At 43.6% G+C, this 113,907-nt stretch overlaps 1 protein-coding gene across 3 annotated transcripts; it reads right to left on the bottom strand.

Annotated features, from left to right (window-relative positions):
* Positions 1-26,826: 26,826 nt before the first annotated feature.
* Positions 26,827-94,709, bottom strand: COLQ (collagen like tail subunit of asymmetric acetylcholinesterase). 3 transcript variants are annotated; one of them, XM_077130414.1, is made up of 17 exons: positions 94,526-94,709; positions 58,935-59,047; positions 57,889-57,990; positions 56,237-56,281; positions 55,878-55,904; positions 54,030-54,101; positions 51,852-51,914; positions 51,337-51,363; positions 50,652-50,696; positions 49,822-49,857; positions 46,836-46,916; positions 41,887-41,992; positions 35,494-35,633; positions 34,075-34,194; positions 33,504-33,624; positions 30,850-30,952; positions 26,827-28,357 (listed from the first exon to the last, which is right to left on the bottom strand). In XM_077130414.1, the coding sequence occupies exons 1-17, from the start codon at positions 94,629-94,631 to the stop codon at positions 28,288-28,290; spliced, it is 1,377 nt and encodes a 458-aa protein (XP_076986529.1). In that variant the 5' UTR covers positions 94,632-94,709; the 3' UTR covers positions 26,827-28,287. The 3 variants fall into 3 exon arrangements, with proteins under 3 accessions (XP_076986529.1, XP_076986530.1, XP_076986531.1); XM_077130415.1 differs by lacking the exon at positions 94,526-94,709 and adding an exon at positions 68,895-68,970; XM_077130416.1 differs by lacking the exon at positions 57,889-57,990.
* Between the last annotated feature and the right edge of the window lie 19,198 nt (positions 94,710-113,907).

Genomic DNA, 113,907 nt, shown 5'->3' with positions numbered 1-113,907 from the left:
TGACTCTAAATCCTCTGCTTTTTTCATAAACTACACTACATCTCTCAGAATCAGCCTCTCTGAGTAGACCTATCAGAATGACCAAGAATATCCAAGGCAGTGTTCTGGACAGAATTCTAAAATGTTTGCCCCAAGTAGCACAGCACCTATTACCGCCAAAGAGAGAGGCAAAACAAGAGAGACAGCCACTGTAATGGACATTGTATGTACCCAGCATCCATTCCCCCCATTCCTGAGCCCCAGTTTTCAGTAGTGTCCCCTACCCCCACACAGCCTATGTGCTTCTGGGGAATTCCCAGGGGTGGGTTTAGGATAATTTTACAACCTTTGCCACCATGGGCTCAGAAACCCAGCTCTCATCCAAATAGCCAATTGCATCCTCCTCACAAATAGGAATAAGTTCAGGAATGGGCATGTATCCAAAACAGGCCAAGGAGGTTCAAGGCAAGATTTGGCAGGAGCTATTGGAAAAGGAATTTCTTGTGAGCCGCCAGAGTAGATGTTTTCTCTCCTTCTGGATACTGCAGGTACAAATGTGAGCCCAAAACTGTAACATTCAGCCCATGACCAGCCTAAGGATTAAACTGACAAGGGAGATACTAATAATCCAGAGGATAGCAGAGAAATGGAGTGGGAGCCTTGATTGAACTGTGCCTGATCTCCATACCACTACCAGACTTTTGAAGTTATGTGAGCCCGTAAATTCCACCTTATTGTTTAATACCTTGTTCAGGGTGGGTCTTCTGTTACTTGCCAACAAAAACATCCAGATTGGCATGGCCTCCTTTGGTAACCAACTGCACTACTGAAAACCCTGCTGTATTCTCAGCCACTCTCAGGGCATACCCTGCCACAGCTGGAAGGCAGAGCCCACATATGCAAACTGCTAGAATCGGAAGAAATTCAGCTAAGTCTTAAGTCTTTCAGGTGAGGACATATGAACCAAATGTGAGGCCAGGCACCTGACTCCCAGTTCAGTGTTCTTCCCTCCACATTGCTTTCCAGTGGACCAGCAGATGACTTCAGGAAACATTTACCTAGCACAGGTGAGCTCTTGCTTCATCTTCTCCTGGGAAGCCCACCAGCCCTCTTCCTGGGGATCCTGTTTCCTATACCTCGAAGTTAGCCCTCTAAGTTAGCCTGGGGCTACCATCTTCCCTGATCTTTAATCTTTCCCTTTCAAATTGCCAATGAGATAGGATTATTCCAATTGACTATATATATATTTTAATTTTTAAATTGTGATATAGAACATATATACAAAGGAAGAAAAAACAATAATTTTCAAAATACACTTCAATATGTAGTTACAGAACAGATCCCAGAGTTTGTCATGGGTTACCATACCATCATCTCAGATTTCTCCTTCTGGCTGCTCCCAAGGCACTAGAGGCTAGAAGGAATATCAGTAGAGTGATTCAGCAGTCATAATTGTTTGTTAAATCCTATTTTCTCTGTTATACCTCCTCTTTCTCCTTTGATACTTCTCCCAATCTATAGGGATCTTTAGACAATGCCTGTTCTGACCTTTTCATGATCAGAAGGTGTGTCAACAGTAAAGGATAGGAGGACGTAATTAATTGATCATCTTGGGAAGGCTGGTCCCTCTGGGTTTCAGGATTTATCTGGCTTAGGAACCCTCTAGAAATTATAGGTTTCAGGAAGGCAAACTTAGTGCATGAAACTTTATAGAGTCTCAGTTTGAGCCCTAGATGTTCTCAAGAGTAAACAGGATGTTGGTGGTTGGGTTTTAGGAAACCAGGGCTATTAGCACTATCTAACTGAAATTTGTGTAAGAACAGCCTCCAGAATAGCCTCCCGACTCTATTTGATCTCTCTTAGTCACTGATGCCTTATTTTATTACACTTCTTTACCCACTTTTGATCAGGAAGACACTGTCGATCCCACTGTGCCAGGGCCAGGCTCATCCCTGGAAGCCACAGCCCACATTGTCAGGGAGATTTTCACCCCTTAACGTCTTGTCCCATGTTGTAGGGAGACTAATGATTTTTCTTGCAGAGTTGGGTTTAGTGAAAGAGAGGCTTCCCGGAAGCAACTTTGTTAACTCATTATTGGTAGTTTCAGCTTCTCCATTAAATAAGTTTCATAAGGGCAAGCCTAAAAATCAAAAGCCTGGTTCTTTTCTTTTTCTTAGGAGTCTCCAGTGATTAAGAGCATACCTGCAGTTTTGCAGATGAGAAAGTTTAATAGTTCCATTTTTTTTTTCTTTGGACTCTCCATGGACTCTACCACTATCTTTTTTTTCAATTATCAGCCCACCATAGTCTGAGCTATATCTTGTTATTACATTAAGCTACACCAAACTACAAAGCCTCATTCCTGTTCTGGACCCCAGGAATTTGGGTTCTTTAAATGAGCTATCCAGACAGGTTGATGTAGCTTATGTTACTGAAAAGTTGGGTTCTAGACATAGTAAATTCTCTGGCTTTGTTTTCATACAGTAGGTGAAGATCTAGAGTGCATACACTATCATCTTTTCCCCTACATTCCGATTTATCTTAGTCTCAGCCAGATTGGCTTCATTTCTATCTCTAATTGAGGCCGGTTCTCTTTTTTTGTTACTTTAACCATTATTGTATATAGCTATGCTAACTTTCAGGGCTGCAGCACTCCATTTCTGGGTCTTAGGTGTCACAGAGTTACTCAAAGTTCCAGGAAAATACCAGCTCATACACATATAGCTCAGGGTCTCAGAATCTAGAAATACACTTACAACTTCAGAGTAAGTGTGTCTATTACAAGGACTGTCAGTCTAGGCTCCAATTTTCTTATGAGAATTTCCTGAAAGAGACCATAACATATTTGTTCCTTTGTTTCTGGCTTATTTTGGACAACATATTGTCTCCAAGGTTTATTCAGTTCGTTGCATGCTCATAACATCCTTTCTTTCTGTAGCTGCACAATATTCTATCATATATATATATCACAGTTCACTATTCTGCTTCTCCATCATGGGTATTATACCCTTTGGCTCACTCCATTATGGATTATGTCCAAAATTAATAAACCATGTCTTACAGTATTGTCACTTGGTTGTACAAATCAGCAGAACTCTCAATTTTAGACAATTTTCGTTGGTCCATAGCAACAAAGTACCAACAAACACAGCATCACCAAATATCAAATAAAAACTATCCCTTATCACTTGTCCCTTCTCCCCAATTGGTTGTCCCTGGTAGTGCTGTGGTACTGTTGATGTCTTCCTGTTAACTGCTGGCCATGGTATACATTTTTAGTCTTCCCCTTATACGCCTTTATTAATGGCTCTTTGTCGAACATCAACCTTTGAAATAGTTCATACAAGAACTTATTTATAATTGTAGATTTAATCAGTGGGATATATGGCTCTATATATCCCCTTTCATTCATAATTCACTTTCAATATGGCAATGTTACTTATAACCCAACTAGTTACTCTCTCTTTTATCCATTCCTTTGCATTGAAGTTCAGCCTCATTGGGTAGCCTTTACCCCATGTCTAGCTTTTGTGTACCTCTAGGTTTGCTATGTTCTACAGAGTAACCTCTGAGAAATTATCTCATAATAGCAGAATCATACCATACTGTTCTTTTGTGTCAATTTATTTCACTCAGCATTATGTCCTCAAGGTCCATCTACATTGTCATATGCTTCGGGACCTCATTTTGTCTTACTGCTGCATAATGTCCATCATATGTTTACATCACATTTTGTTTATCCATCGATCTGTTGATGGGCATTTGGATTGTTTCCATCTTTTGGCAATTGTGAATAGAGCCACTATGAACATCAGTGTGCAAATGTCTGTTTGTGCCACTGCTTTCAGCTCTTCTGGGAATATACTGAGTATTGGTATGTCCAGGTCATAGGGCAACTCAATATGTAATTTTCTGAGAAATGGCCAAACTGTTTTCCACAATAACTATACCATTATACATTCCCACTAACAGTGAATATGTGTTCCAATTTCCCCACATCCTCTCCAGCATTTGTAGTTATCTCTTTGTTTAATAGCAGTCATTCTTATAGGTGTGAGGTGATATTTCATTGTCATCTTGATTTGCATTTCCCTTATAGCTAATGAAAATGAGCATCTCTTCATGTGCTTTTTAGCTATTTGTATTTGATCTCCAGAAAAGTGTCTATTCATATCTTTAGCCCATTTTGTAATTGGGTTCTTTGTTCTTTTGTTGTTGAGCTGTATAATTTCTCTATGTACACAGGGTATCAAGCCTTTATCCAGTATATGGTTTCCAAATATTTTCTCCCATTGAGTTGGCTACATCTTCACCTTTTTGACAAAGTCCTTTGAGGCACAGAAACATTTGATTTTGAAAAGTTCCCATTTATCTTTTCTTTCTTTTAACTGCTTGTGCTTCAGTATAAAGTTTAAAAAGCTACTTCCTATTACTAGATCCTGAAAATGTTCCCTGCATTTTCTTCTAGGAGTTTTATGGTACTGGCTCTTATATGTAGGTCTTTCATCCATTTTGAATTAATTTTTGTATAGGGTGTAGGATAGGGGTTCTCTTTCACTCTTTTTGCTACTGATATACAATTCTCACATGCCCATTTATTGAAAAGACTATTCTGTCCCAGTTCAGTGGATTTGGGGACCTTATTGTTCTAGTTTGCTAGCTGCTGGAATGCAATATACCAGAAACGGAACAGCTTTTAAAAGGGGGAATTTAATGAGTTGCTAGTTTATAGTTCTAAGGCCAAGAAAATGTTCCAATTAAAACAAGTCTATAGAAATGTCCAATCGAAGGCATCTGGAGAATGATACCTTGGTTCAAGAAGGCCGACGATGTTCAACGTTTCTCTCTGAGCTGGAAGGGCACATGGCAAACATGGCGGCATCTGCTGGCTTTCTCATGGCTCTACCAAAAAGGGACTCTCTCCAAAATGTTTCCTCTTTTAAAGGATTCCAGCAAGCAACTCCACCCTCAGTGGGTGGAGACATACCTCCATGGAAATCATCTAATCAAAAGTTACCACCCACAATTGGGTGGCTAACACCTTCATGGAAACAATCAAAATGCTCCCACCCAGCAATATTGAATGAGGATCAAAGGGCATGGCTTTTCTGGGGTTCACCACAGATTCAGACCGGTACACTTATTGAAAATCAATTGTCTATAAATTTGGTGGTCTATCTCTGTATTCTAAATTCAATTCCATTGGCCAATACTTCTATCTTTGTGCAAGTACCATGCTGTTGTTTTTGTTTGTTTGTTTGTTTTTGGCATGGGCAGGCACCAGGAATTTGAACCTGGGTCTCCAGCATAGCAGGCAAGAACTCTGCCACTGAGCCACCGTTGCCTACCCACGAGCCACCATTACCTACCCCTGAGCCACCATTGCCTGCCTTATGCTGTTTTGACCACCGTGGCTTTATAGTAAGCTTTAAAGTTAGGAAGTGTTAGTCCTCCTACTTTGCTCTTCATTTTTAGGATATCTTTAGCTGTTCAAGTTCTCTTTCCCTTCCAAATATTTTGATAACTAGCTTTTCCAGTTCTTCAAAGTAGGTAGTTGGGATTTTGATTGGCATTGCTTTGAATCTGCAAATAATTTGGTTAGAATTGTCATTTTAATGACAGTCAACCTTCCTACTAATGAGCATGGAATTTCTTTCCACCCTTTAAGACATTTTTTATTTCTTTTAGTAATGTTTTGTAGTTCTCTGTGTACAAGTCCTTGACATCCCTAAAAGTTAAGCTTATTCCTAGATACCTGACTTTTTGCTTGCTATTTTGAATGGATTTTTTTTTCTTAATTGTCTTCTCAGATAGGTCAATTCTTGTGTATAGAAATATTACTGATTTTTGTACATTAATCTTGTATCCTACCACTTTGCTGAATTTGTTTACTAACTCAAGTAGCTTTGCCATAGATTTCTCAGGGTTTTCTAAGTATAGGATCATGTCATCTGTAAATAATGAAAGTTTTACTTCTTCCTTTCCTATTTGGATCCCTTTTATTTCTTTCTTCTGTCTAATTGTTCCAGCTAGGACTTCTAGTACAATGTTGAATAATAGTGGTGACAATGGGCATCCTTGTCTCATTCCGGATCTTAAGGGGAAAGCTTTCAGTCTCTCACCTTTAAGTATGATGCTGGCTATGGGTTTATCATAGATGCCCTTTATTATATTGAGGAAGTTTCCTTTGATTCCCACCTTTTAAAGTGTTTTTATCAGGAAAGGATGCTGAATTTTGTCAAATGCTTTGTCAGCATCAATTGATATGATCATGTGATTTTCCTTTTCAATTTGTTAATGTGCTGTATTATGCTGATAAGTTTCTTGTGTTGAACCATCCTTGCATTCCTGGTATAAACCCCACTTGATCATGATATATGATTCTTTTAATGTGTTATTGGATTCAATTTGCTAGTATTTTGTTGAAAATTTTTGCATCTATGCCCATTAGGGAGATTGGTCTGTATTTTTCTTTCTTGTAGTGTCTGTATCTGGTTTTAGTATTAGAGTAATATTAGCTTCATAAAATGAGTTAGGTAGCATTCTTTTTCCTCAAGTTTTTGGAAGAGTTTGAGCAGGATTGTTGTTAGTTCTTTTGGAATATTTGATAAAATTCCCCTGTGAAGCCATCTGGTCCTGGGCTTTCCTTTGTGGGAAGATTTTTGATGACCGAATCTCTACTTGTAATTGGTTTGCTGAAATCTTCTATTTATTCTCTAGTCAGTATAAGTAATTTGTGTGTTTCTAGGAATTTGTCCATTTCATCTAAGTTGTCTAGTTTGTTGGCATACAGTTGTTCATGGTACTTTCTTATGATTTTTAAAATTTCTTCAGGATCTATGGTAACGATCCTCCTCTCATTACTGATTTTGTTTATTTGCCTCCTTTCTTTTTCTTTGTCAGTCTAGCTAGGGGCCCATCAATTTTACTGATTTTCTCAAAGAACCAACTTTTGGTCTTGTTGATTCTTTTTATTGTTTTTGTTGTTGTTGTTGTTGTTCTCTAGTTCATTTATTTCTGCTTTAATCTTTTTTATTTCTCTTTTTTTATTTGCTTTAAGATTAGTTTGGTGTTCTTTCTCTAATTTCTCCAGGTTAGCAGTCATCAATTTTTGCTCATTCTTGTTTTTTAATATAGGCATTTAGCACAATAATTTCCCTCTCAGCACTGTCTTTGCTACATCCCATAAGTTCTGATATGTTATATTCTCATTTTAATTCATCTCTGGATATTTACTGATTTCTCTAGCAGTTTCTTCTTTGACCCACTGATTATTTAAGAGTGTGTTGTTTAATCTCTGTATATTTGTGAAAGCTCTGGTTCTTTGGTGTTTTAATTTCTAGCTTCATTCTGTTGTGGTCAGAAAAAGTGGTTTGGATAATTTCAATCTTAATAAATTTATAAAGATTTATATTTTCCCGGCATATGATCTATCCTGGAGAATGTTCCATGTGCACTAGAGAAGAATGTAAATCCTGGTGTTTTGGGGTGCAATGATTTATATATGTCTATTAGGTCTAATTCTGTTATCACATTGTTTGGGTTCTCCGTTTCCTTGTTAAGCCTCTGTCTTGTTGTTCTATTTATAGTGGAAAGTGGTGTATTGAAGTCTCCCGCTATCATTGTTGAAATGTCTATAGTTTCCTTCGGTTTTGCCAATGTTTTGCCTCAAATGCTTTTGAGCTCCTTGATTGGAAGCATCAACATTTATGAGTGTTATTTCCTCTTGATGAATTGTCCCTTTTATTAACATGTAATATACTTCTTTGTTTCTTATGACATATTTACATTTAAAGTCTATTTTGTCTGAAATTTGTATAGCTAATGCTGCTTTCTTTTGGTTATAGATTGCATAGAACATCCTTTTACATCCTTTCCCTTTCAATCTATTTTTGTCCTTGGATTTAAGATATGTCTGTTGTAAACAGCATAAAGATGAATTATATATTTTTAATCCATTCAGTCAGTCTGTAACTTTTAATTGGTGAGTTTAGTCCATTAACATTCAAAGTTATTATTGTAAAAGCAGCTCTTGAATCTACCATCTTATCCTTTAGTTTTTTTTATTAATTAAAAAAAATTAACTAACACAACATTTAGAAATCATTCCATTCTACATATGCAATCAGTAATTCTTAATATCATCACATAGATGTATGATCATCATTTCTTAGTACACATGCATCGATTTAGAAAAAGAAATAGCAAGACAACAGAAAAAGAAATAAAATGATAATATAGAGAAAAAATAAAAATAAAAATAGAAAGTACAAAAATATATGATAAAAAACAACTATAGCTCAGATGCAGCTTCATTCAGTGTTTTAACATAATTACATTACAATTAGGTAGTATTGTGCTGTCCATTTTTTTTTTTTTTTAGAAATCCTACCATTCTACATATGCAATCAGTAATTCTTAACATCATCACATAGATGCATGATCATCGTTTCTTAGTACATTTGCATCGGTTTAGAAGAACTAGCAATATAACCGAAAAAGATATAGAATGTTAATATAGAGAAAAAAAATAAAAGTAATAATAGTAAGAACAAAACAAAACAAAACAAAACAAAAACCTATAGCTCAGATGCAGCTTCATTCAGTGTTTTAACATGATGACTTTACAATTAGGTATTATTGTGCTGTCCATTTTTGAGTTTTTGTATCTAGTCCTATTGCACAGTCTGTATCCCATCAGCTCCAATTACCCATTATCTTACCTTGTTTCTAACTCCTGCTGAACTCTGTTACCAATGACATATTCCAAGTTTATTCTCAAGTGTCGATTCACATCATTGGGACCATACAGTATTTGTCTTTTAGTTTTTGGCTAGACTCACTCAGCATAATGTTCTCTAGGTCCATCCATGTTATTACATGCTTCATAAGTTTATCCTGTCTTAAAGCTGCATAATATTCCATCGTATGTATATACCACAGTTTGTTTAGCCACTCGTCTGTTGATGGACATTTTGGCTGTTTCCATCTCTTTGCAATTGTATATAACGCTGCTATAAATATTGGTGTGCAAATGTCCGTTTGAGTTTTTGCCCTTAATTCCTTTGAGTAGATTCCCAGCAATGGTATTGCTGGGTCGTATGGCAATTCTATATTCAGCTTTTTGAGGAACCGCCAAACTGCCTTCCACAGTGGTTGGACCATTTGACATTCCCACCAACAGTGGATAGGTGTGCCTCTTTCACCGCATCCTCTCCAGCACTTGTCATTTTCTGTTTTGTTGATAATGGCCATTCTGGTGGGTGTGAGATGATATCTCATTGTGATTTTGATTTGCATTTCTCTAATGGCCAGGGACATTGAGCATCTCTTCATGTGCCTTTTGGCCATTTGTATTTCCTCTTCTGATAGGTGTCTATTCAAGTCTTTTTCCCATTTTGTAATTGGGTTGGCTGTCTTTTTGTTGTTGAGTTGAACAATCTCATTATAAATTCTGGATACTAGACCTTTATCTGATATGTCGTTTCCAAATATTGATTCCCATTGTGTAGGCTGTCTTTCTACTTTCTTGATGAAGTTCTTTGATGCACAAAAGTGTTTAATTTTGAGGAGTTCCCATTTATTTATTTCCTTCTTCGGTGCTCTTGCTTTAGGTTTAAGGTCCATAAAACTGCCTCCAATTGTAAGATTCATAAAATATCTCCCTACATTTTCCTCTAACTGTTTTATGGTCTTAGACCTAATGTTTAGATCTTTGATCCATTTTGAGTTAACTTTTGTGTAGGGTGTGAGAGATGGGTCTTCTTTCATTCTTTTGCATATGGATATCCAGTTCTCTAGGCACCATTTGTTGAAGAGACTGTTCTGTCCCAGGTGAGTTGGCTTGACTGCCTTATCAAAGATCAAATGTCCATAGATGAGAGGGTCTATATCTGAGCACTCTATTCGATTCCATTGGTCAATATATCTATCTTTATGCCATACCATGCTGTTTTGACCACTGTGGCTTCATAATATGCCTTAAAGTCAGGCAGTGCAAGACCTCCAGCTTTGTTTTTTTTCCTCAAGATGTTTTTAGCAATTCGGGGCACCCTACCCTTCCAGATAAATTTGCTTATTGGTTTTTCTATTTCTGAAAAATAAGTTGTTGGGATTTTAATTGGTATTGCATTGAATCTGTAAATCAATTTAGGTAGGATTGACATCTTAACTGTATTTAGTCTTCCAATCCATGAACACGGTATGCCCTTCCATCTATTTAGGTCTTCTGTGATTTCTTTTAGCAGTTTTTTGTAGTTTTCTTTATATAGGTTTTTTGTCTCTTTAGTTAAATTTATTCCTAGGTATTTTATTCTTTTAGTTGCAATTGTAAATGGGATTCATTTCTTGATTTCCCCCTCCGCTTGTTCATTGCTAGTGTATAGAAATGCTACAGATTTTTGAATGTTGATCTTGTAACCTGCTACTTTGCTGTACTCATTTATTAGCTCTAGTAGTTTTGTTGTGGATTTTTCCGGGTTTTCAACGTACAGTATCATATCGTCTGCAAACAGTGATAGTTTTACTTCTTCCTTTCCAATTTTGATGCCTTGTATTTCTTTTTCTTGTCTAATTGCTCTGGCTAGAACCTCCAACACAATGTTGAATAATAGTGGTGATAGTGGACATCCTTGTCTTGTTCCTGATCTTAGGGGGAAAGTTTTCAATTTTTCCCCATTGAGGATGATATTAGCTGTGGGTTTTTCATATATTCCCTCTATCATTTTAAGGAAGTTCCCCTATATTCCTATCCTTTGAAGTGTTTTCAACAAGAAAGGATGTTGAATCTTGTCAAATGCCTTCTCTGCATCAATTGAGATGATCATGTGATTTTTCTGCTTTGATTTGTTGATATGGTGTATTACATTAATTGATTTTCTTATGTTGAACCATCCTTGCATACCTGGGATGAATCCTACTTGGTCATGATGTATAATTCTTTCAATGTGTTGCTGGATACGATTTGCTAGAATTTTATTGAGGATTTTTGCATCTATATTCATTAGAGAGATTGGCCTGTAGTTTTCTTTTTTTTTTTTTTGTAATATCTTTGCCTGGTTTTGGTATGAGGGTGATGTTGGCTTCATAGAATGAATTAGGTAGTTTTCCCTCCGCTTCGATTTTTTTGAAGAGTTTGAGGAGAGTTGGTACTAATTCTTTCTGGAATGTTTGATAGAATTCAGATGTGAAGCTGTCTGGTCCTGGATTTTTCTTTTTAGGAAGCTTTTGAATGACTGATTCAATTTCTTTACTTGTGATTGGTTTGTTGATGTCATCTATGTCTTCTTGAGTCAAAGTTGGTTGTTCATGTCTTTCCAGGAACCCATCCATTTCCTCTAAATTGTTGTATTTATTAGCGTAAAGTTGTTCATAGTATCCTGTTATTACCTCCTTTATTTCTGTGAGGTCAGTAGTTATGTCTCCTCTTCCATTTCTGATCTTATTTATTTGCATCCTCTCTCTTCTTCTTTTTGTCAATCTTGATAAGGGCCCATCAATCTTATTGATTTTCTCATAGAACCAACTTCTGGCCTTATTGATTTTCTCTATTGTTTTCATGTTTTCAATTTCATTTATTTCTGCTCTGATCTTTGTTATTTCTTTCCTTTTGCTTGCTTTGGGATTAGTTTGCTGTTCTTTCTCCAGTTCTTCCAAATGGATAGTTGATTCCTGAATTTTTGCCTTTTCTTCTTTTCTGATATAGGCATTTAGGGCAATAAGTTTCCCTCTTAGCACTGCCTTTGCTGCGTCCCATAAGTTTTGATATGTTGTGTTTTCATTTTCATTCACCTCTAGGTATTTGCTAATTTCTCTAGCAATTTCTTCTTTGACCCACTCATTGTTTAGGAGTGTGTTGTTGAGCCTCCACGTATTTGTGAATTTTCTGGCACTCCACCTATTATTGATTTCCAACTTCATTCCTTTATGATCCGAGAAAGTGTTGTGTATGATTTCAATCTTTTTAAATTTGTTAAGACTTGCTTTGTGACCCAGCATATGGTCTATCTTTGAGAATGATCCATGAGCACTTGAGAAAAAGGTGTATCCTGCTGTTGTGGGATGTAATGTCCTATAAATGTCTGTTAAGTCTAGCTCATTTATAGTAATATTCAGATTCTCTATTTCTTTATTGATCCTCTGTCTAGATGTTCTGTCCATTGATGAGAGTGGTGAATTGAAGTCTCCAACTATTATGGTATATGTGTCTATTTCCCTTTTCAGTGTTTGCAGTGTATTCCTCACGTATTTTGGGGCATTCTGGTTCGGTGCGTAAATATTTATGATTGTTATGTCTTCTTGTTTAATTGTTCCTTTTATTAGTATATAGTGTCCTTCTTTGTCTCTTTTAACTGCTTTACATTTGAAGTCTAATTTGTTGGATATTAGTGTAGCCACTCCTGCTCATTTCTGGTTGTTATTTGCATGAAATATCTTTTCCCAACCTTTCACTTTCAACCTATGTTTATCTTTGGGTCTAAGATGTGTTTCCTGTAGACAGCATATAGAAGGGTCCTGTTTTTTAATCCATTCTGCCATTCTATGTCTTTTGATTGAGGAATTCAGTCCATTGACATTTAGTGTTATTACTGTTTGGATAATATTTTCCTCTAACATTTTGCCTTTTGTATTATATATATCATATCTGACTTTCCTTCTTTCTACATGCTTCTCCATACCTCTCTCTTCTGTCTTTTCGTATCTGACTCTAGTGCTCCCTTTAGTATTTCTTGCAGAGCTGGTCTCTTCGTCACAAATTCTCTCAGTGACTTTTTGTCTGAGAATGTTTTAATTTCTCCCTCATATTTGAAGGATAATTTTGCTAGATATAGGAGTCTTGGTTGGCAGTTTTTCTCTTTTAGTAATTTCAATATATCATCCCACTGTCTTCTAGCTTCCATGGTTTCTGCTGAGAAATCTACACATAATCTTATTGGGTTTCCCTTGTATGTGATGGATTGTTTTTCTCTTGCTGCTTTCAAGATCCTCTCTTTCTCTTTGACCTCTGACATTCTAACTAGTAAGTGTCTTGGAGAATGCCTATTTGGGTCTAATCTCTTTGGGGTGCGCTGCACTTCCTGGATCTGTAGTTTTAGGTCTTTCATAAGAGTTGGGAAATTTTCAGTGATAATTTCTTCCATTAGTTTTTCTCCTCCTTTTCCCTTCTCTTCTCCTTCTGGGACACCCACAACACGTATATTTGTGCGCTTCATATTGTCCTTGAGTTCCCTGATACCCTGTTCAAATTTTTCCATTCTTTTCCTGATAGTTTCTGTTTCTTTTTGGAATTCAGATGTTCCATCCTCCAAATCACTAATTCTATCTTCTGTCTCTTTAAATCTATCATTGTAGGTATCCATTGTTTTTTCCATCTTTTCTACTTTATCCTTCACTTCCATAAGTTCTGTGATTTGTTTTCTCAGTTTTTCTATTTCTTCTTTATGTTCAGCCCATGTCCTCTTCATGTCCTCCCTCAATTTATCGATTTCATTTTTGAAGAGGTTTTCCATTTCTGTTCGTATATTCAGCATTAGTTGTCTCAGCTCTTGTATCTCATTTGAACTATTGGTTTGTTCCTTTGACTGGGCCATATTCTCAATCTTCTGAGCGTGGACAGTTATGTTCTGCTGCTGGTGTCTGGGCATTTAGTCAGATTTCCCTGGGTGTCAGACCCAACAAGGTTGTATGATTCTTCTGTGAAATCTCTGGGTTCTGTTTTTCTTATCCTACCCAGTAGGTGGCGCTCGTGGCACACGTTTGTCTGCAGGTCCCACCAGTAAAAGGTGCTGTGGGTCCTTTAACTTTGGAAAACTCTCGCTGTCTGGGAGGTTCGCTAGCCGAAGCTGCTTGGAAGAGTGCCAGCCGGCCCGGGGTCTGAACGTGAGGAGGGTCGCTGGCCGCCGCAGCCCGGGAAAGCGCCCGTCCGAATTTCCTAGTCGGCCCAGGGTGCCAAGCTTGGCGGGAGGGCGCCAGCCGCAGCGGCCCACCCGGGAGAGTGCACGTTCCCGGGGAGTCACGGGTTTGGAAGGGCCCCCCCCCGTCGCCGTTCTCCGCGGCCTGGGGATTTCCGATCCAATTCTCTCAGTTGGTCCGGGGGGCCGCGCGTGGTGTGGGCGCCAGCCACCGCGGTTTGAGGGGACCGCCTGTCCAATTCTCGCAGCCGGCCCGGGGAGGGGGAAGGGAGTGACTCCAGCCGCTTGCCACCCCGCCCGGTGAAGCCCGCGCCCCTCGGCGATCTCACCAGAGCGGGTTCTCTCAGCCAGCCAGCCATTCCAGGATGGGGTACGCTGTCTTTTTTATCTCTGTCGTGGCTTTGGGAGCTGTTCTGTATCGTTTCTACTCCCCTAGTAGCTGTCCCGGAGGAGAAACTAAGATCCGTGCGTCTTACTAAGCCGCCATCCTCTCCAGAAGTCCCCCTATCCTTTAGTTTTTATTTGTCAGATCCATTTATTCTCTTCCCCCTCTCTCTTTTTATCCTTTAAATTACCATTATTAATACTCTACCATTCTGTGACCTCCTCCAGAATTCTCTTTCCTGTCTTTTATTTTCAGCGAACCGGATTCCCTTTAGTATGTCTTGTAGAGCATGTCTCTTATTGACTAGTTCTCTCAATCTTTCTTTGTCTTCTTCAATTTTGAAAGACAACTTGCCTGGATACAGAATTCTTGGCCACAAGCCTTTCTCATTCAGGGTCTTAAATATAGCATACCCCTGCCTTCTTGCTTCCATGGTGCCTGTTGAGTCATCTGAACTCAGTCTTACATGTTTTCCTTTGTATGTAACAGATCGCTTTTCTCATGCTGCTTTCTGGACTTTCTGCTGCTCTTCAACTTTTGATGGTTTGATTAGTATGTGTCCTGACATAGGCCTATTTGGACTTATTCTGTTTAGAGTTTGTTGGGCCTCTTTGATTTGCATATTTATGTCTTTTATAAGGATTGGGAAATTTTCCCCAACTAAATTTACCAACCCTTCACTCTTCTCTTCGCCTTCTGGGACACCAATGATTCTTATATTTGTGCACCTCTTGTTGTTCATCATTTACCTAAGATTTAGTTCCATGTTTTCCATCTTTTTGCCATTTGTTATTTTGTGTGCTCTAGTTCAATTTTTCTGTCTTCCAGCTCACTTATTCTTCCTTCTGCTTCTTCATATCTACCATCATGTGTCTCTAATATATTTCGTTTTAAAAAATATTTTTATTAATAAAACAACATACAAATACACAAACATTCTTAACATAAAAACATTCCATACATGGTATACAATCAATGGCTTACAATATCATTACATAGTTGTGTATTCATTGCCATGAACATTTTTTTTGAACTTTTGCATCACTCCAGAAAAAGAAGAAAAAAGAAAAAGAAAAAACTCATACATACCATACCCCTCACCCCTTCCTCTCACTGACCACTAGTATTTCCATCTACCCAATTCATTTTAACCTTTGATCCCCTATTATTTATTTTTATCCATATTTTTTACTCATCTGTCCATACCCTAGTTAAAAGGAGCATCAAACACAAGGTTTTCATAATCACACAATCACATTGTAAAAACTATATCATTATACAATCATTTTCAAGAAACAAGGGTATTGGAACACAGTTCTACAGTTCAAGTACTTCCCTCCAGCCATGCCAATACACCAAAAACTAAAAAGGGGATATATATAATGCATAAGAATAACCTCTAGGATAAACTCTGACTCTGTTTGAAATCTCTCAGCCACTGACACTTTATTTTGTCTCATTTCTCATTTCCCCTTTTGGTCAAGAAGGTTTTCTCATCCTTGATGCCAGGTCTATCTCATCGTGGGATTTCTGTCCCACATTGCCAGGGAGGTTTACACACTGGGAGACATGTCTCACATAGAGGGGGAGGGCAGTGAGTTCACTTGCCTTCTTGGCTTAGAGAAAGAGGCAACATCTGAGCAACAAAAGAGGTTCCCTGGGGGTGACTTTTAGGCCTAATTTTAAGTAATTTTAGCCTACCTTTTGCAGGAATAAGTTTCATAGGGGCAAACCCCAAGATTGAGGGCTCAGCATATTGATTTTATCATCCCCACTGCTTGTTAGAATATCAGAAATTCTCCAAATGAAGGAGTTGAATATTGCCTCCTTTCTCCCCATTACCACAAGGGAACTTTGCAAATACTTCTTTATTCACTGTTGAAATCTCTCTTTATCAGGGCATCACAGTAACCTGGATAAATCAACAAAATCTCATGCCTATTCAAGATTCCATGTATTTATGTTGTTAACTGACCATACAAGTTAAACTAGGAAATGCACTACCCGAAATATAAATTTTGCACCAAATAAACATCTCTTCTTTCAGTCTCACACAGAAATTGAAGTTTTAAAACATGGATGATATCATCCTTTACCCAGTCTTCTGATGTACCTTAGTCTTATCCAGATCAGCTTCATTCATGACTCTACTCAATGTCTTACTTTTTCAACTTTTTAAACAGTTCCTGTATGGGTTAGTGCTGACTTTCATAGCTTTAGAGCTCTAATTCTGAGTCTCAGGTGTCACATAAATACTGGAAGTTTCTAGAAAAAACCATGTTATATACAAGCAGCTCAGCATCTCAGAATTTAGGATTAACAATTACATCTCCTGCATATATAGGTCTGCTGTAAAATCTTACAATCTAGAACCCTTTACAATAAGTCCCAACCTGTTAACCCATGGTCTTGACTTTAGTTCACCGAATTTTTATATTATAGTTTGTCCATATGATTGAGGCATGATAATATTTGTCTTTTTGTTCCTGACATTTCATTCAACATACAGCTCTTAAGGTTCATTCACTTGGTTGCATGCATCACAACTTCATTTCTTCTTGTAGTCATTCAGTAGTCCATCATATGTGCAACCGTAGTTCCCCCTTCCACTCCTCGGTCGTTGTACCCTCAGGCCACCTCCAATCATTGTGGGTCACAAATACTGCCACCAGAAACACCAGTGTGTGAATGTCCATTCCTGTCCTCACACTCAGTTCCTCCAGGTATATACTGAATTTCAGGATCAAATGGCAACCCTTAGCCTCTTGTGGAACCACCACACTACCCTTCAAGGGGCTGCACCTCTCATTTCCCTTCCGACAGTGAATAGGTACATCTCTCTCTCTCCCTCTGCATTCTCTCTAGCACTTGTTTCTCTCTGATCATTTTTAAACAGTTTTATCCACACATCATATAATCCAGCTTAATTGTATAGACATGCCTTTTCTTCCATACTGTATCTGAAAACATTTCCTTTTCTTCCACAGAGAATCCATACCCCTTTCCCAATCCCCCTACCTGTTGACAATAAGTTTTGGCATTATGCCTTTGTTGCATTCAGTGGAAGCAGTTACTGATAACACTAGACCCTAGCTTACATTGATTTAACTTTTTCCCATATACTATTTTCAACACCCTGCAATACTGACATTCATTTGTTCTCCCTCATGCAAAAACATTTTCTAATTTGTATATTTAATCACCATCATTGTACACTCTAGGCTTTCCTACATTATACCATGTCAGTCTTTATTCTCTATCTTTCCTTTTGATTTCATATGTACTCCCAGCCCGTCTCCCTCTATCATACTCACATTCAACTTCATTCAGTGTCCTTATATTATTGTGCTATAGTCAAGTAGTATTGTGCTATCCATTTCTGAATTTTTACAAATCACTCCTGTTGCACAATCTGTATTCCCTCAGCACCAATTGCCCAACCTCTATCCTATTTCTATCTCCTGATAACCTCTGTTCTTAACTGAAATTCTCCAAGTTCATTCATTAATGTTAATTCATATAAGTGAAAACACACGGTATTCGTTCTTTTGTTTCTGGCTAATTTCACTCAGTATAATGTCCTCAAGGTCCATCCACATTGTTACATCTTCATGACTTTGTTCTATCTTACAGCTGCATAATATTCCATTGTATGTATATACCACAGCTTGTTTAGCCACTCATCTGTTGATGGACATTTGGGCTGTTTCCATCTCTTGGCAATTGTAAATAGTGCTGCTACAAACATTGGTATGCAAATGTCTGTTTGTGTCCTTGCACTCATGTCCTCTGAATAAATACCTAGCAATGGTATTGCCGGATCATATGGCAATTCTATACTTAGCTTCCTGAGGAACCACCAAACTGCCTTCCACAGCAGTTGTACCATTTTACATTCCCACCAACGTGGATAAGTGTGCCTCTTTCTCCACATCCTCTCCAGCACTTGTTGTTTTCTGGTTTTTTGTTTTATGTTTTTTGATAATGGCTATTCTGGTGGGTGTGAGATGGTATCTCATTGTGGTTTTCATTTGCATTTACTTAATAGCCAGGGAAATTGAGCATCTTTTCATGTGCTTTTTAGCCATTTGTATTTCCTCTTCTCAAAAGTGTCTGTTCATGTCTTTTGCCCATTTTTAAATTGGGTTGTTTGTCTTTTTGATGTTGAGTTGAACAATCTCTTTATATTATCTGGATACTAGACCCTTATCTGATATGTCAGTTCCAAATATTGTCTCCCATTGTATCCAAAAATTTCCAAATATTGTCTCCCATAGGCTGCCTTTTGTTTTGTTTTGTTTTGTTTTGTAGGCTGCCTTTTTACTTTCTTGACAAAGTTCTTTGATGCAAAAAGTGTTTAATTTTGAGGAGTTCCCATTTATCTATTTCTTTCTTCAATGTTTGTGCTTTGGGTGTAAGATCTAGGAAACCACCTCCTATTACAAGTTTTATAAGATATTTCCCTACATTTTCTTCTAAAAGTTTTATGATCTTAGCTCTAATGTTTAGGTCTTTGATCCATTTTGAGTTAATTTTTGTATAGGGTGTGAGATATAGATCCTCTTTCATTCTTTTGCATATGAATATCCAGTTCTCCAAATACCATTTATTGAAGAAACTGTTCAGTCCCAGATGATATGGCTTGACTGGCTTATCAAAGATCAATTTGCATAGATGAGAGGGTCTATATCTGAACACTCTATTCAATTCCATTGGTCAGTATATCTATCTTTATGCCAGTACCATGCTGTTTTGAACACTCTAGCCGTGTAATATGCCTTAAAGTTAGGTAGTGTGAGAATTCCAACTTCATTTTTCTTTCTCAAGATATTTTTAGCAATTTGGGGAACACTGCCCTTCCAGATAAATTTGGTTATTGATTTTTCTATTTCTGCAAAGTAAGTTTTTGGGATTATAATTGGTATTGCATTGAACCTGTAAATCAATTGGAGTAGAATTGACATCCTAACTATATTTAGTCTTCCAACCCATGGACACAGTATGCCCTTCCATTTATTTAGATCTCCCATAATTTCTTTTAGCAATTTCTTGTAGTTTTCTGTGTTTAGGTCTTTTGTGTCCTTAGTTAAATTTATTCCTAAATATTTGATTCTTTTGTTTGCCATTGTTAATGGAATTATTTTCTTATTTCCTCCTCAGATTGCTCATTATGATTGTATAGAAACACTACTGATTTGTGGGTATTGATCCTGTATCCTGCCACTTCTCTGTATTCATTTATTAGCTTTAGTAGTTTTCCTGTGGATTTTGGGGGGATTTTTTAGGTATAGTATCATAGCACCTGCAAACAATGAGAATTTTACTTCTTCCTTTTCTATTTGGATGCCTTTTATTTCTTTTTCTTGTCTGATTGCACTGGCTAGAACTTCCAGCACAATGTTGAATAACAATGGTGACAGTGGACATCCTTGTCTTGTTCCTTATATTGTGGGGAAAGCTTTCAGTCTTTCCCCATCTTTCAGGATGATGTTAGCTGTGGGTTTTTCATATACTCCCTTTATCATTTTGAGGAAGTTCCCTTCTATTTCTATCTTTTGAAGTGTTTTCATCAAGAAAGGATATTGAATTTTGTCAAATGCCTTTTCCACATCAATCAAGATGATCATGTGGTTCTTCTGCTTTGATTTGTGGATATGGTGTATTACATTAATTGACTTTCTTATGTTCAACCATCCTTGCATACCTGGAATAAATCCCACTTGGTCATGGTGTATAATTGTTTTAATGTGATGCTGGATTCGATTTACAAGTATTTTGTTCAGGATTTTTGCATCTTTATTCATTAGATAGATTGGTCTGTAATTTTCTTTTCTCATAGTATCTATGTCTGGCTTTGGTATGAAGGTGATGTTGACTTCATAGAATGATGAGTTAGGTAGCTTTCCTTCCTCTTCAATTTTTTTTGAAGAGTTTGAGTAGGGTTGGTACTAATTCTCTCTTGAATGCTTGGTAGAATTCACATGTGAAGCCATCTGGTACTGGACTTTTCTTTTTGGGGGAGCTTCTCAACAAAGGATTCGATCTTTACTTGTAATTACTTTAAGGTCATCTGTTTCTTCTTGAATCAATGTTGGTTGTTCATGCCTTTCTAAGAAGTTGTCCATTTTATCTATGTTGTCTAGTTTATTAGTATATAGTTGCTCATAGCCTCTTCTCATTACCTCCTTTATTTCTGTGGGGTCAGTGGTTATGTCTCTTCTTCCATTTCTGATTTTTTTAATTTGCATTCTCTCTCTTTTTCTTTTTTCAACCTAGCTAAGGATCCATTATTCTTATTGATTTTCTCAAAGAACCAACTTCTGCTTTTGTTGATTTTCTCTATTGTTTTCATGTTCTCAGTTTCATTTATTTCTGCTGTAATCTTCATTATTTCTTTTCTTTTGTTTGTTTTGGGGTTAGTTTGCTGTTCTTTGCCTAGGTTTTCTAACTGAAGAGTTAATTTCTCAATTTTTGCTCTTTCTTCTTTTTTAGTATAGACATTCAGGGCAGTACATTTCCCTCTTAAAATTGCCTTTGTGGGTGGTGCAACAGTGGCTCAGTGGCAGAATTTTCTCACCTGCCATGCTACCCCAGGTTCAGTTCCCAGTGCCTGCCCATGCAAGGAAAAAAAAAACTGCTTTTGCTGCATCCCATAAATTTTGATATGTTATGTATTCATTTTCATTTGCTTCAAGATATTTACCAATTTCTCTTGTGATTTCTTCCTTAACCCACTGGTTGTTTAAGAGTGTGTTGTTTAGCCTCCATATATGTGTATTTTCTGGCCCTCTGACTATTATTGATTTCCAACTTCATTCCTCTATGATCTGACAAAGTGTTTTGTATTATTTTAATCTTTTTTAATTTATTGAGGCTTCCTTTGTGACCCAGCATATGGTCTGTCCTTGAGAATGATCCATGAGCACTTGAGAAAAATGTGTATCCTGCTGTTGTGGGGTATATAATGTTCTGTAAATGTCTGTTAAATCTAGTTCATTTATTGTATTATTCAAATTATCTGTTTCTTTAAGATCCTCCCTCTAGATGTTCTATCCATTGGTGAGAGTGGAGAATTGAAGTCTCCAACTATTATGGTAGAGGTGTATATTTCTCCCTTCAGTGTTGTCAGTGTTTGCCTCACGTATTTTGGACCACTATGGCTTAGTGCATAAATATTTATGATTGTCACGTCTTCTTGTTGAATTGTTCCTTTTATTAATACATAGTGTCCTTTTTTGTCTCTTTTTTCTTTGTCTCTTTTAATTGCTTTACATTTGAAGTCTAATTTGTTGTATATTAATATAGCTACTCCTGCTCTTTTCTGACTGTTGTTTCTATGAAATATCTTTTCTCAACCTTTTATTTGCAATTTGTTTTTGTCCTTAGGTCTAAAATAAGTCTCCTGTAGACAGCATATAGATGGGTCCTGTTTTTTTAATCCATTCTGCCTGTCTAGGTCTTTTGATTGGAGAGTTTAATCCATTCACATTTGGTGTTATTACTGTAAAGGCAATACTTTCTTCTACCATTTTGCCTTTTGGATTTTATATATCATATCTAGTTTGCTTTGTTTTAGTTTTATCTTTTTACCTTTACTGGTGTTCTTCATTTCTACACACTTCCCCAGACCTCTCTCTCCTACCTTTTCGTATCTGCCTGTAGTGCACCCTTTAGTATTTCTTGCAGAGCAAATCTCTTGGTCACAAATTCTCTCAGTGATTGTCTGAAAATGTTTTATTCTCCCCTTCATTTTTGAAGGACAGTTTTGCTGGACATAGAATTCTTGGTTGGCAGTTCTTCTCTTTTAGAATCTTTACTGTCTTCTCATGTTCATGATTTCTGCTGAGAAATCCACACATAGTCTTATTCGGCTTCCCTCATATGTGATGGATTGCTATTCTCTTGCTGCTTTCAAAATTCTCTCTTTCTCTTTGACATCTGAAAGTCTGATTAGTAAGTGTCTTGGAGTATGTCTATTTGGATCTATTCTGTTTGAGAGTATGCTGCACTTCTTGGATCTGCAATTTTATGTCTTTCATAAGAAATGGGAAATTTTTAGTGACTTTTTCCTCCATTAGTTTTTCTCTTCCCTTTCCCTTCTCTTCTCCTTCTGGAATACCAACAGCACGTATATTCCTGCGCTTCATGTTGTCATTCAGTTCCCTGAGAACCTGTTCATATTTTTTCATTCTTTTCCCTATATTTTCTTTTGTGGGTTGGATTTCAGATTTCCAGTCCTCTAGTCCACTAATCCTTTCTTCTGCCTCTTCAAATCTATTGTCATAGGTTTCCATTTTTTTCATCTCTTTACTGTGACTTTTATTCCCACAAGTTCTGTGATCTGTCTTTTTCAAACTTTCAATTTCTTCTTTTTGTTCACCCAATGCCTTCTTTATATTCTCCCTCAACCTGTTGATTTGATTTTTTTTTTTAACATGGGCTGGCACCAGGAACTGAACCTAGGTCTCCGGCATGGCAGGCGAGAACTCTGCCACTGCACCACCATTGCCTGCCCTGATTTGATTTTTTTTTTTAATATTACCCCACTAAAACCTTGCCTTGGTGTAGAACATTTGTTACAGTTGATGATAGCACATTTTTATAATTATACTATTAATTAAAGCCCATGGTTTACTGTAGAATTCACTGTTTGTGTAGTGTAGTTCCACAGATTTTTAAAACATTATTGTTAACCATATATTTAAACCATGACTTGAGTTTTGATGAGATTTTCCATGTCTGTTCAAACATTCTGAATTAGTTTTTTCAACTCCTATATCTCATTTGAATTGTTGTTTTGTTCCTTTGAGCCATATCTTTGATTTTCCTATTATAACTCACTATTTTTCTCTAGCCTTTAGGCATTTAATTTCTTTAATTAGTTTATTCTGAAGGTTATTCTCACTCTTTCACCTAGGATTTTCTTGCTTTGTTCTCTATCTGTTCTTTGACATTCAGTTCAACTTATTCTAGACTGCTAGCATATGTTCTATTTAATTGATCAGAATTTTTCAGTTCTTGTTTTTCTGTTTCCTCCCCTGCCTCTGGAGCCTTATATCATTGACCCCAGTCAGATTTTCCCAGACCGTACTGGTCTCCTCTCAGGAGGAAAGAGTTGCCAGCATCAGTTTTCCCTGAGAGTGAGACCCAGCAGGTTGTCAGACTTTCCTATGAAGTCTCTAGACTGTGCTTTTCCTATCCTGCCCAGCATGTGGCCCTTGTCTGCCTGCAGCTTCCCATCAGCTTAAAGTGATGCAGTGCCTTTAACTGCAGCAGACCTTCCCTGCTGGGGGGCATGGTTAAAGCAGAGGTGAAGTTGTAGGTTGGCCTTAGTTGCTTCAGTTTTCCAGTCCCTGGGGCCTGAATTCTTTGCAAGTGGGATTCCACTTGAGCTCGGTCCCACCTTTTACTTGGGGTGGGGGGGGGGGGGGGTATAGCCTTTAAGAAATTGACTTTTTTCACCTGACTAGTTACTTTGTTTCTCAGAGCAGCTTTTAATTCCGCCCTTGCCTGGGGCACAGCTGGTGCCTGAGAAGGCTTCCAATTCTATCTAATAGGCTGTTAAGTAGTAAAAACAAAATGGGGGGGGGGATCCTTTTCAGGAGCAGGACCCCTGCTCCTTGGATTTGGCAATCAAGAGTTTAAGTTGGTACTTGGCTCTATGTATTTCAAGGCTCTATATGCCCCCACCTTTTATTTTTTTAGGGTCCAGTCCTTTTCCAGTATTTTGTGCTGTCCTACTCAAAAAAAAACCTCCATTTTATTTTCTTTTTCTTTCAGCCCTGCCCCCTCTTTGCCAGAGCAAAAATTCCTAATACCTTTAGCACTTATTCAAGGATTATTTTTGCTAGGAGCCTATTTTTAGTAGTCAAAGTTTGTTAATTAATTCTGCAAGTGGAGCTTGGTTGCTAACCCCATGCTGCTAGTAAAGTCTGTTTCCTTTCCCCTTGGGGAACCAGGCTGCCATGTCCAAGGGGAAGGGGTGCCAACCTCCGTGGCTTGGGGGACTTACAGTTCTGGATGGGATCACAGCTGGTCCAGCTTGTCCAGACTGGTGTCCACTGTGTGTCCAATCACTGATGTAGCCCTAGCAGTTGTTCCGTATGGTTCCTGGCTATTTACTAGCTGCTCTAGAGGATGAACTAAATTCCACAGCTCACTAAGTTGCCATCTTGCCCTGCCCTCCCTAGTATATTTCTGATTGGATCTACTGTATCTTTGATGATCTCTGTGAGATTTGCCATTTTTCTGTTTAATCTTTCAAATTCTTCTTTATGCTCTTCTAGTGTCTTCCTGATATCCTTTATTTCTTTATAATGATCCTTTAGTGGTTGTTTCATAGTCTGTCTCCCCTCTGGTGTTTTTATATGATCATTTGGCTGGGCCATTTCTGCATGGATCTTCCTGTGCTTTGTGATTTTCTGTTGTGTTTGGGGCATTTGATTATCTTAATAAGGTTATTCTACCAATTGGTTTCCTTCATTCATCTAAAGTTTTGTATTTACTTGGTTTTGCACTGAAGGTTTCCTTTTGTACTTGGTTTGTCAGTAATTCCCCACCAAACCAAGGTCCAGATCTCATGTAAGGGGTAAAATTCTACTTGGGGATCTATTAAAAACTAGGCAGGGATGCATGGTTAGTTCAGTGGCACAAGCCCGGCTACCATGTGGCAGATCTGGACTCCATTCCTGGCCCGTGGACCACCATCCCCGCCAAATATGAAAAAAGAACATACCTCAAGAGTAGCAGGCCCAAAAGTCAGAAGGAGACACCCCAAAATATATTGGGAATGAATTCAGATTGGTGCCCATTAAAGGGAGAGAAAATGAAAAATAAATAAATAAATAAGAAGAAATAAAAATAAAAAATCAATAAAAATGTAAGTATTTATAAACATAAAAATAAAAAATAATAAAATATATAGAGAGAAAAAATATATTTTAAAAACCCAAGGCAGATAAGAAGTTTGCAAACCACACTACAGCTTCTTCCCAGCAGTGGCACTCTGAGGCACCTCCTCCCCTTAGGCCTGCCTCTCCCCAACTGCAGAGGCCAGGAAGGTGGCATACACAGTTGGGGGGCTGCTCCCAGAGTACAGTGGCAGGATGGCCAATCCCAGAGAATAGACTGGGAAGTCAGTCACAGTGCCCAGGGAAGCAGCAAATCTACAGCTCCCAGTACCCAACAGATCCATCGCTCACCATACCCTATGCCATGGCCACTTGCAGCACCTGGCTGGGCACACCTCCAGGCCCCATAGGTACTGCCAGCTGTGAAGCCGCTTGGGGAGGTTTCCCCAGCAGTAGCTGGGGCAGGCTGGGGAGGAGGGATGGTCAGTTGCCTCAGATCCACACCTCCCTATGTGGGGGTCAAGGCCCATCAGACCCACCCTACTCTCCCCATCCTGATCACCTGCCTCTCTCCTCCCCAGGAAACACTGAAGACCTTCTTTGATTTCACCCCTGTACCGCAGTTCTGATCATTCTCTCCTTGTCCCCTATTTTGTCCCATGGAGCAGGGGTGAATTCAATCTGCTCCACTCCACCATCTTCCTGAATGTATTTTTAAAATAAGACACTTTAAATATTTTAATTTCCTGAGTCTTTCAGGACCCTCCTTAGAAATATCTGGAGATAGGCCCTCCCCTAATATTTCAGAGTCCAGGGACCCAAGCACAGATATTCACATACCAAATATCTACACATTGTCATAATCAAAGTAACAAATGATTAATTAAATATGTTCTATCTGCTTACCTTGACAGATGCATTTTCATAAAGTCCTGTAAGACCAGGTTTGAATTTGAAATTTTTAGATTATTCTAAGTTCTGTGCCAGTCTGTAGCAGCATGAGGACAAAGGGCCCAACTGCCAGCCTGACCTCCTTCCTTTTTCACCCCTCATCCCATGCAGAGAAGGCTCCAAGGTGGTCCCATGTAGAAACCCAGACTGTTTAAGCTCCATCCACAACCCCTGCAAACAGCCTTTCCCTGGCCATCCCTAGGACTTTGAGGTGTGCACAGGACATGCTCTTAAGGATGGAAATGGGAAAGAGGCCTGCACTGGCCCTGGAAGCAGGCTTGGAGCTTCTTGGGCAGGGAATATGGGATCCTAGATACCTGGAGCATGGTCTAGAGGGGGTATGAAAGTTCCAGGAAAGCATGTCACCGTGGCCCCACAGACTCCTCACCCTTCGGAAGGGTCATGGCAAGAGAAGGGAAAGGAGGCGTTCTTTGAGCCATGGGACCCAGGTTCAGGACCCTCTTGCCCAGGCCCCAGAGTCATGCTACATCTCTACCTAGTCCTAAACAAGATCTCAAAACAAAACTGGGGCAGGGCTACATTAGCAAGACTGGGCTTTCTGGCCTTGGCCACACCCCTCCACTTCCTTGGACCTCAGCATCCTCCCTTGTCCCTGAAGGAACTGAACTGTTACCACCTTCTAGAACCTTCTGCAGCATCCAGGAATCAGACTTGAATTCATACTCTCATTCCATCCAGCAATGTTGGGCACCACCCAGCTGTCCAAGGGAAGAGAGAGCCACAGCGGGGAAACAAACTGCCTTTATTTCTTGATTTCGCACCTGGAACCCCAGCATGGCATGGTGGCTTTACTGCATGGAGGCAGCATCACCCCAGGATTCACAGCCAAGGCTCAGTGGATGCAGCTGACCAATGTGCCACCTCTGGAGACACCACTCTCAGGCTGATGTATGGGGAACATGACCAGCCACAGGCCACTAGCCTGATGGACTGCTGGACCAGAAGCTCCTGCCTGCAGAGCTCCCAAGACTTCATTCCATCTTAGGCACATTAGAATTATACCAACAATCCATTTGCAAACCAATGGGCAAACCCCATTTGGAGATGTCTTTCCGAAATAAAGCTAAGCCCCTCTGGGGATAGATGGTAAAGGCAGCTCACAGACATGCAGGACTAGCAATCCTATAGAACAGTGAGGAGCTTGGGCACACAGATATGAGGACAAGGCTATGCAATACTGAGATGTAGAGGAAGGTCACAGGGGTCAGCAAAAGCAAAGACTCACAGACAGTGTCCACCTAGAGAGCATACTCAGCAGAGGGCCTGAGATGGGGAAACTTGGGACAACATTTTCCTAAGGAATCAGGAAACACCAACTACCTGCACAGGTATGGACTCACAGGAGGTCACACTGTTAATGAGTCTCTGGAACAGGAAATGAATATGGTTGGCATTTGCAAGACAGGGGTCAAAGTGCAAGAGAGCCACAAGGTCAAGATGGTGCCAGGGATGGGGAAAATCATGAAAGTCAATCCTTTGGGAAACTTCTAGAAGAGGCTCTGCTATTGTCTGCACGGCAAATGACCCAGCCTGAGCCTCCACCAGAGTGTACTTTGGTTTGGTGGCGTTCTCAGGATCTTTTCACAGTTGGGTCTCTTCCCAAGGGAGCCACATCCGCATGAGGCTGTGCTGGACCTTGCTCAGTTTATGAGTACCTCAGTAGATGCAGAGCTATAGGCCTCTTTAGGAGAAAGTCCACCTACTTCTCTGTTTTGTAGGTTGCAGTCCTCAAGGGACCCGATGGCTGGCTGCCCTAGGGAAGAATCCCTGCTTTTCCAGAGTTTCCAGAGTCTGCAAAGCCAGACTCAGCAGACAGGATCAGAAGATATGGAAACAGCCCCACAGGTTTGTGTTGTCTAACAGTGCTAAGCCAAGTCCGTGGCCTGGGTCAGCGGTATTTCAGAAGAGATTGGGCTCTTTCACCCAGCTCTTTGGCCAGCTGGGAGCAATGAGGACAGTTCCAGGGTTGGGTGGAAGGTTCTCCAGTACTTTGGATTAAGACAGGATGCAGTGGTCCTAAGTTTTTCCAGTTAGACTGAATTAAAAGCATATCTTAGCAGCAAGAGTTTGTCCTTGTTTTGCCACACCAAGTTTGATGGAAATTGGACCAGGGCAGCATGAGGTCAGTTTGACAAGGTGTAGAAGCTGCCGCCGGTTTCAAGGGATGCAGCCCACCTTCTCCTCACACCCCTCATGTGAAATAGCGGCAGGGCGTAGAGTCAATGTAGCAGTACGGGGTGCACCGCAGGTCTCCGTATGACCTGAGGGGAAGCAAAAACACAGGTCAGGTCAGGTATGGGGCAGTGGGCAGGGAGCTGCTGCCAAATCTTGAGGCCAAAGCCATATTCTAAAATGTTTGACTTTTGGCCAAACCTTATCAGTGCCCACTGCTGCCACCATACCAAGGGCCAAGAGTCCTTATGCTGTTCTCATCCTCACTGGGGGTAAGGGACTTGGGGAAGTGTGGTAGTTTGGAGCTGATATATGCCCCCAGAAAAGTCATGTTCTTCCAATCCATTCTTGTGAGTGCAGACCTATTGTGGGTGAGACCTTTTGATTAGGTTGTTTCTATGGAGATGTGACCCAGCCCATTCAAGGTGGGTCTTAATCCTTTACTGGAGTCATTTATGAGAAGATAAAGGGGAGAGAAGTTTGCCAAGAGCTTAGAAAGAAAATGCCCCAGGAGAAACAAGAAGGACCCACAGGAGCCAAGAGAGCCATTTTTAAACCAAAACCAGGAGAGAAGGACCAAAAAATGTCACCATGTGTCTTCCCATGTTACAGAGGAACCCCGGATGCCATCAGTTTTTCCTCAGAGAAGGTATCCTCTAGTTGATGACTTAATTTGGACATTTTTCATGGCCTTAGAATTGTAACTTATAACCTGATAAATCCCCATTGTTAAAAGCCAGTCCGTTTCTGGTATATTGCATTCCAGCTGCCTTAGCAAACTGAAAAAGGAGATTGAGGGATCTGGGTAGAAGAGAAGATGGTAGCCTTGCTATCAGCATGCCTACAAGAGAAATATAGCTTTCTCAATGCCTGAAAGGCGTCCAGCATAGTCCAATAGAACTTTCTGTGATAGTACAAATGTGCTATATCTGCACCGTCCAATATGGTAGCCACTGGTCATATACTCAATAGAGTATTTATATATGTCTAACATAACTGAAAAGCTAAATTTTTACTTTGCTTTCATTTTAATTACTAAATTTAAATAGCCACACATAGCTAGTGGCTACCATATTGGACAGCCCAGATCTGTTCTTCTATAAACAAATGATTATGCCAAGCCATTGTGTTATGGAGCATTTACATTCACAAGCATCACTTGGAGGCTTCCAGGGATGAAGCAAGTGACCACAGTGAGCCACTGAGGAGGCCACAGAACCTTCTCTTCTCCATGGAGTCATAAATCAGCTTGGACTTCTGCCAACTCAATGGTGGTTGCCTGTTAGGTGCCCTCCTTCCTTTCAGGGATTGGGGCAGTGAATGCACACACCTGTATGCAGGAAGGGTCCCTGCCCAACCTAAACAGGCTTGGAGTCTGTGGGGTGGCCACAGATCTGAAGCCAGAGCAGCTTGGCTTAAATATGTTAACATGCATGACAGGGGGTGGGGATGGGGGGCAGTTGAGGAGACCCCCTTTGGAAGAGAGCAGAGAAGAGACAATAGAGACACCAGCATGGTGTCTTGCCCCCCACCCTGCTCAGAGCGTGAGTTGAGCCTATAGGAGGGAAAGGGCCAGAAGCAAAGGCTGAAGAACTTGGATTCAAGAGGGCTCCTGGGGCCAAGGCACCAGCACATCCATCTGGGTCAAGGGAAGAGCTGTATGAGGGCTTGTGGTAGGAATGACCTCCCCTTTTCCCTAGAACGTTATGCAACTCCAGGTCTGTGAGAATCAGCGGAAGGTGGCATCGATTTGCACCACGAAAGGGGCTCACGTTCCTAGTCTGGAATCAGCAACCTTGGGGCCAGCAGTGCTCAGTTGATTTGGGAGATGTCAATGTGGAGCCTGAGAAGCTGTAATACTTGTCCTGAGTGACATGAATACCCACCCACCAAGGACGCTCGGAAATGCTGAGAGGAGTCCTTGAAGGGAATATTAAGTCCTGAGGTTTTCTGGGAGGGGCCAATGGCCAACATAGTTAGGTATTAATGCTGCTGTGAGCTCACTTGCTCCCAGAGACCTGCCAGCTGGGGATGGGGATTCTGGCGAATTCACGTTACACAGACAGTAGATTCTGCACAGAACCCTGCCGGCTCACCCCTGCAGTGAGCTTCCTTTGCAGGCCCAGAGCCCAGGAGGCTAATGTGGCTACAGGTAAATTCTGGGGACAAGAGAGCTGCGGACAAGAGGCAGCTGCTCCCTTCTGGTCCCCTGCGGAGCTGACCCAGTCCGGGCACCTGCAGCAGCCCTCAGGGCGGACAAATTGCTCTGAGAGTACACGTGGGGATTATGTGCCTCTTATAAACTCTAGGTGAGCAGGCCCATGCCTTCCTCATCACCATACTTCAGTATCTAGAAAGTGCCAGGAACATGAGAGACATTCAAAAGTGTCTGTGAAGGAAATGAAGGAATGGGGAGGAATAGGGGAGTGGAGGGAGGAAGGGAGGGACTGAAGCAGGAAGCTTGGGAGGGACTGAAGGAAGGAGGAAAACAGGGAAGAAAGGACAGGGGAGTGGAGGGGGCAGCGAGGGATGGAGGCGTGTCCTTTTGGCACACTTAAAATAACATGGGAGGCCACCCTACCCAGGGAGATAGGTCTCGCAGGTCAGGGAGCCGAAGTCAGAGCCGTCGCAGTCCTCCACACCCTTGTGCCGGTGACCGTCTCCACAGTAGGCCCGGCGACAGCCTGCGGGGACACAGAGGAGGGCGGCCCTGAGCAGGGGCAAGGCAGGGCCAGCTTGCCTCTGAGGATCCGCCCAGAGCACGGCACCACTCCAGACGCTGCCCCACAAGAAGCTTCACGCTCCTCCAGGGACCCCAAATCCTGCACTGACCATGCAACAGAAACTGAACAAGGACACCAAGCTCTGGCCCAGCCCAGCTACTTACTAGCCAAGGGACCGAGTGCGGCCACAGCCCGCCCTGAGCCTCAGTCCTTCTCTGCACAACCGGCTGTGATGGGGGGTAGGGTGGGCGTGGGTATGAAGGTGCTGGCATCCGATGCAGAGATGGCATTAGCTGGAAAATACGCTTACCCTAGCTGAGTTTAGCAATCTACTCGATTCTTAGTTCCCAGGAGATTAAGCAGACCTTCTCAGCTCTGCTTTCAGGAACGAGATAACAGAATAGCATCAACACCACCTTGTGGCCCAGTGAATCAGTGACTTCCTCCTCAAAAGACAAGAGTTTGAAGAGTCATGAAGACCCTGCCCATAAGAGCGTGCATGTGAATATCTAAAGCTAATCATTGATGATGGCGCAACAAGACATGCTTGAGACAAAACAGAATTGAGAAATTGCTTATGCTCTCCCCACAAAGTTCCAAGGTCATTGCTGATCTAGCAAGAATGAATCATGTGGACATTACTTAGATTTTGACCCTTACCCCCTTCCCTTTACCTGTTAAAAACCCTAACTCACATCCCCACTTTGAACTGATTTGGGGAAGATTCCTCCAGTTCCCTGCAAAGTGCGCTTGCAAAGAAGTCACCTCCACATTGAGACATGTTTCTCCTTTGCAGGGTCAGGTGGGTCCCTCTGTGGGTAACAACGGTGCGTGATGTGCCTCGGCCGTCACACAGAAAGCCTCCCGGGGTGTGACACCGCGGGGCCAGCCCTGGGGCCCTGGAGCCAGATGATCTTCACAGGGGCCTCTGTTCTCACGCAAGGGCAGGGACTTGGGAGTGAACGCCACCCTCGTTTTCACAGGACCGAGAGACCTTATTGGCTCACACCTCCTGTGTGACCCTCTATTTGACAGAGTCTGCACCAAGGCCAGAAGGGACTCCTGGCTAAGCCAGCATCCTAGGACTCACCACCCAGGGAACTCCAGGGCCATCAAGAGGAAGTGCAGCCACACTGACCGGGACCCAGCAGGGCCTCGCCCAATGCACGCACCCGTGTACACAGCCATCCTTCCCTCGAGCTTCTCGAGGGCCAGGACCTGTCTGGGTCTAAGCACACCCAGCTCTGAGCCTGAACCTAGCTCCTCCTAGGAGGGGCTTAACAAATAAGACTTGAGTGGATTCACCGAATGGATGTGGAGCCCTTACTATGCTCCAGAAGATCTACACCCACATTAGCTCACAGAACCTCTAACAAGTCATGAGTGGTCAATACTGTCAGTCCCATTTTACAGCTGAGAAAAGAGAGGCTGGGAGCCATGAACCACCCTCCATTGCCCCATCCGCTGAGCAGAGCCTCCTTTGTGAGACTGACAGGGAGAGCCTGCACTGGACTCCGTTTTCTGAGACTGACAGGGAGAGCCTGCACTGGACTCCGTTTGAAGGACTCTCATGCCAACTTTCCACCTCACCTCCTGCCTTTGTCACTTGGTTTTTTTTAGAAAAGAAAACAAGCCAACCCTGCAGCCCCACGCTTCTGCCTGCCGTCTGGGAACAGGGCATGAGCCCAGGCAGCTCGGGCTGGCCCAACTTCCCATAAGAAGGGTGTTGCTGCTCCGGCCACACCTGGTAAGAGCGAGTCTTAACTCCTTGAACTGGATAACATACTTAGAGTGGTTAGGTGAGTGAATACCCTTGTTCTCAGGAAACATACTTAGGAATTTTAAGTGTTCAAGGAGCATGATGCAGACTACCTACTCTCATATGTTTAGAAAACATAAATAGATTAATAGGTCAATTGGTCGATAAAAGAAGTGATACAGATAGATGATAGAATGATAGCTAATTATGGCAAAATGTTAAAAGTTGGTGGGCCTGGGTATCTAAGTGGTATGTTGGAGTTCTTTGTATGGATTTTGTATTATTTTTGCAACTGTCCTCCAAGTTTGAAGTTATTCCAAAAAAAAACAACTTTTTTAGAGAGAGAATCCTCATTCAAATTATTGGCCTTTCCCTTTTGCCTTTCACCGGTGCTTCCAACAAAGCAAGCCACTTCCTTTCTCTCTTGAGCCTGGGATGTGGGCGTGGCCCCAAGTAAAGAAGTAGGTTTGGGGAATAGGAGGTTATGGCTCTGCCCTTTGGGACAGGGATGGCCTCTCTGGAGCAAAAGCCTTGGCACCCACCCCCATTGAAGAGCTTGGGTGGTGAAAGGAGTTAAATTTGGCCTGCAGTGGACGGGGAGGTCTCCTCAGTAGCCCTGTGCACCCTCTCCGGCTCTGAATTACCTCAAAGCCCCACAGCTGGGGTCCAGAACTTCCCCCACCGCCCCCCCCCCCCCCCCACCGCCCTGTGGCTGTTCGGGCTTCGGATTCCCCGGGCCCGGGCCCCACTCACTGATGCAGTCGTCACCCCCTTCACTGTTACCGTCGTCACACTCCTCCCCGGGCTGCAGGAGCCCATCCCCACAGGTGCCGCGGTGGTCTGCAGTGTAATCCACGGGGTAAAAAGGGGTCAACTGGCCAAAGAAACACAGGATAGTTACTGAGGGTGACATGCCCAGGCAGCCGCAGAGCAGGGTAGGTTGCTGATATTGTGAACAGATGTCCTGGGACCAGGGGCATTGCCTGGGGGTCATCACTTGGTTTTCTGGGGCCTTCTGACTTCCTCCCAGGGCTTGAGGAAGGCATTCCTTCCTGGTGGCCCAATCTCTGTAGAGGGGAGGATGCTGGCCAGGTCAAGACGGTGGCCTGACAGTTCGGGGATGTGGAAATGGTTTGGAACCTCCATTAGGGGCCTTCCTCACCCACAGGCTCAGAGAGGTTCAGAAACATTGTGAATAAAGGTGCTCAGCTTCTAAGCTCTGTCCCCAGGCCCAGCTGTGTGGCCTTCCCTTTCCTTTAATGGCATGTCCCTTTCCTAGGTGGGGAGAGGTAGGGGAGGCCCTGGGGTGCCTGCCTGGGGGTACCTGGATGGGAAGCCAGCCAAGGTGGTCTTTGAAGTACAGAGATCTCTGGTCTCTGCGGAAGGCAATGGCATTTTGGGTGTTCAGCCTCTCAAGCTCCTCCTGGTTGTTGACCACAAAAATCTGCCATAGAACACATGGGTGAGGAGTCTAGAAAACACTCTTCAGGGGGCAGGGAGAAAGCTGGAAGAGGACATGGTCTCTGTTCTCAGGCTGACCCCTTCTCTTGGGAAGAAGGGGAGTTCGCACATTATACTCTAGGGTTCCTGCTGTATTTGATCCCCACACCTTCCCAACCTAATTCCTTATCTCTGACTTTGAAATAATAAATATCCACTGTGATTTAAAATGTAAAAACATTGAACATGTTCCCATGACTTAAAAAATCAAAAGGTGGGGCAGGCAACGGTGGCTTAGTAGCAGAGTTCTCGTCTGCCATGCAGGAGACCCGGGTTTGATTCCTGGTACCTGCCCATGCAAAATCATAATAAATGAATAAATAAATAAATAAGGAAGGAAGGAAGGAAGGAAGGAAAGAAGGAAGGAAGGGGAAAGAAAGGAAAAAGAAAAAATGGTGATGTCACCTAATCAAGTAGATCTTGATTAGATCTTGCTAGAATCTAGAAATGATTCTAGGAAAATTCTTACACTCAAAGATGTTCATAACAGTGTTATTTACATTAGTGAAAAGCTTGAGAGGACCATATAAATATCAACAATACAGCATTAGGTAAATAAATCTTGGCACAGTCATCTGATAGAGGGATGGCAATATATCCATTTGAATAATGTTAATAATGAAACAATCCAATGGGGAACGGGCAATTGTGAGTAAGCATAAAGATAAAACAAGGAAAAAAGATTAGCCATGAACTGACCATTGTTGGAGTCAGGTGAAAGGTACATAGGGGCGATTTATACTGTTCACTCTGCTTTGTATCTATTTGAAATTTTCTAAAATGAAAAGCTTAAAATGATATTCATAAAGAGTGTAGAAACATGACAGGATTTCAACTGAGACAACTTGGGTATGACATTGTTATACAATATGATCTCAACGTTATAAAAATTAAAAATCATTCTTAAAAAAAAGAGAAGAAAATAGGGTGGGCCGCATTTGGCTCAACAGGCAGAGTTCTTGACTGCCATGCTGGAGACCTGGGTTCGATTCCTGGTGCCTGCCCATGCAAAAAAAAAAAAGGAAGGAGAAAATAAATACCTCAAGGATGCACCCACAACCAAATGGACAATTTGCTTTTTCCTCTTGATTTTCTCACATTTTCCAATTTCTTATAATGAGTACATACCCCATATAACAGGAGAAAGTAAATTTTACTAAAAGGCTTTTACAAAACCCACAAGAGGATTCAGAAAGAGCTCCCTATGGGTGACTACCTCAGATTTTGCCCAGAAGAGACTTACCACAGGAACTCGGAGGGAATTGGAGCCATACCCAGATTCCCCATAGGAAGGGTTATTCACAATCGTGGGGGGTCCACAAAGACATCTTCCTGGAGGCCCAGGAAATCCTCTTTCTCCTTTGGGTCCCATTACAAGTTGTCCTAGGAAGCAACAGACTGCTTTGTTACTAGATCCAAGGAAGAGAAAACCAAACAGCCCAATGGAGATGTGTGGGACCTTCTCAACAGAAAGGTTAATGTCCATGGCATTTCAGAGTAGATCTGGGAGAGAATCCAAAGGGATGCTTTTGATCTTGACCTAAGTTGTGGAGAAAGAGATGTTCTTTGGAGGTCCCTTGATTACACTGGGTATGACAGCACCTTTCCCAGCCATCATTCTCCCTTACCTGTCTCTACTTTAGAGACTAGAATGATTGATGGATATTCCATTTCCCAAACTTCCTTGCAGCTAGGGGTGGCCATGTGCCACAGTTCTGGGAGAAAAAAGTTTCTAGGAGGCTTTTTCCTGATAAGGAGAGAAACATAGCTGGTGAAAGACAAAACTCCCTACTCCTTCCTGCCTTGAAAACAGATAAGATGTCTGGTACTGCAGCAGCTGTCTTGTAACCATGAAGCTGCAAGCATAAGATAAGAGGCCAAGATACAAGAAAGATAAGGGGCTCATGGGGCCTGGGGCCCCGATAGTAACACTTAGAGGTGAACCAAAGCCAGCCACTGTTCACATCTGGACTTCCTTGTTCTATGAGAAAAACAAATTTTTTTGTTTCAACCATCATTAACAAGAGACTTCTTGCAAATGAACATACTGGTGACTGATAACTTTTGTTTGTATTCACCCAAGAGAATTTGTGAGTGTGGGTATCTTTGATTTCTTCTGCAAGAAAATGTAATGTTTGTAAGTGCTCCACCCACTAGCTCTCCCCTGGTTCTAAAGAAGAGTCAGGTCATGTTCCAAAAAGATCTGAACAGTAAATACACATCCTGAGATATAGAAGAGACACTCGAGTAGTAGTTTTCACCTTAGTTTTTAGATCCCCAAGCCACAAATCAGGCCAACAACAAGATTTCTGAGAATCAGGCCCAGTCATCTCTATTTCTCAAAGCTCTCAGGGTGATTCCAATGTACACCAAGGTTGAGAACCATCGGTCTAGGGAAATGATCTTTGCCCAGGCCATTCCTCCACCACACTGTCTTCCCCTTCACCCTTCCTCTCTCCCCTCCCCAGTACCTCCTAACTCCTTTCTGATCTAGCGTCAAACATCACCTCTTCACGGAAGCCATTTTGGATCCTCACACTCCCTCACGCTCACTCCAGAAACAATTTCATAGTTCCTTTGCCTTTTCTGCACAGCACTTATCTCTGTTTCTGACTCTACACATGTGAGAGGATGTGACCAAGATTTATCTCGCCCGGTGGAATGTAAATACCACAAGAGGAGGCTTTGTGGCTGTTCTCCTTCACCTGACACATAGCAGGGGCGTGATTGAAAGGATGGAGACTCTTTGAAGAGAAAAGGACTTTAAAAAAGGCTAGAAGTCATTCTCTGGGTGGCAACAGAAAGAGAGTAAAAGATGGGGACCACAAAAGGAAATAAATGTGTCCCTCTCCCTGGGGAATTAGAGGGAGGTTGGAGACTCAGAGGTCATAGGGCCTCTGAGGCAGCCAGCCTCTGGGGACCCAGAAGAGCAGGAAATAAAACAACCCCAGGGCAGAGGTCTTGTCAGGACCCCAAGGAACAGCTGTAGCTGGAGAACACACCAGTGGAAAGACCCCATACCCTGAGCTTTCTGAGCTGGTTGGCAGATGTGTTCAAGATCAGAAAGTTGCCTGCATGAAAGGGAGATTTTCCAACTTATACCAAATTACGGTCTTTTTTCTAACAAAAAATATGAATATAATTCTGTGAGAAGATGTTCCAGTCTTGTGTTCCAGCTGAGAGATATGAGGCCTTCACCAGCCCAGGAATATTCTGGTAATTAAACACCTGGGGAAGCTGAGGTGGCAATGCTTGGGAACCAAGGAAAGGAGAGTTTTATTGGAGCAGGCTTCCAGAAGATTCTGTGGTCCCAACTCCTGCTCTAGGACTATGACCTCAGAGAGATTCAGGAGTTTGTCCCATTATCCTGCTAATTAGTGGTGAGGCTGAGATTTTTAATTCATGTTTGACTTAACACTGCATCATTCAAAAGACAACGTCCAAGAATGTTAATGTCCACAGGAAGCTGGTAATTCCCAGGTACCATTTTGATTCACTTATGCCTTGTCTGGGTGCAGAAAAGGCTCAGCCAAATGTATAATTTGATTCTTGCATATTATATCCTGAAAGCATCTTGACTTTCTTTCTTACCATCCCTGGCCCCAGCCCCTCTTCCCCTGCAATTTGAGTAATTAAACATCTTCCCCCACCCCACTGCTCCCAGCACCTTCCGGCCCTCCCCTGCTGGCTGCGGAACCAGAGGTCACCTCGAACAGGACGTGGCAGGGAGCCTGCTTCCTTCCCTGCTTCTTCCTCCCAGTGGCTGGGAGGAAGCCGCTGGAGGGCATCTGCTACCCTCCAGTAGGAGATGTGCCTATCAGCCAGGCTGCACTGATAGGCACAAAACCTAAACGTCCTCACCTTGGCCCCTTGCAGCTCATCCCACGGGCCTGGCCCCTTCACTGTCCCCTGCAGCCAGAGGACCTGGCTCTCCATCTTTGCTCAGTGAGCCTCCCTCTTCCCACTGGCTGCTGTGGAGGGAGCAGGTCAGGAAAGGGGAAGCTGGAGAAGGTAGATTACAATCTCCACATTCCCCAGCTCCCACTCAGCTCCTACAGAGCCTGGGTGGCTAAGGGGAATGGGCTTACGATGAGGAGTCACAGATTCCAGGCCAGGAGTGGTCACCAGTCAGCTCTGCAACCTTGAAGAAGTCATGACTCTCTAGAGCTGAAAGTTCTTATCCAGAGGGAGGGTTGGACTAGACCAGGGACGTTTAACCAGTGGTCTACAGGCCCCAGCATGGCTCTGGAACTCTGATATTGTGTGAAATCTCTTGGGTTTTGAAAGGACTTATGTACCCTAGAAAAGCCATGTTTTGGTCCTAATCAATCTTGTGAGAGCAACAGTTTCTTCTAATTCTTATGCAGTACTATAGGTTGGAAACTTGATTAGTATCTCCACGGACATGTGACTCAATCAATTGTGGGTATTGAGCTTGATTAGATGGAGATGTGTCTCCACCCATTCTACATGGGTCTTGATTAGTTTATTGGAATCCCATGGAAGAGGAAGTATTTTGGAGAAAGCTTCAGAATACACAGTCACGAGATGTGGAGTCCACCAACCACCTTTGGAAAACACCTCCCGGGGAGCTTCATGAAACAAAAGGCCTAGAGAGAAAGCCAGAAGATGCTGCCGTGTTTGCCATGTGCCTTTCTAGAGAGAGAAACCCTGAACTTCAACGGCCTTTTTGAATCAAGATATCTTTCCCTGGGTGCCTTATATTGAACATTTCTATAGACTTGCTTTAACTGGGACATTTTCATGGCCTTAGAACTGTGAACTTGTAACTTATTAAATTCCCCCTTTTAAAAGCCATTCTGTTTCCGGTATATTGCATTCTGGCAGTTCTAGAGCAAACTAGAACAAGGTATAAATACGCACCTTTTTTTTCCCCTGAGATTTTCATTAGATACTTAAAAGTAGTCTCAGGAATCCTTTTCAGAGCCTGTTCTGACTTTTTAATATCTGACTAGTTCCAGGCATAGAGCAGGTCACTTTTAAACTCACTTCTCTCCCCTGCCCCTCCTCCTCCCCACCCCCTGCAAACTTTTCCAAAGAGCAGGACTGTTGCCCTGTTCTGCCTCTTTGCCTACCCCTCAGCCCCCTCACTCTGAGAGGCTCCTTAGACAGGAAGTGACCACAGGAAGGCACAGGGAGGGGACATCATTAATGCAACATCCCACGTTCCACCTGGCTCTCTGGCAATAACCCAGGTGGGACAGAGATTGCAAGCCCATGTTGCCATATCTGTGAGCACCTGCCAGGTGCCAGCCCATCTGCCCCACCACCAGGTGCCAGTCAGCTCTGAAGCTGACTCAGCTACAGAGACTGTCCTCAAGGAGCCTGGCATCTAGCAGGGAGATGAAACACATCTGCAGGAAACAGTCCTGGAGGGGCTATAAAAGAGAAGCCACATGCATTTGGGATTCCCAGGAGGGAATCCCATCAGGTTACAAGGCCAAGGAAGGCCTTATTGAAAAGAGGGCTTTGAAGGAAGGAGAGGATTTCATTGCATGGGGCTGATGGTGACAAGAAGGCCATTTCAGCCCAAAGGAATAGCACAGCCACGTGGACCCAGAGAGAACATGGGAATATGCTCCAGCCTGGTAGAGACCAGGGTGTTTGCTGGAAGGCAGCAGACAGTGAGGCGGGGATCTGGCAGGGTGGCAGCAGGGGATGGGAGGGTGGAGGGAAAGGGGAGACAGTTTCACTGGGCTGGATCACCAAGGAGAGAGCTAGGGCTGCTAAAGGGCTGCATTCGATATACTGGAGAGTGGCAAGAGAGAACAATGGGTGAGCTCTGAGTGAGCTCCTGACCATCCCCAGGCCCCAAGAGGGAATTGGAATTCAAGTCAAATGAGAGCATTGTCAGAGGTGAGGGTTCCTTACACATAGATAAATAAATACCATATGACCACTGTCTCAGTTTGCTAAGGGTCTCCCTATGCATCCCCCCACCCCATGTTCCCTGACTCGTCCTCAGTGTTGTGAGCTCCTAAGCACTCCAGGAGGCAAGAGAGCCCCTGTCCAAAGGCAAAACCCAGGCTTCAGCTCGTGCTCATGAGCTCCAGGTAAACACTGTGCATGCAGAGCCACAGAAGGCAAGGACTAGTTAGGGGACCCCCCCCCCGATCATCCAGTCAGCTGTTGTAAACAAACATATGGGCACATGGCCTGAACTCTCTAACTTACATCTAGTTTCCTTAAAAAAATGGGAATACATGTCCAAGCCAACATATTGATATACTAACTGGTGTTTGTTCTTCCAGTATTTCTTGCTTCCCCCGTTAAGAAGGTAGCCAGACTGTACTTTCTTGCCCTTACTGAGTATAGGTACTGTTTAAAGACATCCTCGCTTTTCTGCCTTTTGTTCTCAGAAGGGCAAAAGTTCCCAAGAAGGGTGGTGGACATAGGATGAGTGGCAGGCGGGGGCTGGGGGTGGGGTGGGCGAAGGAAGGAAAAGGAGGGATTTCTCCAGTCATGGAGAGAAGTCCTGCAAGAAACAGGGACACACTGTATCCTGGAAAAGGGAAAAGATCTCCGAAGGAATCCTGGGAGGTCAAACCGTAGGACCAGGATTTCCCAGCCTTGGAAATGTTCTGCTACCCAAGCATAGCAGTGGTTGGGGACATGGTTATCTGACATCCAGCGACCATATGGATTTGGGCAGCAGATATTTCAGAGGTAAATAGGGTGGATCAAAGGCTAGAGGGACCTCCCGTGATGTTTTTCTCTCATAATTGAACAGAATCTTAGTCTAATCCATTGTGGGAGCTGGAGGAGTGGAGTCAGTTTTAATTTGTTTTAAAGGATCTAACAAAATATGACATCTGTTGCATAACCTGGTTGCAAATATATTCCTATAAACATAGACAAAAAAGTGCAGTGTAGAATTTTTCAGTGTCTTCATTTTCTTAAGAAAAAAGTTGGAAGAAAAATTGTTTTGATTCATTTTACATAACTGAAGACCAAAAAGTCTTGCACAGTAAGTAAACAGGCTGCTTGGACCTAGAGATTCTGTGTTTATATGGTTGATGTACTATGAAAGGGTTTACTTTAAGCTGACAAGGGAGCAAACTAAATAAAGGGCTTATTTCAAACCCTTTAAACAAAGTAAAGCAAAATAGCATTAATCACATATAACTATTCCTTTTATAAGTGGTAAGCTTTTGCTTTCCTCCTTGTTGTCTCTGTCTATATTCATTGCAAATAAAAAGAGTTATTTCGTAAAACCATGTAAGATGGAAAAATCTGCAATTTCCTCTATACTTCCAGGCTTAAGAGAATTTCTTGGAGCCATGAAACATTTTTTTTTTTTAATTTAGAAAAATATATTAATTGATGAAATAGGTGCCTATTATTTTTCACATAAAGTATAAGTGATATGGTCAATGCATTTTTTTCTTGTCCTCTGTTTGCATTCCAAAGTACTAAAACAAAGCCAGAATGACATCTGTCTTTCTAGTGTAAAAGTTGAATGAGCCAAATTGTGGAGAAATTAAGAAATTAAAGTACCTCTGGCAATCCCGGACTGTAAATACAAGGCAGGGCTCTGTTGGCATCTTACTGTGCCCTCTCGGGGGAGGCCAGTCAGAAGTGTAATGTAGAGCAGGTGAAGCGGTGTAGCTCTTACCTGTGGCTGGGGGGCCCAATGGACCTGGAGGGCCCGGAGGGCCGGGTTGACCAGAAGGCCCAGGCTTGCCTGGTGGGCCCATAACTCCACTATCTCCCTTCTGCCCCTGACAGAGAAAAAGGCAGAGCCTGTTACCATCGAATGACCTGGCAAGCTTCCTTCCTCATTTGTCTCTAAATCAAGGACTACCTTGCAGTTTGGAGCAAGAGCTCAGGTCAGGATGCAGCCGCAGGGGTCTTGACCACCAAATGTCTTAAAAACTTAAGGCAAATGACATTTGAGATGAGATTCTGATAGCTGGTGGCAAGTTTGCAGAATTTACTTGTTGATCTGTCCTAGAATCATGTTGCATGACAGCTGAGAGGGACCAATCCAATCCACTCCCCTCGCTGGGCAGATAAGGAATCTGAAGCTCAGAAAAAGAGCAGGGCTTTACACAGGCCACCTAGCTTCAAAGTGACAGAGTTAGGCCTAGAACTCAGGCTTTCTGCTTGCTCATTAGGACAATTTCTAATTGCAGCACAGCAAAGGCTGTGCTCACTCAATGACTTCACATCGCTCCTGGGATAAAAACCCAGCTCCTTTTAAGGCCAAGATGTCCTTTCCAGTCTCCTTCCAGTCATGTCACCCTGCTTTTTCATCTGCAAGTGCATCATGCTACTAACCCTCTTCTCAGGCTCCTCACTCTGCCCCAAGCTCCTCTTCCCTCCCCTCTGCTTTAGTTATTACCCATTTTCAGCTCTCAGCTCAAATGTCACCACCTTGGTGAACCCTTCCCTGACCTCCCCAGACTGGTTCCTCATCATAGGCTCTCATACTTTAGTCCTTTTCCTTCATGGTAATAGTCCCAAATCTTAATTACATGATTATTTCTATATTCATTTCATCAATAGCTCCTCATGAGACATAAGCTCCAACGTGGGCTAGAATCTGTCTTGTTCTCCTTCCCTTACCAGATCAAACAGTGGTGCAGCAAGAAGCTGAAAACACAAAGGGAGCCAGCTTTGTTGAGCCAGATCAAGAGATCTGAAGTTTTTACCTTGGCCACGTGACCCTTGGTAACTCACGTCATCTCTTGTGCCTCAATTTTCTCATATGTATAATTGAGCTAGTAAATATACATCCTCATGTGTTTGTTATGAAGCTAAGAAAGATCTCAAGGCTGAAAAAGGGCTTTGCACAGAACAAAGGGCTATATAGGGCAAGTTTATTATCACAGTAACTCTTGGTTCCATCTTTTTCACATGTTCAGATAAGTCTTGATTCCTTCTAGAGAGGCATATCTGCAACTACAACTGTTCCACATGGATGTTCTTTTTGCTGTTTTCTCTGGGTGCATCAGGAACAAAGGCCAAGAGTAATCCCAGGACCCAAGGCTGGTTGTACTCTGTAGTTTCTTCCCCTGAACAACTTGCTGTCTACTCTTGTCCCTGGCCTAATCAGGACAGTGATCGAGGGCCAACATCTTTGGCCTGGATCCCCTTTCTACACTTGTGCCTTGGCAGGTTTGCCTACCTGATGAAACATAATCTTCCTCAACTCTGGGAAACAGGCTTTCGGGGGACTTTTTTACAATCACAACCATTATATGTGACCTGCTGCCTCATCAACATGGCCTGGAGGCCCTCTTGGCACTGCCCACTGAGTTCTTAAAGTCTTAATATGGGGCCTGTGAGGTCAGAGTTTCCAATTCCATACTTATGCAGAGACTCTTTAAGCCTTAGCCCAAGCTGGAGCATTCCATGGAGTAACCAAAATGGGTCCCGGAATGGCAAAGGAAGTCACACCATCTTAATATAGCCACAGTTAAGGCTGGTTTTTTTAACAGCTATGTCAGCTGGTTCTGAGTACAGGAAGTGCCAAAGTTTGAAGGAGCTAGAAATGATTCTTACTTCTGGCACCAGCAGAAATAGAATATTCCACATACTGGTCATCTGCGATGTCTTTATCAGTAGGATTCATGTTCCCTGAGCAATGCTTTCCAGGAAAGGCACATTCCTTATTTGCTACAAAATTCGGTGATCTTTCTCAAGGAAGTTGTGTTGTCTCCTTAACTAAAGGTTTTTATAATAAAGTCAACAGTTGCTTTCCTAGGACTTCTTCTTTTTTTAAGACAAGCCCATTTGCAGTTTCCAATTGGGTAGCCATTTTATTTTTTTTACATGGGCAGGCACCAGGAATCGAACCTGGGTCCTCTGGCATGGCAGGTGAGCATGCTTGCCTGCTGAGCCACCATGGCCTGCCCATTCCTAGGACCTCTTGAAGGCAAGTCTTGAATAATGAATGTGATGGAGAGAAGTGTGGTGTGGGGAAAAGCTGGTCTCAACTATCTAAATTCCAACCTTGAGTTTGAAGCTGTCTTAGCTGAGGAGCCTAGGGTAAGTTCTTCCAGATCCCTGACCCTCTGTTTTCTTGTGAATAAACCAAGGGGATTAGATTAGGTGGTCTCTGAGATCCCTCTGGCTCTGAAATTCTAATCTCCAGAAATCCCTTCTAGTGTTCAGATTTCGGGCCTAGGACTGACTTACAATGACTTCCAGAACTCTTAGCATCACTGGTCCAACAAACACTCACTGTATAAGACTCTACTCTTGGAAATTAGTTCAGATAAAAAGAAAATATTGTGGCAGGCTCCCAAGACCAACAAAGCAAGTATCTGCTGGCTAGAAAGGAGCCACACTCAGGTTGTTTATAACGTCTCATAGAAAGGTTGAGCTCATTTTCCTAGCTTCTCTGAGCTACCAGACATGGTTCTGATGTAACTTTTGAAACTAACCCAACCAAATCACTGTCTTTGAGTTCAAGAAATTGCTTTCTTAACCTCAATCCTCATTGGAAAAAGACAAACACTGCTCAAGAAAAGAACCAAAGGGCAGCACCAACAGGCTTCTTGAACACCAAGTCTAAAAAGAATTTGGGTAGAAATAAGCAAAAGGGGAGAAAATGACAAAAGAAAAGATTTTCCCTTTTCTTTCTTCTTTCTCTGAGCCTAAGTTTTCAGGAAATTGGTACTTGTGGTGTCTGTGTGAGACTTTCACCATGGAACCCATTGTAAAGCTTTGAAAAATGGACTAGGGTATTGGGCCTTCAGAAGTTATTGTGGAGTCTGAATTGTCCAGTTTGAAAGCTGTGCCATTTCTAAGTTTGCTTGGCAAAGACCAGTCTTGGCTTCAGCGTTTACCATGGTTCTAAACCCTGGCTGCACATCAGAATCATGCAGAAGGCTTAAAACACAAATCAAAATTAAAACTAAAAACCCTTCTGAAGACCCATGCCGAGCAAGTGTATTAGAACAAGGCCAAGTCACTGGGTACTGTGAGAGGCAAAACATTCCACAAGGGTCATGGAGAATCCCTGCAGATAACCCTACAGAAAACACAGCAGCTAAACCCCCCCAAAACTGCCAGTGCTGTTACGCCATGAGAGGAGTACATGCTCACAGGGGCAGCTCCTATTTCGGGGTGGATAACGCAGGCAACTGAGGGTGAACCAAATACAGCCAATGATTCTGCATGACCCTTCTTCAAGAAAAGACACATCTAAATTGGGAAATCTGTTTACTTTCAGCAAACAACAGGCTTACAGTGACACTACAGGCTGGTGCTAGTGACAGTAAAAATATGTACAGGGGCCTTAAACATGTTCAGAACCAATTTAGTAATTCTATTCCTGTTAATTTCTTGTTCTCAAAGTGGTCATGGGACCAGCTGCTTCAGCATTACCTGGGAATTTTTTTTAATCAATTTCTAGGGCCCCATGCCAAAGCCACTGAACTAGAGGTGGGGCCCAACAATCTGTGTTTTAATAAGTCCTCTAGGTGACTCTGGTGCAGGCTAAAATTTGAGAAACACTGCGTTAGCCTGAAAATTAATTATTTTGGAAAAAGATTTTGCAGAAAGATGTTCACCTCAATGTTATATGTAGTTTAAGTAGAACTCTCTTGTTCAAGCAATCTGTGGCTTATTCATGCAATAAAATATTATGTAGACATTTAAAAATTGGTTTAAAATGTTTAATGTAGACATTTAAAAATTTGTTTAAAATGCTTAGTGAGTAAGTATCTGAAGTAACAAGAAAAAATGTGTATATTGAGATTTTAAGTAAAAAATTCAGGATACAATAATTACATTAGGATATAAAAGAAACAAGCAACTGGAAAGTACTCCTTCTTCCAAATAATACTGGAAGGAAATATACCAAAATGGTAACAATTATGCCTGGGTGTTAGATGATCTTCCCTCTATTTTTCTGAATATTCCAACTTTTCTGTGATCCTCATGTATTATATGGGCAAGAGATGCAAACAACAAAACTTACAACCAAGAAAGGAAATGCATCTCTCAGGAATATCTGTCCATTGAAAAAAGATCAGAAGTTTATTTGGGGTACTTATCATGGCTCTAAAGCCAGCCAAAGCAAATGTACATTCCATTTTCCTCTTCAATGGAGCCTGCAGGCCAAGAGGAGTTCAGAATTAATAATTTCCCTAAATCATTAATAAGGTCAATAAAGAGGGTTACTTACAAAGTAAGTGCCTGAGTGAAGGCACTTCAAACTACTCTATTATCAAGACTCAGAAGACCATTTGATAGTGGGGAAATATCTGCCCATTCTCTAAAATTTTATTCATATCAAGGTAATTGAGGCAGAAACTGGTGAACCAGATCTGGCTTCCATTCACAGTTACTTTGGGCGTGATAGATATGTTCTTATGCACAAAAGACCCACTATGCCTTATGGCCACAGACAAGGTTTAACTAGAGCCTCCTACCCCATGTGCCTCAAACCATGGCTATCCTAGAGAACACCAGCTCCTGGAAGTGGTACTGCTTCTGCCCACCAGCCCAGAGGATTCTGGAGTCAGGGTCTCTGGAATCTCTCTAATTGACCCCACCAGCCTACCTCTCTACACACCTCAGGTCATGGGTCCTGATTCCTTGAGTCCTTACCTGCTTGCCTCGTTTTCCTGGTCTTCCTGTGGGCCCCCGGTGTCCTGCTATCCCAGGCTCACCCTTTGGGCCCATTTCCCCCTGGAAAGGACAAAGATATGAGAGAAGAATTAGGGTGTATGGAGGGGGCACATCTACACAGGTCAAGCTAATCACCGGCCACAAGGGAGGTCTACTGGGTCATTCCAAACCTTTTCCAAGTGGGTTGTTCTAGGCGTTTGAGAAAATAATGTGGGAAGGTAATCAGTTTTTTTTTTTTTAAGGAAAAGGAAGAATAGGAGAAGGAAACCCTAAGTGGGTCATTTATTATCTCAGAGAGACAGATGTCAGGCAGCACACATTTTGTTGGCCAAAACTGGAGAGACAAATCACCATCTGGAATAACCAAAGCGGGATGCTAATGAATCTCCATCATATGTGTGTTTGTGACACTAAAAGATACTTAGGGAAAATGCTTTCTCTCTTAGTTGAAATTTTATCTTTTTAAATTTTGTTTTTAGCACAAATTCAAATCTACGGATTTTTGAAATGATTGACAGTTTTAACAACTATCATCTTTAGGAAGTTTCTGCTCATTTAATGACCTTTATTTAGGATTATATATAGTCCCAGTCTTCAGTAAACATTGATTTGAGTTCCAGCTCACTTCTATTTGATTTAGATGAAAACTCTTTTCGTGGGGAGAGATTTTTCGAACGTACGTTCAAATGCTCAATACAATTATTGTACAAGGCATGGAATGCAATGTAAGCCATATACCTAATGAAAAGTTCTAATTTGAACTATCAGATCCAAATGCACCAATTGCACAATTCCGTAATTTAGGGTCAACTCTTTGCAAAACAAGTTTCTGCACCTTTGCTTCTTTCCTTCTTCCCTCCCTTCTTCTAGTGTTCCAGGCCCACTTGCTGTTCTTCGGGACCATGAACCCACAGGACTCATCATTCCTACCTCCAGGAATCCCCCTACAGGTCAGAATGTGCCACCCCAGGGTCAGTTTAGCAAAAGCAACCTTGAGAGTTCCTGTGAGCACAGGCGCCCATGAAGAGCTGCCCCAGCCTCAGAGAGAGAACAATAAACACCCAGATGGTTTTTCACATGGAGGTCAGAGGAGGTCCATAATACAATGGAAAATTTCAGGGAACACCAGTATACAACAAGGATCAAGCGTAAAACACTGAAATTATCTGTTGGCTCAGACAATGTAATGAATTTGTCCCTACCAAAATCATCAATGTCTTTTGCCTCACCAGGAATTGTCCTTAGACCTGCCAAGTCCTCATGTCCTTCAGTTTTCTAAGCAGAGAGTGTGAGAGGACAGGATGGATTCAGTGTGGCCATGGAGATGTTTGCACAATTTTCCCTTGGCTATTTGGAGGGGAGGGGAGGGTGTCTTGTTTGGCTAGGAGAAAACAGCAGCATAAACGCCATAAATTTTTTTAAAAAGATTGTCACAAGGAAGTGTGGCCCTTCTCTTCATCAATTGGAAGCAGCCAGTAACTTCTTGATCTAATTTCTCTCCTAAGACCTGGTTATTATTATCATATCAGCTCTGTCTTAAAGCAGCCTGCTGTGAAAGGAAAAGAAAACTGTTTAGATAGCAAGTCTTGTAAATAGTGCAGACATCAGAGAAGCTGTCATACTTAATTTTACAGTAATTTATTATTCCTTGATGTTTGCTGTTGCACTGTATGAAAACCTAGCCTAAATATTTTAAAGTAAAATGAACTTTTTTCTCCTTTAATGTTTCCTTTAATGTGTTTGTATACTTTTTCTTTTAACACAACATTCCATCTGGGGGAGCAGAAACAGAGTTTTTGACAGCTTCAAATAGTGATAAATCACTATAAGTTAATGAAAGATGATTAAAATTATTTGAATATGCTTTATTACTAATTCAAGTTTGGAAAATGAAACTTTAAGATGAACTTAAAAATATAAAAAAATTAGTAAGAATGCATCCCATTTGCAAGTATAATAAGTTTGAAGACTTATTATACTCTGAAGCCTAGATTAGAAGAACATTTTCCAATTCTGTGTCTCCAACGTGAGGAACCAATATTATAATATTAGATTAAGAGTTGTTTTAAATGGTCGTTTACACATTTCTCCTCTTATTTCCTGACACCTCCCCTCACTGTCACCCCCAACCGACCTCATTCTGCCTCCCTAAACCCTAACCTTGAGTAAAAGTTCATAAAAATCTGTTCATCAATGGCCACCTTCCCAATTTTTGTCCTATCTGCACTCTAATGATATTTACTGAATATTTTTTCTTTAACGCAATGGAAATTGATTGTAACAACTCCTTTTTATAAAATCAAGCTTTGCCTCAAGCAGATATCCATGAGATCACATTAAATATTTAACTACTTAAATACAAAATTCAACTATCAAAATTTGCTGTCCACCAGCTAAAACTGTTTTCGGCGCCTCCAGCAGTATGGGTACCACCCTTTGGGAAGCCTGGAGTTAAGAGTGTAAGTCAGGGCACATGGGTGGTTCAGCGGTGGAGCATTTGTCCGCCATGAGGGAGACCAGGGTTCGATTCCCAGCCCATGAGTCACCCCCTACCACCACCCCCAAAAAAGTTTAGGAGCATTGAATTGACCCAAAGATGCCTGAAACTTGCACTGGGGCCTAAGGGCCTCCACAGTTATAGCTCAGGTTTGAGACCTTTGTCAGAAGCTTTCTATATTTGAACATTACCATAGATCTGTAAGAGGTGGGGAAAGCAAAGGTGGTCTCCAGCCAGATTGAGCAACCTTTCCCTGTCATTGAACCGGAGGTAATGCATGTACAAGGGAGGTCTCAGGCCATCTCACCTCCTTCTCACCAATGTAGAAGGCAACTTGCTCCCCACCCCAAACCTTCCACAATTAACCTGCCTTCTCTGCCTGATAGACAGAGAGGCAGAATTCTTTTTATTGTACTTGGAAAGAAGAAAATACACAGAGACCTATTTTTACTGCTTCTAGGCACTTACTTTTTGCCCCAACATTCCAGGAAATCCCGGGAACCCCTATGAAGAGAACAACAAATATAGTGACCACCTTTGTAATAATGCCTGAAAGGGTCGTGGAAGAGCTTGGCCAGCCTTTTCCAAGATGGAGCTCTGTTAGTTGGCCAATCATTCAGTCCACAAGAGGGGGCGGGTGAGAGGTTTCCACTTCCATAATAATTCATCATTCCTATGGAATGGTGTTTTAGTTTGCAAGCTGCTAGAATGTGATATATCAGAACTAGAATGGCTTTTAAAAAGGGGAATTTAATAAGTTATAAGTTTACAGTTCTAAGCGTACAAAAATGTCCAAACTAAGGCATCCGAGGAATGGCTGATGGGTCAGGAACACCTCTATCAGCTGGGTAGTTAAGTGGCTGGCATCTGCTGGTCCCTTGCTCCTGGGCTCTGTTGCTTCAGCCTCTGTTTCTGTGGGGGTTCCTCACTTTGCTTCTCCAGGGCTGGCTTTCATCTCTTAGATTCCCTTGGCTCACTCCAGGTTCTGGCCTAACATCTTGTGGTGACCTCTGCTGAAGTTTCTGTCGGTTCTGTCATTTCTGAGGTTTCTCCAAATGTTACCCTTTTAAAGACTCTAGTAAACTAATCAAGACCCACCTGTAATGGGCAGAGTCACATCTCCATCTAATCAAAAAGGCACACCCACAATAGGGTGTGTCATCCCCATGAAGAGAATATAATCTAAAGTTTCTAACCTACAGTATTGAAATGGCTGTCCCTACAAAATTGAATCAAGGTTAAAACATGGCTTTTCTGGGGTACATAAATATTTTCAAACTGGCACAAATGGCCATTACCTTTTCTCCTTTGGGACCCAAGTCACCCCTTTCACCTCTGGATCCCTGCAAAGAACCGCAGAAGAGAGTCAATGAGTTAATATCATGGGGGAAAATGGAGCATTGTCAAACCAAAAAGCTCATGAAGCCAATACTTTCATTTTACAAGTGAGGAAACAGCTCACAGATGTTAGGGGACTTGCCCAGGGAAGAAAAGCTTTGTGATCTACCTCCTATTTGTACCTCAAAGAGCTCTTGCTTTAAGAAATGACAACTCACAGAAAATTCTGCATCCTCGGTCCTCTGTCATCCTACAGGAAACTTGTTCCCAAGTTCCAGCTGCTTTTTTTTTTTTTTTTTTTTTTTGACAGATGAGTAGTTTGCAGGGTAGAGGCTTGGTCTAAAGACATACCCATACTTCCCTCCAGCCTCCCCAGGCAAACTGTGTTCATTCTCTCCCCAGTAAAGCATTCATTTGCTCATCTGCTCCATGTGAGGTTCTTTAACTGCAGTGGGGGTCCTCCCTGACTTGTCTCCCCTCCCCTCCCTCAGGAGTCCCCTCATTCACTCTGCCCAAGGACAAAGGAAAGGGGAATATCTAAGAATAATAGCTTTGATCCCTGGCTAATAGGAGACTTGGGCGCGTCACAGAGCACAGAGCCTCCAGTGCAGACCAGGCTCTGGGAAGCCATCAGCAAGCACTGACCTTTTCCCCTCTGGATCCGGGGTAGCCCTAAAAGAAAGCAGAAATTTCCTTTACAATCACTCTGTAGTACCTTTGAGTTTGGTGCAAGACAGAAAAAGAATTCCTGAATGTGGAGGTGAGGTGCGTCCCCATGTTGCACTGTAAGTTTTAGTGGAGGTTGCAGTAGTAACCTCAAAGATGTCCCTGAAAGTTGCGTTTACACCAGGCCTGAAAAGAACATTGCTGCTCCTTCCCAAAAAAGACCTGAATAAAGATATCTACTCAGAACCTTGACCCTGACTGCCAAGGAGCACAGCAGGAATGTTATCCCTTACATCACTGCATCAAGGAGTATGGTGTCCCCCAAAGAGCTGGTAAAGGCAGGCACACTGGCACTGGGCTCTCCACATCTGTCACATTCCCCAGCCCAGGGGACAACCTTGGCAGTCCCACCCAATCTTTATCTTCTTAGACAGCAGCTACTCCAGGGCCTTGGTGAGAAGACCTGGGAATGTCCATTAGAACCAAAAACTGACCTTGGAGCCCAATGGTCCTCTTGACCCTGGCAAGCCCATCATACCCAGGTCACCTTTTTCACCCTGTGGGAGTTAAAAAGAGAAAAAAAAATCAACAGTGACATTTTTTTGGAGAAATCTAACCAGGAGAGGTAAGGGCAAAACTTGTTTGGAACTGGGCATACCAAGGCTGGTTTATGAGCCTGAAGCCTCCCAGTGCCTCCTTTCTAACTCCTAGGGGCCCAAGGCTCCAGACTCTACATTTCATTCTGGTATTTGAGATTAAATGTGAAATTAAAATGCTCAAGATTGAGCAGCTTTCCATCCTATATGGTCACTAAGATGTCATAAATGGACTGAGACTTGTATCTTTTCTCAAGAGATGGTTGTGAGAGGGTGGGAGAGAGAATGAGGGCACTGAGGTCCAAGAAGTGAAGGTGCCAGCACCAAAACCAAACTTCAACTTTTGTGCTCTTTGCATAGGAAGACCTTTTAGAAAATTCCATAGACCTCTCACCCTAGGGTACAGCCTAATAGAGTGAACATCAGCCTCTGGGTATGTTCTACAGATTCGTGGATGGGCTCTTGAGACCCTCAGAACAGTTTGCAGTTGGAACTTTCAGTATCTCCTGTACTGAAAAACGCTATGCTAGTGCTATCTACTAGAAATATAAGGTGAGCTAAGTGTTTTTTTTAGACATCACATTAAAAAATAAAAAGAAACAGGTGAAATTAATTTCAATAATATATTTTATATAACCCAGTATATTAAGAAAGTATCATTTCAACATGTAACCAACATAAAAATTGAGGTAGTTTTCATTTTTCATACTGAATCTTTGAAGCCTGGTGTGTATTTTACATTGAAAGCATATCTCAATTCAAACACTAAATTTTCATTGGAAAGAAATGATCTGTACTTATTTAGATTTCATAAAGTTTATAGTTGAAAAGGCAGATTTGTAACCAAGAAATTAAGAATTAACAAGTATTATGAATACTAAATCATTGTTTAGATGTGTTTTCTTTCTATATTGTAGAATAAGCAGAAGTTAATACCTGACATTACTGAAACTCAACCTGTCTCAGCCCTGGATATACTTACGATTGTAATGGTAGTTCTACCCTGCTCTCAGCCCTGTGTGTACTTTTATCGTGAAGATAACAACTTCAGTGCCCCCCCCCACCTTGTTTAAATCCATAAAAGCCCTGAGCTCCTTAGACTTGGGGAGACAGATTTTTGGATGCATAAGCCATCTGCTCTTCTGCTTTGTGCATAGTGATAAACTCTTTCTCTCTTTGAAACTCTGGTGTCATAGATTGTGTGCATTGCCCTGAGAGAACCTGACATTTGTTCGGTAGGAGATGCACACACCAAAGTGTTCCAAACACACTTAAAAGTTATTCAATAACTGAGTTGAATATCACTTTTTAAATTCAAACTTTAATTAAAATGAAAACTTCAGTTTTTCAATTGTGCTAACCAAGTGCTCAGTAGCCACATATGGCTAGTGGCTGCTATATTGGACAGCTCAGCTCTATACAGTAGATTTTTAAAAGAGATATCCTTTGAAGTTTTCCTAAGAGCACAAGTAACAGTTTTCTATTCCCAAAATACAGCCAGTATTAGAGCAGATGGCGACACTCCCTGACTTTCACAGGTAACAGTTCCAAGTCACAGCTCTTGTGCCTCTACTCCATGACCAACAGGGAGAAAAATGCAAAGGATTGGGTGTAGATGCATTTGTTTTCCATAACCTGTCGGAAGAAGAGGATTTCATAGGGATAAGTCCTTCCAGCCAGCCAACACCCACCCCCTTAGCCCTCGGCAAGACAGACTGAGGGCTTCTCAGACACAAGCCCTTTTGAGTCATCTCAGGTGAAATAAAAATCTCAGGGCAATGGAGAACCAGGGTCCTGTGAAAGAGGGGATCAGTCCCCCATGTCTCCTCCCACAGGAGCAGAGCTATAGGATTGATCAAGGTTTTGCAGTGCAAGTGAACGAGGAAATGTCTGGGGACCCTGGAGTAGTGTATCTACCTGAAAGAAAAGATCCCAACCCTGTGGGCGATACTCGTGTTCTCTTCTTCCTGCCCCTCTTAAGTGAGTTTGAGTAACTGTGTACCAAAGGCCAGGGGAGCCACCACTTTTTCCCCTCATGTTCTGACATCACATGAACCCCAAGTGCCCCACACTTACCCTGGGTCCTTCAGGGCCTGGCCAGCCGATGGGCCCAGGCATGCCAGGAACACCTGGGGGGCCAGGTCTGCCCTTCAAAAACCAAGAACAAGAGTCAGGACCACTGGGTTTGTCTCCCTCCTTCCAAGAAACAAGGGGCCCTGGAGCAGAATATATGACCTCTGCGCATGCCCGAGCCCTCAGCCCCACCTCCAAAGACTAATAGCTTAGAAAGGACCATTTTACTCAGTTAGGTCTAAAGTTAAAGCTTTTGGTGTCACATTGTTTCAACAAGCAAGATCTTATTCCACTCAAGAAATGGAAGGTGGTGGAGGAGGGATTCTAAACTCTCGGCTTTTCAATCTTCATCACCTCCACTTACCTACCTAATTGTTCCCTGCATTAGAATGGGCTCTCCCAAGGATGCCCTGTGGAATGGGATAGTTTTATGTTTGAGGGCCAGTAGCAGATGCTGTGGTACTCCCTCAAGATCTTTTTTACCTGCTCAAGACACCCATTCCCTATTGGTTGTTTTGGTTGCTCCTAAAATCTTGTCCATGCAACCTGCAACTGTGGAGTTTGTCTTTGGGCAACTGGAACTGCCTACCTTGCCTTCCTGAAGCCTGTAGCCAGCTCCCTTGAGTTAAGGTAGGACAAACTCTGGTGAAAGTTATGCTCCAATGCTGCCCCAGGGGCCAGTTGTCCCAGAGGCTGGATTTCACCTGATACCACACCCTTGCCTGGCTTCTTCCCCTGCCCCATCCAGGTTTTCCTCTACAGGCTCCACCTAAGTGTTCCCTTAATTCACTTGCACACTGTACAGGTTATCTCCAATTCTGCTTCTAGGGAAGACGCCTATGCCAGGGCCTGTGAAAGAGCAAGCCCTGCAAGAGAGCAAGGGAGAAGGGACTTGGAGCCTATCTTGAGCTCTGCACCCGTTGGCTTAGTTCACATTTAGCTTAGCTAGAAATGAGGAAGACAGCTCTAAACCAGAGACGATAAATGCTAGCATGTGTACTGCTTTCTACTCTTGCCTCTCACATCCCTAATCATTGTTGGCCCCTGTTAGCTCTAAGCATGGAGGCCACCCCAGAAATGTTCAGCCCAGCACTTTGGGCAGCCATTGTCCTTTGGCTGGAGTTGTCATCTGTGCCTTGAAGAGTTGTAACTTTGATGTACAAAGGTCTATATGAGGCTTTTGTTAACAATGAAACCACTTGGTAAAAACATTCAACCAAAAAAAAAAAGTAGTTTGTATTTAGAACCATGAGCATCTTTCTTGGCCAAAATTTTTGCACCTTCCTTTATCACCAAGATCAAGACTTTCAGTGTCCATATTAATTGACTATAGAGAATAAAAGAGGCTGCTGCTTTACAACCTTCTGACAGTGATGAGACTCTTGATAACGTGTTTGGTTCACCCATGGTCCCTGTCACGTTAAGTACTCCCCTTTGTTTCAGCTGGGCCAAAAAGGAAAAGCCATATTTCAGTTTGTTCTGTCACTTTGTTCCAATTTAATTGAGTAAGCAAGGAGAGCCACTTTTTTTTGTCACTGGTGGGGAGGTGTTAGGGGGTTCTCTGGTGGGAGGTAAGGTGAGATGGCCTGAGGCTAGGGGAAATTTTGCAGAGCTGGGCAACCTTCAGAAGAAGTCCAAATGCCTGGCAGCAACAGGCTCCAGCTCCTGACCCCAAGGGCAAGTTTGCCACAGTTAATATCAAGATGGCAGCACCAATATTGTCCACCTGGGTATTAGGGGCCACCAAAGCACATTGCTAGTTCCCCACCCCTGGGAGAGCACACTCACTCACTCACACGCATGTGGAGCACAGTTGCCCATGTGATGCTGACACAACAGCGTGAATCATACCTTCCTTCCTGGTAGGCCAAGCTCCCCCTGTGGATGGAGAAGACAGGTAAGCAGAGGCAGCCCTGGAAGAAAAGTTCTGGAGGCAGAGGCTGAATGAAGGTCAATGACGGGGCATGGCCCTGCAGTTGGGTGGCTTGGCTGCCCCTAGCACCCCTGCCACATTAGTGGGCCAAATAAAAATCCACAGGTGGAATCCCACCCCATCCCAGTCATTGTGGAGCCCATCCACACTCAGGAAGAATTAGTGCATGCTTTGAAACCTCACCCAGAAAACCTTCAATCAGAAAGTTCTTGGTGGTACCCCTAGGAAGTAGGCTGATTATCAAGGAGAGGTGAGCAAAGAAATAAGCGGCTCTTACCTTTTCTCCCTTTGGTCCTGTCTTGCCAGGAAGCCCTGGTGGACCCTATACAAGCAAGATAAGAAATGAGGAAAGTGTATGTCACACCAACATAGACCTGGGGGTGACAGCAGGACTGGGAGGGGGGCTGGGTGCACTGGGTTGCTAATAGCAGCTTCACTCTCGATGTACCCGTGGGCCTCCAGGGACCCCAGGAAGGACCTTCTCATGCCTTCCAGCCCAGTCTTCTCCCCTTGTGCCTCCTCCTCTTCTAGTTTTCTCTGAGATGTTCCCAGTGGTACCAGGGCTGCCATACTCCTACATACATTCTCCACGATTTTAATTTTCACCCTGGAACCCTTTGGTTGCCTGAGACATCCTGAGTGCTTGGTGAGAGCAACTAAAGAAGCCTGTGGAAATTCTGTTTGCTGAAAAGAAGATGCTTCATCTCTTCTCCCTTCAACTGCTCTTGCCAAGCTTCCCTGGGCCCTGACAGGGGAAGTTAAGTCTCAGTTATAGCAGCAGCAGACTAGAAACTCCTATGGTTGATCTATGGGTAGCAGGTGCCAGGTAATTCTCCTCTTTCCTCCTTTGACAGCAAAAGTGTCTATTTTATAAGATGATGAGAATGCAGGTAGTAAATAGTACACTTTCACCCCATCACCCAGTCATAACAGTGGGGTGACTCCAGTTTAGAACCTTAGCATCCCTTCCACCAAAGCTTTTCACAATAACCAGTAAGTAGCTCTTTTCTGCCCATGAGGCTGGGAAATGCTCAATCGACTGTTTTCTAAATTCCCCAGAACAGCAGGCAGGAAACCCATTAAAATCCCCTAGGCTCCCACTTCATCCCCAAAACCTGTAGGTGAACACACATAATGAAAAGCCTGTTCGAAAAATAATTTCTGCCAGACATACCAAGATGACAAACAGCTTCCTCAGCCAGTAGTTCCCAAACTTGTCCACTTTAGATTCCCCTGGGGAGTTATGAAAAATTCCAAAGCCCAGGCCGCCCCCCACCCTGACCAGTTAGATCACAGTCTCTGGGAAAGGGACACAGGGTCAGTTGTTTCTGAAGTTCTCCAGATGATTTCAATGTGTGGATAAGTATGGGAACCACCGTCACTGGTTAATCTGTTTGGGGGAGGGGAGAAGGGAGCGTCTACTTTCCAATCTCTTCTTTCTTCCAAACCTCAATTTTTTTCTGTTTTGAAATGGGGCTAGATGATTTTACTAGGCTATTGAGCCCTGGCTCAAAGCTTCTCAAATTTTGATGTGCAAAGGATTCACTCAGAATCTTATTAAAATGCAGATTCTGACTGGAAGTTGGGGAGGGGGTTTGAGATTCTGCATTTCTAATAAGCTTCCAGATGTGCCAAAGCTGCTGCCATATCCATATGGGCAGTATCTCACTTGGTCCCTGAGACCCCCAAATTCAGTGCAACACTCATCACTATCCCCATTGTAGAGATGAGGAAATCAAGGCTGAGAGGCCAGAATTCACCCAGAGAAGAACCAGTGTTCTATCCTGGCCCTAGAGCTAGAGGTAAGCAAGAGAAGGACAAACAGCCCCCCTATCATGTTAAAAGGGACAAATACTAAGAGCTCTGCCCATTGGGCTTCCCTGCTTTGACCAGAAGACAGCAAGAGAGGGTCCAGCAGAGCACACCCACCTGGGGGCCAGGAGGCCCAGGGGAGCCGAGCGATCCTTGCACGCATGGGGATTGTGTGGTCTCGAGTTTGAGGATGAGATTCTTCATGTCTGAGGAGAGAAGCTTCCATGCAAAGCAACACAGGGGTTATAGGTCAGACTTGGGGACAGGAGAAGGGTCACCACCCTGGACATAGTCCTGCTTCAGGGTCCCAGTCCACAACACTGGTGGTTCCTTGATGCCCCAATGGATGTCCCAAGATGTCCTTCTGGCCCACTAGTGTCTGTTCTCTCATTGGCTTTTAGACATACCTGGCTTGAAGAGTTACAGAGCTATAATAGCCGCTTTGGATGGAGTTAGGAAGCTCATTTCAGGGGCCTTGATTCAGTGTCAAAGACAGCATTGCCCAAGAGCAATACAATGTGAGCCACAGCTGTGAGCCTCTTTTGTAGTTTTAAATTGTTTGATAGCCACATTAAAGTGTTCAATAGCAACATGTGGCTAGTGGCTACTGTATTGGCCAGTGCAGGACTAAGAACTTTCAGAAAGGCCCGAGAAGCCCAAGTCCCTAGAATTCCCTCCCCTGCAGTCTTCTAGGTCAGCTACCTGAATTCTGCTCCTTTCCTCACTTTTTCCTTTCTTCCCAAACTTTCACACCTCAGTACAGCCATGGGGAGACTGTTTCCCGGGCTGCTGCACTGAAACGGTCTACGTTAGACAGGGGCTGGGGAAAGGAATTGTACAATGCTTTGAGAAAAGTAAAGCGAAAGGAGAAATTCTGTGTCTGAATGGCTGATGGCAGTGCAGAAAGCATAAATCTATCCGATTCCCTGCTCAGAAGAACCTCCCTCCACAACTTCTTTAAACAATGGGAGAATGCACGCCCACCGGAAACTGCAAAATGTCCATTCCAGGGTTCAGCCGGCTCAGTGAGGTTAAACGGTTGGATCCCTCAGAAAAAACTCTGGAGTCTGCCAGTGTTAAGTGGCGGGGGCAGTGGGGGCAGCTATGGGGTGGGCAGTGAGGACCCTGCATTTCTTTTCTCTAACACCTGCCGGAGTACTCACCGGACCTCGGCCCCCTCTGAAGAATGGTGGGGGGAACAGAGGGGGCGGTGGGGGCGTCAAAAGGCAGCATGCTTTGTGGTTGCCACGCTTCTTCTGATCCAGGCTGGGAAGGGCTATGGAGAAAACACTGCCACTCGTCAGCATGGGGTAAGTGCTCAGACCTCCGTCCTCCCTGCTGAGCCCAGGGACACCCACGCCACCACCCCACACTGCCCAGTCTCACCTCTAGCCTTTTTGCTGGAAGCAGACCTCTCTTTAGCTACCTGATGTAGCCCTCCTCTGAACAGCGCTGAGTTAAGACAGTTAGTAAATGAGCAGATGGTCCTGATACTGGGACCACTACACGGCCCATTTCTCCTGCTCCAGGTACTTGTAAGTGCTGTGATGAATGCCGAGTTCAAACACACACCAAGAATGGGGCAGAAGAAGGTGTTTGCTGATAACTTTGCTAGTGTACTCAGAAGCAGATCCTTCTGAGAGGGAGGCGGCCAGGGCTAGAGGGGAGGATTGGATACAAGTGACCTGGAGCCGTGATTCAAAGCACGTATTTGATTCAGACACTACACACACATCTGGTGTCACCCGTGCTTATCAGAGACTTACTGTTTAATGTCTCCATGCACAGCTGACCTAGTCCCAAGTGAGATGAAAGGAGGGTCCTGGGACCTTACCGCTTCATTTTCACATGGAGTCTCCCCCATGTTCAATGTTCGTATATGTTGACATATACCTTAACATAAAGTTCACAGATCACAAGTATATAGCCTAATAAATTTCTTCAGTGAACATACCCAAGAAGCCAGTACCCAGATCAAGAAACAGAGCTTACCAGCACCCAGAAGGCCTCTTAAGGTCTTCTCCAATCCCTAACCTCCCATAGATTCATTTTGCCTATTTTTTAATGTTATATATATGGAATCATACAGTATGAACTCTTTTGAGTTTGGGCTTCTTTTGTTCAACATAGTGTTTGGGAGGGTCATCAGGTTGTTTCTTGTAGTTGTAGTTCATTCATTGCTATTGCTGAATAGAGTTCCATTGTGTGAATATACCACAATCTGTGCATCCATTCTGCTGCTGATGGACATATGGGCTGAAACCACCACACACCCACCAGAATAGCTAAAATGAAAAGACAGAAAATGACAAATGTTGGCAAGGATGTGGAACAACCAGAGTATCTTACATTGGCTGGTGGGAGTGTAAATTGGCACCACCACTTTGGAAATCTGTGCAGCATTTTCTACTAAAGCTGAACATAGGAATGCACTATGGCCCATCAATTCTGCTTCTAAGTATTTACCGATAGAAAGGTGCATGTTTATGTTCACCAAAACTCATACGTTAGAATATTCATAGTGACAATAGCCATAATCACTCAAAATTTTTCAATTCCCTCACCGCCACCCCTTCGCCAAACCCCTGACCTCACAGAACATGTGGAGGTTGCCTTCCATATGCTCCTACACCCCGAACCCAGTTTCAGTCTTATCTCCCGGGGGCAAGTGTCCACCTACAGCTTCCACTCTGTCTTGCAGGGCCTGCCTCCGGACAGCAGGTAGGTGGTGCATGCTCGCCAGCAGTGGCCAGGTTGTGCGACCACCCCTGTCAAGGGTTTCCCAGTGTACACCCACACCCTGGCATGGGGGAGAATGAGCATCCTACTGCCTATACCAATAGTCCTCAACCATCTCAGACCCAACGCCCCCTTTCAAAAGAAATATGTTGTGAAAACCCCATTATTTATCCTAAAATGAAATTCATAAATAATACAACTTACCTATACACAATTTAAAAAAAATCAATATAGTATTCTAAATGTAATGTACAAGAGAGCTATAAGAAAAGTGATTTACAATATAATGATGCATATTTTGATTATATGTGTCCAGGTCAACCACTAGAAATAGTTAGATGCTTGTACCCTTATGTAAAATCACAGTGAAGCAACAGCTACAAATACAGGTTGTGATATCAGCAACTCAAATGCTACAGGTGATGTGGCCACCAGTGATGTGAATTTCTGAAAGAATGAAGCACACTTGATAAAGTTCCCAGCCAAACAATGTGCACTCATTACTCAGTAGTATTAGTCTCAGAAGCTTAGTTTACATTGAAAGAGTGCAAAAAATATTTGTGTAAAAGAGAATTAGGCACCATATGACATGGCAATACCATTGCTAGGTTTCCATTCAGAGAACATGAGGGCAAAGACACAAATGGACATCTGCACACCAATGTTTATAGCAGCATTATTTATAATTGCCAAGAGATGGAAACAGCCCAAATGTCCATCAACAGACGAGTGGCTAAACAAGCTGTGGTATGTACATACAATGGACTATTATGCAGCTGTAAGACAGAATAAAGTTATGAAATATATAACAACATGGATGGACCTTAAGGACATTATGCTGAGTGAGATTAGCCAGAAACAAAAGGATGACTACTGTATGGTCTTACTGATATGAACCAACATTAATGAATTGTATAATTTCAGTTAAGAACAGAGGTCATCAGGAGATAGAAATAGGGTAGATATTGGGTAATTGAAACTGAAGGGATACAGATTGTGCAACAGGAAAAATTCAGGAATGGATAGCACAATCCTACCTAACTGTAATACAATAATGTTAGAATACTGAATGAAGCTGAATGTGAGAACGATAGCGGGAGGAGGCCTGGGGGCACAGATGAAATCAGAAAGAAAGATAGACAATAAAGACTGAGATGGTATAATCTTGGAATGCTTAGAGTATATAATGATAGTGACTAAATGTACAAATTTAAAAATGTTTTGCATGAGGAAGAACAAAGGAATATCAATAATGTAGGGTGTTAAAAATAGATGGTAATTAATATTTTAAAACTTTAACATGTGTGAGACTAAAGCAAAAATGTATTTGGTACAAAATTTATATTTCAACTAGTGCATTTCCTAATATAACTTATGTGGACAGCTAAATTGAACACCATAAGTACATGGAACCTTGAGTAAGGCATGAGATTTTATAGGTTTGTCCAGATTGATGCTTCACTAAATCCCAGAAGGATTTGAACAGGGAATAAGAAAGTGTTTGCAAAGTCCCCATGGGGGAATGGTGAGAAAGGGGGAAAATTCAACTTCCCCAAGTGGAGAATTCTTGATATTCTCACAAGCAATGGGGACAACCAAAGCAGTAGGCTGAGCCCCCAATCTTGGAGGTTGCTCATATGAAACTTAACCCTGCAAAGGATAGGCTTAGCCTACTTAAATTAGGTCTAAGAGTCACCCCCAATAGAACCTCTTTTGTTGCTCAGATGTGGCCTCTCTCTCTCAGCCAACATTGCAAGCAAACTCACTGCCTTCACCCTCTTTACTTGGGACATGACTCCCAGGGGGTGTGAGCCTTCCTGGCAATTTTGGGACAGAAATCCTAGAATGAGCTGGGACTCAGCACCAAGGGATTGAGAAAACCTTCTTGGCTGAAAGGGGGAAGAGAGAAATGAGATAAAATAAAGTGTCAGTGGCTGAGAGATTCCAAGTTGAGAGGTTATCCTGGAGGTTAGTCTTACGGATTAAATAGATATCACTTTTTTAATTAAGGCATAACAGAGAGGCTGGAGGGAACTACCTGAAAATGTAGAGCTGTGTTCCAGTAGCCATGTTTCTTGAAGATTATTGTATAATGATATAGCTTTCGCAATGTGACTGTGTGATTGTGAAAATCTTGTGTCTGATGTTTTTTTTATCTACTTAATGGACTGATGAGCAAAACATATGGGTTAAAAATAAATAAATAATAGGGGAACAAATGTTAAAATAAATTTAGTAGATTGAAATGCTAGGGATCAGTGAAAGGGAGGGGTAAGGGGTATGGTATATATGAATTCTTTTCTGTTTATTTCTTTCTCTGAATTGATGCAAATGTTCTAAGAAATGATGATGATGATGAATATACAACTATGCGATGAAGAAAAAGAATGTTCATATTGTATGTTGATTGGTTTTATTAATCAAAATTTTTAAAAAAGAGAGAATTATGTTCTAGAATGAGGTCATCATATATAGGTATGAAATTCCATGGGACATTTCAAAATCACATAGTTGATGAAACAATTCTTTCTTTTTTCTTCTTTCATAGGCTAATACTAGTTTTTTCTTTAATTTTCTATAAATTTTGAGGGATCCTCCTGGGCATAACATAATTTGCAAAAGCCCTTCATGAATTTATTCTGCTAGAAGATCATAAAAAGCTGTACATAAGGAATTTCTTGCCAGTTTCCCTCCTTTTCACAAGAGATTTAACTGTAGGGTAGGGTTATAACTGACTGTTCCATTTGTGGGCCAACGCTGGCTGTCCTCCAAGTGATATTGGGGCCAGACAGTACTGCAGTAGAAAATAACCTTTTTATTTTTTAGCTCTATGGTGGGAAGATTACCCCAATTTCATAGCAGGAAGCCCACTGATCTGTCATACTGAAGAACCCCCATTTTAGCACTCATGGGATAGCTCACTCCTATCAGGATAGCCAGGACTTTTGCTTATCCTGAAAACCTCACTTCTGACTTTCAAGGGGAGACATTACTATTGAAATAGACCGAATCCTCCTGTGGCTAAACCAGAGGTGATACCCAATCCCTATGGTCAGAGAAGAGGAGTGAATCCTGCCTGGCTCACCAAAATATGTTGCCAAATTTTGGCTTCCAGCTTTTTGGCTATGCCACAAGAAAGAATTCAAGAGACAACACAGATAGAACAAGTAGGTAGAAACTTTATTGAGAGCACATGTAAAAGGACATGTGGGCATTCTTGTAAAGACAGAGGTGAGGGAGGCAAGAGGTCTCACGGAACAATTCTTGATGCACAATTCTGTCCTCCTCTATGCAGGATATCATCTCCCTTGGCTACAGCTCAATAAGGATTACAGACCTGTCACTGTGACAACCAAAACACCTTTGAAATTTTCCCAAAAGGCCCCATTGAAATCTGTTGGTCATTCATTGTGATTGGTTCAGCCACAAACAGTTCCACAGAAGGTGGAACCCCAACACCATAGCAGCATCTGCTCCAGGCCATATAAGCAGTGCTGAAATCAGAAGATCAAGAGGTGACCAACAACTGGATGGACACGGAGGCTTTCTGGAAAAAGTGGTATCTGTGCTGGTCCTGGAAGATCAGGGAAGGTTCAGACAGAAAGTCTTCCAGATCCAGGCAATATCTGGGAAAGTCATGGCTAATCGAGCTAGCATGGAAGGACTGGGTAGGGGGTGGGGGTGTGAAGGAAGAAGGGAAAGCTCCCAAGGAGAGGAAGGAATGGCACAGAGAGACTCAGAGTTCTGTTCAGGGCTACTCTGATGACCAGAGGGAGAGGCCCACTCACCCTGACTCAGGGGATAGGGGAGCTTTATTTGTAAAGCTAATAGATTTCAGAAGGCACTGGAACCAAGACACTGATAGGGATGTGCACTCTCCTTGTGTTCCTCTCTCTCTCCCTCTCTTCCTTCTTCCCTTCCTCTTTCCCATTTATACTTCTCTCTGTTCACACACCAATCTGACGTCTTCTGCATCTTCAGTCGTCCCCTGCCCCACTCATCCCTACCCCATGTTAACTGCCCCAGTATGGCCTTGACTTGACTTTTTACCTCAAGTATCTACTTTGTCTGACACATCCTTTTGTGGCTCTTATTTCAAATATCCATGCCTGAGAATCTGAATGCCCTACACGTACTGACCAACCAGGTACAGTCATTGACATGACTGCACTCTGGCCCCAGACCAATCTTAGCAGGATCTCGGGATCTGTTCTAGTTCAACAGAGGCTTTGGGAGGAGATGCCCACAGAAGGGGCAAGGGCAGGAAGGTACCCCAAAATATATCAAATAGAGTCCAGAAGCAAGAAACTTCCAGATGTTGGCCTAACTGGAAAGGGGTCACTTATAAGAACAAGGCATGGAATGGCGAGGGAGGCTGGAAAGTTCATGTGAGGCTAGATTGCACAGATGCCCCATGAAGGGGGTTGGGCTTTATTCAGAAAGGAGTAGGGAGCCACAGAAGGTACTGAGTAAGGGAGTGACAGGATCAAAGAGGTACTTGGAAAGACTGTGTGCCAGAAAGGTGGGGCAAGGGAGAGTTTAGAGAATGGAGGCCAAGCATGGAGTCAGCACTTGTGTGCATGCACATGGAAGAAGAAGTAGAGAGGACAGGAAGGAAGGGACTGGTGCAAACATAACTGACAAGAAAGAAACTTGGGGCTGTGTTGGAAGAGAAAGAAGAGGATGAATCAACAGCGGTCAGAGAAAATACAGAGGAGGCACTGGTCTGTGGCAGAAGTTGCCAAAGTTGTTGTTAGACATGAATTCATTTGAACACACACTTGTGCCAGACACTGGGCCAGGTTTTGCTAAAGGCTGGAAGATGCCTAAGTGGTGGCCTCTGACTTAGATGGTGAGACCTGTGGAGGTCCAGCAGCCACCAGGGCCCTGCTGCCCATGACCCACCTTCTTCCCTCCCAGAAAGCTAGCCCTACCCCTGATTCTCTTACTTATTCATCAAGAACCATTCAGGTGCTTTCTCCACCAGGAAGCTTTCTTTGACTTCCCAGGCCAGTGGCCCTGCCATATTTTTCTCTGGGTATACCAATATGTTCACTCTTATACACGGTGCTAAGACTGTTTACTTGTAAGTCCCTTTCTAAACAGTACTCTCTGGGAGGGAGCAGGCTGGTTTTATGCCCCCATGGTCTAGTGCGGTACCTGGCACACACTAGGAACTCCACAAATGACATGTACCATTTAGGCACATCCCATATATAATCTCACCTTGTCTTCACAACAGCTCTAAGAGGTATGTACTATGACCAGCAGCAGTGGAAAACTCCCATTTTGCAAGTCAGCTGAGACAAAAAGGAGCTAAGCAGCTTACTTGATGTTATTCTACCACAAAATAGCAGAGCCAGGATTTAAACCACAGCAGTCTGACTCCAGAGCCCTTTCTCTTAACCAGTACACCACAACAGCACAGAGGTAAGGTTAGGGGCCAGGAGCTAAGAAGAAAGGCAAGGGATCCTTGTAACAATTACTTGAGACCTCCAACCAAAGACAACCAGGAATATATCTGTAGTTGAACAAAGTTGGGTTTATTGTCTCATTGCAAGAAGAGCGAACACTCACCGTGGGGAATCATAGTGCATCTCAGTGTTAGAATAGATTTATCATAGGATTTGGGCTTCTGCTAGGTGATTTTGGGGGAGACCGTGAGGAAGTGAGGTTCTGCTCTGGACTGGATGCTGTGAGGAAACGGGGGCTATTCTATAATCGGTACCCTAATACATCTGATCTAGAAGGTGAGAAGGAGACAGCAAGACTAAGGGAAGCATTCCTAGCAAGGAATCGGGATATTTGATAATTTTGTGGTTGGGGTAATAGTTTTTTATGGTCTAAAATCAGACATGGTCTCAGAGCGGTCTTGTTTTTGTCTCACTACATCACAGGCACAGGGCGACTCTGTCGGTAGTCGGTGTTCTGTGAAATAGTTTAGGTTTAACGGGAGAACACCAGGGCCTAGCTGTGAAAGCCGGGCCAGCTCCAGCGGCCATGGGTTGCTCTTCTCTTGCTCAATAGTAAAATAGTAAAATCATAGAGCTGTATAGTTGTACAGCTTGACATTAATGCCCATGATGTTCTTCTAGAGGTTTCTCCAAATTTCTTTCTAGAATGTTCAATAAGACAAGTGTGGGCAGCTCCAGGTAGCTCCTCCAGGTACCTTGGGCATTTACGTAAGGAAAACTGGGAGACATGCACCAACACTCCAGAACCCCTTCCAGGCCCCTCGGCTGCAGTTTCTCTATTGCTTCAGCAGAATGCTAATAAGGTCTAAGGCTGCAGTTTTCTCAAAGACTGTCCCAGCCTGGGGGACTGGCAGGTCCCCATGGCTAAATTTCATTCACCAGCATTTCATTTTCCAGACCATATAGGGTCTCCAATGCCTCCCTTCACCCCCTACCCTGTGTGGCTTCCACCAATGAAATGTCATGTAAAGAAATGCTTTATTTCTTCCCGGAAATTGGAGGACTCTTCAGGGAACATAAATTATCAGTGTTTTTCTTGCAAGGCATCCACGTTTGCTTCCTCCCTAATCCATTCTCACCCTTCCCCCTTGACCTACTTCGTTTCCAGCAGGTGAAGGCCATCTATTTCTGCCCTCCTCCTCCCTGAACTCCCTGGAGCTATTTGTTTTTAGCACAGTCTGGTTTATTTACAGCTCATTCCGGCTCAGAATATTTCCATCAGGTGGACATGGTTGGAAACAGCTTCCCTCCCTGGTCAACTAAGCCAGGACTTCACATGTCTATTTTGGTGTCATCCGAGTGGCCGGTGGGTCTCTCTCAGGACCCTGCTGCCTCCGTGGAATCGTGTCTGAGCTCAGGTCTAGGCTGGAAAAGACCCAGCAGGCTCCACTGTAATGGAAACAACCATGTGTGTATGTGCGTGGAGCCTGTAGAAAGCTGGGCGTGCCGTGTGGCTCAGCCCCAGGCAGCTGCCTTGGAAATGCCAACCATCTCGGAATTTGGGGACTGCTTGCCCTGACTTAAAGATACCAAATTCATACGGGACGTGGTCACTGCCTCAGTTAGAAATAATCCTGAGAATGATGCAGCTTTTAGCAAAAGTTTGTTTGTTTGTTTGTTTTGCTGATGTTGATGCTGGTTTGTCCTTTGGATGCAATACCCACCCCTTCTTCAAGAGGAGACTCTTTGCTATGTGTTATTTCAAGAAAAGTGAGGCGCATTCCTGGAAATCCCTGATTCACTCTAACTTGCTATTGGAAATAGAAGGACTGGGATTTAGAAGTATGCATCTGGGTGCAAGTGGCCATGAGACCTTGAAGGATTCACTGCCCCAGTCTGAGTCTCAGTTTTTTTCATTTGTAAAATAAGGGCATCATCAAGATTCTGTTTTATAAATATGACCCCAGCATTACCATTTGCCCATGTGCATCTCTGTTTACAAGCAGACCCCACCTCCAATCAATCAAATGTGCCATTAGAAGCCACCAATGGAAAGAAATGACAGAAACACCCTGCCTGCACAGGTTGAGAAAATTACAAGTGCAGCCATAGGTTAACTATTCTACAACTGCTTATCCATTTGGCGGACTCTTCAGACTCTGCTTTCACCTCCTCCTGCTTTTTGGGGCCTTTCACTGCCTATTGGGAATTCCACTAGAAGGAGAAGCGGCAGAAAAGAGACAGTGAAAATCACACCCTGACAGCATCACCATGTGCTCTGACCGTGAGATAGACAGCTCAGTTACAAGGAAGTACTGAGAACAGTCTGCAATCTGCCCAAAGTTTTTCCTTATTCACATGGTCCAGAGTAGGCTACACCGGCTTCCCTTCAACCCCGACACACATAACACACACATCTTGAAAATAAAATTCTGATTCTAAAAGTTGAAGGATTTCTCTGAAAGACCCCTGGTAGAAGTTTGCCATCTTCCGATCTGCCCTGAACGGGCACGGGGCAGGGGGGAGGGGTGGGCAACGGAGGACACAGCCAAAGAGAAAATGATTTTGCAGTTTGGGAACTGCTGCCTCTGGGATGTGAACCACAAGACCTGAGCCAGTGAGCCTGGAGAATGATGGAGAGTGTCTCGGCCACCCACCGCCAGGGACAGCCACAGGCCATGGAACGTGACTTTACTTCAAAGCCAATGAAAGGAGCCCTCACCAAAGGAGCAGCAACTCCCTGCCTGCCACCCCAAATTCAGGGACACAAGCATGGATACCAATCTCTACCAAGTCCACTGCCAAACCCCCTTTATGTTGCAATTCCAACACTGGCTGGGGAGTTCAAAATTTAAAGGCTGCTGAAAGCTTCCAGAACAAATCTGCTTTCCAAGGGTCTTTTTTTCCAAAACAATGCACGCACGCACACACACACACACACACACACACACACACACACACACAACTCACCCAAGCAGCAGGTTGAGTAGCAGAGCAGTCCTGAAATGGTGAGCAGATGTGAGAGGCTGAAAGATGGGCCAGTCATAGTGGGACAAGGCCCAAGGTGGACTGGCCAGGGAACACCAGCTTGAGACAGGCTGAGATTTGTCACGCCCCCAAGGGCTCCCAGTGCCTGGCTTGCTTGGCATTTGGGGTGGGATCCAGCCAATCCCTGCTTTGATGTTACTTCTGCCCCAAATGCCATGGGTGCGGGGGCCAGCAGGATCAGGCGGGCTGCTCTAATCTGGCCTCCCAAAGGAGCTGCACAAGCCAGGGTTTGGGGGACCAAGCGTGTGCTCAGCCAGGGTGCAGGTGAGGTTGGGAGAATGCAAAGGACATTTTCCTCTTTCTAATGGGTTTCCCGCTCTGTTCGGCAAGGCCGAGGTTGCTGGGCTATTTTCTGGGTAGGAGAGGGGTTAGTATCTTGGAGAAACACCTACTCCCTCACTCTATGACCTATCCCACTCCATTTTTCCTTCCTGGCCCTAATCTGGAGACTAAAGGGGCAGGGAGAAAGGCTCTCCAGGTTCCCTTACAGACACAGCAGTCTTGGATTCTGTGCTCCAAAGCTAAATCACGGAGAACCCTAGGCCTGAGAGCCTATCAGCTAGCCCACTGCTTCTCCAACTGATGTGCACACGCGTCACTTGGGCATTGAGGAAAATGCAGACACTGATTCAATAGACTTGGGGTGGGGCTTGAGATTCTGCATTCCCAGCCAACTCCCAGGGCATGCAGATGCTGCTGGCTCAGGACCACGCTCAGACCAGTGCAGCTCTAGAACAGGCACACTGAGCTCCAGAAACTGCAGGAGGTCCATAACCAGAGGATCCCGACCCTCTCACGTATCATCTCCAGCTCTTCTGCAAGTCCCTACTGAACTGGGAATGGGCCTTTAGACCCATCAGAGCTGTGCCACCACTTCAGGGACAATAATAACCCTACACATACACAATCACAAGAGGACAAGAGACCCAGCAGCGAGAAGATGGTTTGTGCACAGCTGAGGCAGGGTTAGAATTAGGGCGATGGCTGGCTAAGAAGCAAAGGGCAAATTCCAGAGAGCAGTCAAGCCTCAAGAAAAAAGATACCTCTGGGGAAAACGGTAGTAAACAATCCCTGGCAACAGAAAACAGCACCTGGAGCCTGAAGGAGTTATCAAGGATCAGGCTTCAGCAAAAAAGGAAGAGAGAGAAAGCAATGAAATAACTAGTAAAAACTTACAAAAGAAACAGAAAAACTATAAAAACAAACTCTCGCCACAGTATTAACGCACCTCTTGCCTCTTTCCTCTTTCAAGAGCAGCTGGACATTCTTCTCACATATGTACTAAATACATTTTCTACCTGCTTGCTTAATCTGTGCTGTGCCCTGAATTCTTTCTCACAGAGTAGCCAAGAACCTAGAAGCCCAAATCCAGCCACACAGCCATGGAACCGGAGTTGACTGGGGGCTCGAGCCACCACGCTCCCCATCTGTGAACGGACCTGCCCTGCCTGACAGCCACAGATGGAACTGCCAGGAGCCCCAGTGTGCTGTTACCTTTGCCCAGACCCAAGCTTGTGCACATCTTTCTGCTCCTTTCTCATGCTTGTCTGCTCCAGATTGTCCACTCTGAGCATTTCTTTGACCCCAACAAACCAAGCACAGAGGAGGTGATGTAACACAGCCACTCACTTCCCAAAGGCAGTACAAATGGCAGAAAGTTGGGCTGGACAAAATTGCTGCAGATAAGGCTCCTGTGCTGGTTTGAAAGGATGTATGGACCCTAGAAAAGCCATGTTTTAATCAAAATCCCATTTCGCAAAGGCAGAATAATCCCTATTCAATACTGGATGTTTGAATCTGTAATTAGATCATCTCCCTGGAGATGTGATTTAATCAAGAGTGGTTGTTAAACTGGATTAGGTAGAGACATGTCTCCACCCATTTGGGTGGGTCTTGATTAGTTTCTGAAGTCCTATAAAAGAGGAAACATTTTGGAAAATGGGAGATTCAGACAGCAGAGCAGAATGACATAGCCACAAGAAGCAGAGTCCACCAGCCAGTGACCTTTGGAGATGAAGAAGGAAAATGCCTCCTGGGGAGCTTCATGAAACAGGAAGCCAGGAGAAGAAGCTAGCAGATGATGCCATGTTCACCATGTGCCCTTCCAGATGAGAGAGGAACCCTGACCGTGTTCACCAAATGCCTTCTCACTTGAGAGAGAAACCCCGAACTTCATTGGCCTTCTTGAACCAAGGTATCTTTCTCTGGATGCCTTAGATTGGATATATCTATAGGCTTGTTTTAATTGGGACATTTTCTCAGCCTTGGAACTGTAAACTAACAACTTATTAAATTCCCCTTTTTAAAAGCCATTCTGTTTCTGGTATATTGCATTCCGGCAGCTAGCAAGCTAGAATAGCCCCGTTCTGTTCTCACCCACCCCACACCAAGTTCAGGGTGCGTGAGTGCCCAGAAAAGTCCTGCCCAGCAATGTCTGTTCCACCCAGGCCCTGGTTTGCCTTTTGGGGCCGATGCCTGAGGAGCACCAGGAGCATGCTGGTGAGGGTACATGCACACCAGGGCTTGTGGAGTCCTGGACTCTGCCCCTAAACAGGCAGAGGTCTTTGCCTCTAGTTGTAAACTCTGTGCATGGTTAGGGTCGGAAGAGCAGCAGGAGGCAGACTCTGGCCCCAGAATGGCAGGGAACAGGCCTGTATGCAGCAGTGGTGGGGACAGGAGTGTCTGGAACACTGCCCAGGGAAGCCACATCCCAGAAGTAGTCTCCTGACTTGGTTGATGAATCCCAGAACCACAATTAAGACAAGATACTGTGAATATGACACCTGCTGACAGCTGCAGGAAGTCCCAGAAAATTTTGTAGTGAATTAAATTTTTGCAGGCAGCTCTGGTGGTGAGCTGGTAACTGGGCAAGGGCCCCCAAAGGAACTCGGCTAACCGGCTGCCCCGAGGGCTGGGAGTGTTCAGCAGGGGGTGAAAGGGGTAGGTAATCCTCTGATCATCCCTGTCCAGGTCCCCTGTGGGGACCATCTAGATTTCAGGAATCACAGCCCCTGTAGAAGCCAGAGCTGGAAAGGTCTTGGAGTTCATCTGGCCCAACGTTCCCCTTTTCACAAATGAGAGGAACAAAGCCCAGAGAGGGAAGTGAGTTGCTCAGTGTCACACAGCAGATTGCTGGCCATGCCAAGCTGGAGATTAGGGTTCTTAAATCCCAGGCTGGAACACTTGGCCAAAGTTACAAGGAATCAAAACATGCATCCAGGCATTTGGCTTAAGGAAATTCACCTGTTAGTGCTCCGAAAGACAGAAACAAGGGTGAGACAGAGTTAGAGATAGGGAGACATACAGACAGAGAGAATAGACTGAGACAGAAAAGAGAGTGGCAGAAGGAGAGGGGCACTGAGACAGAAAGAGTCCCCAGCTAGAGGCAAAGACATCTGCCTACTTAGGAGCCGAGTCTAGGGTCTCACCAGCCTTGGGGCACCTCAAGTCTGCCATCCAGTCCCCAATCCTGAGCAGGCAGAAGAGTAGGCTTGGCAGAAGAGGGTTCCATCTCTAGACCCAATGATCTTGGTTACCCAAGAGAGTCCTCTAACAGATTCTATTTAAGACCACAAGCATTTATTTATTTAAGACTACAAACCTACTATGTGCCAAGCCTTTGCTATGCAGCCAATTTACGGAGCTGAGTAATCCTCGTTCTAGCCTAGGAGGACAAATAGTTTTCATTTCATCTGCCAATGCAAACTGATTGGTGCAGATTGCCTGGAACACTGTTAAAAAGGCCTCTGGGGAAAGAGAGCGATGTCTTGTTAGTATCATCCTCCCTGAGACTAGAGGAAGGAGCGGCCCGTGTGCCACATCCTTGCCGACCCTTATTTGACAAAATCCTCATGATGAAACCACGGCAGTGATTGGGTCCAGTACTTACCATGCATTATTGCATTTAATACTCACAGTGTGATTATCCCCACTTTACAGAGGAGAAAACAGACTCTTGGAGAAGCTGGGTCATTTGACCCAGATCACACATTTGGTACAGAATTGAAATCAAAGTTCAAAAGAAATCTTGCACACAGCCCTGGGCAGAGTTGTTGTCCTAGAGGCCATCTTTCCCAACCCCCGGGGGATCGTTCGTCAGGTCCCCAGCTGTCCCTACTCTTCCCCACTGTCACTACAGACCTCCTCAGAGTTCGGCTGTGCAGAGATGGCTAGCCACGCCCCACCCCCCAGTGTGCACTCTCCCTTCCACAGGCCAGAGCGATCACTGAGAAATGGCTGCATTTCCTGACCATCTGCATACACACAGGGGTGAGTGACTTTTCTCGCCTGAAAGCTGAGGATTAAAACCCTACAGGATTGCAGAGCCACAGAAGGAAAGGGCCTGTGTCCCTGAATCTCAGAGTGGAGGAGAGCTGCCCCCAACTAGGAACCCTGGACTGTCAGGTGAGCAAAAAAAAAAAAAAATTGTGATTATATCAAGGCACTAAAATGTTGGTTTGTTTGTTGCAAGGAATAGCATTATACCCTAACCCAGTAGTTCTCAATGTGCGATGTCTGGAACAGCAGTAGCAGCTGGCAGCTATTAAAAATGCAAATGCTCAGTTGCACTCCAAATCTACTGAATTAGAAACTCCGGGATTAAGGCCCAGCCAGCTGTGTCTTCTCAAGCTCTCTGGGTGTTTCTGACATTACACACCATGGTTTGGAACAACGTGACTAACTAATACAGGCATCAATCCTAATCTCTAAAGGACAGGGGAGCCAGCCTTTCCACGGGGCTCAAACTCAGCTGCTCTTGGCTCCTGAAAGTGAAGTCACACTGCTGTCCTTCCCCTGCCTATGAGGCCAAGTCACGGCTCAACATGTTGGCCTCATTAAACAGGCATTCTACCCAGAGCATTGTGCTTTAGAAGGATGGAGAACTTTCTCTCCAATTTAGCCAAATGAGAACTGTCATTCTGATGACAGAACAGAATGTTTGAAATGGGGCCTTTCACAGAAAGTCTGAGACATGGAATGGTCATATTTATATATCATCCTTTACCACAATCCTACATCCTTATCAGATGGTAAGAGACCAAGGCCCTTGGATATCAAAATCTAGCCTTAAAAATAAACCCAAGACACTGAGTTTCACTGGATTTTGATTTTCAATTTCAGAGGTCCACTGGGGGCTGGGCGGGGGGTGGCAGTGTGGGGGGTTGATGGGGATGTAGGTTCTAAACTCATTTGCCAAATAAGGTAAGTAGGAAAGGTGACTGGGAAAGGGCTTAGGCACAAGTGAATAGGATTTCCCCCCACCTCATCTCCACCCTAAGCCATTTACGCCTCTTCTTTCCCTCTTCCTTAACCCTTTTAAATATAAAGTGGAGAATGTGGCCCTATAGAAAGGGTTTAGGAAGGAGTTGAGAAGTGGAGACAAGCACTATTATCTATTACACCTGGAAAGTACCATAAGCTGTACTGACTTCCATTCCATTCCTTATCTCACTGAACCCTCACAGCCCTGTAATGCTGCTCTCACCACTGCTTTCTTACAAATGAGGAAACAGAGTCTCAGAGCATTGTGCTTGGTCAGGTTTCCTGGACTGTGGAATGGTCGAACTTGTCTGCCTCAGTTTCCCTTAACTCTCTACTGATGTAACTGTGCTAAAAATCACTTCTGAATCCCCCAAGCAGCACTGTTCAGGGTGGTTTTCTCTGGAAAGCGGGATGTGAATTGGAGGTGGGAGGGCATGAAGTAAGCGTTCTCTTTTGTCTTCATAGTCCTATGAATTGGCTGACGTTATTTTACATCGGCCTTGCATTACATTTTTGTCTGTTTGCTTGTTTGTTTTTGCATGGGCAGGTACCAGGAATCGAACCCGGGTCTCCAGCATGGCAGGCGAGAACTCTGCTGAGCTACTGCGGCCCACTCCTTGCATTACTTTTGTAGTTTTGACATGCAAGTCTTTTGGGGGAAAAGGAACAGCGATAATTGGAATACATGGAGCTTTTTACAGGGGAAGTAAGGTGTTTGGTCTTGGCTCTGAAGCCAGAGGAGAAACGAAAAGGCTTAAAGAGGAAATAGGAAAAGTCAGGTCTGTGTTTCGCAAAGAGACAATCTCATGGTGGCACTTTGCTCAAGAGCCATTTCTTTCCGCCCTCCAACTGGCTCTGAGATGTGAGAGATTTCGGACATCAGGGTGGGTGCGTCCCACACTGACCACGGGGCCTCAGTCAGCCTGTCCTCCAGGCTGCAGACCCAAGGAACTCAGGGGGAGCAGGCAGAAGAGGTCACCAGGACCCCTGGTGACCAGCCAGTGCTCAGGGGCGGGCGGAGGAGGGATGGGGAGGCGCTGCACGGGCAATGGATGCCTTTTTTCTAGGCCCACGGATGGGTGGCCTGGCTGGGGCTGCGTTGCTCCACCGAGGGAAGGGCCTCCTCCCCCGCGGGGTGCGGAGTGCACCGATGCACAGGACAGAGGCCCAAGGAAGGAGAAAAGCAGCAGCAATAGCAGCTGAACTCCAACAGCTGAGGAGCCAACAATGGAAAACATGGAGCGAGTGTCCACCACCCTTACTGATCCCGCACACCAACACCCACGACGTCTGTATTATACTATTATCCTCATCTTCAGACAGGCTTAGAGAGACCAAGAGATGCACCAAAGACCATGCACAAGCAGTAGATATAAAGCCAGGACCGAATGAGCTGTCTGACTCTGGAGGCTTTAGGAGATCCTGTTATCAGCAGAAAGCAGTGACCTCTCTCTCCTACCACAGGAGCAGGAAACCAAGGAAACACCTAAAGGAGCCAGAGGTGTTGTCTGCAGAACATGGGGTGGGAGGGGTTTACCCATACCCAGAACCATGCCTTTCTCATCCAACCTTACAATGACTCATCTCCAGGGTTTGGAGGGGCCGGGTTTGGGATTGTGAACTCAGATGGTAGACAGTTCCAGTTGCCGTCCTGACACTCAGCCCCACAGACTTGAGCCCAGCTCTCATCCATTCGGAAGCTCATGTTCTCGAGGAAACCCGAGGGTGTTTTAGGAGGCTGGTGAGTCCCCTGGGTCCTCGTGTCAGCATGTCCCTGGGACCCCGTTACCCCTACCCTGATCCGAAACTATCCCAGCCATAGAGAGGGTTCATGAATGTTTGCTCGTGGCCTCCAATGAAACATACACTTACCTTCCCTGTTGAAGAGTTTACCCTTTAAAGTGAGAACCAGATCTGTGATTCACTTTGAAACCATCAAGTAAAATCAAATAAAACAAGATGGGTGGTTAGGTGAACAGACAGGTGATCAAGTAAATGTATCAAAATATTAATGATTGTAGAAGAATGTATGGGCTGGTGTATTGATGTCCCCTAGGCAATTCTTTCTGCTTTCTTGAATGTTTGAAATTTTTCATTTAAAAAAAAATTAAATTGAAGTTTTTTATGTGGATGTTTCAGTTTGCTAAAGCTGCCGGAAATGCAATGTACCAGAAATGGGTTGGCTTTTATAAAGGGGAATTTATTAGTTACAAGTTTACAGTTGTAAGGCCATAAAAATGTCCAAACTAAGGCATCTAGAGAAAGAAGCCTTGACTGAGGAAAAGGCCGATGGCATTCAGGGTTTATCTGTCACCTGGGAAGGCACATGGCGACATCTGCTGCCTTTTTCTCCTACTTTGAAATGCTTTCCTGGGAGCATTTTCTTTCTGTATCTCCAAACGTCTCTGCATTGGCTCTGAAGCTTTTCCAAAACGGTTTCCTCTTAAAGGACACTGGTAAGCAGATGAAGAGCCACCATGAATAGGTGGAGGCAGCTCTCCATGAAAACAACCTAATCAGCAGGTTTCAACCACAACCAGTGATCACATCTCTGTGGAAACAACTTACTCAGAAAGATCCCACCCTGCAGTAAATCTGCTCCCCAAGATTGGATTCGGATAAAGAACATGGCTTTTCTGGGGTACATAAATAACAATCTCAAACCAGCGCAGTGAGCAACAGGAGATTTCACCACAAGAGATAGGGCTGGGAGCTGGTGGGGTCCAAAACCTTTGTTGACCAAATCTGGGGGTCCCTGAAGCTGCCAAGAGCTTGGACACCAGTGTGGACTGTGGGAGCCTGCCAACCACACTTCCTAAGACCTTGGGCAGGTAAGTGAATCCCCGCAAATGACACCTAAAGCATGCTCTCTTCTGCTCCCCTTGGGGATGCCTTGAGGAAGAAAATCCTGCTCCGGTTGCAAGGATAAGTGACAACCCTCTTGCATTTGCCATTATTTTATGTCATCTATCAAAAATGACTCCTCTGTGCACAGGATTCAAGGAGATAAAGCTACCCCCCATCCTCCCACAGGGAATTTGTTTGGACCTTATCTAAAGGAAGGCATCTGCTTTTTGAGTTCAAGTTCTAATTTGACCAAATGGCATGTGGTAAATAGCGAGGAAGGAGGAGACAATGTTATTAGGAGCTGAGGGAGCATAAAGAAACCTCATCCTGGCCGGCTGGGCCTTGGCTCTAAATTCGATTACAGAGACAGGCATAAATCAGTGAGTGCTATTAAATCTTCTGCTACAGCTTGGCAGAGGGTGTTGGATTATTTGGGAGACCTAGCCATAGGTCAGAGGCGAAATCCTCCAGCTGCAGCGGGCCCAAAAGCCTGGTTATTTCCAACACCCGCTGACAACTGTGGCTGCTTGGAAAGACCCTGTGTTTCCAGCAGCTAAGTTTCCACATCTCCATTTTTTCACGGTGACACTTCAGCTCTATGGGCACTTGTAATTCAAAACCAAGGGCTCACTTAACCCTTTCCCCAGAACCTGCCATCTCTGCTCCCACTGCCACCGGCATTTGTTGTTCAAGAGTCCACAGCAGGGTGGAGAGGTGGGAAGTGGGCCCCGGTGTCCCCTGGCTGTCCACCAGCACTGTCAGGCATGTCTTCCTGCTGGCTCACCAAGTGACACAGATCCCTGTGTTTCAGAAACTGGGAGACCTCAGGAAAGTTCTCTGACCCTTTGGACTCAATTAAGCAAACAGAGCTTCTCAATGGCAAAATGAACCTTAGTGTTTTGCAGCACTCTAATTGTGTGATGCTATCATTCTGGAAATTCTCTGAGGTCTCAATTCCCAATTGGTTCTAACAGATTTTTCTAACAGATTTTTTATTTTTATTTTTTTTGTATGCTGTTCTAGTTTGCTAGCTGCCGGAATGCAGTATACCAGAGATGGAATGGCTTTTAACAAGGGAAATTTAATGAGTTGCTAGTTTACAGTTCTAAGGCCGAGAAAATGTCCCAATCAAAACAATTCTATAGAAATGTCCAATCAAAGGCATCCAGGGAAAGATACCTTGGTTCAAGAAGGCCGATGAAGTTCAGGGTTTCTCTCTCAAGTGAGAAGGTACATGGTGAACACAGTCAGGGCTTCTCTCTTGGCTGGAAGGGCACATGGCGAGTATGGTGTCATCTGCTAGCTTTCTCTCCTGGCTTCTGGTTTCATGAAGCTCCTCGGGAGGCATTTTCCTTCATCTCCAGAGGTTGCTGGCTGGTGGACTCTCTGCTTCGTAGTGTTGCTCTCTCTGAGTCTCTTTCTCCAAAATATTTCCTCTTTTATAGGACTCCAATAAACCGATCAGGACCCACCCAAATGGATGGAGACATGTCGTCCCCTAATCCAGTTTAACAACCATTCCTGACTAAATCACATCAACCAGGGAGATGATTTGATTGCAGTTTCAAACATACAGTATTGAATAGGGATTATTCTACCTTTAGGAAATGGGACTTATATTAAAACATGGCTTTTCTTAGGCGGCATACTTCCTTTCAAACCAGCACATATGCTGCATGGCAGGGGCCACATTTCATTCTTTTTCCGTGTGAGTATCCCCTTATTGCAGCACCATGTGCTGATTTTTTTGTTTGGTTGGCTTTTCATTTGTTTGTTTGCTTGTTTGTTTGGGACGTGCATGGGCTGGGAATTGAACCCGGGTCTCCTGCATGGCAGGCGAGGATTTCACCACTGAAGTACCCTTGGTCCCCTGGTTCTAACAGACTTTTAAAGACAGAAGACCTCAGTCCCCACCCCAGATGAGAGACCTGCTTTGTATGTATATATATGATGCACAGTTTAGTCTTTTTAGAATAGATAATTCATTCACATGATTCGAAATTCAAAGAGTATAAACGGGAATACATGAAATCTCTCCGTCCCACCCCTGCCCACAGCCACTGAGTCCCTTTCCCGACAGGCAACTTTTTTTTTTAGTGTTTTAGGTATACTTCTAGGAATATTTTATTCCTGTACAAGCAAATATGTAAGTATATTATACCACCACCACCCTTGACTCACAGGGTTGTATACAGTACATACGGTGAATCCCCTTGTATTCTTCACTTCATAGTGCCTCTAGGAAATTATTCTGTATACCCAAACAAAATGCATCCACATTCTTTTCACGGCTGTATAATATTCCTTCAATTGGAAGGACCATAATTTGTTCGGTCTGCCCCCTCTTGATGGACATTTGGGTGGTTTGTACACATTTGCTGATGCAAACAATGGCAATAAAATAACTTTCTATATGCATCGTTATATATGTCTGGGAGTTCATTCATTAGATAAATATCTAGGAATAGAATTGCTGGATCAAAGAGTATGTGCATTTGGAATTTTTATATGTTGCATAATTCATCTCCGTCATTCATCACCCCACATTCCTGCCCACCAGCCATAGTCGAGAGTGCCTGTTTCCACATATCTTTGCCAGCACAACATTATGTCAGACATTCCGAATTTTTCTCATGTGATAAGTGGAAAACGGTATTTTCCATTTTAAAAAGTGGTTTTAATTTGCATTTCTCTTGTAGTGAATGAGGTTGAAGACGTTTTCACACGTTTTAGAGACATTTGTATTTTTTCCTCATTTTTCCATTGGGTGGTTTTTTTTTTTTTCTAACAGTTATCTTCTTACATGGAAGGAATTAAAAATGCACACATTTTTAATTTTTATGTAATAGAGTCTGTTGTCTAAGCCTCTTCTTTTATGACTTGTGAGGTTTCCCCAAACACACTAAAATTATAAAAAATGTTCTCCCAACTTTTTGTCTAATACTTTTATAGTTTCATATTTAAATCTTAATTCATTTGGAATTTATTCTGGTGTAAGATGTAAGTTAGTTTTCTTGTTTTCCAGAAGACATTTTACCTGTGACCTAAAGCAGAAAGCAAAAAGTATTCTTTCCTCCACTTTTACATAGCCTGTGAACATCAGCTCGCACGGCACTCCCATAACACGTACACGGTAAGTACTGGCTACACCAGCTCTAAGGGTTGTCAACATTTTCTCCATTTAACAGATGAGTAAACTGAGGCCCAAAGAAATGCCCAGATAAATGGCAGAGGACTGTCCAGATGGGTCATCTCCTTGTTGGTTGCTCTGCTCTCACGCCGGTGCCAACTGCTTGTACATGCTGAGACAGCACCACAGGGGTCTGCCTTACTCCTCAATTATTTCATTTGTGTTATTTTATCATCACAAATAGATTATGGGTGCCTTAAGTTAGGTTGTCGGATGAATTAAACCAAAACCACTTGACCACAATCCCTCAGCTAGTGGCTCCTAGAGATGCCCTTTAACCCCGGGGCTGCCTGAACACAAACTCCATGCCTTTAACTTGGACGTCATGTTGATTCAGAGCTGACAATGCTCAGAAGAGAAACACATGCCAGGCTCCACTGTGCGGCATCAGTTATGTAAATCTACAAGCACGTTATTAGCCACCTAGTCACAGAAAGTCTAAGGTTAAAAGAATCTTTGATATCTGGTCCATCTCTTCATTTTGCAGATGTAGAAGTTGCATCCCACAGCAAGCAAATAGCTTGTCCAGCACTATACATGGGATCCAGGAATGAGTGGCAGGGCCAGAGATATAATTCTGTTCTCCCGAGTTTTATCGCAGCGCCTAAGCACTGTGCCCAAAGCCTAAAATATTAATAAATAGGCAAATTGCCACCCACAAACCACCATCCAGTTGAGCATGAACCAAAGAGCCTCAGCAGCCATCACCATGGTGAGCAGCTCCTGAGCCCGTCCTGCAGAGGGGAGAGGGCGGGAGGAGTCGATCCAGGTAATTGCAGAAAACAAGAAGAGAAAAGAACTCATTTATCTCACATACTTTGGGGACAGCATGCTCAGAAAGCCAGCGTGGTCCCCTCTCCTCACTTGGTGTGGACAGATGCGGAGGTGAGAGAGTGTGTGCCGTGAGCCAACACAGCTCCCTCCAGGCCCTGCTGCCCTCTTGACCTCAAGGACATCCGTCTTTCCCAGCAGTGATTTCCCTACTGTAACTGTGTCCAACACAGCTCTTGGGAAACCGGACAGGAAGGAAAAGGCTCACTTCGAGCCTCCCTGACTCCCAAACACTAATCTCGATGTCTGAGCGTGCAGCATTTCTGGATGACCGTAGAGGTGGAAGGCTTTTGGTGGGCACCTCAGGAGACCCACGCAAGAGGGACAGACTCAGAGACTGAGCCTGCCCTCGTGAGTGTGAACACAACCCAATGTCAACACCACCAGCCGTGATAATGGCCCCCCACCCCCCTAAGACTCTCATATAGGAAACAAGTCTGAACCCACCAACAACCCTGAATCAGAGTCAAGTAAGAAGAACCCCAGTCAGCAGTGTTCATGATTCACAATGGATGGCAGTGGCCTAAAGATACGACTGAAGGGCCACGGTGGTTCAATTTCCGGTGCCTGCCCATGTAAAAAAAAAAAAAATGATACGACTGAAAGAAGCAAGGGGGAACGTGGTGTATACCTACGACGGACTGCTGAGCAGCTGCAAGAAGGAATGAAGCTGTGAGACATGCAACTAAGTGATGAAACCTGACTGTATGTTGAATGAAATGTCAGAAACAAAAAGACAAATACTGTCATGCCTCACTCATACGGACTAACTATAATATACAAACCCAGAGAATTGAAGTCGAGAGATGGGTTATCAGGTTGGGGCCTATTGTAAAGGGTCCTAGATTATAAGCTCTTATAGTAGTCACATCTATTCAAGAGTTATGACTGATATTTCTAAATTCTGAGATACTGAGCTGTTGGTATATAACCTGGTCACTCCCTGAAACTTCGTGTATTTAGGTGACACCTGAGACTCAGAGTTAGAGCTCTGAAGCTATGAAAGTCAGCAGTACCCCATTCAGCAAATGTTTAAAAAGTTGAAAAAGTGATCAGACTTCGACTAGAGATATGAATCAAGCTGATCTGGACAGAACTAAAGTAAATCAGAATACAGGGTAAAGGATGATATGGCCCATATTTTCAAACTTTAACCTCTGTTGAGACTAAAGGGAGAGATGTTTATTTGGTGCAAAATTTATATTTTGGGTAGCGCATTACCTTAACTTGTAAGGTCAGTTTAGTTGAATAGCGTAAGTATATGGAATCTTGAATAGGGAGTGAGATCCTGTTGGTTTGTGCAGGGTAGTATAATGTCCCAATATATCCCAGAGTAATTTGGGCAGAAAATAAAAAAATATTTGCAAAGTCCCCCTAGGGGCCTGGGGAGAAAGGAAGAAATATTCAACTTTTCCATCTGGGGAATTCCTGATACTCTTGCAAGCTATTGCTCAACTAAATAAGCTGAGCCCTCAATTTTGGGGCTCACCCCTATGAAGCCTATTCCTGCAAAGAATAGGCTAAGTCTACCTAAAATTAGGCCTAAGAATCACCCCCAAAGGACCTCATTTGTTGTTCAGATGTGGTCTCTCTAAGCCAGCCTGGCAGGTGAACTCACTGCCCTCCCCTCTACGTGGGACATGACTCCCAGGGATGAGCCGGGACCTGGCGTGATGGGATTAAGGAAGCCTTCTTGACTAAAAGAGGGGAAGAGAGAAATGAAACAAAACAAAGTCTCAGTGACTGAGAGATTTCAAACAGAGTAGAGAAGTTATCCTGGAGGTTATTCTTATGCATTATATAGATATCCCTTTTTAGTTTATGGTGTATTGGAGTGGCTGGGGGAAAGTACCTAAAACTATTGAATTGTGTTTCAATAGCCTTGACTCTTGAAAATGACTGCATAACTATATAGCTTGTGCAGTGTGACTGTGTGATTGTGAAAACTTTGTGTCTGATGCTCCTTTTATCCAGGGTATGGACATAATAATAATAATAATAATAATAAAGGATAAAAAATAAATAATAGGGGAAGATAAAGGGTAAAAGTTGGGTAAATTGAAATACTGTGGCTCAGTGAGAAGGAGGGGTATGGGGTATGGGATGTATGAGTTCTTTTTTTTATTTCTTTTTCTGGAGTGATGTAAATGTTCTAAAAATGATCATGGTGAAGAACACACAGCTCTATGATGATATTGTGAGCCATTGATTGTATAATGTGGTTGGACTGCATGCGTGTGGATATTTCTTGACAAAAATATTTTCAAAAAAGATAAACACAGGAAAAAAAAAGAAGCAGCACTCCAGTCGGGCAGGCGGGTTTCTGCAAGTAGGTTGACCATCATCACCCCATCCTCCTGTCCCCCGGTTCCTGAGGATCCCTAGGCCTGACCTGAGACCCCTGGAAGCTCCCTCTTGGAACCTCTGTCCCAGGACAGACCCTCCGCCAGCGCGAGAACTCCTGGGGCTTTCCCCAAACTTTGTAGAGAGATATGGACAAGTCCAGGTGAGCAGGCAGGATGTGCAGGAGAAACAGAGCAGGGCGTGGGGAAGCCTAGGAGGGGTGGAGCCCGTTTATCTGGCATCATTACTGCCCCTGTCCGATTTATGGTGCAAAGCCCTCAGCAGCCATGGGGCCTCTCCCGCAGCTGTCGCCAGCTCCCAAAGGCAGGCCTCACGCTTCTGTTTATGTTGGTTGCCATGGAGAGATAAGTATGGGCTTGAATGGAGCTAAATACTCCCGGGCTGGGAGATGGAATGGGGCCAGGTATATTTTTAAAGCCATCTGGGAAAGCCCGGTCACCACGAGAAGAGTCTCCTTTCTTGGCCAACGTGTTTTTTTCTTTTGGGACTGGCCTACATCTTTTTTTCAACTTAACTCACTGGATATTTTAAGCAAAAGGTTATGTTGGGTGTTTGTTGGGGTTTTTTGTCTTTTGGGGGGAAACCATCACCCCTTGGCATGCATAAAGACATTGTGAGGTTCTAGAAATTATAATGGAAAATATTTATGTATCACACATTTTGTGCCAGGCCCGTATTTGAAGGACTTTATGTTCATGATTGGCCCATTTAATCTTCACAACTGCCTTGTGAGGAAAGTATTAGCTTAGCCCCACTTTATAGGTAAGGAGGAAACCAAGGCACAGAGAGGGTAAGTGATTTGCCTAAGACCGCAAAGCAAAGGGAAACCCAGGATTTGAACCCAGCAGCGTCCTAACCACTGAGCTGTTGGGCCTCGGCAATGCTTGGGGAGTCAGAAAGCCTGCTTTAGGATTTTGACCCTGGAACTGTGTAACCTCAGAGAAGAGACTTCACCTCTCTGAGTGGGGACGCTGATGGCTGTCTTGTCATCTTGTTGTGACGATTAAAAATAATATGTGTAAAGTCTAGCAAGCAAAAGGTGCTCAATGTGTGGCAATTTTATTCATGTTGACTGTACCTCCATGAGGCAACTGGACCCCAGCTTCAGCATCGCAGTGGGGAAGGGGTGCTGAGCTGTAACTGCTGATGCCCAGAAGGGGTGAATGTGGCAGGGAACTGCATAAGAGCCAGCACCATCCCAGCTGGTCTCCTAAAGTATCTACAGCAGATGCTGTCTGTTCCTGGCCCGTGTCCCTCAGCACTCATCAGCCCCGTGCAAGCTTCCAGCTTCCTGCCCAAAGCACCTATGACTATGCCAGGAGAGCTTCTCTAGCATGGGAACTTGCTTGGAGCAAGCAGGAATATGGGACAGGTAAGGCATAGGAGGTTGGTAGATAAATACCCTGGTTCCTCGTCCCCTGAGTCCCAAGGAGACTGCAGCCCAGTTGCCCACTAAGTGGTTATTTGCTCATTACCACACACTGAGGCAGTGCCTTCCCTTTCCTATCTCATGTCCCCACTGCCCTGCCAGTGCTTCTAGCATTGCCTCCCAAATAAACTACTTTTGTTCCCAAAAGAAGGAACCCCCCCAAATTTTAAGATTTTATTTTAAGATTATATATTAAAATAGAAAAGGTTAATAATTCCTAAAAAGGCTGGGAGAAATCTTTATCATTCGTTCTGAAACATGGTTCCTCTCCACAAAACCCCTTCCATAGCTGAGCTCTCAGTAAGGAAAGATCTGGGAGCTTCAATGCCGTGGACACCTACCACGTCAGAGATTTGCAAACTTTCTTAACTACAACAGTCAAAAAAAAGAAAATCCACACCTCAACCTGACACACACACACATACACCACACACTTGCAAAACGGGAACAAGTTCCACAAATCAATACTCAGCCTAAACTACATGCAATGTGCTCTGATAGTTCTAGACTATTTCATTGCATTCTATTTCATTTTATTATTGTTTTTTAAAGCTGGTCTCAACTTCTTAAATTGATTTCACAATCTCTAGTGGCTCCTAACCTGCAAGTTATAAAACCAGGTGTTTTACAGATGCCCTCATTTAATCCTCCTAGGCATCTCATAGTTATGTCAGATATAACAATCTAAACTCCTATGATTCCAAATGTCTGCTCCATTCTGCAGCTGCTCCCATCGCAGGAAGTGGCATCTCCATCCTTCCAGTCCGTCAGGCCAGAAGCCTAGGAGTCATCCTTGATTCTTCTCTCCCACCTCCGTCCTGGCAACCAGCAAATCCTGTGGGCTCTGCTTTCTATATACTGCATTTCATTGATTTGAAGACATCATAGGTTTTACGACATGTCATTATTTTATGGACGGGTAAGAAAAAAAATACACAGCCGATTATAGTTGAAGATGCCACAGATTTTATACTATATCTTAATTTCAGAGATATTACAGGCTAGTCATGTCTCAGCACCTTCATCTCTACCATCTAAGTCTTAGGGTCTCCCTGCTTCCACCCGGGCCTCCTAAGAGAGACCCTTTGCAAACACACCAGACCATGTCACTTCTCTGCCCAAGTCCACCAGTGGTTCCCCTTCTCGTTTTAATAAGATCCAAACAGCAAATAATAGTCTACAAGGCTCATCGTAATGTTGACAAACCCTCTAACCCCCATCACCTCGTGCTCTCCCCTTTCCCTCTGCTCCTGCCACACTGCCTCCTTTCTATTCCTTGAGCCCCACTGAGCACCCTTTTGTGTCGAGGCCTTTGCAATTGTTGTTCCCTTTTCCAGAACATTCCACCCCAGATAGCACATAGCTCACTCTTATTTTTCCGGGGTCTTTCTTCAAAGGCCATCTTCTCCTGTGAGATCTTTCCTGCCCACTCCATTTTTAAAAATGCAATCACCTCCTACTTCACTGATATCAGGACCAGCTACATAACTTATAGAACTCAGTGCAAAGTGAAAATGCAGGGCCCCTTGTTCAAAAAGCAGGAAAAAAGTGCCATGACAGATATTGAAATATTTTTTCCTTTAAAAATATTTATTATAAAATGTAATAAGGGGGCGGGCCATGGTGGCTCGGCAAGCAAAATTTTCGCCTGCCATGCTGGGGACCCAGGTTTGATTCCCATGTAAAAAAAAAAAAAATGCAATAAGGACCTAGAGGGCCCAGCTTCTCCAGAACATCAGATAGTTCCATCTCCCTACCCCATGTCAATGACAAACCCTTCCAATATGAAACAGTTAGAATGGCCATAGCCCAAACACCTCTAAAGAGAGGGATGGAAAAATCAAAGGTGATAGTGGAGTTATACAGTGAAGATATGTATTTTTCTGGCTTGTTTTTCTGTAAATTTATTATTACGTCATCAAAACTTATATTTTAGCAACTCTATTTTCAATCTATAATCAAAAGTGACATCAATCGCTCTTGGCAAATACAAGATTGTGAATAATTTTTGATAACTTTTAATTTTGAGAAGAATTTTTATACTGATGCAATTATTATTAGAGCTGTCAAAATATTTCATAGGCTCTGACAACACTGAGGTAAAGTTCTGATAAATCATGTTGAAGTATAAATGTTTTATCTAGAGCTGATGATCCTCACAGAACAACTTTTCTGAAAAGATTTAACTCTTCAGAACAAAATAGTTTGCATCTTTTAAGTCTGAATTTAATTTTAAATGTAAATTTACATAATGTCATTTTACTATTTACTCTCACATTTTCTGTAGCTTGTGGAGATTATATAAGAAACAAAGGTAGATTCGTCATTTGTACATAATTTCAAATGCTTCTGTATGCATTACACTGCTGTATCCTCAAGGCAAGGAAAAAAATGAAATTTAAAATTCTTTCTCATTAATAATTGTTTCACCCAAAGCTGCATATGAAACAGTGTTCTATTCTGTCAAATCAATATTCTTTAAATTCAGTTTATATTTCTAAGCTTGTGGGGATCTGCTTTGCAATGAGGCAGCAGTTTTTCGAGTCTGGAGATGATAACTCTTTGAAGAATTCTATTAACTCCCTGGTATGCTTTATTGCAATATGTATATACATTTGTTTTGTAATAATTTACCGGCAGGGTTTACTGCCTGACCCTGGCAGTTCTTGGTTTGGCACTCAGGCCGGTCCGTTGACATTTGCGCAGCCTCTGCAGGGACAGGTTCTGGGAACAGAAAAGCAAGCTGACCTCCCACCATGCAGAGCTCCTCCTTCCCTCCTGGACCCCCGTGGCCACTGCTGCTCTCACTGCCACCTCTGCTTCTGCTGCCACATCCCCGTCATCCGTCTGGACCCAGTTCCTCGCCAGCCCCCCGAGCACCTAGTCTCCCCAAGGCACACATGCACACAGGGTCAATTACTATCTGCAACAGCTGCCCACTGGGCCCTGCGTATGTCTTCTACGGCCAGCCCATCCCCTCTGCTCACGTGCATGTGCCACAGTCCCATCAGACTTCACCCACGAAGCATAAGCTCAAAGGTAAAATTATAAAGAATTTCTAGGGGGCAACCATGGAACGTTAAACTAAGCCATGGGCCCTTCTTGTGGGGCCGCATGGGTCACACACCCGCGAAGCGGGCTCTACCTGAACTACCCGGTTTCCCTGGTCCTTCTTTATCTTTCTCCATAGCACACTCATCACCCTGACATACCTTGCCTTTTGTTTATTTCTTTTTTTATGATTTCCACCTGACCTCCACTACAATAACAACTCCATGTGGGCTGGTATATTTTTGTCTGTCTGCTCCCTGCTGCATCCCAGTTCATTAAATGTTTGCTGAAAGAATAAATGCTCATAGCACTCCTGAGGTTGTACCCATTTTACAGATGAGGGACTTGGGGCTCACCGCAGTGAAATGACCAGCCCACAATGCCATAGCTCCAAACCAGCAGGAGCAGGATTTCAACCCAGGATCTCACCATAATGTCTCATCAGTACAAGCTACTGTGAAGAGCAAATACAGCTGTAGCGGAATGCTCGCCTTCCATGCGGGAGACCCGGGTTCGATTCCCGGACCGTGCACCCCACCCCCAACCCCCCCAAAAAAACTGGAGCCGTGAAAGGGCTTGGCAAAATGAGAGGTCTGGGGGTAACTGGTACTAGTCCTAAGAGTAGTAACGTGAATTACACTTAAGGAAGACAGGCCCCAACTTCTTCGGTGTCTCATTGAAGCCAGAGGAGCTTCCTGTCCGCGCAGGAGCCCTGCGGCTTTCCTGTGGTGGCGGTGACGATGGCGGTGACGGTGGAGCTGAATGAACAAACCCAGCTAGACCGCGGAACCTGAGAGGTGGGGGCGTGGTCCTGGGCTGCAGAGGAAGCCCTGGCATCTCTCACTCCGACACTTCTCTGTGTGTCTGAGCTGGCCATGAGCCCACTGCTTTATCCAGAGGCTCAGGATGGGGGCAGGAGGGAAGGCTGGGACGCCTAAGAGAACCCTCTGATTCAAGAACTCTCTCTGATTTTATTCCTCAGAGGAAATATGGGGAGCTAAATGAGAGGAGATGGCTGGGAAGCACATTATGGGACATTAAACAATAGCTGATCAGCATCAGACACAAATAAATTGGCCATAACCTAGTGCCAAGAGCATGGACGCTTCCCAAGCAGTGGCCTGGCTGGCTTCCAATCAGGCCCTTATATGCCACAAAACGCCTACACTGAGTCATGTCGCAGAGCCAACAGGAGAAGCTTCTGGCGCTCAATCAGTATTAGCATTTTCCCACATGAACTCACTCCGTAAGCCTGGATTTGGGTCTTCTCATCATGGGGTCTCTGAGAGAAAGCCATTTTTCTCTAACCTGGACCTAAAGATCACTTAGAGGGCTCGTGCTTGCCTTGGGGAATCCTGGACTGGAAGACAGAAGCCGCATGTATCTACGTGGGCTTACGGCAGGTTCACATTCCTGATGAGAACGTGAAGTGGGATTCTCCAGCTCCAAGAAGGTCCTCATCCCCCCATATATCCTGATTGAAGCTCATCCTACTAGAATTTAGGTATTTAACCTCTATTAAAATGCAAATGCCTTCAAAAGAGAGGTCAACAAGCCACTCACATTTTTAGCATGAGCTGTGGGCACTGATGTCCTGCGGTTAAGGCATAGGCAGGAGGGAATAGAGAAGTAAGAATCCAGAATCCTGCAGGACCTGAAATGTCTATACCACTGTTTAACCAGGACCATAGGTAGATTTGGTCTACATTGGTCAAAGCCCTAACCTTGAAGTCAGAAGGCAGGATTTCCAACTCCAGCTCTCCCACTTACTAGCTGTGTAACCTTGGGCAAGTCACTTAACTTCTCTGTTCCCCATCCGATAAGTGAGAGTGATACCACATCCAGCCCCGGGGTGCTGTGAGAATGAGCTAAATTGAAATGTGTGGAAGACCTTCCTCTCCATAAACATCATTTCCCCTGGGTCAGTGCCTCCACATTCTGGAAACTGTACAATTCCTGAGCTCCATCAGCAAATGATTATTGAAGCAGATATTCCCTTGCCTTTACTGCAAGGTTCTTCCTCTTCCTTCATTTGCTCCCAACCACTTCTTTTGTACAATAACCTTCCTACTTCCTGTAGGGAATTGGGTAATAGGGGAAGCCTGTGTGTACCCAAAGACAAAAAAAAAAAAGGAAGGATCAAGAGGAGGTGGAAATGGGAGGCATTTTAGGGAGAACCTGACCACATGGATGCTGTCAGGGGACTGTGTCACCAGGAAAATGGAACTTCCTTGTTGAGAGCCCATTTGGAAAAAATTACATGCCGTTTGTCGCATCTGTCTCCTCAACAACACACCTTAGCCCTCAGCAGTGGAGAATAAAAATATCCAAAGTGAAGAATAAAAAAATCCAAAGGATTTACTATCTTTGCCAGGTTAAATAGAAACCATTCTAAAATCTATCTGACGTATCTGCTTTTTTAAGCAAATAAAGCGAACACAATTCAGTCTTCACTGGGTCACGTGTTTCATGGAAGTGATGTGGTATAAGTTAACAATGCCCTCAGGGCTTCCACACAGAATGGAGTCTCTGGAAATAAACCCCGTCTACTATTCTTTGAAATAGCAAGACTATCTCTAGCTCTTTATCCTTTCCCTTCCCGTAATCATTTTATTAGTTGTCTTTTTGTTGTCGTTGTTATCGCTGTCGTCATTGTGTTGTCCTTAAGCAGCAATTTCTGCCTCCCCAATCTAAGGTGTCACCCCTAACTCACCACACTTCAAGAAACCTGCTAACAAAAACGAAAATTCAAACTCGGGGCAATGGACTTGAATAGACATTTTTCTGAAGAGCATATGCAAGCGGCCAATAAGCACATAAAAAGGCGATCATCATCATTACAACCATCAGAGAAATGAAAATCAATGAGATACCCCTTCACACAATAATGGCCATTAAAAAAAAAAGAAAAAAGGAAAATAACAACTATTGGAGAGGATGCAGAGAAACTGGAACCCTCATTCATTGTTGGGAATATGAAAGAGTACAACCACGGTAGAAAACAGTTTGGCAGTTCCTCAAAAAGCTAAATATACAATTATCATATGCCCTGGCAATTTCACCCCTAGGTATATACCCAAAGACATTGAAAGCCGGGACTCAGATGGGTGTACTTGTACACCAGCACTCACAGCAGCGTCGTTCACAATGGTCAGAAGGGGGAAGCAGCGCAGGTTCCATCACAGACAAATGTGATACATACACACAATGGAATATTCGGCCATAAGAAGAAATGAAGTTCTGTGACATGCTACCGTACGGATGAACTCTGAAAGCATCATGCTCAGTGAAATAAGCAAGGTACACAAGGACAAATACTGTATGATTTCACCCATACAACATATTTAGAAATAACAAATTTCCCTAGAGCTAGGAGGGCCATTGGAGGTAACTGGTGGATGAAAGAAGCAGGAAAGGGAGAGTTGTTGCTTGGCGGGTATAGGGTGCTCGTAACTTTCAGAAGTTAAAAGAAAGAAAGGATGAATTAAGGAAACCTGCTGTCTAAAACCTGTTAGAATGGTGTCTAAAGCAAGAGTTACTAGGCTTAAGAGTGAAAACCTGAGGTAGTTTTTTGTATTAAATGCATGGGCTTCAGTGCTGGGGTTTCCATCCTCGAGGTTGGCTTTTATGATGCTTTTTGCTCCCCGTTTGGTCCTCCTTTAGGCCCAGGCAGTGGAGGTTGCCAGGTAATGAGCATCTCATTCCGAGAAGAGCTGCTGCTCGGTGGCGTTGCTGGAATATGGTCTGAAGAGAGGGAAGGGCTGGCTCGGCTGAAGGTAGGAGCTGGTCTACAGGCCAGAAGAGGAGCTCTCCCCGCACCCCGGCTGCTCTCGGACACTTAGCATGCACTGCTGCTTGTGTGACAGCAGACCAGAGGCAGTATCCGTCCTGTCCCTGAGTCCCCTATGGCACTTGGCACAGCGCCAGGCATGCAGTAGGCGTTCACTGAGTATTTGGCAGGTAGAAGGAAAAGACTTTGCTAGTGGCCCTTATTTCTGGATGCACAGGGCTTGTCTTCTTCAGAAGAATAATAATCTACAAACTTCTGAGTATTAAATATTTTACGTGAAATTGTTGGAGAATATTTTCAAGTGGTCAAAGCTGTCCTGTGTCGAGGCACGGTTCCCATTTTGGGCCGCAAGTTTATTTTCTGAACCGTGCTATTGAGAAGCTATGGTGGTGAAATGAGGGGGACAAAAAACCAAATGACTCCATAGGAGACAGCAAATATTATTTGCAATCTGATGAGCTATTAACTTCGAGATCCGCCCTGGTTCTAGCCACGTTGTCTTCCCACGTGTCTACAGGCCACTTCCCAATCAGAAGATCTGGATTTAGTGATTCCTCAAGATGTGCCTGGGGATGTGAGGTTAAGCTGCCCCCACTCTCTGCTTCCTCCTCCCCGCTCTGTGCCCCAGAAGCTGACCCTGGGGGCTGTGCCAAGGGGCTCCCCTGCTCTCTGGCTTCTAATAGCTTTGGCCAATGGGATGCACAGGCAATAGGCCGCTGGCTGGGCCCCTCCTCCAAGGCACCAAAGCTCCCTGGGATCCGTTTCCCCACTTCCTCCTTTTGCCCCTTCTAGCACAGGGGTGGCAGAGTTTCCCACTGATGCTAACCTCTAGGTACCTCAACATTCCCTGTTGATCCCCTCAACACCATCTGCACCCCTGAAAGGGGTCCCTTCATTCAGGTCTTTGCATCAGAACCACCTGATTTGCTTCTTTTCCCTGCTGGTGCCCTGACCGGTGCAATCTGCCAAGAGCCTTACCAAGAGATGGCTAGCCCTGTGCCTGGGTTACGTGCCTCTCTCCGGGTCAAGGAGTTCTAAGAAAATCAGGTCTTCTCTTCTGTCCACTTCTTAGAAATCATGATTGAACAATTTTGGCTCTATCTTAATTAAGCAATACAAAACTATGTTAAACCCCAATCATCAGAGGCAGAATTTGTATCCCTTCCTTCGCTCCATGCATTCACTAAAAATTTACTGTACACCTACTATGTGCCAGCACCATTCTGGCCTTGCATCTAAGAGAGATACAGTCCCTGCTGTCGCGCTGCTCACAGCCTAACACCAGCTGTCTCCTGCAAGTCAGAGAGCCCAGCAGAGGCAGGTCTGGAAGCAGAAAACAGAGTTTCCTTAAGTCCTGAGCTTTCAGCCGATTCCCAAAGGGATCCATGGCCCAAACAAGGTTAAGAGCCACTGAATTAGAGCAAATTAACTATCAAGTTTCCCTCTGGAATAGGGGAATAATAGCTCACCCAGTCCAGAAAAAGCTTGGCGTGCTCAGCTTGAATTTGCCAGGGAGCATGTTGGTGCACGCCTTTGTGGCACAACCACTGCCTTCCTCTGCCCACCCACTGCCCCTCAATATTCTCCACGAATCCCCCAGCCCTCCTTCCTCCCCCGCCCCCCCCTTTTATCCTTAGCCCCCAGCCCTGCTCTGAGGCACTGCCTGAGGCTCGCAGGTGTTGGCAGTGCGGCGTGTGGTCTGGCTGTTTTTATGAATGGACGGCAGCGCGCTAGGGACTGGGGACTCCGTCCCCTCTGGGAGCCTGGTATTTCTGACCCTCTCCGTGCTTCCAGCAAAGGCAGTGGGGGTGAAATTTCTGCCTCAAACCTAGGAGATTCAATTTGGAGGTAGTGACCGAAACTGCCCTTGCTGGGGAGCTGGGGTTGGCTGGGGTGATGTGAGGCGCCGGGCAGCAAGCCTGGGGTCTGCCCACCCCCGTCTGGCCCTCCGGAAACATTTGAGTTTGCTCAGAAAAGCTTAAATAGGTCATACCGGTAATGCAATACTTCCCCTGCTCCGGGTGAGAAAGGACAAGGGCAACTGCCCGGTGCCCTCAGAAGAGGTGGCCAGGCTGGCAGAGGAAGCCCCTTTCCCGGGTCTCCCAGCTCCAGATCTGGCTCCAGGCCCACCCATCACTCTGGAACCCCCCTCTCCTTCCCCCCCCCCCCCAAAGCCCCTGTCCCCGCACCTCCAGCTGCCTTGTCTGAGGCTGCAGGGAGGTCTCACCCCCAGAAGAAAGCACAAGCAGGAAAGCAGAAGGGCTGGGAAATGGAACACCTAATCCTGAGGCTGCAAGGGGCCTCCCTGGGAGAATCAGCCAGGATCCCCGTTGCCTCCTGCAGAGTTGCTCTGGTGGGGACCGTGCCCGGGCCTAAGCAGAGGCACGTTTACCCCACAACATTCCAGTGAGTTGGGCCCCTTTGGAAGAGGTCAGGGATGTATTTATAGAAACACGGGGGGGCTCCCTCCTCTCTGCTTGCACTTCTGTCTCTTTTGGACTCTCCCAAATTCCTGACCATAACGAAGTCACGCAGCAAGTGGGGAGAAGGAGCAGGAAAGGCAGAAATAATTTTTAAAAAGGGTTTCAGGCTTTGAGGTGGGACAGGGACAGAAGGGGCTTCGGAGAAGCGTGCGATGGGAAGCCCCTGCGGCCACGGCTGGCCCCCTCCCGGCCCCGCCACCAAGGGTTGAAGGGGGAAAATCAGGACAAAAGCCACCAGGATAATCTTCCTGCCTCCCTCCACCCCCCCAACAGACGGAAGAGAGGAAAGTTGTGGTCATCATTTACCTGCTGAAATTGGGAGGACACTGTTGATGAAAGTAGGCTGAGACACAATAAAGCGGAAGAAAAGCTGAAGATAAATTCCCAGAGTCATTGGATTCAAGACAACCATGCTGGCAGGGGCCTGGCAAGTGTCAAGTTAGCAAGGCAAGGCTGCTCTGGGGCCCCGCTTATGCTTGTCTCGGCTTTTGTCTTCCCCGCTGCTGTTTGCGATTCTCTCTCTCTCTCTCTCTCTCTCTCTCTCTCTCTCTCTCTCTCTCTCTCTCTCTCTCCTTCTCTCTCTCTCTCTCCTTTCCCCGTGCCTTTACCAAGAAAGAATGCCAACCATTTCCCATTAAACCTTCTCCCTACCACACAGGGTTATATTTATCTCAAGCCCTGGATCAAATGCCTGCATTAAAATTAAGATGTCAGAATTTTCTTTTTCGGTGGCTGAGGTAAGTGGCTTATTGAAGGGGTGCTGGAAAAGCAGCCAAGCCTCAGATGTTCGCTAGACTCAGTCCCCAAGGGCAGATGGATTTTCTAATTGATCATCCACCTTCATGCACTGAGGTGTCCAACAGCATCTCCAGCCTCCAGATTCGAGCTGAATTTCCATTCGGACAAACCCTTCTGCTCTCAGCCTATGACATACCCATTGGGAGAGCAGGGCAAAGTGTCCTTGGATTTTTTCTTTAGTCGCCCACTAAAAAGGGGGGGGGGGGGGTAGTTATATATTTAAAAAAAAATCCTATGAAAAAGTGCTTATCCCTCTCCAGGAGCTGCAACTTTGTAGTCCCAGGAAAAGCAAAATGAATGAAAACAGTAAATGGATAGGAAAATCAGCAATTATTTATCAGACCATATTTGGAGAAGTGGTACATAGACTTGGTCTTTGGCTAGACAAAATTCTTGAAATAGGGTGGGCCACGGTGGCTCAGCAGGCAAGAATGTTTGCCTGCTATGCCAGAGGACCCGGGTTCAATTCCTGGTGCCTGCACATGTAAAAAAAAAAATTCTTCAAATAAAACTTAATGCATCTTTAAACGAATACCTTGTCTGAGATCCTTGTGCTACTAAAATAATTAAAATTGTGAGCCACAGTATTGCTCATTTGCTTAATTTACATAACATAATGCCTTATGGACATTAACTTGAAGGAAGTTCGGGAGCTGCTGGACTCTGGGGTGGCCTTCGTTGTGTAAGAACTTGATCCTCATTCTCAGGGGAAGTGGAGTTGGATTAAGGCATGTGCAAAGACACAGTACAGATGATACCCTAGGGCTTTAGTACCAGACTTAAGCTTCACTCCCAGCTAAGCTTTGAGACAATGGACAAGTTGTTTGGCCTCTCTTCATTTCAGTTTCATCATTGTAAAATGGAGGAAATGTTCCCTGTAGAGGTTTATTGGAAAGATTGAATGAGATAATGTGGAATGAATGAATGAATCATAAATGAATTAAAACTCATGCATAGAGTCAGCAAAAATGAAACACCAGAGTCATGGTAGATTGGGTGCGAAATGAGCACTCCAAATTCCCCTCCTCTTATGCTCTCCCCATCAGTAGGTGGAGTCCATTTCCTCTCCCATTGAAACTGGCTGGCCTTATAGCTTATTTTGACCAATAGAATATAGCATATATGATGCTGTGCGAGTTCTAGGCCTTGGCCTTAAGAAGCTTCCACTTTTGCCCTTTCTTGGGAACCAGCTGCCACATAAAGAAATCTGAGCTACTGGGGAGACCAGCAGTATATGCAGGGGGCAGCAGCCACTCTCCAGCGAATCTGGCCACCCCAGATGAGGCAGTAAGCATGTGAGTGAGACCAGTTTGGATCATTTGGGTCTCTAGATGACTGCGGTCATGGGAGCAACCCCAGTGGGGAGCAGCTGAAGAACAGCCCAGATTACAGAATCATGAGCAAATGAAATGGCTATCGTTCTAAGCCACTAAATTCTAGGATGGTTTGTTATGCAGCAGTAACTAACCTATACAGAGTTTTTAAGGAAAGCTTTTGAAACATGAAGAATATACAATCAAAATGAAACAGGCAGCTTAAAGAGGGGGTGTCTCCATTTAGCCACTCTTGAGATGTTTAAACAGAAAGAGCTGTGATTGTTGGCTAGACCCAGACAAGAAATTCTCAGGCTTGTTTCTGTAAACTCCTGGGGATCTATAGCCTCAGCAGCCAACTTTCAGTGGCTTGGAAAAGGTGCAGCCTACCTGGGAAAAAGGTAAGTCTCGAGTAACTTGATATCAGAATCCAAACCTTCACTGTCAGTTCCAATTCCTCCTCTGGAAAGCCAGAGTGATATGATACCTTCTGTTATTGCTGTTGAATTGCTTCTAAACCACCTTGTGCTGATATTTAACCTGTGTTAAGGTCCCTGATGATGAGGCACTGTTTCAAAGCTCCATATACCCTTATATATCCCAAGACAGGTCTTGCACCGACCAGTTCCTCAACAATTTCCGTTAATGTGGTTCGATCACACTGCTGCAGGATAAAAAGAAAAGAAACTTTAAAAACGTGGCATAACTTTATGCTCCAGCCACACTGAACAATTGGAATCTTCCCAACACTCCTCTGTGCCTTTGCACAGACAGTGCTTTGTCCTGCGTCTGGTACAGGGAAGGTTTTGGTGAACATTTGCTGTGAAAGAGAGGGAAAGTGGACAGCTGTCCTGAGTTAGAACCTGCACAGGGGGAGGCTGTATATACACATTCAGGCCACTGGGGGGCGACCCACTGCTGACAAAGTTACCTCAGGAAAATGTAGCCCTGAGGAAGACCCACCAAAGAGGTATTTATAAGCCCCCGATAAATATTAAAAAGCTATTAGCAAATTTCCATTTTCCCAAGTACCATGTATTTTATGAGCCTGTTTCTTATTAAGGTTACCCAAGCTGACTGAGATGGAAATTATCATCTTTTTTCAAACCCTCCTGGAAGGGCTCTCATCTTTCAAAATCTAATAGTACAGGCTATTAGATTTGTCCAGAAGGAAATTATTTGAGATTTGAGAAAGACTCACACCAATAAGACCAATCAAAGTCAGAGCCTTTCCTCTCAGACCTTATAAGTGGGAGTGTGTGCTGGAAAGCTATCCAGTGGCACCCATGTACTTAAAATGCCCATGCCTCTTGGCCCAGAAATTCCACAGAAATACTCATACAACTGTTCAATAGTTGAGACGCAAGAATGCTTATTACTGCCTCAGACTGGAAATAGCCGAGCTGTTCATGAATGAGATTAGTTTAAATTCATGGGATATCCATTCACTGGAATATTAAAAAGAATTAAAAAGAATAAGGGGAAAAAAGAATAAGGGGGTCTGCAACAAATAGTGCTGGGACAGTCGGACTTCCATATACAGACAAACAAAAACTCAACCTTATCATTTGTGCTGGTTTGAAAGGATGTATGTCCCCTAGAAAAGCCATGTTTTAATCAAAATTCCATTTCATAATGGCAGAATAAACCCTATTCAATACTGTATGTTTGAATCTGTAATCAGATCATCTCCCTGGAGGTGTGATTTAATCAAGAGTGGTTGTTAAACTGGGTTAGGTGACAACATGTCTCCACCCATTTAGGTGGGTCTTGATAAGTTACTGAAATCCTATAAAAGAGGAAACATTTTGGAGCAGGAGGAAATTCCGAGACAGCAGAGAATGCTGCATCACCACGAAGCAGAGAGTTCACAGCAAGCCATCTTTGGAGGTGAAGAAGGAAAACGCCTCCTGGGGAACTTCATGAAACCGGAAGCCAGGAGAAAAAGCTAGCAGATGATGCCGTGTTCACCATGTGCCCTTCCAGCTGAGAGAGAGAAGTCCTGACTGTGTTCGCCGTGTGCCTTCTCAGCTGAGAGAGAAGCCCTGAACTTCATCGGCCTTCTTAAACGAAGGTATCTTTCCCTGGATGTCTTTGATTGGACATTTCTATAGACTTGTTGTAATTGGGACATTTTCTTGGCCTTAGAACTGTAAACTAGCAACTTATTAAGTACCCCTTTTTAAAAGCCATTCCGTTTCTGGTATATTGCATTCCGGCAGCTAGCAAACTAGAACACCATTTACCTTGCATCATATATAAAAATGAGTTCAAAGTGGATCATAGACCTAAACTTAAGAGCTAAATCTATTAAACCTCTAGAAGAAAATCTTAGTGATTAGAGTTAGGCAACGATTTCTTAAATCAAGCACAAAGAGTACAAACCATAAAAGGAAAAAATGTTAAAATGGATTTCATAAAAATTTTTAAATTTCCACTCTTCAAAGCACAATGTTAAACTGCAGACAAACCACAGACTAGGAGAAAATATCTGTAGAGTACTTATAAAGAACTTGCATCCAGAATATACAAAGAATTTCCACAATTAATAATAAGACACAACACAATTTTTAAAACTGGGTGAAAGATGTAAATAGATATTCACCAAAGAAGATTCATGAATGGCAAATAAGCACACAAAAAAAGATACTCAACATCATTAATCATTAGGGAAATACAAATTAAAACCTCAATGAGATATCACTAAGTGCTAAAATAGCTAAAATAAAAAAGACTGATAATACCAAGTGTTGGTGAGGATGTGAAATACCCGAAACCCTTATACATTGCTAGTGGGAATGCAAAATGGTACAACTACTTTGGAAAATGATTTGTTAGTTTCATATAAAGTGAAATTTACACTTACTATACAACCCAGCAATTGTATTCCTTGTTATTTATCCAAGAAAAATGAAAACGTATATCCACACAAAGACTTATACATAAATATTCCTAACCACTTTATTTGTAATAGCCCCAAACTGAAAATAATTCAAATACCCATCAACTGTTGAATGGAGAAACAAAGTTAGATTGATATATATATACAGTGCAAACCACCGAGCAGTAAAATGGAATAAATTACTGAAACAAGCAACATGGATGAATCTCAAACATTTTATGATAAATGAAAGAAGTCAAACAACACTAAAAGCTACATACTATATAAGCCTATTTATATGACATTCTGGAAAAAGCAAAACTGTACATCAGTGGTTGCCAGGGCTGGGGGTTGTGAAAAGAGGATTGACTGCAAAGGAGCCCAAGAGAACATTTTGTGGTGATAAAAATGCTTTTTATCTTGACTGAAGTGGTAATTTGCATGCTGTGTCAAATCTCATCAAAAGACAGTGATGCGATGGTGGCTCAGAAGGCAGAGTTCTCACTTGACAAGCTGGAGAGCCGGGTTCAAGTGCGACGCCCACGCCCCGCAGCAGCCGACCCGCCCGCCCTCCTTCCCCCCTCTCTTTCTCCGCCGGCCCGCCGCGCGGCGCCCACGCCCCGCAGCAGCCGACCCGCCCGCCCTCCTTCTCCCCTCTCTTTCTCCGCCGGCCCGCCGCGCGGCGCCCACGCCCCGCAGCAGCCGACCCGCCCGCCCTCCTTCTCCCCTCTCTTCCCCCTCCTGCTCCGGCCGCTCTCCAACCACCACGGTGCCCTCTTCCCCCGCCTTCACCGGCTCCTCCACCACCAGCCTCTACAGCCTTGCCGCCCTCACCTTTCCTCCTCCAGAACAGCTACTGGGGGAGTGGAGATAATACAGAGCAGCTCCCAGAGCCACGAGGGAGAGCAAAGGGACAGCGTACCCCATCCTGGAACGGCTGACTATCTGGGAGAACCAGCTCCGGTGAGATCACCAAGGGGCACGGGCTTTCCTGGGTGGGACGGCAAGCGACCGGAGTCCCTCCCTTCCACCTTCCCAGGCCAGCTGGTAGAATTGGACAGGCGGTCCCCTTAGGCCGCGGCGGCTGGTGCCCCCACCACACGAGGCCCCCCGGAACAACTGAGATAGTTGGGTCGGAAATTCCCAGACTGCGGAGAACAGTGACCGGGGGATCCCTTCCAAACACGTGACTCCCCCGTCGGCTGGGAATAGTGCACTCTCCCGGGCTGCGATAGCTGGCGCCCTCCCGCCACGCTTGGTGCCCCAGGCCGACTAGCCAATTCGGCCGGACGCTCTCCCATGCTGCGGCGGCCGGCGACCCTCCCCGCATTCGGAACCCCAGGCCGGCTGGCATTCTTCCAAGACGCTTCGGCTGCCGAACCTCCCCTACGGCGAGAATTTTCCAGAGTTAAAGGACCCACAGCAACTTTCACTGGTGGAACCCGTAGACAAACGTGTGCCACGAGCGCCACCTACTGGACAGGATAAGAAAAACAGAACCCAGAGATTGCACAGAAAAATCTTTCAACCTGTGGGGTCGAACACCCAGGGAAATCTGACTAAATGCCCAGACGCCAGCAGAAGATAACGGATCACGCTCAGAAAATTGAACATATGGCCCAGTCAAACGAAGAAACCAATAGTTCAAATGAGATACAGGAGCTGAAACAACTAATGCTGAATATACGAACAGAAATGGAAAACCTCTTCAAAAACGAAATCGATAAATTGAGGGAGGACATGAAGAAGACATGGGCTGAACATAAAGAAGAAATAGAAAACTGAAAAAACAAATCACAGAACTTATGGAAGTGAAAGATAAAGTAGAAAAGATGGAAAAAACAATGGATACCTACAACGACAGATTTAAAGAAACAGAAGATAGAATTAGTGATTTGGAGGATGAAACATCTGAATTCCAAAAAGAAACAGAAACTATCCGGAAAAGAATGGAAAAATTTGAACAAGGTATCAGGGAACTCAAGGACAATGTGAACCGTACAAATATACGTGTAGTGGGTGTCCCAGAAGGAGAAGAGAAGGGAAAAGGAGGAGAAAAACTAATGGAAGAAATTATCACTGAAAATTTCCCAACTCTTATGAAAGACCTAAATTTACAGATCCAAGAAGTGCAGCGCACCCCAAAGAGATTAGACCCAAATAGGCGTTCCCCAAGACACTTACTAGTTAGAATGTCAGAGGTCAAAGAGAAAGAGAGGATCTTGAAAGCAGCGAGAGAAAAACAATCCATCACATACAAGGGAAACCCAATAAGACTATGTGTAGATTTCTCAGCAGAAACCATGGAAGCTAGAAGACAGTGGGATGATATATTTAAGTTACTAAAAGAGAAAAACTGCCAGCCAAGACTCCTATATCCAGCAAAATTGTCCTTCAAAAATGAGGGAGAAATTAAAACATTCTCAGACAAAAAGTCACTAAGAGAATTTGTGACCAAGAGACCAGCTCTGCAAGAGAGCCGGGTTCAATTCCCGGTGCCTTAGATTGAATTTCATTGTATGTAAATTATTCCTCAAGCTTGACTTAAAAAAGAAAAAGACTAGTTTATTTTTATTAATTTAGGAATTATGGAATTTGGCCCATGGAGCATTGTTGAGTGAAATAAGGAAGTAGCAGTACATCTGACCAAGTATGTGAACAAACAATTCCATTATCAATTATTTCTGTGTACAAAGAAAAAGATCTAGAACAATATACACTAACTACTTGGGGATGGAATTATGTGGGATGCAGGAAAGAGGGAAACTTTCCTTTTAAACCTTGCACATTTTTGTATTGTTTAAAAATTTTACAAAGAGCATTACTTAATTTTTTCCTTTTTTTTTTTCCTGTACGGGCAGGCACTGGGAACTGAACCCGGGTCTGTGGCATGACAAGCGAGAATTCTCCCACTGAGCCACTGTTGCACCACCTGCATTACTTAATCTTTAATTTAAAAATAAAAGGAATTGAAAAAATAGGAAAACATCTTCAAGACCTAGCGATAAGAGGTAGCTTCTTAGACCTTACACCCGAAACACAAGGAACAAAAGAAAAAAAAGATAAATGGAAATTCCTCAAGACTGAACACTTCTGTGCTTCAAGGACTTTGTCAAAAAGATGAAGAGGCTGTCAACTCAATGGGAGAGAATGTTTGGAAACCACATATCTGATAAGGGTTTGATATTCAGCATATTAAATGATATCCTATAACTCAACAACCAAAGCACAAACAACGCAATTATAAAATGGGCAAAGATATGAATAGACATTGTTCCAAAGAGGAAATACAAATGGATGAAAAGTTGTTCATCTTCATTAAATTATTAGGGAAATGCAAATCAAAGCCACAATGAGGTATCATCTCACACCTGTAAGAATGGCCCCTGTTAAAAAAACAGGAAACTGCAAATGTTGGAGAGGATGTGGAGAAACTGGAATACTTATTCATTGCTGGTGGGGACGTACAATGGCACAGCCACTGTGGGAGACAGTTTGGTGGTTCCTTAGAAAACTAAATATCGAGTTGCCCTATGATCCAGCAATTCTGCTACTCGGTATGTACCCCAAAGAGCTGAAAGCAGGGACGTAAACAGACATTTGCACACCGATGTTCATAGAGGCATTATTCACAAATGCCAAAAAATAGAAACAATCCAAGAGCCTATCAACAGATGAGTGGATGTTGATAGGCTCCCATCTGTATGAGATGCGGTGTGGTCTATGCATACGATGGAATATTATGCCACAGTAAGAAGGAATGAGGTCCTGGAGCATGTGACAACATGGATGAATCTTGAGGACATAATGCTGAGTGAAATGAGCCAGACACTAAAGGACAGATACAGTATGATTTTACTAGTATGAACTAACTAGAACACGTAAACTCAAGTCTTAAAATAGAGAATATGGGGTAGAGATAGACAGAAACTAGAGAAGAGGGAGCAGTTACCCAATATGCCCAGAATTGTTAATGAGGTTGAACTGAAATGTTTGGGAATGGATAGAAGTGATGATATCTCACATTTTGAATTATAAGTAATAGTACCTTATTGTAGATGAATTTGATTGAAGGTGGTTGTTTAAAGTCATATATATCACCAATTAACATGACAAAGACAAATAAGTTCTTGCATGAACTACTACAAATGTAAAAAAAAATAATAGAGGGGTGAATGGGAAAAGCATACTTATTGCAAACTATGGACTCTAGTTAATAGTAAATAGTTCAGTATTTTTTCATCAACAGTAACAAATTTACTACATCAACACTGTGGGTCAACAGTGGGGGAATAAAGGGTATGGGAGGATTTAGGTCTTATTTTTTATTCTGTTTTCTGTTCAGGAGTAATGAAAATGTTCTAGAATTGATCATGGGGATGTATGCACAACTATGTGATGATACTTTGAGCCACTGATTGTATGCTTCCGATGTTTTTTTGTTTTTTGTTTGCACATGGGCAGGCACCGGGAATTGAACCTGGGTCTCCAGGATGGCAGGTGAGAACTCTGCCTGCTGAGCCACCATGGACTGTCCCCAGTGGTTTTTGTGATGCGTAAATATATCTCAATTTTAAAAAGGTTATGAAGGAGGCATGCAGGAGTCTAATCTTGACTAGAAGTGGTAAGAGCTGGCACCTCTGATTTATTACAAATCTGAAGCAATGTTTGCAGTATTTCCTATATAAATATCAAATATTTCCCATTTAAGTTTAAACACATATAGAAAATAAAATAAATAAAAGGATTTTTTACAAAGTTAAATTCTTGGCAACCTTAGGAGTAAAGAAGAAAAAAGAAAGGGGACAAAAGGCTCTTCTCTGCAGATCCGAGATCCAGCAAGACCTTGGGGACAGGACTTGTGGAGGGGGACAGACAGACAGTCATTGAGTGGTACTGACAGAGAAGCAGAGCTCTGAAGCCAGCCTTTCTGCCCCAGAATTGACAACGATTCAGTTAAGCAGAGGTCCCGGCCACCTCCCACTGGCAGCTGTATCTGCAGGCTGGAGACAAGCGGGGCAGCTGAGAAACCCAGGGCACGCCCCTCCTCACTTGCTCCCTTTCCCTGGCAACTCTAGCTTAAATAAAAGCCAGAACTGATGGAGCCTCTCAATGCAAAGGAAAATGTTGTCTGAGAATCAGAAGAAATAATAAGACTAATCAGATCTATGCAGGAATTTACCCTGCAGTTACTTTGCCAAGGCTGGGGAGCTTGGTTTTTGCTTTGAGCTACCTGTAGTGCAATCACAATAGTGACAATAGTCTTATCTAATACCACTGTTTCCCAAACTGTGCTGGGAGGCATATCTGGTCGAAAAGATGCCCTGTTTTTAAAAGCAACAGTACAAATAAACTGGGGGAAAGACTGCCTACTTTCCGTCCCCCTTGGGGTATGTACAATATATATTAGCATACCAAAGGCACTGAGAAGTCCTGCGTAAAGATATTCATGTACTTTTCTTTTACCCCTAAATGTATTCAACCCTAAACCCACTTTTATTTTTTTTTTAAAGTATTTTTTTTTTTTTTTTTATTTTTTGTTTGTTTTGTTTTGTTTTTTTTGTTACATGGGCTGGGGCCGGGAATCGAACCGGGGTCCTCCGGCATGGCAGGCAAGCACTCTTGCCCGCTGAGCCACCGCGGCCCGCCCCCACTTTTATTTAATTTCCATTATTTAACTGCCCCACTCCTTTTTCCTCATCTATGTTTTACACATTAAACACGTTACTCATGGGATAAGTAGTTCTTTTATAAGGCTTTATTATTCATAATTTTTTCATTTGATGCTCACACGTGAGCAGGACTAGAATCATTATTCCCATTTCACAGGTGAGAAAACTGAGGCTTGTGCGATGAGGTTCTGGAGAGAGCAGCAGGGGTGTATTAAGGTCACTGTCTGCAGGCCACAGAGATTACTGACAAGCCTGGTCTGAACCCAGGCTGCTGAATGATAAACCAAGTCAGGTGTCATCCAGTGCTGCCGGGTTCTTCAGGGCTGGACTCAATCCCCGAGGGAACATCAGTCAAACTCGTCTTTACCTGAAACCGGACTCAGGCTTGCAGGGAGTCCAAGCATCATTCAGCTCTGAAGATGTTAAGCCACAGTGTTGGTAGGGAGACAGGAGAGCCACAGTGCTAATGACAGGAGGCCAGGGAGGGCTGGGAACTTCAGAGGAGATCTCAGAATGATTTATGATAAACCAAAGATTGATGTGTTTTTTATTATTATTATTATTATTTTAAAGATTCCCTTTTATTTAAAGTAGTTAGAGGAATGTATTTTTAAGGTTCTCATGATTTGGAGAAAAGAAGAATTGACATAAAGGTTAAAAATCAGATGAATAGATAGATTTGATTGCATACTTTTCACTTTTCAATGATTTCCTTCACATAGAATTTAAAAACTATAAACATATATAATATTTTCATTTTAATAGAATCCTGGATTATCACTTATCAAAACCCAGGGATATGCAAACAAATTACTTTAAAAGTTACCTTCACTATTTCTTTTTTTAATGCACTTTTATTGAGATATATATTTGCATAGCATAAAATCATCCAAAGTGTACAATCAGTGGTTCACAGTATCTTCATATAGCTGGGCATTTGTCATCACAATTAATTTGTGAATATTTTCTTTACTCCAAAAAAATTAAAAATAAGAATAAAAGTAAAAATGAAAGTGAAAAAGGATACCCAAAGCATCCCATGTTCCCTGCCCCCCATAATTTATATATATTTTTTGTCTTTTTTTCCTTCTTCATATTCATCCGTCCATACACTGGACAAAGGGAGTGTCAGTCACGAGGTTTTTACAATCACACAGTCATACGTTAAAAGTTCTATAGTTATTCAGTCATCTTCAAGAATCAAGGCTATTGCATTACAGTTCAACAGTTTCGGGTAATTCCCTCTAACTACACCAATATGCCAAAAACCAAAAGGGGATATCTATATACTACATAGTAATACCTCTAGAATGACCTCTCAGCTCTATTTGGAATCTCTCAGCCATTGAAATTTTATTTTGTTTCACTTCTTTTTCCCCATGTGGGTTAAGAAGTCTTTCTCATTCCCACAATACCAGGGCTGGGCTCATCCTCTGGAGTCATGTCCCATGTTGTCAGAGACATTTGCAGCCCTGGGAGTCATGTCCCATGTAACGGGGAGGGCAGTGAGTTCACCTGCATGGTTGGCTTAGAGAGAGAGGCCACCTCTGAGCAACAGAAGAGGTTCTCTGGGGGTGACTCTTAGGCATGATTACAAGTAGGCTTAGCTTCTCCTTTGCAGGAATCAGTTTCATAAGGGTGAACCCCAAGATCAAGGGCCTGGCCCATCAAATAGGCCATCCCCAATACTTGGGAGAATATCATCTTCCCCAGGTGAAAATATATTTCCACCTTTTGCCTTGGTCCCTCAAACCTTGCCCAGATTACTCTGAGATGTGAAAGTGATGGTTCGTGAACAAAAGCCCAAAAGAATGATAAACACACTGAATCCTGAGCAAATCTGGTGTCCAGATGTCATTTCTTTCAAGAATCCTAGAAACAAGTGAGCTCAAAATACTTGTTAAGTTACCAAAGGCTTAATAAATCCCAGCCCTCTCTCTGTCAGTGGGCTGATGGGTTTGTCCTAGATTTCTCTTAGAGTGAATCTCTGGAACACTCAGTTGATTTTGCCATAAACTCTTCTAGCTGGCCCAAATGCACATTCCTAGTTCATTGTTTGCACTTACCACACGTTCATTGAAAAAGTTAGTTTTACATATTTATTGTAAAAAAATCATTACCACCCCTACCTCGTAACCTGCACCACCACCCTGCCCCACTGCTTGCCCCCTTCCTCAGCTCATTCCTCCACCACCATCCGATGCCCAGGACGAGTGCTTCCTCTTGGATTTACAGAGTCTGCATGGGGTGGGGAGGCAGGTCTACCTAACAATGTGATGGGGCTCAAGGTAAAAGAAAAAGCCTCATTCTCAAAGCTTCAGCCCAGTCTCTAGACAGCTAAAAGTGGAGATCAAGAGCGGGTGTCTGCACTGCCTGGTAAGGGACCTTCCTAACGCACAGACTCCAGGCGAGAGGCTGAAAAGGGGCTCTGGCCTTGCCACGCACGATTGTGAGTCATCCCATCCCAAGGTGGGAAGGGAGGTCTTGGCCCACAGAAGCAACAATATCTCCTGCCCCGTCCATACTGCCGCCTCCCTTTTCCCTCCCGTTCCGTGGCCATGTCCCACTGACAAGCCTGTTTTTCTGGATCATCAGGAGCTGCTGAGGAGCATTTTAGAATTGCAGACTAGCTGAGGCTGGTGCTTTAGGAAATAATTAGCCAAGAGAGGGTGGAGAAGACCACATAGACCCTCAGCCCCATGCTGGGGCCAGGAGACACCTCCAATCCTGCAGGCTGTGGGAGAACAAGCCATGCAAACCTGAGGTCTCAGAATGTTCTTCATTTAATCCACTTCTTAAGGTCTTAGAGTGCTGTATAAATAGCCACAGGGAAAGGGTTATCCCCAAGGCCAACACAGATACACACACAATCCAGGATGAAACAGGTGATTTTTTTTTTAAGCACCAGAGAGATTAAAATTTTTCCATCCAGTTATCATGGATTATGTGATAACTTATTTCCTTATATAAAGAGTTAACCAATGTAACTATGATGTTGAAAAACTACATGTGGATAGGTAGGAGCTGGATTGACAAAGTGAAACTACAGAAGAGAATGATCCAGGAACATAAGTGAATGCTCAGAGCATTCATTCATTTATTTAGTCTTCATTCATTCAACAAATATTTACTAAGTTCCTACTTTTCCCATGCAAAGTTCTAGGCGCTGGGGATTCAGCATGAACAAAATGTATAAAATTCCCTGCCCTCAGGAACTTACATTCTAATGGGGGAGACAGAGGAGAAGCATATATAATAGTCCAGTGGTATTACAGTGTCATGCAGAACAATGGAAAGGCATAATAAACCAGGGAGGGCCCTGGCCTCTAGCAGAGACCTTAATAGAAGGTGGGAGCAAGCCACACAGACATCTGGTAGATAGCTAAAGCAAAGAGGCATCCGGTGCAAAGGTCCTGAGGCATCCACCAATTTGGTGCATTCCTGAAGCAAAAAGGAAGCCTGTGTGCCTGAAGCAGAGTGAGCAAGGGGACAATAAAGGTCTGAGGGGTAGCTGGGGCCAGGTCATGATTGAGTTTGTTGGTCAGGCAAGAAGTTTGGGCCCAAAGGAGGGTTTTGAACAGGGGAGTGGCAGGCTCTGACTTGCGTTTTAACAGAATCACTCTGGCTTTGCCATGAAATTAGACTGTAGGGGGAAGTAGGAGACCCATTAAGAACACACTTTAAGAAGACCCATTAAGAAGAACGTGGCAGATGATAATGGCTTGTGTCCAAGTAGGGAGAGAGGAGGTGGTGACTAATGATCAGATTGAGATGTATTTTTAAGGTATGGTGTGGCAGATTGAATTTTCCAAAGAAAATACCTACTCCACCCTCCATTCCCTTCTCAGATGTACTGTTACCACTGCTCTATGAGAGCTGAGGTCTGTGTCCCCTGGCTTGAACTCAGATGGACCTTCAAAACTGACTCCATGGCTAGAGAAAGACAGAAGTGAGGCTGCACGATTTCCAAGGCTGAACCATAAAAGGCCATACTGTGCCCACTGGGTTCTCTCTCCCTCTCCCTCTCTCTCCTCCCCTTCTCATTTCCCCTTTTTTCCCCCCTTCAGCTTCTTTGGGAGCACTGAGCTGAATGTAAGATGCCCATTACCCTGAAGCCGCTATGCTGGAGAGGCCCCGTGGAGAGACCCCAGCAGATGGGGAGATGTCGGAGCAGGCACCAGACCTGTGAATGAAGAAGCCTCTGCAATGACCCCTGTCGTGCCTCCGTCCAACTGCAACCTAGGATCCCAGAGCCACAACCACCACCAAGATGCATCTGAATTCCCAACCCATGGAAACCATGAGAAATAGTGAATGATTGTTGTTGTCTTAACCCACTAAGCTAGGGGGAGATTTTAGGAAGCAATTGATGACTAATAACATAAAGGCAACAAGATTTGCGGATCTGTAGAAAGAGACAGGTGTCAAGGTCTTTGTTTGAGCACCTGGATGAAAGGTGGTGTATTTGGGGTGGGGAGTATGCTCCTCCTGTTGCCTTGAAGGCTCCAAGGGAGAAGCATCAAGGCCTTTGAGGGGAAGCCCAGAAGCCCAGGGTAGTTGCAGAAACGTCTTGAAAGCAAGACCGAAGCTTTCTACCTGGGAGCTCTGGACCCATTGCCAGCAAGAGTGACTTTGATAGGAGTTTCCAGGAGAAACTAATCTTGGCAAGAAGCTTCAAAAAATGAGGTAGGCCCTGCACAGCATGGGAGGATGAACTGGTCATTGTCTCAGCCCCTCAAGGAGTCCAGACAGATATGTCAAGGAGAACTGCACTTGGAGGAGAGATGGGCCCTTTACACCTGTCAGTGCACTCAAAAATGTGGGCTTTTAACAACATGAGGTTCAAAAAATCATAGGGCAAGAGTTTAAACAGGTGAGAGAGCATGAAAAAAGAGAGAGGAGTTCAAATGCAAGAGAAAGAAAAGGAAAAAGGAGAAAGGAGAAGAAGATGGCATAGAGAAGGGGGAAGTAAAAGAAAATCTTCCCCCTTCTCTGTACCTACCCTAAGAGTTTGCCCAGTGAGATGTTTCTAAGCCATCTCCACCCTGATTTCACCTCCCCTACCATTTATTGATTCTTCTTATTTTGGTGAAAATTGCGTTTAGTTCTGTAATCACTATGATAGTAGTATAATCCTCCTCAAGTCCTCATTAAAGGTAGGGATGCAAAATGGTACAGCCATGTCATAGTCAGGTTTATGTGTCAACTTGGCCAGGTGGTGGTGCTTAGTCTTCTGGTCAGTGAAGCGCTGGCCTGTCTGTTGCTATGAAGACATTTCATGGACTTAAATCATGATTACGTCGGCCGCATGTGCATCCACAGCTGATTGCATTTGTCATCAGTTAAGGGGAGTGTCTTCTGGAAAGAATGATGCTTAATCTAATCACCGGAAGGCTTTTAAGGAGAATTCAGAAGAGACAGTCACTCTTCCTGCTTTAGCTGGTGAGCCTCTCCTTTAGAGTTTCTCTAGACCCTTCATTGGAGTCGCCAGCTTCACAGCCTGCCCTACAGATTTTGGACTCTTCCTTTCCCACGGTTGTCCAGCCAGCCTTTCCTGAGAATTTGTAAGGAACCTCATCGGAATCTCCAACTTGTGACCTGCCCTACAAACCTTGGACTCTACATTCCCACAGCTACATGAGACACTTTTATAAATTTTATATCTACAGATATCTCCTGATGATTCTGTTTCTCTAGAGAAGCCTAGCTAATACAAACCACTTTGGAGAACAGTTTGGTGATTTCTTGTAAAATAAACATGCACATTCCAGGTAATGTGGCAATGCCACTCCTAGGTATTACTCCGGTGACTTACATCATTTTGCATCACACAAAAACCTGGATGCAATGTTTAGAGTGGCTTTATTCAAAATCTCCAAAACCTGGACAATTCAAATGTCCCTCAACTGGAGATTGAGTAAGCAAAGTGGGTATATCTACACAATGGAGAACTACTCAGCAATAAGAATGGAATGAAATGCTGACACACCGACATTATGGATGGATCTCACTGTGTTATGCTAAGTGAAGGCACAGAAGTATTTCTGAATGTGGTTAAAAGGGGAAATGTTAGGTTGAATATATAGTACAAGAATAAAATTTTTTAAAAAAATCCATGGAACTGCACAACACAGTGAATCCTAAGTTAAACCATGGACTATAAAATTATAAAAATGTGTTATCAATCACAACAAATGTTCTATACCAATGCAAGGTGTTCATAATAAGATGGAATGTGAGAATCTAGCATTTTATGCATGACTGTTCTGCAAACCCACAGCTTCTTTAATAAAAAAAAATTCAGGAAAAAAGGCTAAATACTATATGATTCTACTTATATGATATTCTGAAGAAGGAAAAATTATACAGGCACAAAACAGATCAGAGCAGGTGCTCTGATCAGAGGTTACCAGGGGCTGAAAGTGGGGAGAGGAGCTGAGTACAAAGAGGCATGGGGAAGGTTCTTAGGTGATCCATTTTGATTGTGGTCAAACCTTACAGAACTGTACACTAAAATGGGTGAATTTTACCATATGTAAATTAAAATTTAATTAAGACAAAGAGGGATATCCTTATTAAAAACTGGTGGGTTACGGCAATTCCACTATCGTGATGTGCTCAGAAGTTCAGAAGGCAGGGACGCGAACAGACATTTGCACACCAATACTCATAGCAGCATTACTCACAATTGTCAAAAGAAGGAAACAACCCACGTGTCCATCAACAGATGAGTGGATAAACAAAATGTGGTATTTATATATATACACAATGGAATATTATTCAGCAGTAAGCAGGAATGAAGTCTTGAAGCATGTGACAACATGGATGAAACTTGAGGTCATTAAGTGAAATAAATCAGACACAAAAGGGCAAGTGTTGTATGATCTCACAGATATAAACTAATTATAGCATGTAAACTCATAGATATCAAATATAGAATACAGGTTACCAGGCTATAGAATAAGGCTAAGAATGGGGAGTGGTTGCTGAACATGTGCAGAATGCTTAACCAGGTTGAACTTAAATGCTTGGAAATGGACAGAGGTGATGGTAGCACATTTATTGTGAGAATAATTACAATCAGTGCTGAATGGCTTGTGAGTGTGGTGGAGAGGGGAAGTTTAGAGTCATGTATGTCACCAGAAGGAAAGTTGGAGTTTAAGTCATAGGAATGAATAGCACATGGTTCTTGTGGTGGACAATTGTCCATGATTAACTGTACAAATTCTAAAGGTTCTTTCCTAAACTAGAACAAATGTACAACACTATTGTAGGGAGTTATAATGGTGTGTTAGTTAGATTCAGTTGTCAACTTGGCCAGGTGAGCATACCTAGTTCTGTTGCTGCGGACACAAGCCAATGGTACGTGAACCTCATCTGTTGCTAATTACATCTGCAGTCGGCTAGGAGGCGTGTCTGCTGCAATGAGTAACATTTGACTTAATTGGCTGGTGCTTAAATGAGAGAGCACAACGTAGCACAGCCAAGCAGCTTGGCATTCCTCATCTCAGCACTTGCAGCTCAGCCCAGGCCTTTGGAGATGCAGAAAGAAGTCACCCTGGGGAAAGTTGTTGGAACCCAGGGGCCTGGAGAGAAGACCAGCAGAGACCATCCTGTGCCTTCCACATAAGAAAGAACCTCAGTGGAAAGTTAGCTGCCTTTCCTCTGAAGAACCAACAGAATAAATCCCCTTTTATTAAAAGCCAATCCATCTCTGGTGTGTTGCATTCCGGCAGCTAGCAAACCAGAACAAATGGGAAAAGCAGTACCTATTGCAAACTATGGTCTATAGTTGATAGGAATATTTTAATACTCTTTCATCAACAGTAACAAATGTACCACACCAATACTAGGAGTCAATAATGGCAGGGGGAGGGGTATGGGAGGATTTGGGTTTTCTTTTTTGGAGTAATGAAAATGTTCTAAAATTGATCATGGAGAGTGTGCACAACTTTGTGATGATACCATGAGCCAGTGATTGTATACTTTGGAGTTTTATAGTGTGTGAATAGATCTCAATAAAATTGCATTAAAAAACAAAAATAAGGGGGATAGCGTGCAAGGGTTGTTCAGTGGTAGAATACTTGCCTGCTATGCGAGAGACCCGGGTTCGATTTCCAGACCATGCACTTCCCCAAACAACTAGAACAACAGCAAAACAACAAACGCAACAATAACAACAAAATTCAACAATGGTGGTGCAATAACAGGATAGTCACATGGTAAACGGAATGAAATGTGACCCCCTTCATACAGCATACAAAAAACACAAACAAACCCACAACAAGCGAACAAATGAAACAGCGGGGATATACATACATCTTAGATTCAGTTTCATTCAGCAAACATTTATCGGACGCCCACTGTATGCCAGACTGTGCAAGATCCTATGAGCACAGAAGTTTGTGTGCCAGATCTTATTCTTGTTGTATTAGTTATACACATATATTGCTTTGTAACAAATTACCACAAATTCAGCAGCTTAAAACAATACATATTTGCTATCTTATAGATTTTATGAGTCAGGAGTTCAGGTTCAGTATAGCCAGGTCCTCTGAACGACGCAATGAAAATTTTGGGTTCTGAGACGTAACTGGAGGAGGGTCCTCTTCCAAGCTCCTGTGACTGTTGGCAAAATTTAGTTCCTTGCAGGTAGTGGAACTGAGGACCTCAGTTCCTTGCTGATTGCACCCAGAGACCACTTCCATTCCTTGCCATGTAGACTTCTCTAATATGGCAGCTTTCTTCATCAAAGCCAGGGAGGCAGTGTCAATACAGAGAACCGGCTAACAAGAGGGAAGTTGCAATCTTATGTCACACATATAATCATGGAAGTGTCATCTCATCACTTTTGCCATATTCTATTGGTTAGAAGCAAGTCACAGATCCTGCCGATGCTCAAGGGGAGGGACATGAAAGGAGGAGGCGGGGATAACTGTGGGCCCTTTAAGAGTGTGTCTACCATGTTAGTCTTCTCAGTAACATTTTTAGGAATTCCTTTTCCCCTGCAGAATTCACTTTTGG

The sequence above is a fragment of the Tamandua tetradactyla genome, chromosome 15 (genome assembly GCF_023851605.1).
Source record: "Tamandua tetradactyla isolate mTamTet1 chromosome 15, mTamTet1.pri, whole genome shotgun sequence".
NCBI classification, from domain to species: Eukaryota; Metazoa; Chordata; class Mammalia; order Pilosa; family Myrmecophagidae; genus Tamandua; species Tamandua tetradactyla.
This window is presented reverse-complemented; position numbering and strand designations above follow the sequence as displayed.

What these genes read in the sequence shown, in the direction of transcription:
- COLQ (XM_077130414.1), bottom strand. Translation starts at nt 94,631, where the DNA reads ATGGTTGTCTTGAATCCAATGACTCTGGGAATTTATCTTCAGCTTTTC. An exon ending in CAGGCCCTGAAGGACCCAGG is followed by an intron (nt 51,915 to 54,029) that starts GTAAGTGTGGGG and finishes TAACTCCCACAG; the next exon opens with GGTGAAAAAGGTGACCTGGG. An exon ending in AGGGGGTGACGACTGCATCA is followed by an intron (nt 30,953 to 33,503) that starts GTGAGTGGGGCC and finishes GTGTCCCCGCAG; the next exon opens with GCTGTCGCCGGGCCTACTGT.